The sequence below is a fragment of the Megalops cyprinoides genome, chromosome 9, assembly GCF_013368585.1.
Source record: "Megalops cyprinoides isolate fMegCyp1 chromosome 9, fMegCyp1.pri, whole genome shotgun sequence".
Lineage (NCBI taxonomy): Eukaryota > Metazoa > Chordata > Actinopteri > Elopiformes > Megalopidae > Megalops > Megalops cyprinoides.
Genome location: NC_050591.1, coordinates 7,292,912 through 7,411,653, shown reverse-complemented (window position 1 = coordinate 7,411,653; position 118,742 = coordinate 7,292,912). Strand labels below are relative to the sequence as shown.

The 118,742-nt window shown below is 42.8% G+C and overlaps 2 protein-coding genes across 3 annotated transcripts; both read right to left on the bottom strand.

The window, feature by feature from the left end:
- Positions 1-13,079: 13,079 nt before the first annotated feature.
- LOC118783303 (SPRY domain-containing SOCS box protein 4-like) lies at positions 13,080-62,541 on the bottom strand. 2 transcript variants are annotated; one of them, XM_036537096.1, is made up of 3 exons: positions 62,030-62,541; positions 50,050-50,941; positions 13,080-13,799 (listed from the first exon to the last, which is right to left on the bottom strand). In XM_036537096.1, the coding sequence occupies exons 2-3, from the start codon at positions 50,753-50,755 to the stop codon at positions 13,672-13,674; spliced, it is 834 nt and encodes a 277-aa protein (XP_036392989.1). In that variant the 5' UTR covers positions 50,756-50,941; positions 62,030-62,541; the 3' UTR covers positions 13,080-13,671. The 2 variants fall into 2 exon arrangements, with proteins under 2 accessions (XP_036392989.1, XP_036392990.1); XM_036537097.1 differs by lacking the exon at positions 62,030-62,541 and adding an exon at positions 52,204-52,231.
- A 28,397-nt stretch (positions 62,542-90,938) lies between these two features.
- LOC118783234 (solute carrier family 25 member 36-A-like) lies at positions 90,939-109,227 on the bottom strand. The gene is made up of 7 exons (XM_036536993.1): positions 108,887-109,227; positions 104,815-104,976; positions 102,582-102,659; positions 101,275-101,375; positions 94,989-95,055; positions 92,335-92,633; positions 90,939-92,171 (listed from the first exon to the last, which is right to left on the bottom strand). The coding sequence occupies exons 1-7, from the start codon at positions 108,925-108,927 to the stop codon at positions 91,978-91,980; spliced, it is 942 nt and encodes a 313-aa protein (XP_036392886.1). The 5' UTR covers positions 108,928-109,227; the 3' UTR covers positions 90,939-91,977.
- Positions 109,228-118,742: the final 9,515 nt, after the last annotated feature.

The window sequence follows — 118,742 nt, the reverse complement described above, 5'->3', positions numbered from 1 at the left end:
AACCATGAGAAAGGGGACATGAAATATTACAAAAAAAAGCATTTAGCCAATACCAGGATGCAGGCCTACCGATGGCTACTTTCTCTCCTCTGAAACCACAGGACCTAGCAAGGATGAACACTGCCATCTAGTGGTTAATGTTTGACATTTTTAATTGCAGTGGCAATCCTCCAGGTTACAGGGTGGCAGGGCATAGTATACCTATAGATCACGGAGAATTAGGCCCTTTTTGGTATTTCCCACAGAAATAACCACAATGAGCCTAAGGTATGTTCTTTACAAATATGTACTTTTGTCTCATCTAAGCTCATTTAAACATACAGCATTTTGATACAATCTAAAATACAATGCTAAAGGTTGAACCATTTTCATTCTTCCTTTTCCTCTACTTCTCTGTGTTCATGTTCTTGCAGCATGATAGCATCCAGTTCCCCACTTTATGTTTCACACCTGTTTCTCCTCATATTCAGCCAATCATCAGATCTGTTCAGTGTAGCCGATTGACAGTCACTTTCTGCTTTGGTAGATAACTATCTATCTATCTAGAACAGCTATCTAGGTTGTGCATGAAAGCTAACCTGAGATCTAATTAACCTCCAAACCAAAAGAATTATGCTAACAGAGGAATAGAACTTAAACAGGCCACAAAAGAAATCCAATGTATGTCCCCTATCCCCTTATTGCCTTATGCCAGCTCACAACAGGTATCAAGGTTATGATTTGCTATCCACCAGCTGAAACTTCTTGTCACCTACAGGTTTAAAAGGGATGCAAGCTAGCCAGCTAGTTAGCTATGTAGTTAATATTACTTTTAGCCATTTGGCTTGCTAGCTAACTCAAAAACCAACTAGCTACATTGCCAGCTAATTAACTATCTTAATTTAATTTTCCGTAAGTGTGCTTTTCATAAAGCTAACTAGCTAGCTGACATGTGGGTAATCTGTATCGCTAGCTAACTACTTGTCTTAGTAACAAATTTGCGAGGTCACTGATTTTGTAATATGTAATTAACTCTATTAGAATAGTGAATTTAACTGTACCTGTCACCCAATATATTATTCAGTGGTCAAAGCCTCTGGAAATGGATGATTTAAATATTGTATATTTATCTCCACAAAAATAAATAAATAAATAACTAAATAAACACTTTCAGCTGCACTACCATGAATTTGCCTTTGCCTGTGATGTCAGCCATAAGCAGTTCAAAATGTTTGCCATCTGTCCATCTCTTGACTCCTATATCCCAACATTTTTGTGTGCAGATGGCTATCCCACCTTTAAATTAAAAAGGGCAGAAAAAAATGGAAACTGGAGTTGACAAAAACAGCTATGTCACAGTTCATTGGCATACAGTTATGGTGAGTGAGGAAGACCAAGACAACAAAATACATGAGGAATGTATTTCCACATAGATTATTTTAGTGATTTTATAGTGAAGGGCAAGAGCAGTCTCCCCACCTGGCCTCAAACCTGGGTCTACAGGGAATCAGCTCTATAGCTTTGACCACAACGCCAAGGAGCCTCAATGCTGGGTGGGCTGACTGCCCTTCACTACAGTTTTATTTTGGCATTCACTTACTGGAAGAGAAACAATGTGTGACATTACTGTGGGCTGCTCAGGATGTACAAGCGCAAACATGTGTTGCATTCTGTGGAAAGAAGCAGGACTCGTTCCCAGCACTCCATTTCCCATTATAGATGATGTGGCTTACCTCTTACAGCAACTGTTGGGCTAGGGTACATTTGGCCATTTCAGAGGCAGGTGCAGACGCTACCTAAAAAGGAAAATAGCCTTGAACCTGTGTACAATATGGTGAGCTATTTAGAGGAATGAGCACACAGAAAGAGAGGAGAGTTTGGAACAGCCTGTTTCTGTCACCACTGATAGATGCGACATCCACAGTAGACATGACCTTGCAGTATTTATGACGGTTATTGACCCAGTGAGCAAATTGTTTTTTTTCTCTCCCTTGCCATATCTAGCTAGCTAGCCTAATAATCATAGTTACAAATTCAATTTAGTAATTCAGAGATTTCTTTTGTTTATGTCTACAGATTCCCTAATAATTGTTGTTCAAATTATAATTTATGTTGCAGTATTCTATCCTGAAGCTATCTAGTTTAACCAAGCTAGTGTTATTTAAGTACAGGCAACCCCTGTATCAGGCAACATATGTATTCTGGTCAATTAGGTCCAGTGAATTTGCCCTGATTAGTCAATCCCTTGACAGGGAAGTTTAGAGCCTTGTGCTGACTGGTTAGAGTCTCCCCTCTCATTGGTTAGGATGGTATGCATTCTGCCTTCTACCATGGGTGGCTGCATTAAAAAACTAGTTGCTCCATTGTTGATCAGAGTGATGGGTAAATTTGAGATGACAGAACTGAGTAGAACACAACTTCTAAGTAGCTCAGACAGTGGCAGTACTTGTTTCAAGCACACACTGAGCCCTATGGCTTGGGTTTGTCATTTGAGAACAATGACCAGGACCCCACAATGGCAGATCAAACTGGCTTTATTCCGTTGTGGATAGTGGTGGGTAGGTTGGCCTATATCACCTCATTGCTCCACTATCAGCACCCTGAGACTTGCTTGGGCACCTACAATAAAGACTATCCAATCCAATCCAATCCAATCCAATCCAATACAAGTTACTCAGAAAATGTCAGGAGGACGAGCCTATTCTTCAGTGTTGATTGCCTCCTGGTGCACTCTGGGACTGCTTGTGTGAAAATTTGACACAGTAGGCATATGTGTGTGTTGGAGGATTGTAGGGGCCTCCTACATCCATACATGACCCACAGTCAGCATTGTGGGGGGTACTTTCTATCACAATATGAGATGATTCTGGAGTGCTCCCCAGAACCACCGTGCCAGACTGGTGCAATCCACAGCATGGACTACATCCACTCAGGTTTAACTTAGTTATGCTGCATTGGGCTCTGGACCGCTCCAGAGAGCCGTATGTGAAAGTTCCTGCTGTCTTAACCGATTGAGTTTGAGGTGGTGGCTTAAGCTGAGCTGGAGAACCTGGTGCACAATGTTCAGAACGAAGAGCAAAGGAGGAGAGAATTCTTTTTAAATGTTGTGCACGACACACAGCGTTATATGCCTTTAAATCTAATTAATGACCATCTCAGGCTATTACTCCAGGACCACTCGCCCTTGGACACCAGGGATGCAGATATCCTGATTGGAATGGATCTGTCACCTCTGCATTCTTACTCGCTCCATGCATGAAGTCTAAGGTGATGAAAAGTCCTGCGTCGCTCGACATGTATCGGCGAATGTGACAGGGGTATCCAGCCATGAACGGAAAATCATTTGATGCTAATTGACTCGGCACGGCGGGGCCTTATTGCTATCTGATTAAGATTAAAGTCAGGTTCCTGCATCGTGGGCCACTTGTCTGCCACGCTTGGTGGCTTCAGCCTTGAGCTGTACGGCTCCTTCATTGTGCTTATATCAGTGGTACAATAGTGGAACTGGAGCATGCACTCTCTTAGAAAAGGGTACCAAAAGGGCTAAGGTTTCTACTTAACCACCATACCTACCATAAAAGAGGACAAGCCAAAAAATATGGTTCTAGTTAGAATCTTTTTCTAAGAGAATCAATTCCAAGAATTCCTTACCTGTGTGCAGAAGTGAAGTGAGCAATCTGCTCCTAGCAAGACTGAAACAGCACATACTGTAGAACTGTAGCCAGTTCTGGGTAAAAGTTCAGAGACCTCCTCAGGGAGAGGTTTTACTGTTCCTCTCCCTATTCACACTGTACAGCTAACAACTAGGCCACTTACCCTCCTTCAGTACCGGATGAACTAATACCACACTGTGTAGCAGACGCTCTTGTACACGCTTATATTTTAATTTTTCGTGCAACTTCTCTGCTAACCGTTCTGCACTGCAGTTAATTCAAATGAAACAAAGAAAAGTGTGTAATACAGGAAGTACTGCATTTTCAAATGCATAATGTAACATTCATTTTCTTATCATGTTAGTGACACACTGTAACTACTGAATGCACACCCAGAAGGAGCACCAAATACCTGTGTTGGAGATAAACATTGCAGCCCAATCAAGCTGAAAAATTGGCATGAGTAGCAAACCTGCTGATAGCTGGTTATAGGGTGTATTGCTGAGTACATAAAAACCCCTTTCGTTATATTTAACATCAGTTCATCTCTCTTCAGCTCACTGGGTATCATGTGTGATATGTATGTATTTTGTGCAACACCTTATCATTTTTTTCTTCCTGTGGGATATTTTCAGATCACATGATTTTACAGCATAACCATGACCAGTAATGAGGTATTTAATGATGACTTTGAGAAAAATGCTGTTAAAAACATATTGTGTGAAACAGTGAAAGAAGCAGCTGCCAGTTTAGATTGTCCTCAACTGATGCTCCAACATCTTCCAGTTCAATATGGCTGCCAGTGTGAAAAACCATGACTGTTTATGAAATGTAGAACTGTCACATTGTAAAATTGCTGATAATGATCTCTTGGTTATATACTTCAAAAATGTTGATGTGTCTTATGAGACAGTGAAAGATATTGCTGTCACTTTAGTCTGAAGCTAACGGATATGTAATTATTCATTGTCGCTTGAGGACACTACTCATTTCCAGTGATTAGGGCGACTCCATGGCAGCTGCCGTTAGGGGAAATGATTCATAGGCTTTGTGACATCAGTGCAAAACTGCTTTGAGCTATAGCTCTCCTTAATCTTCGGTCCATCAATAGACCCTCAACAGTAGCCGGGCCACAGCGCTTAGGACGCCTGGCTGTCCCACCCTCTGGCCACTGCACATCCTGGACACGTCCTCTGTCTGTCATAGCCCCTGTGTGCTGGAACAAGCTAACTGTTGCGGTTAGAACTGTGGAATCACTAGCCACATTCCGTTGAAGACCCACCTCTTCAGACTGTACCCTATTTTCCCTACCCTAGTGTTATCTATTGCTCCCATTTTATGTAGATTTTTGTATGTAGCTGTTTTTCCACATGGTATTACCTCTCTGTTTGAAATGCTGGAGTTAAATATGCATAAAACCTGATGAAGTGTATTGCATGAAGCGTAATAATGGAGATGTTCTGTTGCGCTCATATTTAGAACTAAATACACACCGAGCTCAGCACTGTTTGACACTTATACATGTTTGAATATGGCTAGATGTGTCTTTGCTGTTACGGTGTTTCGTGCTGTTTTGTTGCATACACTTTGCGCAAGCAGTTGCTCTGCGTAAGAGCATCTGCTGAGTGACAGAGCATAAATTTATAGGGGAAGACCAGAGGCTGATTGCAGAAACGAAGAAGGTGGATCGCGTGATGATGGATGATGTACTTGGTCAACAGATGGCTGAGAAACGGCTGAAGGAGCGGCTCGAAATACAGGAGCAACTGGAATATGGTGAGAAGCACATGGAACTAATTGCAGGGAAAGAGAATCAGTTCCAGCTTGACACTGCAGGGGTAATTAATGTGGCCACATTACGTATCCACTCTGTAAGGCTGCAGAGAGGGGTACTGCCAGAGCGCAAGGCATCATTACTGGAGGACTGAAAGCAAATTATTTGGTTCCTAATGCCAGCTACCCTGAAATGCTTCAATATGTCAAAAGCACCACCCAACAACAACAGATGTATATCAATACAATGTTATTGCATAAGCTGTACACTCCCGTTTAGCATTTAGGCAGTCATCTCAATGCTAAAATACTTGCTTTTTAACATCTTTAAAATTAGATTTAATTTTCTAGTAATTTCTAATTAATAAATTATGGCTAGGATCTGATAATATCTATAGATAGATAGATAGATAGATAGATAGATGTTAAGTACTGTTAACTGGTAACCATGGACTTCAACACTACAATATGCCATCCAGGTTTAATAGGAAGCAGTCTGTATATCCATCCTTCAACTAATGGAAAAGTATATTTTTCAGATGTAAGTGAAATTAAAAACAATGCCTGAAAAATTAAGCCCAGTAAAATTAAAAATAAATCACCTTCTCTTAATGTTGCAAATTTACTGGGGTTCAGTTCCATGAACTGTTATAATCAACATATCTCAGCTGAGTTATACCTAGGTGTGAAGTCTGTATAATAGGTATCAGAGGTAGCTTAGAATCACATAATGTATGATGTGTTCACATCTCATTAGCTGAGCAGACACTTATCCAGGACAACCTGCAGAGCTTCAAGCCTTTACCTGTTATCCTTTTATACAACTGGATATTTACAACCCCCTGCTCCTTACCACAACACCACAACGCTGACGTACTTACCATTCCTCTGGAAAATAAGTCAATGGCAGTTATGACACAATAAATCAATTGAAACAGGAAAGTCTTCAGTGCTTCTTTAATGCCATCTAGTGGCCAAAATATGAACTGTGACACTTCGAGCAGAGTGCACAGGATAGCTATTCACCTGGTGTCCTTCAGCTAGGTTTTCACCATCCTGAAGTCCCATAAACATGTTGTATAACACACTATGGTACCATTTAATCATCCGTCCATCAAGCAATCAACTTATAATTGGTATAATTGTTTATTATTGGTTTACAATGACAGTTTCCTAGAATACTACTACCAAAGGGAATCAGGAACTCATACCATTGGCCAGGTGTGATTGGCACCATGATCAGTGGGAGACATGAGAAAGAGTTATTCACAGTATGATTCCAGATATTCATGGTGTAATTAAAGTGTTACTGACAATGTAATTAAAGAGTTGTTCATAGTGTGATTAAAGTCAAATTTGGCATTGTGCTCCTTTAGACTGTCCATGTTATAAATTCTTTGATAGGTATAAAAAGCATAACAAATACACAAATAGAATCATAATAGAACAATGAGGAGCACAAATGATCATTCTGGTTATCATTATGGTTAATCATTAGTGCATTTTTAACCTGGACTTGTTATATCAAATGCAAATAATGAGGTGATATTAACTGCCGTGGCTTTCATGTAGACCTTTGGAATATTATGGCGATCTGTTCAGCTTCCTCCACAGTCTGCACGCTGTTTCTGTGCAGCAGTGGTGGTCTTGACCAGGTGGTGTGGCTGCAATGGAGGTGTGGCTTACCGCCAGCAGCCTCTCATAACCCCCCCCCCCCCCCCCTGCTCTGCTCATGACTGGCCCTGCATGGATGAATTGGCCTTCTGGCTACAGTATGCCTTGGTTGAGGCTGAACATGGCCCTGGCCACGGTGAACAGATCTAGGTCCTGTATTTCTATTTGTTGGTCTTTTAGCTGCCTAGGGGTACCTGCCAGGTCAGTCACTTTGTTGTATATGCTTATAGTCTAGGCCACACCCTCACCAGTCCTGCTCTTCACAGCTCTCCTTGGCTTGCAGTAGGGCTGGGTTGCTTCTTCCAGGAGGGTCTCTCACGGTGCTCCTCCCGTTTGACTCCTCTCCACTGCAATGCTTCTCACGGGGGTTACATTGCCCTTGAGCTGTGACATCCTCCTCTGGAGGAGGCTCCTTTACAGCTCCTCTGTCTCTTTTTATAGTTTCATCACTTCTTGCTCATAGGTTCTTCTTATAGTGATTGCCTCCTCTGACACCATTGTAGTGAAAGGGTCAACAGTAAACATGTCTAACTAGGTTTTTTTTTTAAAAAACTCAAACCGTATTGAGACACTCATTGAAATGAACATCGCCAATGTTTCCTCAGTTTTCCGCCACAAACGAGTTGGGGGAGTCTGACTTCTATTCTCTTTGTCCTTTTCCCAAAAAGGGACCATGAAGTCCCCAATTATGAGCATACTAATTCGCTTCCATGCGGCGAAGGAGAGTACGTTTCTACAACTGCAATGCTCACTTTTCCACTAGAGGGCACTGCAAGCAAAAATATGAATATTCTTAGCGCTGCCTTGTCACGATGTGCAGAGAAGTGTAGACCATTTCTTTATTGTGATGTTCAAAGCCTGTTACACACAGAATGTAAAGCAGCTCAGCTGCTGCTGTTAATTGTGGCTTGTTCCAGGAAGTCAGGGGAAATTCATGTTGTCACAGTTAGATTGCCAGGTGGGTAAAGGAAGTAGTCATTACCAAAGTAAAAGATGAAGTTTGATTTAATTTGATGGAGTCCTGCAAGGATCTGACAAAGATCTGGTGGAACTTGACCAGCACAGTGCATGATGAAGAAGAAGAATCTGAAGAATGAAAATGATGTCAGTCATACTCATTAACACAGAAAAAAGAACAGCAATTTTCAAAGATAACCAAGATAAGGAGTGCAGCACTGAGTAGGAAAGTTGAAACCTTCCTTGTTATTGAGGACTGTATAAAAACATAGCAAAGGAATGCTGTCCAGACTTTACTTGATGGCCCTCAGGCCACATAACTTCGGTAGGGGAGGGTGGATCCAAAAACAGGCTTTCACAGTATCCATAATGGCTTAAGTGGTGGAACTAGTGCCATACTTCACCCTGTTTGGCAATCCTGTATTTCAGCTGCTTCCGCCTACTACAATTGCCTGTAAATCTCTTTCTTTTTATTCAGTCTATGTTCACTTTGTAGGGGATTAGCCAGAGTCCTGTTAGCGGGAGGCATTTCCACATGAATCCAAAAGCAGGATTTTATAGCAACTGTAGAGCCCAGGTAGCAAAACTACCCACCATATTTCTCCCTATTTGGCAATGCTGTACTTTTCCTTTTTCCAGTACTGTTACCTGTAGCGTAAGTCCAAATCTGGCAGCTTGTCAGGACAGGGGAAATTTTTTTATCTCCCCATGCCTCTACAGGCCTCAAACATCAACCTCTCTTTCTCTCTAGAGTGTGTCCACTGACAGGAGGATTGGGTCTTCCACTTAGCCAGTACTCTCCAGGTGGATCCAAAAACAGGCTTTAATGGTAATTGTAGAAGTACGGGCAGTCCAACTACCCATCATGCTCCAGTGCTTTGCCCGTTTCCATATTCTAGGATGACAGTGAAGGCTGGACTGGCCCTAGTCCTCAGCAATCAATATCTATGCCACAGTGAATTCTCCCATATTATTTCATATTTTGATTATATTATTATGCTACATTACACTACCATATTACACTACTATCAATTCTATGTTATATGTAGAACAATAAAACTAAATAATATTGTGTTTTTACTACAACTACTACTTTTTCTTGCCATTTATTGTCATTTTATCATCTGTTCATATTTTTTTCATATATTGTCAAACACTGTCATATAATCTGCTATATAAACACATTATTAATATATCAATTTCATCTTCTGTTTTTATGTGACAGATATGTACAAGTAAAATTTAAACTGGGAGAGACTGATTTAGATACTGTATGTTATCTAAGGTTATGGGGACATAAAAAATGGTGATGTTCTTTTCATGATTTTTCAATAAAAGCTATATTTGTATTACGGTACACTACATCATATGTATGGAGACCCCTTTCTTTTGCTGGAAAGCTCTACTGGGTATATTCAAGCAAACGATATTCTTAATTCCATTATCAAAATGGTGTGTCTGAATCTGTTTTGCTATTTAAACCCCTGTCACGTTACCTTTAAAACAACGCTTGCACCATTGCCACGGCACATCATTATTTACACACCTCTTTGACTAAACTTAATTAAATATGGGCAGCAAGGACCCACAGCCAGGACGTTAATGACAGTATAATTAAAATGATAATAGGGTGAGTATAATGTTATTATTGTAAATGTATTTTAATGATTTTAAGATTAAATATGCAATCTAGTTAATATTGTATTTACATATTCAATTTTGATTGTGTGAAACTTTTCCTCAATAATTCAATGTACTTGCTAATGATGGCACAAAATTATTATGAAAGATTGTGACCGGAGTGATGTAGTACACTGTAGTGTACAAAGGCTTCATTTAATCAGAAAACATAAGCTCATTTAAAGTGAACCACACAGTATTGTTTTTAGCAAAATAACATTGGTGAAATTCCCAAGGATATGTTTACACACTGAAGACCAGTTGAAAAGGATTGGGAACGAAATTGTGACCAGTGAATGGGTTTCGCAATAGTGGTGGACTTGTCTATGCCCAGAAGCATAAAAATACTAATGTGGACTGGGATGACAATCCTTATTGATTTTTCATTTTTGTTCTTTGTCCTTTTTTAGAAAACAAGTCTATGGGTTGTTGTCTGTTGTGTATGCCATGCCACTACACGATTTATCCTTTTTAAAAAAAAAAGGGAATTAGGCTCATTCATGTCTCAACTGACCTGTCCAAACACGTGCAAACTTTTTACCATGTTCGCCTACTAATAAACCATAATTCCGATATCAGATGCCTGAAGCCTCAGACATGGATGGCACTGCTGAGAAGTGAAGTGAGCAAAAGGCACTGAGGACACTAGGGTGTCCATATTTGCCCAGCAACTACTGCTTAGTTTGTTTTTACCTGGTGGGTAAGTTCAATTCAATGCTCCCTGACGTAGCATGATGTAGCGCAGGACTGACATTCACTTGGGATGTGCTGGCTAGTAAACATCCCCAAGGTGTGCTGCAATAAGCTGGTCTTTTAATGTCTTTTGCTACTGTCAGAATTTGCTACTGTAGCAAAAACCTGACTTATAGAAAACCACTCTTGATGCCCTATCGTAAGTAGCTGCTGTTGCGAAATATGATTGTGAGGAAAATAAAGATTTATTGAATGTATGCGGGAGGCTTTCACACACAGATATGACGATAGAAACAATATTATACAAACTTTTATATAATATTGTACGACTGTTTGGTTTCATGTTTAATGTTTAATTTGCAGGAGTCCCGAGTGGCTCAGTTGGAAAGTAGTTGGCTTTGAATTCAGGCTGAGCCCTACGGCATGGGCTCGGAACTGGCTGTATCATCTGCCTATTGATGGGGAGCCCACATAGGCAGAATAAATTGGCTTCACTCCACCAGTGATAGGGTAAAAAAAAAAAAACAGAATATCTGAGGGAGGAGGGAGGGATGGAGCCCATCACAGCAATGAGGAGGGAAGGGTGAAGTCTGATTGTGGATTCTACACTGGAAGAACTCACGAAAGGATTGGCCTTACCCCATTACTTCAAATGAGGACTGACCCACTTCTTTCAAGCAGAGTTTGCCCTTTGTAAGCAATTCCAAAACATCCTATGTTCTATTTCCAAGACGAAAACTTTCCCTTTAAAAGCTCTTCTGAAGACGTCCGGACTCAAAACGCTAACACTAGCCTGAGAGAGAGAGCTCATTTTCAAGGCTGGGACGAAGGGACCAGATCCTTCCATCTGCCTTCGATTTTCAATACTCTGTCACTTCAAACACACCCGCAGCCACCTTCCTCCCCTCCTGTCCATCACCTCATTTCTGTCCAATCACCTTCCCATTCAAGACTTCACTCCTCCCCTCCTGTCCATCACCTCATTTCTGTCCAATCACCTTCCCATTCAAGACTTCACTCCTCCCCTCCTGTCCATCACCTCATTTCTGTCCAATCACCTTCCCATTCAAGACTTCACTCCTCCCCGCCTGTCCATCACCTCATTTCTGTCCAATCACCTTCCCATTCAAGACTTCACTCCTCCCCTCCTGTCCATCACCTCATTTCTGTCCAATCACCTTCCCATTCAAGACTTCACTCCTCCCCTCCTGTCCATCACCTCGTTTCTGTCTAGTCACCTTCAGTTGTGTAGAGCTGAACAGCAAGTAAAAAGGGAGGTCCATAAAGCCATGCACAAAGGGCATGTTAAGCAGTTAATTAATCAGTTAATTCATCCCGGATCTAATCTCTAATTGAGCGGACAGTCTGAGATGTATCAATATGTGTGTGTGTGTTTGTGTGCATCTTGCACTGATGTCTATGTGCGTACCCAAATGCAGAGGGTGTGAGTGCATTACATGCGTTCAGAGTCAGGCATGGAGGAAGGGAACAGTTTAACCGGTGGCTGACTTCTTTTCCCTGTGCTTACAAATGCCAGTCTCCCTGTAATTAGGGGAATCCAGCAGTTACTGAATCACAACTGAATGCCCCTCAAGCGTTCTGCAGCAATTTGGCTCCATTGGTGGAAGGGAGCAAATCCTCTGAGGAGGTCCTGCCAGGGCCGTGACGGCAGTTTGGGTCTGTCACTCTCTGCAGGTTTCTCACCACTTCTCCCCAAGAGGCCTTGTCTTTTTCCGCCTGCTCATGTTCCCACCTGAGGGGAGACGCCTGCTTGATTGAGAGATCTCTGCCCCCCCCCCAGCACCGGAATGCTGGACAGCTCCCGCAGAGTACGCCACGCTGCAGATCCGGTCCGACAGCAAGGGGGGGGGGGGGGGGTGCTGTCCAGTCGCCATGACGCCTCCCTGCCACAGAGCGATACTGCGATGCAGCAATCGATCGTACGACAAGAGCAGGGCGCTTATGCATTCGCGTAGACTCCACCACCCGGGATCACTGCCTATTTCACACAATGAGCACATGAGTGCGCCAAATTAGCCACGCTGCCTTCGATGCGAGCGTTAGGTCATCAATCCCGAGAGAAGATGACGGGTGCAAAGGAACGCCCAACAATCATTTCCGCCTTTACGGCCACACAGCAGCGACTCATGGAGACCTTCGATTGCTCCAGACACAGAACAGCAAAGAAGCGATGACAGGTGTCATTCATTCACTTGTTTTATTCACATATAAACTTTGTTGAGGGCAGCACTCTCCATACAATCCACTATTTACCATGGCATGACTTCCAGCCTAAGCAGAACTGGGAAGGAGGATAGATTTAAAGCATTAGAAAAATAAAACCATCACTATAACAGTAATAATAATAATAATAATAATAATAACAATAATAATAATAAAAGCAGCATTTTGTTAAAAAAGTCTCAGATGATAGAGATTGTGTCAAAAAATGTGTACTTTACTGCAGATGATCCTATTAAATAAAAAAAATCCATCTCTGGGATGATAAAATAAACAATGAAGTAATTATTATCACTGTCATGTAAATCATCATAAACAAAACCCACCCTTTAAATAAAAATGGAGTCTAAAAGTAAGCTTGTCCAAATAAAAAAAAAAAAAAAAGATTTAAAATTGTGATAAAAAGGCAATTTAGTGTAAGCTTGGCAGAACCTTTCAGGGTCTTGATCTTGCTGCCGTTTCACATGTGATGTCAGTTCTATAGTTACTATGTGCGGTTCAGGCTAGTGCCACTTCCAGCTTACACTGCTAGAGGGCGCAGTGGAGCAGGGTGGGTGCTGCCATGGAATCAAATGGCTGGGTGCGCACAGGGGAGGTGTGGGACTGTCTCAGGGGAGGCTTGAGATGCAACGATATGGATATAAATATAAACCTATCGGAAGGCAACCCTTGGTCAGTGTGCTTTCCAGACGCCATCCCAAGACAGCCATGGTCCTCATCCATGCGTGTCCGTTTGTGTGTGGGAGGGTCTCCCACCGGGTGTCCTCCACATCACAGCGCAGCAGGCCCCGCCATGATCCACGTCCCCACCCGCTACGTACGTCCACGCGTCTGCCTGTCCGAGACCGACAACAATCAATAACTTAAAAACCAAACTAAAACTAAAGCCCAAGTCTCGGCCTCAGAAGCGCAGTCCTCAGTGTAAACATGTCCCGCCCGTGGTCTCTCCTCCGCTCGTTTGCATTGATTGGGTTCGGTTCTCCCTGCCCGCTCGCCCTCCCCGCCGAGTCCTCCGGGCGGCTCACTGGTACTGGAGGTAATTCTTCAGGGACTGGGGCAGCGGCAGCGACTCGATCTCGTGCAGCCGGTCTCTGCCCAGCGCCAGCCGTGCTGCACGCCGGCACAGGTCCATCAGAGGGAGCGGCTCCGCTGCGATCACAGAGAGAGAGGGAGGAGGGGGGAAACGAAGGAGGGAAACACTGCGAGTTAGCGAGGGGTGTCCAAAAATGCTGTTTCGCAACAACAAAAACAGCACAGTACTGTTTCCACTCAAAAGTATTTTCACTATATACCACAGCAGCCACACAAAGCTGGATTGATCCAGTTGCTCGCTGTCTACAAATAGGTGCAGTCACAGTGGTTTTCCTCCAAACAGAAGGAGAGAGAGAACTGCTGTTGTAGTATATTAGAGGCCTCAATCCTGTCACACAAACATGCCCTTTTCCAACAGAAAACAAATGTGGAGACTAATAAACAGGTTTAAAGAGCACAGCACACCAAAACAGACAGAAACACACTAGTGGGCAGATTGCTGATCCAGTCAGACCCCTTCTAAAAAGAGATTAAACTAGATACACTTAAATCCAGCTGGGTTTTTTTTTCCAAGAATTTCAGATTAAGTATTTTGTTCTGCAACTCAGTGGTATACCCTCCCCTGCCTTTTCCACACCTCTCCACAGTGCTATCCCTGTCTCCGAGGGACTCCAGCCGACGGGCTGGGAATATGAGAGAGAAGGGAGAATGAGAACCCCCCTGTAGAAGCCTTGTAACAGACACCAATGTGAACAGTGCAATAAACCCATCTTCAGTTCCTGGCTTTAACAAAGAGGGTCGGCATGGCAACCCACCCTCTGTCAGGGCACCGTGACTGGAAAGCCTGTTGCCTTCTCCCTGACCTTAGCCTTCCACCATGTTGAAACTCACCTACATACACAGAGACCACAGGCTTTTGATTCGCATCCCTCTCTTTTTTCCTTTGTACCTGCCCATGGCTGAGCCCACAGCCTGCTCTCTTTGCGTAAGCCTGCCTTTCAAACCAATGTACGCCGGCCAAAACAGGCAGCCACAGGCCTCATCAAAACCCACCCCCCTTTCCAGCCCTCATGGCTACTTTGTGTAACTTGGCAGACCCCTTTTTCACCTCTAAATACCTGTACCTATATTACACCCACTCCTGTGTTCTTCAGTGAAAAGACTGCGAAGCACTGATGGTTTATCTCAGCAATAAAACATTTCTAAAATGTTTTGGGTTTATGCATTGGTACAGAATAGGAGGGTCTATGATCTCCACTGGGGAAAAAAGTATGGTGATGGTCATTTTGTCATATTTCTCTCTCAGATTGCATGAACATGGACTTCTTTGGTATTTAGATATTTTCTGTGGTTTTTTGCTGTTTTTTGTTGATCAATTTTATTTTGTTTTACATCATTTAACCAGAAGGGGAACTAAAAGCTCATTGTTCTTTTACATTGACAGCCAAGGGGAAAACAGGGATGGTATGCAATCCCAGGGCATACATAGCCAAGCAACCGTTTGATGATTAGGTGGTCATATTATGAGTGTTATAATGGGACAACAAACACCCCCCACCACAAGAATACCACAGAATCTTTAATGACTGTAATGTCAGGTTTTAATGCCCCATCCGAAAGATAGTATCTTTGACAGTGTCCTGATCACTGCCCTGGGGCACTCGAGGGGACACTTCTCTAGGAGTTGCCGTCTGATGCCTGCTTTGCAATGACTAATATCTGTTTTTTTCACCTTATCATGATTGCTTCAAAGACCAATAAAACAAATCCATTACCATTAATCCGTTATTGTACCAAACAGTACAATAAAGCTCAGATTCTCTGCATTGTGACAGACGATTGAAGACGTTGCCCAGGGTGACGGTCTCAGTGGTCTTAAAACACAGATCAGGTGGTGAGGGAGAAGATGGAGCTCTCTGAGCACCTCTTTACTCACACATGGCCACAGGTGTGGCCCAGCCAAGAGAACAGGGTAAGACTGACAGGATCTCCCTCATGCTCCAATGAAAAGACAGAAGCAGGAGGGACTGTCAATCACACCTGCGTTATTTATGTGGCACCTCCCCCTCTGTCTGGGGGCTCCAATCTGACAGCACTTCACTCATCCTGACCAACATGAGCTGAAGATAGAGGAAGAAACAGTCAGGAGGAAAGGTGGAGACAAGATAGTGCTTGAGAGAAAAAGGAAGCCAGGGAGGGAGAGAAAGAGAAGAACAGTATGTAGAGGTTTCACAATGTACGGCCCTCAGGTCCCTGTGAGTTTCTGTCAGGTACAGCAATCTGGAGTGTGGGAGAGAACTTTGCTGAATAAAAAGAACGCTCTCAGCTAGGGCATGTCAAATCTGAAGAGCTTTCAGAACCTTGTGATGTGGCTTTAACTGTACAAAAAAATAGCATGTCGACCTTGCAGGCTACAAAATGGGAATGAACATATAAAGCAAAAATATCTACAATTTTTGAAACCTGGCACTGCCAGATAAAAAAAATGACAATCCAAACTGAGACATAAATCAGCATCTCAATGACAAGGAGCCCTGGGACAAAAAGGAGTGAGAATGGAAGAACACACCAATAATCCGGACCTCCAGTCCGCTGTTATTTATGTCTGAAAGGCAACCATGGTTCCCGCAGCAAATACAGGGCTCCAGACTTACTTTTGCACTGGTAGCGCTGGTGCTACAAACTTTCTCTGGTCGCACCAGCACATGGTTTGGTCGTGTTGGTCATTAATCAATGACCTTGCATGCTGATGAATAGTTGTCACACCGGTGACAACTATTGTGATTTAGCGTGTATGCTAAAACCGGTGCGATTAGAACACAAGATTGGAAAAATTCCAATTAATTCTGGCTGACAAAACAGCGATTTAACAGCTAAAAAACAGCAAATGCAGCGGTGAAAACTATGGAAAACCATGAAAACATAACGAACCATGTAACGTAACGTGCACTACATAGCATATAATAAGTTACGTGCGAAAGGGTTAAAATAATCATCTATAGACCGCTTCATCTTTGGAACGCGGTAACAGGTAAATGGATTGTTTTGCGCGTTTCATCATCAGTGCGCATGTACAGGCAGGGAGAGTGCAGGTAGGGAGAGACCGACTGAGCCAGTGAAGAAAAAGTACTACTGTCAATCACAATGGCTAACACAGTACCCATGCCAGAGGGGCACCAAAACAGCCTAATGATCATGAAATGAAATTTTAACTCGCACTCTCTCAAAAAATGGTCGCATATGTGGGCATGTTTGCAAGTCACACTAGTGCGCCTAGTTATAAAATTTAGTCGCACTGTCTCCAAAAATGGTCACAAAATGTGACAATGGTCGCAGTCTGGAGCCCTGAAATACCATGCTCACATTACTCTTGGTAACTATGCTGACTGCTAAACTACTGTCTAATCTCGGACAGAGAGGGGGTGCGATTGACCAGGCCCCAGAGTCTTTCTTGACCATGTGACCTGCTGGAATTTCAACCTGTATTACACCCCTTATCCTCCAGGTGTCCTTGTAGGCACTCCGGTCTAAGCAATCAAGGAGCAATCAGCGAAGGTATGTGACCAATTATACAAGTAATACAAAACAATAAATTGATACAGTTTTGGGTAAGGAACTTGAAACATGGATACATAACAAGCATCACGAAACACTCCTTTGAGTGAGAGAGTGTAACAATATCTACCTGGTAAACACTGACAGGTGTAGCTTATTTTGCAGCAAGTTCAGGCCATTGTTTCATCTGAGTTGTACATTCCATCTTTGTTCTCCTTGCTGTGTACATGACACATCTCGTTGTTGAATCTAACCAGTTACCCAAGTCACTGTTGGGAGGGTTCCATCTGATTTGCTAAAGAAAAAGGCTGAATCTGGCATGTATGCCAATGGACATAAGCATCGCTCTCAATCCTCTTTCCTACACTCTGGTAATGAAATTAACTGATGTAAACAGAATGGATATTAAATACATTAACTGAACTTGTACAGGTATTGTGACTGGAAAGTAATGTAATGAGTTGCTTATTAATGAGGCTATACTGATCTCTTGGCAGTGGAGGGCCAAAATACTTTTAAGAAAACGGGTTAAGAAAAACTCCTAATGACACACAGATGGTGCGAACGATCCGATGGCTCTGGGAGCCCAAAAACGGCGGGAGTGACATTGGAACACCTGCGCGCGGCAGAGATAGAGTTGCAATGCATCTTTAATAATGTGTAGTAGCACCAGCCCTCGTCATAAATACTGCCTCTAAAATTACACCTGTTACTGCCATCTGCTTAAAGCACACAAACAGTGGCGGGGCTGCAAACACCTGAGGTTCTCTGTGACCCCAGCTATCATTTTGACCACTTTGTATTTTTGATGGGGAAGGGTCATTTTCGCAGCCGTTTTCCATTAGATCATGCAATTTAAGGAGGGCAAAGGAGACAGCAGGTCTGCTTTGTCTAAACCCAATGGAATCTGCTTAGTTTCATAGAACTTGGGGTAGTACATAATGTGATATCAATGGCATATTAATACATCTACAAGTAGACACGTCACCCAGTATATTACAAGCAGGAAACCACAATCCACAGCAAAACACACATATACACACTACCCAACATTACACTTCCACTTGCTCACATTCTTCTACACACAATACTGAAACACACCGTCCAGCAGTGAGACCACACTGTCCCACCCATAGTACATATTACATGACACTACTACCACACATGCAGATGTGCACACACACACAAACACACACAGACAGACACACACACACACAATTCTCACTGTCTCTGGGAAATAGTGTCTTTCCATGAACCCAGCCACTGTTCGCTAATAGAGCCCTCTTCACTTCCAGTTCTGAGCAGCTCTTTGGACAACTCCCAAGACAGAAGTGCCAAAAGCCTAGCACCTTTAAGGTAAATGGGGTTTTGTGATGCTCCGTTTCCCCATCAGGGGGGTAACTGCCATTTTTAAACCCAGTCGCAAACTGTGAGTGCGTGGATTTTTCTCTCAGTCACACCTGCCTTCACCAGTATCTCACGCATTCGTATGAATGTTCTCAAAACTACTGCCACATCTGTCGCACTGAAAATGTCTGAAAGCACAGACCCAATGAAAAGAAACTAACAGAAGCTGGTTGGACTCTTGTATCCCTGGCATTTCAGATATAAAACTAATGCATCAATGGCACTGTTTCGACAGTGCTTGAGGGTTTTCCAGGGAAGACATTCGTATTGATGAAGATGCATTAACGTTCTGATATAATCATGCCCTCTTATGAAAGAAACACAAGCAAGTACTGTCTGCACACAATGCTGCAGCTGGAAGGTCTCAGAAAGAGCATGAATTATGACCTGAATCCCACCCCTGCACTGAGGGAGCGCGCAGCATTACTGGGCCCAGAACAGCCTGACTGTCTCTCGTGGAAGCCACAGTAATGCAGAGGCAGAGTGCTGAGGCGGCACCGGCACAGAGGAGCTATTGATTTATCGCCCTGCTGCAGTCCTCAAAGTCAGGGGGAGAGATGGAGGAGTCGTGTCAGCACAGCGGGAGAGGCAGAGGAAGGTGCAGTCCTTCTTACACTTGATTAACTGCATTCTCTTTGCAGGGCTCTGACTCTCTGTTGAGGTCTGCTATAAGAGTGCAGACAAGGAGTTCCTGTCTCCAAAAAAAAAAAAAAAAAAAACAGCCTGGTAAAGACAGGGACGGGATGCTAATCTTAGACCCTAAAACCCCTCTGACGGATCAGGGAAGCTGAGGGTCCATCTGGCAATTTGATGGCTATTTGACCGGATCTCAAATGAGAAACAGGCTGTCTCTCTCACACATTCTCAGACACACACACACACACACACACACACACACACACACACACACACACACACACACACACACACACACACACACACACACACACACAGTCCCAGCAGCTTACACAACACAGTCTGGTATTGAAGGTTGTCATATGGTCTGATGGTGGCCCTGTTGAATAAATCTGAGAGATTCAACATTGGCTGAAATGAAAGGAATGTCCACATTTCTAGTCTCAAATTAAAAAAAATTACTCACACAAACAACACTACTCTGGAGGAAATGGGAGGTGCGGCAGAGTAAGGAACCCTTACAATCTCAAAATCTATCAACATATCACGTATCACCCACACTAGAGGTTATTGCATTACAACCAATTTATGACTTAATGAGCAAGGCAGCATTTTAATAATGCACAGATTGCTATCACAACCAATGAACCAAGAATTAATAAAATGCAACACAGAGGTTCTGCTTTCTGCCAGCAACATAATGGGGAACACTGCTATTATTTCAAAGTAGATGGCAAATATGATTACCTGACACAGTGACAAATTGGACAGATCTTTTAAACTAACAAAGTTAATGTGAAACATCAATTCTCGACAGCCGTCTGCCACATCTCTCTGGAACAGATAAATAGATCATGGTGTTGCTGACAGAAGTAAAGAAAAAAATGTATCCCGGCCAGCTGGTCGTCTTTTGTGTCTACTTCAGAGAGATTCTAATATGGAATGGGGTTTGTTCTGACCGAGTAAACCTGATGGGTGACGATCAAGACCCACACCGCTTGCAGCAGTGCTGTGGGCTCCAAGCCGCTTATTAAAGGGCAGAGAATCGTGGGTTCCCATCCGAAGTGATAGCTGAGCTCCTGACCCATGCCAAACTGGGCACCTCTAAGAAAGAAAAAAAAAGAGGTAAAAACAGAAACCTTGAATTATGGGAGTGTTTCATTCCTTACAACGTGAGAACCTCTATATACTATACTAAGTCAGTCTTTGGCCAGCTGGTTGTCTTCTGCATCTTCAGCCACAGAAATATTTCCACTTTGCAGTTTCTTGACACAAGGAATGCCTTGAAGAAAAAATTAAATAAGCACATGTTTGCAATTTGTATTTGCTTGTCTGCGTTTAGCATCTGCTTAGTCCACTCCTGAAAGTGCTGTCGCTGCCAGACAGATAGTGTCTGTGTCTGACTGCAGCCCTACAGAGAGGCATTAATGAAGCATTATCCCCCCTGTGTAAAATGCCAGGTGTAAAACTTCCTCTCATTATCTCGAACTGATAGGCCACAGAACAGATTCAACCACACACACCCTTGAATTGATCTTGATGTGCTGGAAAGCAAAGATACACACACAGGCACTCACATAAATGGAGGCTGCCCCTTAAGGGATGTAAAATTAATGAATTATATATCTGTCCTCTCTTCCTTAACTATGGATATTCCCTCCTTTACACATGGTACCAGAGGAAAATCTCATCCATCCATCCCTCCATTCTGTAGGAAAACTGCATTCAACTCTCCCTGGCAGCCAGCAGCCAGTCTGAAATTTGAGTCTTGATCGGAGTCGCCCACAAGCACATAGCTAATGGGAGAGAGCGGAGGCAGGGAACAATCACTCTGACCTCTGCCCATTTTCCTCTGTCTCTGCCTCCCCACCTCACTCATCTCCACACTGAGAGAAGGCTTTCTGGGTGCCCTCGAGCGGTCAGACGGCAGGATGTCCTAATCCAGAACCTCTCAGCGGTGCCTGATTTGCGCTGTCACTTGGTCTCACACTGCAAGCAGGAGCTGAGGTGACACATTAGCACTGGGTCGCAGTCAGCACCTTCATCCTCCTCCTCTTCCTCCCAAAACACAGAGAGAGCGCCTGCTGAATGAGACCTTATTCAGTGAAGAGAACTGCACGCCAGTGTCGAGGAGGACCACCAGTTCTTCATCACCTTTACCCTCCTGATGTTCACCCTGGACTGAAGAGACAATCTTTAGAGCCTTCTCCATTGCTACCATTATTCTCCTCATCCTCTGATGTCATCAAGCACAGAAGGCTATTTGTTTTTAACAGTAGTGCTTTGTGAGCTCTACTGCGCGGTTAAACCTTAGGTAATGCCAAATATACAGTCACTCCACAACCTAAGGTTACTCGTCTCCTGTTTTTTTTTTCCCCTTTTATTTACCTGACCCTCTAGAGATTCCTTAGCACAGCACTTGCTGCAAGTGAAAAGAACACTTAAATCTTGCTGCTTAATAGCAGTCATTGTATTATTCACTGTGCTATTCCTCACCGACACATCCCTGTTCTCCCTCTATACATACACAGGGATGGCTCTCTCCAGACAAGAATGGATGACTCCTGCAGAGGGAAAACCAAGCAGCCCTCAGGAGCCTGGCTTCCACGTCCTTGAAGATACAGGCACTTCTTTGCTTGCTAAATGAAGGCATATGTTGGGCTTGACTGTACGTGTACATACTTCAAAGTGTCCCATCGATCGTTTGCAAGCAGAAAAATGTTTACAGAAACACTGTACTGGTTCAAATATGAGGTGAGGAGGTTTGCATAGGAATATACATTGTAAAATACATCTCGCCCTAGATTTATGGATTATGGTTAACGCTAATGTTAAACACAAACACTAATGGTAAAGCTAATGGTAAAGATGGCAACATTAGCCAAAGGGACGCCAGTGGATTGAGTGTTCAATGGTTGCAATGTAAGTATTGCAGCAGGAAAATGAATAGACCTACACGCACCCTTGATTTAGGTGTACTGTTGATGCAGCCCCTTGATATAGCAAGTATGCAAGGAGTTAAGAAGTTGTTACGATTTGACTTTCATTTCATAAACATATGTTGTTCCTCGCTTTTAATAAAGCCGGAATCCACAGAGAAGAGGTGTTCAATATTTTTTTCCACAGCAATAAAATGAGCAAATCAGAAATTCTTTCCAGGTTACATAAGGACCACCGCAGCAATCAAAAGCTCATACAAATCGCAGAATGCATTTTCCCATCTCTGTCAGGAAAGACGTCCCAGTTCACGCCTGGAACTGAAGGTACAACCTTCATTATCACCATGCTTAATAAAACACAGCCATCAGCAACTGTTCTGCGGCTAAAAATATGGAGGCATCAAGAGTAATGCGAGACTATAGAGTGACGTAAAATGTTTCATCAAATTATTTTTAATACTTTACATGCTTCTTTTGCATAGTTGATTTAAAGCCTTGTTACTGAATTACAGACACAAGCTCTATCAGATGGCGAACACCTTCAGCAGTCTTTTTCATTAATACATTTTTTGGTTTCAAAATGTGCATATTTTAAATATTACCTTCTTGGAAAAGGAAAGTGACCTTACAATCAGGACTGTGTCCTGTTGATTCCAATACATTACACACACAAGTAAAAATATCCTGCAGCAACAAATTTGGAGGCAGCCTTCCTGTCATCCATACAGAACTGTAAATTACAGAGTGGCTCATTAGCAAGACTCAATTAATTCCTCCTGCTTTGGCCTCCACATTGTACTGTTATGTTCAGACACTGTACACAGGAAAGCTGGCGAATCCTAACTGGATGAAGTTGCAGGATTGTCAAAAAAAGCTCTAGGGAAGGAATGGAATTAAGACGAAATAGCCAATAACCACAAGTCTCTGGGGCTCTGAAACTGCAGACTCATACCACCTCGTGTTTCATGGGAGCCAGAAACCTACCATACTAAGGGCAGGGGGTGGCAGGGGAGGTGGCTGACAGGCTGGAATATGCCCTTTACATGAAAATCAAAAAATTGAATAGTTCCCAGCATATTGTAGAAGAGGGTATGGGCAAACCAGGGAGGGACGCAGTGATGAGCTGTGTCATCAGTGGGGAAAATTCAGCCAGCATCTCGCCTCCCATCATCAATAATTCATCTTCCCTGGACAGGCTTTTATGGCTTAAGGTGTGCTGCGAATGGGCATGGTAAAGACTCAGACAGCTGTTAGGCTTCTCTGGGCTCTGATCATTACAGAGTGTGTTTACTAATGACCTGCAGGGACGCCAGCATAAAGACAGGGAGAGGAGGCTCAGACCTGTGGGGCCACACAGACGCATTCCTGCCCGCTTCCTGCAAATACATTTCAGATGCTGAGAACAAGGGAATGGGGGTTTTTTCAGGTTGCGAGGCTCAAGTCTCTTGTTTTGTGGCACCCTCTCAACTACAAAAAGGGGATACAGACTATGGATGGGGTACGCATGGGATACAGAGTACAGGTGGCATATGCATGGGATACAGGCAGTGTAGCATAGTGGTTAAGGAGCAGTACTCATGACTGAAAGGTTGCCGATTTGATTCCCTGCTGGGGCACTGCTGCTGTACCTTTGGGCAAGATACTTAACCCACAATTGCCTCAGGAAATGTCCAGCTGTATAAATGGATAACATTGTAAAAAACTGTAACCAATGTAAGTTGCTCTGGATAAGAGTGTCTGCTAAATGGCAATAATGTAATGTAATGGGATACACAGTATAGATGGGATATGCATGGGATACAGAGTGTGGTTGGGACATGGATAGGACACAGACTATGTTTACTATAGCTTCTGTACAGTGCAAGTTACGTATTTTTTTCCAGAGGGTGAGCTGCTGGGATCAATGTGTGGTACATTCAATTAAGCCAAAAATCAATTTGTCAGTTCCTCCAATCTGCCCTCAGAAATGTTCCTTATGAAATTACGTCTCTTTAACAGCAGCTCTCAGGGCAGAAGATGCTATCTGCACCACGGTGACAACACCTGCTGCAGATGATTGGATGATGAATCAGTGACACAGCAGCAGGGTCATCACTCTTTCTCTCTCTGCCTCTCTCTGACGCACGATTTCTCTCGCAGCCCCGTTTGAGCGTGACAGACCCTTACGAGGCCTTTCTCCCATCCGCCTCCCTCCCTCAAAGTGTACCTCCATCATGTGCTGGGAAGGATCAATGAGGCTCCACACGTGCCTCATCACTGCACCCCCCACCTGCCGGAGTCGGCTTTGGCAGCTAGCTCACGTTACTCCATGATAAAGATAGAGCATATCGTCACATGATAACCGTGGGGAATAGCTTCTTCACAGTGGAGGGAGGAGAGGGGGCTGCACTCATTTTCTTGCAGCGGGTCAGCATCTTTCCAGACTTAACAAGACAATAAGGGCTTTTATAGACCTACCGAATAATTTATAGCGGAGACAACCGGCAACACCGGGATGTCCAAACCCTGCCATCCTGTGTTACCTTCAACAGATCAGCCGCCACTAGATACTGTAGGCCAGGCTGAGGAATTTCTGTGACAACTGACAGACAACCTGTCTGTGACAACAACCTGAAGTAGTGCTCAGCCAAGAGGTAACACCCTTAACGCAGTTCAGGCAATCACTGACAGGAATACCACACCAGTGGACAATGAAAGAAGACTAAGGCCTCGAAATTTCATGTGCTAGTGCTAGGTGCTACAATATAAAAGTAAACTTTTGACCGGCACTCCTGTGAATAAAATGACCAAATTTTAATACAAATGGCTTGTCAGTGCCAGATTTTAAATTCTATGTTGTGTCCTGTCAGAGGTAGAAATAGTCAAAACATTTAAACTTCAAGGTACCTTATTTTCTGGCCTTTCTCAGAGCAAATGTTCAATGAATTTCGGAAGGATATTAACAGAAACCATGAATAGCTTCAGCAGCAGAGAAGACGACCAGCTAAACTAAGAAATGGCACCCAAATACCTCAATGTGACATAACATTTGTATCAAAAAGCATTTCTGAATCACAGTCTCAAAAAAGCATTGATACTTTTCCTGAAAGGACTTTTTAGCTTTTATGATATGCCCAGACAATCACACCTTTTTTCCTATATTAGACTATGATCCAAAGGGAAATGCCAAAGGCATACAGACTCCTCTATCACTTACATTCAGGGGAAAAGACTTTTCATACAAATATAGATTGGAAAGCAATGGGACAATACATTTGACCCATAAAAATACAAGCTATCAGTCAAATACAATCGCCTGATCCATTTTAAAATATGCCAGCAGAGCAAACAAACCAAAGACAAAATTCTCTGAACATAATTAATACTTTCATCCATATAATGTGGCTAATGTCTAAAACAGAACAAATATACGTTATATAAATATGTTCAATGATTCTGACTTCTGAATGAACAGCAATGAAAAATCTGGTTGTCCAACTTAACAACTGTAAAAAAATGTACAAAGATGGATTCCTCCATACCTGCTATCTACACAAAAATGCCTGGCTCACTTCCAAGACACAGTGATGCTGGTGTTATAAATGGCTAGAATAAACAAAGCCAAAAGAAAAATACTGCACAAACAAACACAAGAGCTCAAAAAGGATTGCTGGGTTCTACAGGGTATAGGTGGCTACATTCTTATCAATGTCATTTTACCCAATAGTTTCATTATTGCATTATTTTATTATTTGAAGGGGGAGAGGAGGGGGGAGGGATGTTGATGACTGTACTGCTAACGGTGTTGGGTAATTCTGCTGAGTCATGAAAATAGTCTTCATGACAAAGTTTATCGCAGATGCAAAGCGTTTAAAACGCATTAGCGTGAAAAACAGCCTGTCCTTCCGGAGTGTTGGGAAAGCAGTGTTATTGTAACATCCCCGCAGTGCCAGCCTTAGCGGTCAGGGGCTGGACCAGCTCAATTTACGGGGTCTGGGACGGCCGGGAGCACGTGGAGTATTTATGCAATGTGAGACGCGGAGGACAGATTTGTGACCCCAGCTCCACTCCAGCTGCTGAGTGAGGTGCCGCTTCCTCCTCGTCCAGCATCGGTGTTACGCACACGTCCACCGAAAACAGGAGGCCCCTGCCCGCGTGACCGGTTCAGCCACAGTGCACCGCTTTATGGGCGGAAACAGAGGTCTGAGTTGAACCATACAAACTACGCTCACAGATATTTACATTCAAACCTGTTCAATCTGGGTAGGCTAACATCACATGTAACATAAAACACAGGGCCCTATTTAAGCAGGGATAATGCAGCTCTAAAATGAGAACCTTCTGGTGCTAATATTAAAAGAGCGTGTCTGAATCAATTTTGGTATTTTAACAGCGCAAACACGAGTGGCGCAAAGCATGTACGCGCTAGGATTACCTCTTTAACGAGGAGAGGGTGTCCGCATGCTGGCCTGTCAGGCCGGGAGGACCGCACACAGCTCGCCCCATGCTACTGTAAAGATTCAGCAGCTGTTTTCACCGTGGTGATGAGGTAGTGAGTCGCATAACTGGTGATGATGATGATGGTGATGAAGTTAAACGCATAACTAGTGACTACCAGAAAAGCTACTACTAAAAAAGCTGGGGTGAAAACTTCATTCAGAAAGATAACCCTTGAAACACCTGGGTCACATGACAGTCATTTGTAAAGTGGTTAATGTAGTGCTCCACACTGCTGCCCCAGAGATGTATCAACTGCCTGCCAAAACACATGTACACATTCACATAGAGAAATATGCGGCCTTTGTTCATGGTGTTTTTTTATCATGGGGTGGCGTTTTGAGCCGAGATGTAATCTATCCAGCAGGACAGACAGCTTGTGAGAGTGCTTCGTTGGGAGGCCTTTGACCAATTTAGAACAGCCATTATGAGCAAGCAGCATTTTCTTAAACAAAGCCAATTAAAAATGTTGAAAGCAAATACAGTACTCATCGAATCGAGGTGATACACAGTGGATCTGCAAGCGTAGGCATTCTATTCTTCAAATGCAAGTTATATTTCTGTCTCAGTCGATATTCATTCTTAAAGCCAGGCACAACACTACATCAGCAATATCTCAGTTCAAAGGCCTCCGATAACAAGTCATGGCAGTAGAATTATGAAACAGGAAAGCTGGAACCCAGTGAGAGAGAGCAACAGCAGAGTCAGTCTGGTATTACAAGAAAGCCGATGACAGGTTCCTCTCTCTAAATCTGCTCATCTGGCTTCCTCTCAACTGCGCATCATAAAATCTTTATTCCTCCTTTCTTACTGGCAATAAAAAAGCATCAGCGTCAGACTCAACACCACATCACTTCCCACCACAGCTGAGGCGGCACCTCCTTCAGAGGAGTGGGAGGATCGTTTTCACAGTTAAATACATGTGTGAGGTAGGGAAGTATATCTAGGGAGCTATAAAAGTGGAGTAAATCAAACTGAAAATCGCAGCGTTTCCATCACCCTCAAAGTACAGTAAATAGTATCCCAGTGGGGTAATCAAACAGGCAGTGTGGAAAAAGGGAAGTGCATCTTCCCTATTGGAGGAGTCAAACTCTGAATAATAGTTACCTTCTCGCTTAAAGATTAGGGAGTAGTGAGCCAGCTTTGCCCTGCCCTTATCAGACGTCGTATGAGCAATGGGCCAAACCTGAGTGAAGAGAATGTGCAGGCTAATGATTTGTCTTCAGGAATACAGAGGCCTGGAAAAGAGAGAATGTGGGCACTTTGAGTGGCCCAGACGAGAGCCGTGGAGGAGGCGAGCTGCCAAGTTAACAAGAGGGCACTGTGTACTCACCACAACGCACATTGTACAACAGGCAAGGGAAGAGGAGATCAGGAAAGAGGGAGGAGGAGGAGCAGGAGGAGGCGGGAAGCAGGCTGACAGTTGTTTATGTCTATCACTCATCTCAGGTATCCCCCCTCTCGCCGGGAGGGAGGCGAGGCAGAAAGCGAAGGGGAGGTTCGACCCCCCGTGCGGCGGCGCTTCCGAAGTGTCCGAGTGAAAATAAACATGTGGGAGCAGGAGCAGGAGGTGAGTGTGGGGGGTGACGAGGGGGGCTGGGGAAGTTGGCTTTGGCAGGGGTCCACCAGAGTGTAATGACAGGGGATTGGGCAGGGGCAGGGTGGACCCGTGGGCTATTTAAACATGCTAACAAGCACAGGATCTGTAAGATTCATGCAACTGATTCAGTAGAGTGTTCTGAGCTAATAAGACCAGTCTGACTGGATACAGATACACACACATAGCTACCATTACAGGAAGCTGGGTCCCACACACGACAAAAAGAAACCCCACGTGATATATTAGGTAAGTTACCCAAAAAAAGTCTCCATCTCTCAAACCAGGCCTGGCTGGACGGAGGCCAGCTAAAGCCTGGGAGGAGAGGGGAGAATAAAGGTAAACTCCGTTTCCCAGCCCCGCTCACTAATGCCACTCTCCACATTCTCAGTCGTCCTTTCACACAGACACACTTCAAGCACTGTTCCAGCACCGTAAAGATTCAATTACAAGGCTTGGACCAAAAGGAGATTGACCAAAAAAACGCAAGTAAAACTTGCAGTAAAAATTCTTTTGCACAGTCAATGTTTTGGGAAGGGTAGTGGTTGTAACTGTATATACAGTATAAAGTGCATGCTTGCATTTGCACTGCATATGTATATGAAAACACACACACACACACACACATAGTTATGCCAGATGGGAGTGTGGGGTCATGGTGCGAGGGTGCGTTGGGTTGAAAGGGACGGCTGCAGTTTTTCCTCAATGCCACCTTTCAGCGGGCCGCTGCCGTTCTGTTTACACAGCGAATGCCAGCACCCCCTCCCACACCCCTCCAGCTGCAGAGAGAGACGGGGCTGTGGCCTGCCTGCCCCGCTCTGCCTGGGGTGGGCTGTCGTCCGCCATCTGGAAACTTTTTCCCTCCTTTGTGAACCTCTGACTTCCTGCCACATGATGCCCTGCTGATACATTGACCTTTGAACTCGACAGGGTCAAAGGTACTGCCTGAGGGAGGCCAGAAAAATAAACAGAGAGACAGAGAGGAAAGTGACAGGACAGCTGCGCTCACACTGCCAGCTAAGCACGCAACACCCTGAATCCCAATGTGATTCTGACCAGGCTTATCCATTCATTCATCCACCATTAATTTCAGTATTCGAAGTGGAAGCCAAAGTGGAGAATCTTGTAACTTGGTGAAGCCGGTTGGGGCTCCATGAACAACTCCACGTGTGGCTAGCAGTCTACATCGGTAAAACCGATTACTCATAAAGGAGAATGACAATAAACTCAAACCTTTTGTTGGCCAAACCTTCTCATGGGGCACAGATACTGATCCCAGCTCTAGCTACCTGCTCAGTGGGTTAAATCTCCAGGTGAATGTAGGGGGAAAAAAAAAAAAAAAACTAACGGCATTCGGATCCAAAAGGGCCGAGGAAGCAAACTCGTGGGGCTCAAAGCAGTAAGGCTTTGCCCAAAACTCATTTCCCAAAACACTTCCCCTCAGAATGCTGCTAAATCAAATCTTTGAGGGTGTTTCAATTGCGAATGCGGAGCGTTCACTGGGCCTTGATTGCTCCCTTCGGTTGAGTGTATACACAGTTCATGTTGGCCCATCATCCCAGGATTCCTTTTGCCTGACACCCCAGTGCACGCACTTGTGTGAGACCCCTCTCTGGGAATGTTATCGGGTTTTTATGTTCACCTGCAGCAGCCCTGGAAAACTCCCTACTTTATTAAATTCACCATGGGTGGCATTTCATTTTTTAATTTAAACGTACAGCTAGCCCACTGACTTATGTCAGTTATCAACCCCTGTGACATTTAAATTCTTTCATTGCTAACACTAGAAGACTAATGCAAGTGGGAGTCTGGCATTAAAATAATCATTTGCTCGTAAAAGGTACTGAGCTGTTTTCCGCTTCCAAATGTAAGGTTACTTTCTGCGGACTGATTTAATGTTACCTCCACACAGTCTGTCAATTCTCCCTGTAAATAATGAGAAAGACCAGTGTGGGAAACAGGACATTTTTTCAAAAATCTAAAAACCCACTGTCTTTAACTGCATTATCATTGTGAAAATTACGATTCCAACATGATTTCCGGAGGCTGTCGTTTCTGCCATTTCCAGTTCCATGTTTTATATATTTTTTTTCTTTTTTGTAAGAACTTTTGTTCCATCACGAACCAAGGCACAGGACAGATGACAGCAGAGTCCGTCCCAAACGCCCTCCCAAATACCACCCAATACCTCCGTCCTCGAGCCCGACCTTACGTGACACTCGACTCCATTCTCCTGCCCTTCCCTCGGTCGCTCGGAGCGGGCTGCCGCCTCAGCCGAGTGTGACTAAACGGGTAATTTCCCGCTCTCGACGCCGGCAGCGCCGCATCTCGTCACCCAGGCGCTGACTCATGAGTCCAATGCCCGGAGGATTGTGACGCTGGCACAGACAGCTCCCTTCAGTCAATGAAGCTAAAATTAGACGAGCCGCGGATCTCTTCCCGGGGTGGATTTAGATTCTGGGATATGGCGTAGTGGGGTGAGATCATGGACGGGCAGGACCAGCACTTGCAGGGAAGCGGATCTCACAGATGGTGCTACTGGAGGGTTACTTCACACATACATCTGCTACAAATCGTGTTATTACATTATATATATATACACACATACATAGAGTGCTGATGGCTTGCTTGTCTACCTATAACATTAGATACATCAATGTCACATGGTAATGATCTGGTTCAGTTTGGTGATGGCAAACAGCCTTTTTGTGCCATGAACTGGCTGTGTCACGCCTAAGGATAATAAGACCCAACTGCTACACGACAACGATGTTGCAGAGAGATGTAATCGGTCTGTATGTGTTCGCAGCCACTGAGACACGGGTCACGTCTTTCTCAAGGTTCAAAACAAAGACGACTGTCATCTTATAACGAAGAGGGAGGAGAGAGGGGAGAGAAACAAGCAGGAATGCTGGATAAGGCTGTGGGAAAGGCAGCAAAGGTGGACAGGGAGCACTGCAGACAGGACAAAAACAGCATGACCCACACAGACAGGGAGCCCTTTCACGGAAAGAAGAATTGAGTTAGGACCCTCGCCAAGATAGCACTAGCCATGGCACTTAAAAACACTGCCTCAGTTGCCAATGCATGTCTGTAAGGGGAGGGCGTACATTTCCCCCTCAATATTAGCCTTCAGCTTCAGTTTAAATCTCATAGACACTTATTTACAGAAAACGGCACTCTCAGCACCGAGCGGTCTGTTTATTTAAAAATAAAAAAAGTTCCAGAGCTGCTGCAGGTGAGCATAAAAACCCCATAAAATTCACAGAGAGAATTTTTAAATAAAAAAAAAAGATTAATTGAAATCAAACAGGTGGGTAAATTGCATGCGACACACTTTGAATGTGGTCACAGTCAACAAACGTCTGACAATGAGACTCTTCATGGACCTGGTTCTCATTAGAGGAGCAACAAAAGCCAACAAGCTGCTTTTCCGTGACAAACACTGGATTAATGTAACACATCGGCAGGCGTTAAAGTTACAGTGTCCTAACAGCGCAACGTGTTAATTTGCGCAAATAAATGACACAAAAGCTAGATTTCCATTGAAAGAGGTTTCCACTGAGAGAGATATTGGGGACCCTTTCTTACACAGTGTCAGCCTGGGCTTTGGTTTTTCAACAAAAGTGAACCACTTGTCTGATGTCCGCTTTTGCTGAAAGCCACAACGGATTGGATATGACCCAGATCTGGAATTAACTCGCAGAAAAACCAGTGACTGCCTTTCACAAGCACAGCTGATAAACAGACATACACACAAACACACAAACACAGATGAAATCAGAGTGTGCATAAAGGAGAACATCTTGACTAAGCATCTATGCTCACTGCAACTGGCCCACCAAATGAATCACAGCAGATTGCAAGGTATTTGTCTGGTCTATGGCTGACCTGCTTATTTAATGAAGTCTAGGATATAAATGGTTTCACACATAGGCTTAAGTAAACATAAAGATAAGTAATGAAGTTATCTATTCTTCTGTAGGTTAGAGAGAAAATCCTATTTCTTAGGACTAAGCAGGAAACAATGAGAGGAGGTGGGGAATCCCAGGAGGCCAGACTGCAGAGAAATCAGAAGACTTACAGGTCCATAAAGTAACGGGCTGGCAGAGAAGGGCTGCATGTACAGGCTGCACCCCCGCCTCATCGCAAGCCATCTGAAATGCTCCTCACTTACTTCCTAGGATATACACTTTCCAAAAAGCAGTGAGACGCTGCTGCAAATGTGATCTCTCCGAAATGTCTGCCGTGGACCAGTCTGAGCCTGCATGTCACCAACATGCCACCCCCCCCCCCCCCAAAGTTTTTCAGGTGATCTGTCCTTACAGGACCATGACATCGCTGCAGATAGGGCTGGGCGATATAGCCGTCGCGATATATCGGATAGCTATTTTTAGCGCAATAACAGCTATCCATGGTATGCAGCATTAGGTTTCTTCCCGTATTGCTTTCTCTTTAGTCATACCTGATGCAGGGGCACACCTCCAGTTTTCCAAGGCCATGTGAAATGCTTCCGGGGGAAAAAAACGCCACTGGATACGAGTGAGCTGGAAACAGGGGAGTCTGAAACATTACCTTTAAATCCATCATTACTTTCAACCTGTTCCCCTTTATCCTCCTTGATTAACAATAAAACAAATAATTCATAGAATATTTGACACTAATCACGTAATTAGAATAAATGGTTATGCTCAGAAAACACTGCAGATTGTCTGTAGTTTCTGTGCTTGCGAAAGCTACAATGTGAGATTGAAGAGTGAAAACATATGCTATGTGTTTTTCAAAGCTAATAGGCAAGTTAACCAACATATGGATACAAGTGATATTTTTCTGCCCCAGAAGCATTTCACTGAACTTTGGTGTGCTCCTGCATCAGGTATGACTAAAGGGAAAACAATACGGGAAGAAACCTAATGCCGCATGTCGTGGATAGCTGTTATTGCGCTAAAATAGCTATTCGATATATCGCGATGGCTATATCGCCCAGCCCTATCTGCAACAAAGGTCAAAGGCATCCACATGAACTCTGTCACTTTATCCTCAAATTCAGACAATAGGGTAGACTTTTAATCAAGCCAGCATGAGATACAGCCTGCATGAGCACTGGAACAAAATCATGCACCTGAATAACAGACAAAAAAATGGTCAGAAACAAAACAGGATATCAATTCAGTGCTTAAATAACACTCATTAAAACACAATGTAGTAAAGGCCTGGTGTTTTCCTGCTAATGAAACGGTGAACAGTGCAACGCAAACAGGTGAATTTTCAGCAACTCGAGCCCTGCAGGTTGCTGCTGGCAACAAGCTTCCCCATCAAACAATGGGTGTCTGAGGAGAAGACTGCCATTTTCCATGGGTGATGTGCTGTCACTCAATTGTCCACCTGAGCTCCAGCTTAAATCCCCCGCTCCTTGGAAAGAGTGTGTGTGTGTCTGTGTCTGTGTGTGTCTGTGTATGAATATTTTGGGATCTTTTTAAACTTTTAATTGCACAATAGAAACCAAACATTGATTGGTGAAAAGAGTGTCAAACAGAAGGCTAGAAGAGGACAAACAACAAATGAACAATAAATTTAAATAGAGGTGTGAGAAACTCAAGCACATCATCTCTTATTAACAAAAAAAACAGTTGATCTTGGATGTGTTACCATGGAAATGAGCCTGACACTAGTTTTATTTCATAAAACTGAAAAGACAGCTTTGTGAAATATTTATGAAAGTTAGCCGGCTAACTCATTGATCCCACATCTAAAAAATGTGGAACCGTGTTTAAAATGACAAGGTCTGTGATAGAGCCATCCTTCAGATCCAACCTCAAAGAGCCAGACTCTGTGCCAGGGCAGTACCACAGAGACAGAGGGAGGAAAACACAGGAAAGGGGCAGGCTGTGTGGGAGCCCAGCAGCATCTCGGAACACCATGAGAAGAGAAACTTTTCTTTGCAATTGTGATGAATGAGGGTCACTGGCTGGTACTGGCTGTATTTCCTGACTTGGCACTGACATAAACATCACAGTGGGAACTGTTTTGTTTGTATATTAACTGCCACTGTGAGTGACATGCGAGCTACAGGCTTTCTTCTCACAGTGAGCGGAGCAGCTAAGGCCAATATGGGCAGACATAGCCATGGGAGATATACCGAGCTCAGACTGAGCTGTGAAATTGCTTCCCTGCTTTATGGAGTTTCGTTTTGTTTTTTTTTTTCTCTTTTCCAAAAGCTGTCGAAAAAACAGCTCCAAGCACTCTGTTCATTTCAGAGGTGATTTGGGAGAAGCTATATTCAGCTCAGACTGTTTCACTCCACAGAACTTCTCAATTGCATCTTGGGAGAATCCCGCTGGCTCTTAATATACTCTCCAATTGGGATGAGGATGGACTGGTAGGGTGTAGGGAGGGCGTAAAGAGGGCGTAAGGGGGCGGGGGTGTAATGGGGTGGGGTGCGGTCAGAGGTGCCACCATCAGGGGGGCTTCTGCACCTCTGCATCTGTTATAAACATTCCATGCCCCCGCCCTCCCAGTGTGGGGGCTCACGCCGCACCCCGACGCCTGCCTGTGCTCAATCACCTCGCAGTGGGGCAGAGGTGATAAATGAGTCAGGCCCATGTAAACAAGCGGACTGCACTGTGCTGAGTGTATTCCCAAAATGCCTGGGGGGGGGGTCTGTGTGTGTGTGTGTGCTGTGTGGGGTCAACTATTACCACATGCATGTGTATAACACCACTCACCCACACACACCCACCCACCCGCACACATACTCACACACACAAAAGGACAATCATCTGTGCACAATCAGGGTGTCCCCAGACAAACCACAGCAATCCCTTGATGCACAGCCAAATTAACAAAGTTGACTATAGTATATTTATAGGTAGTAGTAACCCTTCTATACAAAATATAATCCAATGACAGCAACAGAAGAATAGAAACCAAAGGAAACATTGCTTTATATACCGCAGAGAGAGAATGAGCCCATTAGAGTAGCAAAGCACACCAGCATTCTGCTTTGTAAAGGGCTGTCATTTCGTCTTTAAAGTCCGCCTGCAGGGTAATTGTTTCTGTGAATGAATGCTGGAGTTATGTCCAGCAATTTTCCTTCTGGCGTTCTCATTTCAGTAAGACATTTTATGCATTGAAATAGATTTTGTCAATAATTTCATTTCATGTCTCCCATGATTTTTCCATTACTTTGAGCACAAATGCTTTCCTTGTGAACTTCAAAAAGTGTACTAATGTGAAACAATTAGATATCATAATGGAATATTTGGACTTAATAGGATTTATGGTAAACAAGCACTCTATTACAGTCATTAGGTGATTATTGTCTTGCCTAATGGCATGTGTGACTGCTGGAAATTGTATCTGGTGATAGATTAACTTTATTTGAATACTTCTGAGAACAAACACATTATCAAAGCAAAATAGCACTTCTTTAGTCCTATTGCTAATAAAAGGACACACTTGTGCACTTCCACACATCAGTATGTCCTCCCCTACCTTGCTGTTCGCATACACCGCTTGTCAGAAACACTAACACAAATGCAGCAGCCAACAGAAAGGTACATACTCCCACCAGCTTGGCCTAGGTCCCTACAGTGGCCCACAATATCTGGCTGGAGAAGGGAATCTTTCAGTTTTCTAAAAAGCTTTCTTTCTAAACTTTCAGTTTAAAAAAAGCCCCTTGCCTTGCACATTTCATCCATTTTCTGTTGGTCGTGATTGTTTTAGGCAAATGACACAGAAATTATGACCACATTATCTTTAAAAAAGCAGAGGGAATATGAGAAATTAATTATTAATGATAGTAAATTAGCTGGAAATATATAACTATTAAGGGAGGCAATGTGACATTTCTTCTCCCTCTGAAGGCAGAAGCACCAGATTGTTTTTAGTCACGCCTGGTTTGAAAGCGCTGTGCCAATTTGGTGGTGTGAATATATGGAGCAAGACAGGTCGTTCCCATTGGCATGTCCTGGCTGCACCATGTTTTATCTTGGCTTCTTTCATCTTTATCTATCATTTATTTATCATTTATCTATTATTCTGTTTTAGGATCAATCAGGGCTGAATAAAGGCACTTCCTGTTTGCCTTTACCACAAAGTCTACCACCAATCACAAAGTCTACCAATGGCTACCACAAGTCAACCCAGCATCACAGTCAGTGGGTCGTCTTTTAGCAAGCGTTTGTACAGGCTTATTCAGTCAGAATCCAATAAAGCCAGGCCCCGTGGCTGTTGCAGGCCAACCGCAGAGTTCTTGGAGTTCTGTCTCCATGAGTACGACCTGCGTGCAGCCACTATGCCACTTTACATGTACTTTCCTCCAATAACAAGCCCTTGAATAGAACATGCTGTTTTTGCTCTTTGTCTGGAGGAGCCATGGATTATATTTTTGTCCCGATTGTATCTGTATCTAAGGCATGTTCCCGGCACCCTTTGTGGTGAGTAATGAGGAGTCTGAGTGAAACAGCTCTCTTCTCCTCTCCTTCTCTTTCCTGATCAGAGCTGCAGACAGTTTGGACAGCGTGCTCCTCACCCTCTCCCTTTAATAGCCTCTAAATTGTCTCCCCGCCATATGTTGAGATGTACCAAGAGCGGCCACTTTAATTGATGGGCTATTTACGTGTCGTTTTGATTTAAGGTGGTTCTTCTCTTTAATCGAAAACGCCCTGGGTAGGGTCTCATTTAGTGGAGGCGGGAGACCGTTCTCGCAGGAGCAGTGATGAACAGCCGGTCTGTGTAGGATCCACTCTCAAACAATGCCTGGGAGACGACAGATAAATGAGTTCTGGCATATGCAGTGCTGACTAGGGATGCCGCACACGCCTGGGTCGCCTTAAAACACCTCCCTATTCTCGCGGTCAGGCTTTTTTTTTTACATTATTATTATTTAGGGAGGCTTTTTCTGTTAGGGAGGCTCACAGCTACACCAGCCACATGACAATAATTATAAGGCAAAAGAACAGACCTGCTAAGTAAAAAAAAAAAACTATTCATCTGACAATGGGTAAGAAAGGTCAATTTCTAATTATGGGGCCGAGAGTTAATATGTCTGTGTCGATCTAAGCACCCTGTGTAGCCACAAATGATTTGGCTTGAGCAAAGACTTTCAGATTTTTATAGATGATAGCTGATATCAATACATCAACAAAATTAAATTTTTTTGGTCATGTGAATTGTGGTAAATTCCATTCCAATTCAGTCATTCGGGGACTGAACTGAAATTCAGTTCATGAATTGGAAACTCTTCACAGGAAATAATGGGCAATTTTCAGTTCATTAAGTGAATTTCAATTCATTCCTTAGATTGACTGAATTGAAATAGAATTGACCCCAACCCTGTCTGTTATGCTGCATTGTCACAATAGAAATAGGTAGAAGGTGCTGAACACAGTGCGTTTTCCTGAGGGAATTGAAACTGCAGACAACCCAGGCCCAACTGGGGAAAAAACAGACAATAATTCCCTGACCCTATGAAAAGACAGTTGTGTGACTCCCAGAAAATAGTGGGATGGCATGAAAAATGCATCAGTTAATTGCATCAAGCTCAAGTCTAGAGGCAGTCTGGCAGCCGAGAGATGTCATGGTAGACTCGGACAGGCTATGAAGGGGACAGTGGCCAGGGCAGGGGCGTCATGAGTTTTACAACACAGTGACGGTCCGCGCATCTTGTCTGTTGAGGCCAATGAATCACAAAGTGACAGTCTTTCCAGAACGGGTGAGCGGAGGGGGAGAACTAGGCCATCGAACACAATTCTTACAGCTTTATTTATGTATTTAAGGCAACAACTTCTTTTTAAGTCGAAGCAATAACCAACTGATGTATTTAACACCCTAGTCCCACAAGTTTTATATTGCAAGTGACCCAAAAAATAAAAATCACATTGCGACCTAGTTATCTCATATTTAAGAAGTATGCCAAAATATGGACTCTGTATCTCTCTCCCTCTCTCTTGGGGGCCCTGTCCACCTCAGTTAGCCTGTCTGGCTTGGCAAACAGTGCTGTGGAGGTAAGTGACACTCTGACAAATCCTTTGGGATGCTGGAGTTGCAGGTTATGAGTGCACCAGTGACACGGCAGTGGGCTGCACACAGACATGCTGATGGGAGGGAGAGAGAGCACAGCATCCAGCTGCTGAGAGAGAGAGAGAGAGAGAGAGAGAGAGAAAGGAGGGAAAGAGAGAGAGAAAGGAGGGAGAGAGACAGAGAGAGAGAGAGAGAGAGAGAGCGCACAGCTTCCAGCTGCTGAGAGAGAGGGGGGGGGGGGGGAACAGAGAGGGGAGGAGAGAAGACAGAAAAGTAAATCAGTAAAACAGATAAAAGAGAAAGAAAAATAGCAATGATACACAAATACAGAAACAAAAAAGCAGACTTTAGAGGTAAAGGTCACAGAGATGGAGAGACACAGAGTAAAAGTGATAGTTATGGACAGAAGAAGAGACGAGGGCAGAGGTACAGTAGAAAGAGAGGAAGAGAGGGAATTAGAAAGCAAGAGAAAAGATGGAAGAAGTGAGAAGGAAGAGCGAAAGCAACAGGGAGAACCATGAAGAAAACAAAAGAATTACAGGCCAGCCAGCACAGGGCTGTTTTGGTGGGGTCACATGACACAGTGAAGGAGAGAAAGTGGTGACGACCACAAGGCTGGAAGACTGCAGGTCCCCAGGAGCAGCAGGGTAAACTGAGGACCCACTGACATAATGTTACAGAGTCAAGTCCAAGGGAAATACACTGCTTTCCACATGGCTCTTTAGCATAATCTTAACTCATCACATATTCTTCTCCTTCTACAATCATATACTTTTCTCCCTTTAAAAATGCTGACACAGGTCCCACTAACCTAACCCTTCACATCCAAAACAATGCTGTAGAGTAGACAGTTAACTGAACAATTCGGACAGTTAAATCAGGTTCACGATAGTTACGATTTTGTGTTACACTTTCCACCTGTCACCCTCTCAAGACTTTACGAATCTTCCTCCTTGACTTCAGTAACGATTTTAGGATTTACTCCATGGGAAAAAACTGAGAAGAAGTAGTTGGCAAAAGAACAAAAAAAAAAAACAGTTGATGATGACTCAGCAACTGTGGGGTTTGAGCATAGTCTTTGTGTGCAATTTGTGTTGGTGATATTACAGCACCCGGTGTCTAATTCGCTGAAAGACCCGTGTCACTGACTTCGGCTCGAGACAAAAGGATGTGTGTGTTGTTTTGAGAGGAAAGCGCTAGAGAGAGGGGTGGCCAGGAAGCGAGGTGCTGGAGACCTTGCAGGCGAGAGCCGGGCCAGAGCCAGCATTAACAGGACGAGAGGGAGGGGGGAAAAGCGCAGCAGACATAGATTTTCTATCAGGTGACGCTGGAGAGAGGACCTGCCCACCGCAGGATCAATAGTGTGCTGGGAATGGCTGGCGCCGAGGAGTAAAATGATATGCACAGAATATTAATGAGCGCTGACTCTCTGTTACTTCCAACCGGCTCACCACCGCACTGTAGGCAGCAAACTCTTCTGTTTGCCTAGGTTACCCAGCAGCGCCTGCACCATCAATCCACATAGTGGTCTTAGTGGACATACCACAGCAGGGGAGTTTTCAGCTGAACTCTCTGCGACCTTCAGAAAACGAGTCCCTTGCGGCCAGCAAACGTGTCTCTAAATGGGAGGGGGCACAGGAAGAGAGGAGACGGGGAAAAGGAGTGGGGCAGCGTTCTCTGAAAGAACGAAGAACGAATGAAAGACTTTGACAACTGGGTCACCGGGCTGAGGTGTGCGTGGTTGTCTCACCCATGACAGTTTTGGGTTTAGGTTGCTGCTGCGCTGTTTCAAGTTTCCCTTCCTCTCCCGCGTGGCGCAGGTTCAGGACTGTCACGCAGAGACCAGTTTTGGAAGGAATCTTTAAAAATCTGAGGGAGGCATCTCACCCCCGAGAAGACACTGCTCAGTATTATTTTTAAACTTGATGAAAAGTTGAAATGACTCTGTGGGTCACAACTTTCACCTCTGCTGAAGAGTGGCACAAATTGGCACAAATGGCACAAAGGCCTAACTGAAACATTGACTAGGACTCAATTCACTTGCTCACTGAATCAAAAAATGGCTCTTTTTTCTCCTCACTTCCTTTAATGTGTGATTTTTTTATTCTTCAACAGAGCTAATGATCACATCAATAATGGCTATAGGCACACTTCCCCACACCTCTTTTAAATGATTAGCACCTTTTAAGATGTAACTGAACTGCCTGCTTCTTCATCAGACCACTACCACTCAACTACTGATTCAGACAAATGAAACAGTCTCAGAGTCAGCAAGACTTCCTCCACTCCTCCCCATGCTATTCTGGGTGAAGAGCTTTGTCTCGTACATTTACATCAACAACTTGTCGCTCTCTAGAAGAACCTCTGAGGCACTTGCTTTCTCAGTGTCCATTTCCCATTCATTGCTTCTTAAATTAAAGGAGAGAGTGGTGTAACTTGACTGAGTGGCAAGCCATAAAAATGGTTTTGATGAGGCAAAATCTTGGTCTGACAGAGCACCATACATGGCTGAAAAGACTGAGTGTGCTAGCACTCACTACACAGCAGCTTGCTGTGTTGGTCCTGAAGTGTGTGGTAAAATACACTTCTATCAGGGCAGTGCTGGTACACACATGGTATAACGGCATAATATACAACACACACACACGACAAATCATATGCAAAAAATGCACTGATGCACAAGCAAACACATACACAGACAATGTATAGAGAAGAATGCTAAAATGAATTAGGAAAATCAAGCAATCTTCCCTTTTAGCTTAATATTATTTACTCCTCAAGGAATTTAAGAAGGAATTTAAGCTGCTGGGTAGAGGTCAGGGTGTGTTCATGCTGTGGGAAGAAGGCGTGTGCAAAAATCTGTTACCAAGACAACATGCTAAGGTTCTGCCAGCAGGCCGATGATGTCTGCAGCCCCGCCTTTTGATGAGGCAACAGTGAAACAGTTTTGGTCACTTGGTTAATAGACAGGTGCTTAATATATGTCAGCTGAACACTGTTTAAACATAAGTACAGTTATAAGAACTACAGAATAATTAAATGAAATGGCACCTCGTCCTGGACCGTAAATCAAATAAGGCCAACGTTCCACTCTACACAAGAAGCGCACTGACAGCTGGTTGTTATACATCTCAGAGGCCGGTGCTAATCTGATATCTTCTAGAGCAAGCACAGCTGAACTAGATTAGTGGTAGAAGAGATGTAAAAGAAACCTGTAAAGTTTAGCCCACAATAGGAGAGAAGACAGCATAATATTGCCACTCAGAGCACCGTGGTGGCTGAACCGCACAGAGAGAGAGGCTGTGCTTTCGCTGTTTTAAACGACCAGGATTTATTCCAGGTGCCCAATTTTACTGCCAGGCTTTTCTTCCCTTCCAGTCCATGAATGTTAACAGTTTCCACAGCAACTTAACAAGTTAATTGGGTAGGTAAATACTGCAGAAAGGATTAGCACAGAAGAGGGCCGACAAGAGAAAAACAGGCGTAAAATTGCTTCATTAGAAACAGAGGTTCAAAATGTTCTTTCTGCCTTCCTATACAAGTCATTGCTAATAAGCTCTGCAGTCTGTGAGTTCTGTTGATTCTGTTCTTTGCTGTTCTCTGGCAAGCTTTTCCGCCTTTCATTCTCCTAAGACCATAAGTGACTAATCCTGCACTTCAAACAGGAGCTCTCTAGAGTTATTTGTCCATGAGGAGCAGCACAAAACAAAAATATTCAGTTAAAATGGAACAAAGACACCCGGCGAGCGATAATAAGCGAGCGCTCCATTCGCCCATTAAAACGAATGCAGCAGTGCAAACAACAAGGACCCTGGGAAACCTTGGCATGGAATCACCTGAGTCAAGCTGAGCCCTGGAGCCGCACCATTTTCAACCAAAAACAAAACCAAGTGACACACCCGCCACCTGTACACCAGTGTTCTGGAAACAAGGGACGAAAGCTGAAAAGCAACCAAGTAATCCACATAAAAGGTCAAATCCCCGGTAGCTCTTTAGCTCGAGGATTATTTAATGAAATGTTAGACACTCTAATACACCTCAGAGAGGGTTTATTGTCTTATTCGAATAACCCTTTTCCTGTATTCAGCCTTTTCCCTCTCTCGAGTTTGCAGAGGGCCGTGAGACTCTGAGGAGGCATGAATACATTATCCCAACACCGGCCCGCTCAGTAATGCATTACATGTCACTCTCGCTTATGTATTATTCAGTTTCCAGCGTCGCTTCTGAATACAATGCTTTCCTTAATAAACGGCTGGATTGCATGGGGTGAAATGCAAGAGGAGATCTTGGCCTGCTCGGAAGTCAAAGACAACCTAAAATGCAGAAGATTTTGGCGATGAAGGTAGAAGTGAGATCTGAATAGCCCTTGAAAGGTTACGTTTCACAGCCCAAAGACATGAAGTACACCTCCCATGAGATCAAAGTTTCATCTTTATAAAACTTATTTACTTCCAACCAGCACCAAAGGCAGGAGGGAAAAACAGAATTCAGGGCTTAGACTTTCCTCATCCCCTTTTATCGTTATTACAGCAATAGGTGATTGTTGGGTTCTGACTCAAGTCCATCAACCATGTTACATTCCAATATTAAATGCAGAGATGCAGCAGCTGTGTGTGTGTGAGTCTGTGTGTGTGTGTGTGTGTGTGTCTGTGTGTGGTCATTTGAAGCTTGGTGTGCAGAGACACTTACAGTTAGGTCAACAGAGCAGGACCACACGGCACCTGGGAGACACTTGTCACCACAGGGGGGAGGATCTGTTTTTCGTTGACGGCGCTATTTAAGTTATAAACCAGCTTAAGCGCAGGTGCATCTGCTGTGTTCACACTACTGCCAAAAACAGCGCATGGCTACTTATCAACCAGAGGGAGCTCTGCTGTCAGCACGTACTTCATGTTTTACAGCTCCCAAGACAACCCAACCATTACCTGCAACAATTTATTAATGAAAGCTAGGACTTATCTATTTACTGTGTAAATCCCAGAGATGTGGAACTGAAGTTCTGTTGTCTTAGGGACCCACCATGCGTGCTGGTGACTGTTTCAGTGGAGCCCTCTTTGTGACAGAGATGTGCTGTTGAAGGAGACTCCGTGCAAACACAAATGCATCAACTCACTACATTCTTATGTTGGGATTGAGCTTTCTCGATTAAGCTTAATTAGTTATTAAATTACTTGTTATATGCTCTGTTGTTTAACTTACTGCTCTTTGTAATGTTGAATATCTACTGTATCTGTATTGTATTACTAGTAATGAAGAGTGATTATAGCGCCACCTTATTTAATCTGTCTGTTGGTACAAACACAATTCCAGCATCCTGTTCAAATACATTTGTTGAGTGATTGTCAAATCCAGAACAGTTAGGATGGGCTGTTCAGCTCTGCTTACTCAACCAAATCATTTTGTTCAGCTCAATTCAGTGTGAAGATCAGTTCCTCCAGATGCGTTCAGCTGTTCTGGGCGGTATTCAAAAGTTTTCAGCTAAGCACCCCTTAGTGCTTATCCCCTCTGGAAATGAGTCTTTTAGTACTCTCAGACCATCTGTGTTTTTAGAAAATTAGGCCCCTAGTGATTTGAGTTGTTTGATTTTTAATTTGGAGGTAGATATAGGGGTGTCCAAAACTACCACTGGGGAGCAAACCTACCAGCTCCCTGCAGAGTCTCAGCCTGTACTGTTGCAACTCATTAAAACAACACTGGAGATCTACACAAAGGAACGAATTAGAGTAAAGGGGGAAGCAGCAGCTGATTTGCTATGGCCAAGCCTGCAGGAGACAATTTGGGGCAAACGTGGGTTTTCAAGGCAGGGGACAATGTGAACACGCACAATTTCTGAAAGAGTCTCCCATGGGTCCCAGGAGCCATGATCAAAGAGGCCCTTGTTTTTACGGCATCCATTTTGGAAGATAGACTGGTCTGGACGCACAGTCTTATGCCACTTATGCAACTGCATTGTGGTGTGCAGCAACAGCCAGATTCTTCAGATGGCTAATGTCGACATGCTTTATTTTAATCTAATGCCAGAATCAAAAAGAACTTCAGTTTCTTAGTGTTCATTAAGAAAAAGAAAAGTAACAGGTGGCAGCACTGAGAACCTGACTTGACGTGCCGACACCCTGCCGGGATCGTCAAACCCCGCCCGCCTCATCGGCACTGTTCACACAGCTCAGACCTGCTCACAGCCCCCTCTGCCGCTCCCTCTCTCAGACTCATTAAATCTCTATCAAGCAATTGCGTGCAATTGTACAGCCCTCTTCAGTCTGCCCTTCTTTTCTTCTCTGGCGGGCGCTGTGTAAGGACAGAGGAAAGATGAAATGAAGCATGTCAGCGACAATCAACAGTTTGCCAAGATCGGTTGTAACCTCCATCTGAGATAAAAGGCACAGGCAACTGGAGGTGTTGGCAGGGCAGTGGGAGCGCTGACACCCTGCTGCGCATAGATGATATGTATTCCTCATAATTAATGCGCTGAGAGGACCGTGAGTGATGGAGCAATTTCACCCCCCCCCCCCCCCCCACCAAGCCCCCCTCAGCCACCTCTTAACAGAGCTGTGCACCAGGGTTTCCACCAGGCCAGAGCTTCTCTCCAGAATGTTCCGCATAAAAAAACAGAAGCCCACTCAGACATGCCCATCTGCAGGAAACCTTCTACCGTCAGTGCTCCCACTAACCGAAGACAAACCGAAGCCATGTCGTTTAACTGCTATCATTTTTCCAAGGTCCCGCCATAGGTCCAATGGAGACAGCTGCTCATCCAGTAGGCAAAAAGGGAGAGAGGTGGCAGAGGAAGCACAAGCCCAGAGCTCAGTGAGTGGCATGGAGAGGTTCATGATACGTTACGACGGTGCATGGGCAACTGTCTGGTGGTGGTGTAGCGATTAGAACTGCTGGAATCCACAGCTTGGGTTGCAAGTTCACCCGGGAGGCAGCTGGGGCAGTGAAATGCTCAAGCATTAACACCGCTGTAAAAAAAGTCTCACACATCATGCATTAAAGTTGTAATCACTGTGAATGTCTGCTAAGTACAAGAATGTGTTGACTTCTACAATGTAGCTTAGTGTGACAGCGGTAAACTGTTAAACTGAGGGGGTGTGGTGCAGCCACACAGAGACTCGCTGCCAGAGTTAAGCAGAGACTGAAGTCAGTGCTGCTGTGGGCTTCCATGCCAGGATGAGCCTTGGAGGCTGAGCCACCAGAGAGAATGAGGAACAAACTCTTTCACCAGACCGCCGGGCAGAAAACCAAGTATGTTTCTGAACCTCTGTGCATAAAGGAGAGGAACGATTGGCTACGTGTGGAAGGATGGTCTGGAAAAGGAACAAACCGGTGGTCTCAGATCAGTCGTTATATTTGGAACAATGTGCTGCACACAGAGCGGCATGCAGCGCGCACATAAAAATGATAACAGGCGACTCTCTTAGCACGCATCATCGGCAAATGCACAAGCTTCAAAGCGCCTCCCACAGGAAACGGGGATTTGCAGATCAATGGCCTTTTTTTATTGCCTCTGGATGTGCTGGAGACAGAACGTCTTCTCAGACACAGCCGCGTAGCGTGTGGCCGTAAGGGTGGACTAGCATTAAACTCTTAGGGGCCAGCCAAACTGCCCCTCAGACAGATGAATTCCACGGAGGCGACCCAGTGACCCAAATAGAGTCCCGTCTAGATGGCACCTGAAATCGACAGCAAAAGTGGGGCCACTCACCGGATGGTCTTTGTTAGGCCGTTGGAGAGGCCATCCAGGAGAAAGAAACGAGGGCAATAGACGGGCCAAAGCCGAGAATGCCACCCACACACTGGGGGGATTCTTCCGAAAGCCAAAGATGAGTGCCAGCCCATCAACAGCGATGTCTTTGTCATGTCAGTGAAGACAAAACAGTGCGCATTGTTACAGATAATTAAATGTCTAATTAATCTGTGCGCTCCCGACAGATAGCGGACACAGGGCATGAACTCCAGCCGTCTGCGTGTGTAAAGATGGGTCAGGTCAGATGGACGATCTGTGCGGGTCCATGAAGCAAAAGCAGCAGTGTGGTGTAGTGGTAAGGAGCAGGGCTCGTAACCCAAAGGTTTCCTATTCGATTCACAGCCGCTGTTGCTGTATCCCCGGGCAAGACACTCAACTGAAATTTGCCTCAATAAGCATCTAGCAGTATAAATGAATAACAGGTCTCTCTAGTTGTGTTTAAATACATATACACATACAATATATAAGAGCAACAGTAACGAAATACACTTTCACACCTATAACTACACATAAGATGGACAAAACATCATGCCTGGCTAAAGAAGTGCGTCTTCAGTCTGCGATGATAGCGAATATTTCAGCTGTTCTGACTGAAACAGGAAGCTCATTCCACCACTTAGGGGCTGAGACAGACAGTGGGTGTGACCGGAATGTGAGGTTATGAGAGGGGGAACAGCCAAGCGTCCTGAAGCAGCTGAGCACAGTGGTCTAACCAGTGTGTAAAGTCAAGCAGTCGACTAAAGATATGAGGGAGCAATTCTCCCTCTCCGCTTGGTAGGCTAACATCAGCATTTTGAACTGGATGTGAGCTGGTCGCCAGCAAAAGGAGATCAGGAAAGGTGAGGCACGTGAGAATTCAGGGACATTGTGGATCAATCAAGCATCAACATTGTGTATAAACTGCAGGAGTTTGCAGGGGTTTGATGGCACATGCAGGGAGGGCTGCACTGAGGGAGTCGCAGTAGCCTAGGCGGGAGAGAAGCAGGGCTTGTAAAAAGAGTCAGGCTGAGTAGGTGGTGAGGAGGGGGTGAATTCTGGTGAGGAGGGGGCAGAAGAATGAAGAAAGAAGAATGGAGAAAACATAACAGGAAGAAAGAAAGAGTGAGACAGAAAGGCGGGGGGAGAGAGAGAGTGAGTCTTTGTGTCAGATGAGCCAGTGTGTATCCCACACATTCAAGAGAAAATTTTATCAGCTCTCGTGTCGATGTAGTTAGAGGTCTTCATGACTGCTGAGCATGAGGAACAAGCCAGCGAGGCTGTATGGTACGTCAATGATAACCCTCCTCAGAGAATTCGACCCCACCTGATCAGAGTGCGCTGTCAGGGGCTTAAATCACGGTAGCAACAGCAGAACAGGTAGTGCGCACTGAACTGAGGTAACAGCTGAAGCTGCTCACTGCTTCAAGTGACTGTGCTGTATCATTCAGAACAGAGGACCGCTACACCTGGACCACCGACTGCGACATGATTGTGTTGCTGTGAAGGCCGTATTGACCCATTTGTGTCAAGATCAGCAAAACATTTGAACACTAAGTCAAAGACAGTGGTCTTCAGCATTTTCAGACAGACTACACTGTGTTTGTGAATTGTCAGAAATGTGGAGCACACTGACCCTGGGGATAAAATTACAAATAAGAAAACACCTCACACTGCCTCGTCCCAAGCAGCACACTTATGGGAACAGTCGTCTACAGATGAATCCAGACTCTCTGCTCCTCGGCGCCTGACTGGACACCCTCCAGATTCCACTGCTCCTGGCATGCAGCCGCGAACATTGCGTTCTGATGGCTCCTGTCTGAGCTTTGTGTGTTGTGTAAAACGTTCAATGGGCGTGCTGAAAACAAAGCTGAAATTGTGGCCAGTGTGTAGGCAATACTGAACTGTAAACAGTGTCAGTAAAAAGAAAGGCAAACTTTTTACAGGAGGCACAGAGTGGCACACGCGAAGCAGACACTAACCCTCGCACCTTCAGTGTGAGATGCAGCCCAGGTTCTCTCTGCCACACAGTGACAGCCTTCAAATGGGGAACTTCCAAATCCTCTGCCCTGCCAAAACTCTAATCTGGGGATGACGTGAGATCTCTCTCTCTCTCTCGCTCTCTCTTTCTCTCTCTCTCTCACACACACACACACACACACACACAAATGGCTCACCACTCCTGTCCCATTCCTACACAAGCATAATGTAAGACTGGTTCTGTGTTGCTGGGGTTGCTAGGTTGCTTTTTTTAGGTCATTTTTATCACTACTAATAGTGAAAGATAGCTTGCAACAAGAGCACAGCTCATGCTTGACATTATTTAGTACACAATTTGTAATCAATTACTGAGGCAGCCAGTAAAGGACTTTTCTTGCAGGTTGCAACGTGCCTTTCAAGAGGACAGCAGAAGACAGAAGAGATAACCTGACTGAACAGTCCTGAAAGAAGCTGGCAGAGCTCAGAAGGAGCCATATGCTAGTTTCTGTTATTGTCATAACCACACCTGTCTGTTGCTTCCTAACACACTGCCTCATGTTCAATCAGCATGTGTGAATGGGGTACATGTTTCTGATGCACACACGCCTCCCTGAGGGGGCACCCCTGCTGTTTCGGCACCCAGTCTCATCTCTCACATATTGTTAAGGTTCTGTTCTCACAAAACCACTCCGGGCACAGCTTCCCTCACTATGAGGTCTGAAGATGCCAAGCGAAGTGGCATGTTTGAACCTAACGTGCAGTACAATTAAAGGCACAGGGTGTAGTAGCAAGAGCGAGAAGAACTTTGTATTACTGTTTCTGCCAACTCTATCAAAGCGAGAGTTTGGAAAAAATAAAACAAAGGCACAAACATGAAATTCAGTGAGAGACACGACAGGCCTGGCTTATTTGACATGAGGCTGCAGTGTTCCGACTCTAACCTCGCTCTCATGTAATTCAGCGAGTGACATGACAGGCCTAGGTTATCTGAGGCAGTGTTCTGACTCTAACCTCAGGCCTCACTCGGGAGGCAGGACTGGGCTCCCTTCATATGAGCGATCAGCAGAAATGCGCCAAGCTCGCATCAGCACTTCTAAAAATAAAAAGGGCCCTCCTCACTGAATATCATTCTGTTCAAATTTTTATGTTGGGGAGTATAAATAGAGGGCATTTCCCCCATCTTCCACAGAAACTGGAACAAACAAGCAAGGTGCATCCATATTTAATTCAGGGGAAAAATGACTGTGTGCAAAAGTTTCCTTACAAAAAAATAAACAAAAACAAAACGGTACTCACTCCTATCTGTGTAAATTCAATGCATCTTTAATCAAAGCAGCTATTTAAAGATCAGACAGTAAAGGCACTAGGATCTTCTCTGTTGGCCACAAGAAAAAGAAGCATTTCAAATCCACCGAGATGTCTACTTCCTTCCGGAAGAGAGCTATGACACATGGAACTCTTCCTGAGATTTAGGAGAACAGGTTCTGTGTGGGAATGATTACACAGAACTGGAGTGATGGCTGTCTCTTCTTTTCTACTCAAGACATCGATTCCTCTTTTTTGGCAAGAGTAACAAAGCAAGCGCTCATGTTGGTGCCTCTAGTGGTGAATCATTATTACTGTGGCAACCGCACAGGCTATCAATGTGTCATTGAGTGAGGCAAGAAGCTTGCTTCTTCTGGTCATGGCGATACACAAAAACAAGTATAAATACTGATGGTGTAACATCAGCAATGAGTGGTACGAATTTACATAGCTCTCCAGGGTCTGTAATTCAGCACCTGCTCAGCCTTCCAAAGACGAACGGCTTGAGTGATTTCAAAACATGCACTGGAAACCACAAGGCAGAAATAATCCCCCTCCTCCCAAACATAGATCAGCAGTAAAGAGACTCCTTAAAGTCTGAGTCACAGCACGATACAACTGAACCATAAAGAAACACACGTAACGAAATGGCAGTCATTTTTAAGTGAGAAAACAAGGCAGACTGGTAACACAAACAAGGAAAAGGGGAAAAAAAAAGGCTGGACTTACGATCAAGGCCATTGATGTATTGCATGGTGATCTCACAGTGACCCCACACAGCACTGACAATGGGGTACAGCTTCTTGCCCTTGAGGTTCCGGAACGCCACGCCCAGATACTGGCCGTCCACGATGAAGCTGAGCGTGCCCTCGTCCATGTCCAGGACCACCACGAGGGTGTCGGGCAGCACGAAGGACTCGTCGGGCTCCAGGAAGGCCGGGTACGTCGGGCAGGCGGCGGCGGGCTGGTTCTTGCTGTTGTGGTAGAGCTTGTTGCGGCCCAGGTCCCAGCCCCACGACTCCGCGTTGCTGCCCACCAGCGACGTGTAGCCCACCGAGTGCAGGGGCGCCTCGGCGGTGGCCACGCCCACCACGGCGTGCGTTCCCCGCTGCCGGGTGGGCCAGTGGACGCGCCAGGCATGCAGGCCGCGCGTGTAGCCCACGCGGCCGCGGATGCAGTCCGTGCTCTGCGCCACCGGGTGCCGGTGGAAGGTGAGCTTGTCGTCCTCCTTGACGAAGATGTTGAGCGAGCGGTCCTCGCTGTTCCAGGCGTGCCGCAGCTGCTGCTCCAGCGGGGCGGCCGGCATGTCCAGCAGCAGGTCCAGCCGGGCTGGCTTACAGAAGTCCGGCCCCCGCAGCTCCCGCCTCACGGGCCGGAAGGCCGGCTCACCCCGCGCATCCACGGACTTGATGCTCCCTGAGATCTTCTGACCCATCGTGCTGCCACCGGGGAAGGGGGGGGAGAGGGGTGCTGTTGTGCGGGTCGGTCGGTAATCTGGGGGGGTCCCGGCGTTACCTCATGAAAGCAGATTTTGCTGCTGGGCCCAGATGGCAATAGCTGCTGACAGACAAAGTCCCTGCCTCGCACCGACACTGGCGTCTCCTTCAAAGGAACCGCACTCCTGAGAGCAAAACAAAAACTTGCAATTAAATAACGCAACATTATAACATTACATAACAGGACTTTCTCCCACCCTCTCCTCAGTGCACAAAGCTTTGCACAAAACTAGTGCAGATGCTTTGAATGTGCAGAAATCTCACAAATACCAACCAATGAGAGGGATCCCACAGCAGCTGACTAATTCCTCCAGCTCAATAAGACACAGACATTCTTTTACCTTCTCAGTTTCCACCCCTGCTCCCAAATGAGACTCAGACAGACATCGCCTGGATGTTTTGGAGACAGAGCTAGTGTTCTGAAGGGAAGAGGGAGAATCACTGCCTCACTTGTTCTAGAATAGAGAGGGGACAGAACTTTCCGGATGTACCACACTTGTAGGTGATGCAAATTTTATGAGCACCCATTCCACTGAGAAAAATACAGTCGGGAAACGCAGATTTGTAATAAATTATTTTCACCCCCTTCAACAACAAGAGCTTCTAACTTGAACAGCTAAGCCCCTGCTTGTTTTATCAGTGAGAAGATAAAGCAGAGGCCTATGAAATAGTTTCTGATTTCAAAAGGAAAAAACCCAACCCAAAGCTCCATAAGATAGCTAGGATACAAAAATAATCTGCTCTATGTATATGCTGGTATATTTACAAGTCTGTTTGAAACATCTGCCAGCTATCCCCGCTCCACTGCACTGATGTTTGTCGTATTCCAGGAATTAAAAAGCCTTCTTCCCTGCTCTCAGGAAAAGGCCACCAGTAAGCTGAAGAGTAAACACACATTGTCTCTGTCCCAGCCGTCCCATACAAGTGAGGGGGACATGCGGAGGTCATGAGGTCAGAGACTCGCTCAAAAGAAAGGCCTGGACACACATTAAAGGAAGAGAAGCTGGGCAGCTACAGGCCACAAAACGAACACTGACAAAGACTATCTCCTCTTGTATGTGTGTGTGTGTGCGTGAATCTATTATGTGTGGGAAAGAGAGAGATACCCATATATAAATACACATATACATACATCACACTATGCTACACATATACCCACACATTACACACTGTGGGTGTGTTCTGTTGATCTGATCTAAATTTAACTGCACTGCATTTAATGTGCAGACACACACATGTTTTCTGTACCAAATATCACCATGAATGACACTTTAAAATTCTCTGAAGCGTAGCAGCTCACAGCAGTGAGGATTGTGATTCAGCAGATCCAGAGTGGAGCACAGTCTGAGCGGTCATAATTCAGGCATTCTACTCTGTGGCATAGTACCTGCGGCCTTTTGCAGTGAAGGGCCGGCACACCAAAGCCTTCTGCTGGGCTGCACACCTGATACTTCTGTGAGTTTCACACGGCACAGTGGAGATAGGGTATCCAGGAGACAAGAGGAGAGACAAAACATTGGTGTCTGTGGGTATCACCTTTCCCCACTAAAATGGGGGGTCGAATAAATGTAGGCAGGAGCAGAGATATGGAGCAGGGTATTTCCCCCATATTTGTGTGCATCTCCCCTCGCTGCTGGAGTCATACTCATCCTCTCTCCCCCATCATTTCTCCTAAAGCCTAAAACCCACCAGGAATGAACCTTGAAAAAAAGATCAGAAGACAAAAATCTACCAAAACCTCATTTATAGTGAATGAGAACAGAGGCATAACCTCTTAACAGGCATGATGATGACACATGTTGCACTTCAAAAAACTATATACAACTACTATGATACTACTAGAAGGTGACTAAGATCACTACTATTACTGTTACTATATATAAAATATTACTATACAAATAACAATACATAAGCTTACATTCCCAATTGCATGTTACATTCCAGATGTCATTGTCTGAGACAAATTTTCCCAAATCATACATAATAGCATCTGTGCTCGTAAAAAAGTGCCAAAGCAAGGCAAACATAATCCTCTGACACACAGACACACACAGCCAATGGTAATTTTAGGGGTGCAACGAATAATAAAGGTAGTCGACTAAAATCGATGACCAAATTAGTTGCCAACAAATTTAACTGTCGATTAGTTGGTGACGTCATCACGTGTGTTTTTTGTGCTGACTCGTAATGCTCAGACATGTAGCCTGAGCTGTGTTGTTTTACTGGAGTGAACAACAAGGATGGCAACACCTTCACAACCAAAGACCTCAAAAGTGTGGCAGCATTTCACTCTTAACCCTTTCACAAGTAACTTATTTTTATGCTCTGTAGCGCACATTATGTTATAGTTATGTTTTCATTAGCATTATTAAGTTTCTCATAGTTTTCAGTTAGCATTTGCTATATTTTCTAATATTAAATCGCTGTTTCCTCAAAGTTAAAATTAGCTAGAATTTTTCCAATCTAGTTTTATAATTGCACCGGTTTTAGCATACGTGCTAAATGGCTAAACACACCGGTGTGACCGTAAGGGCGAAATGGTTCACTCTGCCAAGAAGGTTGTGAACGGCAACATTTGCAAACCTGACCTTGCCTGGCATGGGAGCACATCAGTTATGCTCGAGCATCTGAGGAGGTGGCATGTTGGCTCTCTGGATGATGAAGACTCTTCTCGTTAAGTTAGTTAGCTAGCTAGCATACCCAATGTTAATGTTAAAAGCCATGTTACTTCACGTTATGAGCTGTAACGTTTTCTATTTGAAATACCTTTTCTCTTGATCAACAAATTATTAATGACGTTGAACATACACAACGATCCTGTTCACATTCCAAATGTGCCCTGACTTTACAATGTTAAACCAGAGCCCGTCTGCTATTTAGAAATTCACTGCTTAAACGTTGCATCATTGTCATGGCGACATTTATGGCTGGAGATAGTGTTGCTGCCGAGTGCACAAGTTTAGAGAACACCAGAGAATTTGATACTTTCTAAATCGCAAAATATTTAAAACTCATGTCTATGCCTGCGTGCCCAATGTGGGTTGCATTTGAATGAATTCGAACGAGTTATGGGTTTGCTGGATCTCTATGGATGGCTTTCCTCAAAGGAAACAGACTTGTACTATCCAGCAAGCAACTGCCCTCACTGAATTAGTCCTAGTAACCATTCTATTGATGTTACATTCACGACAGATCCGAGTACGAACGAAGGGATCCGAGCCGTACTTGAGAGCCATTCTTTTTATCGTTGCGCCAAAATTTCACTGCCTGCTCTAAATCCATTCAGTGTAGCACAGTGGATAAGGAGCAGGAGTTGTAACCAAAAGGTTGCTAGTTCGATCCTTGCTGAGAGAGAGAGAGAGATCCGAATAGTCAATTATTCGTTTCAATAATAATAAGATTATTCGACTATCAAAATAGTCGTCATTTGCAGCCCTAGTAATTTTTCGCAGAACATATCACACAGTGCACCACAGAGAAGTGGGCACCAATAAGAGGATAGGCAATACTAATGTCCTCTGAACAGCTTGCGGGCACCTGACGACCTGCAAGGTTGATAGTAGTGAGAGGGGGATACACTGACTGACCAACCCACCCCTATCCCCAGCAGAATGAAGCCACTTCATTCTGCCTCGCTGGGCTCCTGGGCAGCAGATGACATGGCAAGTTTCTGTAGAGATTAGCCTGTAGTAAAGACCGGCGTGTTGACAACTAAGCCATTCAGGAGCCTTGTATGATTGTCTGTATAACCCCATAGTGACCTATCCCACCTATCTCTGTCCTCAGTATTCAAGCTCTTCTGTTGTTCTCCCCATTCCAAATCGCATCCTCCATCATCTCACTCTCATTGAATCGGGTGAGCGTATTGTTTTTAAGAGTTATGATCTTAACGGCAAAGTGGTTCCCCTGTTGGCTTCCTGCTTGTACATATCTCACATGCCTGTCTTTAACCTTGACCAGCAGAGCTCTGCAGCGACCCCATTTACATATGATTTAATGTCCTCTTACACTTTCCCTTGCCTGTTCCTTGCCTGCGGGGTCACTCCAGGGCCTTTCTGAGGCACAGGGTGGAAATACACTGGCTTCACAAAGCCTGAGCCTCACAGTGTGCTCCAACATCCTGCAGGAAAAGTCAGGGCTTCCAGAGGAATCCTCAGCCACACCCCAGATGCAACACATCCATCATATCAAGGGTGAGCACTACCCCTTCTGCCAGACTGCTGGGGTGTATAAGGACAGATCATCCAGCAACTTTTCTGGCTGATAGAACGCATTCACTCTTTTTTTTTGGTTGTGCCACTAACCCAAAAAATGCACTCATACCCAAGCTTACAAAAATATGGTCAGAGGACCCACGCAGGGTAATCTTGAGCAGGTGGACACGCAGTGCCAGAGAAATGCTACAACAGTAACTTAGTAACTTACGCAGGTGCCGTTTTTCTCCCCACCTGCCCGAATGGGACAGGTGTTCACTGTGCTGCAAACGCTACGTGCTCGTGAGACCTGACCTCTGCTGCCAGACTGAACAATGCAGTCAGTGCCCACCTCACCTCTCCCTGCTCATCCAGAGGGCGTGGCATGACAAGGACCATGCCTGGCAGATGATGCTGAGCAGGGAATGATGAGACAGATACCACCACCCTACCACACTCCTTTGGAATTGGGGCGGACCCCACGACCTCTCTGCAAGATATCAAGCCTCTGCAAATCTTAATAAGCAATCTTGTTTGAATTGATTCACATCTGTGTAACAAGGCTGAAATCAAACACTGCTTTCCCCTCATGTCCGGACACAATGATGATTTTATTTCTGGTGAAGTTATTTCCATGTGATGTAACCGGCCTTGATTCAACAACACCTGACTATTGTCTCCCAATGTTGTGTTGTCTTTTTCAACACAAAGATCTCTAGAAAGAAAGGAAATGGCCCTGGTATTTCTGCGCATTCTGGTGTTATTAACTTAAACTGAGTGCCTTTTTCTTCATCAGACTATGTAAAACAAATATGGAAACGTGCATTCACATATTATTTGGTTCTTCTAAATGCTAATATATTTTGATATTGATTACAAAGGTACAATTTTCTGGCAAGTTCACTACACCATTAATATTTGCATTAGTGGGCAAGGCTTGTAGGAACTCAGGGTAAAATGTTTTGTTAGGAATATTCATCTCATTAAGAATATACCATTTCAAGGGGACTAAAGTCAAAAGGATAATCAAAACAGCAAAAACTTGATAATCAAAGCTGGAACCTCTCATTTTGGTGAGCACTAGCCTGACAACACCGCATTCACATTGACGAATTTCACGCGGTGAGAATATGTTAGAAGACGGCAAACTGGGATAATTGCGAACACAAAAGTAATTAGCATGTGACTCTCACCAGGCCCTTGGGATGGCAGTAGAAGGTTGTCCTCTGTCTCCTACCGTCCTCGCCAAAGGCAAGTACCTTCACCGCATATGGTCTCGGCAACCGTTGATTGAGCTATACTTTTGTCGCAAGTGTTTCTACCTAGGAATTTGTCAGAGCAACAGCATAAAAACAAAGGCAGAAATAGAAAACATGAATACTTTTATTTCGCTTGTATTTTTTTTTTTGCTTTGTTTTTCACGACTGATTCAATTTTCGGATTTCGGTCGAATTCTTGATTTCTAAATCTGGAAATTACTGGTTGCCTGCTACCCGCACTGATGCCAAACAACCCACCACAAAATCCACTTTGTGGTGTGAAAGGGGGAAAATATAGCTAGTCAGCTATATATAACATTACAAAAGAAAAGGTGCACGTAAATCCACAGTAAAAGTGAACAAGCGAATTCTTGACTGGTGTTTGACAACCTACTCACAGAAAACGAGTCAGTCAGCACATCATGTGCTGTAAACTGATGTTAAACTTAACTTTGTTAATCTTTGATTAACATGAATCTGATCTGCAAAGTAAAGTTAGCCAACTACCTACTTTTGAAAGGAAGTTTTTTAGAAAGACTTACAAACACTCTCTGCTCGTAGCTTTAAGATCAAGGCCGGAGAACAATTCAACAGACTGACGAAATCAATGATCAATTACCGGCAGCTGTAGCATTGTCGCTTTCCGGGCTGATATGTTTACGCAAGCGCATTATCCTCCGGAGCGACGACAGGGCAGCTTCAATCCATTTTGATTAACAACAGTGCGAAACAGAGAGACTAGGCAGAATCTCATCGAGGCTGTTGTGCGCTCACCCCTGTCATTTGGTTCTGTATGGAGCAAGACAGCAGTTTACGAGATTACCACGCAGCAGTGCCGCTTTCCACGGGTCTTTCAGTGATACTGACCCAGCACAGGCACACACACAGTTTGCCCCAAACAACTGCATAATGAATGCGGGACATAATGGAAGACTTAGGGGTGTGTGATCTCTCTTTGTCTGACTGGCCCCTGTTAAAACAGCCCATGTTTTGGGGGTGGGGTGGGGGGCAGTAGGGGGTCTTTTTGGTTTTTAAATGACCCCCCCCCCCCCCCCCCCATCTCTCCCCAGTACAAAGGGGAAGTATTGAGCACATCTGCATACAGGCGAGCATCCAACACCACCCCTCACCCCCCATGACTGTCTAATGGCCACACATTTAATGAATGGCATGTCTCTTTAGCTGTGGGTCCACACAAATCATCTGCTGACCACAGAAGAAGGCACTGTAGCAAAAATAATGAGAGAGGTTTAACTTTGTGGAGAGGGGAAAAAAATCAATAGCGGGTAATTGTACAGCATGGAGTGTAAAATGGGCGTATTGCTCTGCTGAATCTTACAACAAATAAGACAAGAGCGACACTATGAAATTAGCCTAGCTGCAGCACTAGTTATCTCCGATACGGCACCATCCACGCACAGATGTTGTGTGAGAATTTTAATTTACATTTTATTCAAGCAGGGATATTTTCAGGGTGACCACTAGTTAGCTACTTTGCCAGAAGCGAATGAATAAGAAAAAAAAAAACAGGAAAAGATAGGTATTAATTATTTAACATAAAAGACCAAATGAGAAAGGCTGATATACAAATCTATTGAACTGGACCATTTTTCCTGCATAGCTATCTATCTAACTGCACCGATTGCTAGCTAGTTGTTTACCAATGTGACAGAGGTGGGGTAGAAATGGGGTTGATATCTGGAAATAGCTGCACCTACAGATAATGGAAGGAAATGCAGTTTATTTTTAGATGGACCTGTGTCTGCTCTGCTGGGCCTTTGAGTGATAGCTCAGCCTGGTTCATTGCAACAAGTCATAAGCATTAATATGGTGGATTCTGGATTTCTTTTTTAATTCATTGTTTTTTGTTCTGTATGAAATAAAAAAAAAACTGAGATATTTGTCTGCTTCTTCTTTCATCCACTTGGTGTAACGCAGGCAGAAACAGTTTATTTACACAGTTTGACGACCCTGCCCACCTCTCAGTGGTGAGTAGACCAGAATACATAATTATAGCGCACTGAGCTGACAGTTAGTTCTCACATGCAAAAAAAACACTTGAACTTAAACTGCCCAAGTTGGCCTGGTGCCAGCTGTACAATGGATAAGGGGTATTTATGGCCTGGCTCAGCACAGAGTGTTCACTTCCTCTCTTCCTCTTTTGAATCTCTCTTCTGGCTTCTGCTCTGGTTCCCCTGGCAAAGGAAGTAGTAGGACATTCCAATCTGTTGGCCTGATCCAGTTGCTGATTCAGTCTCACAGGAGCTGATCAAAGTGCTACCAAGACCCTGGATAAAGGGGCTGAGGCAGAGAAGAGAAACTCTAGCACTACACTGGTAATGAGACCCAACAAATTCCAAATGTTATGCATGGAGATGACACAAAGTTTTAAAGAGCAAATTTACATAAAATAATTTAGGAAAGATTGCGTAGGTTTGCCTTGGGATAGTGTAATTATTTAGATGCCTTCAAATGCAGAAATTATACCTAGGTGTGATTCCAGCATTGAATATTTCTATGCACAAACACACCGAAATTTAAATTTGATTGAAGGCCACTGTCTGTGACACAGGCCTACCTCCCTAAACATTGTGTAAAGAGATATCATGTCACAGTATAAATTGTGCCTTAAATCAGAGGGCAAACAGGAAAAAAGCAGCTTGGAAAGGTTTAGAGAGGAAAAAGTCTATCACTACAATGAAGTACTGTGTATTTACATTTTATTTAATGCTTGAGATAATGTATTATACAGCCAAATACAATGTTCTATAGGCCACAGTGGACTTTTTAGGCAACTTATTTCTCCCAATGATTGAAATATGCCAAGTTAAAGAGGACATGAGTATTTTCTTTTAATAAACATAAAATAGAGATTGTGTTCTCGCTCGATCAATCAGAAGAACACAAGCATGCAATCCTTTACAGAGATAATAAGGGGAGGTAAGTGCAGCTGGGACGGAATTGCCGCTGTTTCCATCAGAGCAAATGGCCCTGCTTCCTCTTCAAAGTGAATGCCAGTTGTTCTTTATATGACTCACAGTTTGAAGACGAATGATGACAGTTCTTATGTGAAGTGTATGTATGTGAAGATGCATGACTCTGCAACATACACACTACCCTTTATTTCTACCAACTTGCCTGCCTTTCAATTCAGTGTGCTTCAGCTGTTTGTGGCAGCCTTTGTGAATGGATTGAGCAAACACTCTTGTCTCAGACACAGTTCAACGAGCTCATTTTGTTCTTCTGTGCTTTGTGTGTTTTTGCCTTGGTGCTTGGGACTGGTGAGTGTGCTTCGCCTACAGCTGTCTCCTGTGTCTTTATTGTTGTGGCTCTTCACAAACCCATACAGAATGAATGCTCTGCCTCAGACTACATCAGTGTTTCCCTACCCAAACATGACTCACTCATCTTCCCTTATTTATACAGCCTTGTTGTGGGGTATGTTGTATTGCACTTACATGCGGCACTTGTGCACTTGTTGAAGAATATATGCATTCGTTACCACAGCACTGCATAAAGGGCTTATATATGTTCGCCTGTCCAATGACAAAACGCAGTATTGCAGATATAACAATGTTTGCAGTTACTAGAACATCACGTTGTTAAATGGTCATTTTTCAAAGGATGACAGCCGTCCTTCTAAGCTTAGCTCATCAAACCCGATACACAACACTGACACTATGGGATGTACCCTACTGAGCCAATGCAGGATGTTAGGGTACATGCACCAAGTTTCATCAATCACAGGAAACTGATAGCAGCTTTCAGGGATGAAACAGCACTACGCATTCAAAGCTTAAACCTGGCTTTGCCTCCACTGAGCCACCGGTACACACAGTCATACCTCAAAGGGTAATCATAATCAATCCATGTCTGATATTTACTTCACAGCACACCACCATCTCTTGTTTACACCAATGCTTTTTTACTGGAAGTGCAGAGGTTCTAATTGAGGGTGAGAAGGAAGGCTGGTGAGGAGTGGAATCCCGAGTGTGCAGTCAGGTGGCACGTGGTGTCATTTGGATGCATGTGACCCCCATGTTTATTCTGGAAAATTGTGCCTTCTCTGCAGAGAGCAGCTGATGAAAAATGAATGAGGCGTATTGAAAAAATGTGACATATCAGGCCTACATTGTTAGACACAGGAATATTGCATCATGTTATTATTCTGCATTTTTTAAAGCAAAACCAGTAATTCTCCCATTCAAATGATATATTCTTTAAATAAATAAATATGTTAAATATGTTTGTGAAGATAACAATATCAGTTAATGTAACGCTAACATCCTTTCAGTGAGTGAGGGGTTAATTACATATGTAATTTTCATATGTGTTTATTCAGGGATACTAGCACAGATTAAATAATTTTTTGGGTGAAGTCTTCATTAAATATCTTGATCAAATTAGTCCAGACTCAGTTCACTAACCACCATGTGGTACTGCAGCCTCCAACATGTTAATGTGACATTCTGTCCTTTGGGTTGCATGCAGTTGGACTGGCTCTATGAATAGCATGTCTAAAATACACTTCACAGGGCAGTGTATGCATAAGCAATAGAATACCTTAAAAAGCTTATTTTAAGTAAGCTCTAGCGAAAACAAAATCTGTAGGGATACTGTTTACCATAGACAGCAGCAAAGGCAGGCTTAACAACCATCCATGTCACGTCCTCAGAATATACATCGGCTCTTCCAATGAAATCAGACAGAAGAAACATCCTAACTATACACTACCTATTACATTGGCCTTGTGACTGCTCTGATCGCAAGATTAATTCAAACGTGTCAGTGGATTCATAGAACCTTAATTAATTAACATTAATCACAGTTACCTAGATATTGGTGACATTATTCTTTACTTTCTCCCAATTAATCCTACTGGAGGCCCTGATCAGGAGATCACCTCTTTTCTCTCTCTCATTCCCCATCTCTTCCATATTATCTTACTCTGTCAACCATAAGTAGATGACATATATTTGTCATGCATTAACTCCCTGCAAACTGACACCAATTGCATTCTGTTGTGAATTGCCATGGTTCATTTGCAGCCTTGTGATCAATAAAATCCATTCATATTGAAACCTCTCTTAAATGACAATATTGAGCCTCAGGAACAAATGGAGAGAGCACAGATGCATAGCAATCCTTTCAAATATATTGCTCAACATGTCTCTCCCCATCCCAGCCAATTAACTCCCATCGATTATACTTCTGTTTATAAATTATGCCTACTGTAGTCTGACTATGACTTCAGGATATGTTTTTTGGCAGTTGCTTGGACCTGTTGATAGAGGTTGCTGACACTCAGCCAGGCAGATTTGTGCACTGCCTTGAACAGAACACAGCCTACTCCTACCAGGACTCCTTCACTCATTCAAGATTTCAGAGCGCTATTCATTGCCTGAGAACAGCATGGCCAAATGAAGACCGCTTTTACTGAGAGGAAGCTGTGAGAACTAGCACAGGGAAGCTGGGTCGATTCTGGCTCATTCCTCCGGCGAAACTGCTACGGGGGCTCAACGCGCGCTCCCAGGATGCGACCCTGCGACCGGTCCCGGCACCGTGCTCCTCCTGCGCGCCCTGCCGCAGCTCCGAGCGGAACAAACTACCTGCAAGCAAGCGCGCAGCTCACCGCTGCGGAGTGGTGCGTGCCGCATGGTGCAGGAGCACACGATTCCAGCCTCACTTTCCCTGCGCTACATCCCACCACCTGTCAGAGACGACACACACAGAGACGCAGGAGAAGAGGAGGATGCCTTACCATCAAAGCCCAGGTCAACTTTGCGCCAGCATTACTTTCCAAAAGACTGGAGGGAAAAATAAAAAAAAGAAACTGTGTGCCTTCCAAAGCAGACGGGAGTCTGACGGGGAAAAAGTTTAAAAATAAAAAAGCAGAGCGGATATCCCACGTTGTGCAATCATTTACGAGAAAGTCCGCAGAGAGAGGGGGGAAACGCGTCTGTTTGGTTTATCCTCGGAGCTCCAGAGTGCGGATCCCGGGGCTGGAGGACAGCAGGCAGAGAGAGACAGAGGGGTTGCAAGTCCAGAGAATGCGGGGGGCGTCACGGGTCAGTCCTCTCAGGGCTGCAGCTCCAGGGATGGGGAGAGGAAAGGACAGGGCTCCTCTAGACAGCTGGGGCGCCGGGGCAGAAAGGCGCACACAGGCACTCTACTCCTCCCGCGGTCCGTCTCTCTTTCTTACTGCGGGACTCCAAACTGCTCACAAAGAGAGTGAGGTCTGGAAGGGCAACCCCGCTCCTGCAGAAAGAGACTCTCGCACAATCTACCCAGGTTCCCTCCAGCACCTCGCTGATACGGTTGGGGGGGGGGGGGTCAAAACAAGACTCGCTTGGCAGTAACGCAAAATAAAAAGAAAAAACAAGACTGTTCTATATCCTGTTGCGGAGGATCAGAGGTTCCTATGCAGTGTACCTTACAGGTTACAGAGGTCCCAGCTTCCTCTGGCACTACCCTGCTGCTATTTTCCTTCAGCCTGAGCGCTGGCCGGTGGCTGCCACGCAGTTGTGTCCTGTTGGAGGGGGGGGGCTCCGAAGTTTGTTTCAGTTCAGCTGCAGCGCGGGCGGAGGACAGGCAGGCGACGGGTGCACCGAGAGAGGAGCGCAGCGGCGGGAACGACAGCAGTCCGAGCAGCCGGAGAGCTTCCCCATGATGTAAGCCGATCCCGCTGATCTCATCACTGAGGGCTGGCAGCACAGCCAACGGGGGAATTAAGAGAGCGCGGCGACGCCCCCTTTCCTCCCTCTGCTGTCGTTTTCCCCACCCCCTTCCACCCTGCCTCCCCACAAACTACCCAGCCTCTCTCTCCCTCTCTCTCCCTCTCTCTCTCTCTCTCTCTCTCTCTCTCCCTCTCACTCTCTTGCGCTCAGCCTCTGAATTGAATCCACTTTATTGGCTCACAAACATGCATTTGTGCCACCAAAGCATGTACACTGTAAACAAACGGGATTACAATAAAACATGACTCTATTTCTAAGAATTTACGATTGTGAAATAAAAATAAACTCTCAAGTAAAACCAAAACAGAACAATTAAGATAATGACTCATCAAAGCACTTTAGATATGGAAAACCCACTAGACAACACAAGTAGTCTTTGTTACAAGTCAGGAAAAAGGACTTTTTTCCTGTCAACTACATGTTCCTCTTTCTGTATATGAAGGGTGACTAAAACAGACGAATTAAATAATAAAACTAATCTTCAAAATAACACAGGACAAATGCTCTTTAAAACGTCTCTGCGCAGCGTAGAGGAAAAGGCAACAGGAGCACCGAGGGCTGTTTCTGCTTCTGTGCTTTTGTTCAAACACACAGACACAAAGGCATGATGTAAGCTCACCCGGGGCAACTGTCTGTGCAGTAGTAACACCAGCCGAGGCCTTCAGCGTCCTGACCCCTCTACACTTAACCCCAGATTTCTCTTCTCTCCTTCTCTGCTCCCCCACCAGGAAGGAGGGGGCTTTAAGCACAGGGGATTGTGGTGGGGGGTTATAGCCTCCCTGCAGCTATACTGCCCATCCTCAGGTGAGAAATGTCGTCCCGGGATATTCCGTTTTCAGCTGCAAACTGAGAGCCGGGTGCAGCGGGTCATTGCAGGCCCGGGAATGAAACGGCTATTAGTGCCGAAGTGTTACCATGAGACTTTTATCAAGACTGTTTGCAGGTCCTTCCTCATACAGGCCAAGATTCGTTTTGTCAGAGCATTATAAATCAGGAACACATGCAGTGGTGAGAGCACAAAAACTTTATTTGCAATCTGGGTATATTTCAGCTCACATCTAATGCTTCAAACACCTACCCGTATTCCAAGGTGTTAAGAAATGTCATGCTGTGTTAACAAACATACTCACATTTTAAAAAGGGGGTCATTGAAAGTTGTTTCATATCCAAAGCATATCCATATTTAGATGAATTTAATCGTTATCCGCACGCAGCGAGGTTCTATGTGTTAAATGGGAAAATACACAGAGGATTGAAAACTGGCTCTTTGATCAATGTTCTTTGTTGGCTTTTGCGTAAGCCTTCCAGCTAAGACTGGATGGAGCGGAAATCAGACACAGGTCCGATTAATGTTTTGATCATGAGGGGGGTGAGATTGTGGCAGGAGGCTCACCTGAGGCAGCAGGTAGATATCACAAAAACAAACTGATAAAAGAAGAGAACAAATGCAGCAGGAAGAAGTACAAACACGACGCTTTCTACTCCAGCTGCCCTTTGCTGACGCGATCGCTCACTCTCTTCCCACTTCTCACCCAACTGCGCTCATTTTCTGCTTGAGGGGTTTTAACACTTTTTGAGCAACCCGTTGGGGGGTTGACTGAGGGGAATCTCTCTCTAATCTGAGGAACAAAAGGGGAACCCCTCCCCTCCACACACATGCACACACACACACACACACACACACAGAGCACAGAATGAGTCCCCATCTGGGGGTTGCCTTCACAAAGGCAGACTGACAAAAGAGGATAGAGGATGAACACCTCCTTCGGGCTACACATGTGAGGCAGACAAAGCTCCCCCATTGTCCATTCAGGGAGGGGAGTCAGAGGCACCTGAGGGACTGTAGAGGGGAGGGGAGGGGTGGGATAGAGAGAGAGAGAGAGAGAGAGAGCAGCTCATCTGGCAGACGTCAGTCTGACCCAGGACAGATGGCAAACTATTAAAAAAAACAAGGATGACAGACCAGGGAAGACAGAGTGAGAATGGCCAATGCGTCCTCCCCCTTTGTCCTTCACTGAAAGTGCATGCTTCTCGGTCCATGTACACACACGGACACACACACGTGCACACACATGCACACATACAGTGCCACAGCAAGCTTAGGATATCATCAACTGTTTTTAATTACAACTGATTAGTTTCTCTTCCTTCCCTGTCTGTGTCATGACAAGGGCACCGTACACACAGAAACTGATAATAATAACATGAAACAGGAAAAAAAAGCACTGAACAGAAACACATCAAGCTACTTTCCACTTCCACCCTACAATTAACCAGGCAGCAGATCCTAGGGGAAGCCCTGCATTCTGTGTATGTCTCAGTCACCCTCCATGTTGTTTATGGATGTTCTTCACAGTGCTGCGTTCCTAAAAAACAATCACTCCCAGAGTTCCCTGGTAGGAACGTGTTTCTTTAGAAGTACCTCCAGAAAAGATCAGAGGATAGAGGACAGTGTGTGAAAAAGAGAAATACATGCTTCTTTTCTGATGTCTCTTTGTGTAAGAATGTGTTACCTGGCCTTTTTTCCACCTCATCAAAAGACTGCATGAAGTAATGTCAGACTGGTGTCAGTCAGAAAGACCAGTAGATAAGGGAATGACAGGAAAGGAAAAGGACTGAGAACAGAGCAAGAAGCAAGAAAAAAGAGAGGGAGGGAGTGGGAAAGGAAGAGAGGAAAAAGGTAAAACACAGAGAAATAAGGATGAGAGAGATATAGGGAGAATCAGATTCCTGCTGTAATGTAAGTGAAATCAGTGGCTTATCACCACTGGTGTATGGTTCATTTGGGAAGCTCCTGCCAAACAGACACCAAATGGACTGCACAGAAAGCCAGCCTGGCACTATTACAAAGTAAGACCATGTGTGTACGCAGCTGTGTGGTGGGACCACAGATCATTCCGGAGAGAAAATAACAAAAGAAATACAAATAAGGAAAGAGGGATGTTGTGAACCAGCTGAGTTTCCGTGCAGTCTCTAAGAGGAGAGAAACAGGCATGAAAAACGGGTTTTCCAGGGAGAGCAGTAACAATCACATTAACGAGAACAGTTATCAGTATGCAAATGAAGTAGTTGTAGGTAAATGATCACGTAATTTTCGGGGAGTGAGCTTATGCTGGAGGTAGGACACAGAGAGACACAGAGGCTGACAAACACTGATAATGACAAAAACCACACAAGGCCAGTCCGGGAACCTCCTTCCTTATTCAGCCAATGCAGACAAGAATACAGGCACTTTTGTGTATTTGAGGATAACGTGCACAACTTTTTCCTAAAAATATTTGAAGTGATAGGTGCTGTTTTCATTAATTATGCAACATTGTGCTCCACTGAGCATTGTATTACATATTGTAAATGAGCCTAAATTGATTCTTATAATATAAATGGATGGCTTGATTCTTACAAGCTGAGTATTTTTTATGCTTCTTTCCCCTCTTTTGCCCTAATTGTGCACTATGCTTGTGTCCCTGTGACATGCTCTACACTCACGCAGGAGTGCTGGAGCGTAGCGAATGCAATCCTCCACTCTGCTACACTCACGCCAACAACCACTATTTTTTCCACACTGCAAGTCCCACAGTGCACCAGGAGAGCGAATACTGTGTGAGCGAAGAATACATCTCCCTGATATGACTCGCAGCAAGTCTGATGGCTTAAAGGGTCCCTGACAGCAGCAAGACAAGGGGGGAATCCACCAATTTTAAATTTGTTCAACTACTGTGAGCTCCCAGAAGATGTCGGCCTGCACCTGGAGCAAGATCCCTGACTGACTGAGCCACCACTGCAGTCTCCCTCAGGCTGAGTGTTTCAACAGTGTTGCTATGGGAATGATTCTGTTCTAGTGTTTTTGATCACTATATCCAGATCAGCATTTCTTATGAGCAGTCTGCATTGTTATGTTTCAATTTCAGCTGTGGCACCTTGCACACTACCAGCAATTCACACAGTGCCCTCCAAATAATTAACATGAGTCTTATATTCATTGCTATTTTTATTTAACTTCATAAAATATTGTGTTACAAATGTGCACATTTAAATATGTTTTGGTCTGGGTCAAAAGAATTTTTCTCAGGGCTTTTCTCAAGTAAATAAGAAAAAAAAAACATTGTTTATAGCATGACATTGTTTGAAACATTTAAAACAAACTTCCATTTCCGTTCCTTTGGAATTTTGCTTTTAAGAATCAACCACTTATAAAAAATCAAATAGTCCTGGGTGGATGTGATATTATCAGCAGTCTGCACCGCAAAGATTTTTTCCGCTTGAGGCCCGAGAAGCTAAATACAGAGAGGGTCCTGTCAGGGAATGAGAATCAATTTCTAAAAAGTGCTGGGCAGCAAAATGCTGCCAATGTCATGGCTGGAAATGGTTGGAGGGGTCAGTCAGAGGCCATTTGTCCTAATTTTTTGCCCTCATACTCTGAGCTCTCTCTGAGAACAAGTGGAGAGGACAGCACTGAAGGATCTGCACCCCTCACATTTCAAACTACTCTATAGGGGGACCGTACATTTCAACACAACATTACTCATATAACATTACTGTGCTCTGATGAAGTTCCATTTCAAACATTTAGGGGGATGGCGCTGTCACCCTACAGTGATGTACAGTACGAGGTCACAGCCCCGGCTGTGATTGTGGCAGAGCAGTCGGGCGGCGGCCTATGCAGGAGCCAGAGCAGGGACGTGGAGATGTGGGTACTGCTGCCAGCTTGTTCTACTCTGTCAAACTGAAAGCACTACACTGAACAGCTCTCCCTACCAAGGGCACAAGAGTGTCGAGGAACCCCTGGCGACCAGCATAACATAAAAAATAACAAACTGACAGCTCAGAGGTCAAACAGTCCTTCTCTAAAGAATGGGTACCAATTTTTAATTTTTCCATTTATCAGATTCAGATGTAACTGGAAGAAATGTTTAAGACTTGAACACACAGTGTGATTTCAGCTCTGATGTAGATCTGATGTGGGCATCAATCCTTGTTGAACTATGACAATGTAATTGTACATCGGTTTACATTTTGTAGCATGTCAGATGACAATTATGGCTTGTGAGAGCTCCAAGTCAATTTCTTGTGTGTCAGACCTTTTTGCCAGAATTGAGTTCATTGTCAGATTTCATGAGCCAAGCTGACAAGAATTGCCAACAACTCTTCAGGACTGAGCTTGTATTGTGTCAAGTGCTCTTGTAGCATATTTGCTTGGGATTTTCATTAATCGTACTGTGCATCCTAGACATTGCTGTGGTATCGCCATGCTAAACAAATATACTGAATTCGAATTCATCCTCTGTCTCATCATCATCATATTAAAACATCTACCTGCCTCACAATTGCTTTCCCTTACATTACATTCATTTGTATATCACTTGTAAGTCGCTTTGGAGAAAAGTGTCTGCCAAATGAAAACATGTAATGTAATGTAATATTATGTCTGGTGGGCTGAATCAAAACTAGACTCCATATTGCATCTACCCACCTCTGGTTGTTTGCTATGATCAGCAACAGAACCAGTGTTCCTTTTCTTTATTATGTTTTTTCCCCTGTGGGATCTTGCAGACGTGTGTGTTTGCCTGACCACATCTATACTCAGGCGGGAGAGCTGAAGTGAGCCAGTAGGGGGGAATGAAGGCTTCTTTCAGATAGCACACCTAACAGCCCTGCAAAGCAGCCTAACTTCCATCTTTTACCTCATCCCTCATTTCATGACTACATTTGTGGTTTCTTTAAAAGTCCAGGCACACACACAGTTCCACAAAAGTTCCACACACAAAACCCATGGACACCACATGCTGACATAATGAACATTAAGATTCTCAGTTGCTTCCCAGCTGACACATTCTCATAGAGATGCTAATGCTAAAGTAATTTTTCTGTATAAGTTTGCTGTAAGCAACTTTTTTCCCTGCAGACTGCTGTGGCTATTATAGGATCCAAGCAGCAAGAATGCCCTGTAGGACAGTTTTTACAGGCCTCGCTGACAACCCCCATCACGGTATCTCCCCTATTCTTCATTTACCCCTCACTCTCCTCTCTGCTTACCCCAAGCTGTGCATGGAAGGGACTGAGCCATCCCATCTGAGTTGTTAATGGGGTCAGCAGAGGTTAAGGGTCAGGGAGGCATTGTTTAATTTGATTAATGACCCATCTCCTGCTCCCTTCCCTCTTCCCCTCCCACAGAATGGAAAGAAGTGGATCTCGGAGTATGGCAGCTGCTTCCCTTTGTCATGGACTAAAACCTCACCATAACACAGAGCTTTGCTTTCTGCAAATATGAGAAAAAAGTGCATAAATACCATTATAGTAAAAATGATGGTGTTTTACTTTACATGGGCAATGTCATGGTCTGTGTAAGTTTTAGTGCATGTGTTGTGTCATAGGGTGTTACTCCCATCCCCTACACCAGGGTTAAAGTCATGCTCACGCCTCAAGTAACACAGAGGAAGTGGAAATGATTTTTACACCTTCTCCTCTCACTCCTAGTTGACCCCACAGTTCAGATTAAGGTCTTCCATCTTAAGGGCAAAGAATTATGAATGAGCAAATAGAACAGCTTTAAATTCAGGCCTTCCCCACAGTGCTGTTTAGACCCCTCGGCTGGTCGATTTCATTTACAACTGCAATTGTGTAATGTGTAGCACAACTGATTACTCCCCCTTTACATCCACAAAAAACCTACTGTCTATAACTTGAATTGGTATAATTATGCAGTCTATAATGAATAATACCAGCCGTTATCATATTTTCACTTGGGTTGTTGGGTTCATTGTGATTTGTTAAATTCATCCATACAATTTCCTTTTAATCCCATTTTGGGATGTTACCAGTGTTGCCATGACTCTTGGTGAGACACTTGTAATTGTACTTATTAATGTGGATTTACCCCAGGCCAGGGTCAACCACCACCCCCTTCCCCCCTGCCGTGGGCAGTGTGGGTGATGACCCCCGCCGGAGTCGGCCTGCTCGTTCAAACTGGGCCGGCAGATGTCTCACATAATGGGGGAGGCACGTGTTCCCCTGGCAGCAGGCGAGCAGTAAATACAGCCCCCTTGCTCAGAAGCGTGCCGCCAAAGTGTGTGTGTGTGTGTGTGTGTGCCCGCGCGTGTGTGCCTGCAAGTGTGTGCGTATTACATTACCAGCCCATATGGCACCCTCCATATGATGTTTGACAGCACTGTGCCTCACAGATACAAACACAGCCTAGCATGGTGACGCCCTCGCCTTTGGCCAATCAGTCCCTGTGGACTGGCAGCCTGCTGGCCCATGTTACACCTACAGAACCATAACTTCATTTATCAAAATCAGGGAGAAGCTCAAACACAATGGGCCGTTAACTGTGGGACACTGCAGGATTTTCCCAGCCGATTGAAACAATTGGTGGTACGGAAACATGGTATGGGTGGGCCTCCGTTTGGAAGATTGTCAAAAAGGCTGCCTATGTCCTATAGTTACATCATCATATTAAACTGCCATAAAAAAAGTTAATGCTGTACAGGAATCAATCAACCAGGCGAATTCTACTCGCCATACGGCATTACTGCAATGGAAATTGTCAAGTGTAGAACATGGGAGAAAAAACTAGAAAAGAATTCCCTTGTGTGGGGTGGGGGGTGGGGCATAGCTGTAGGTTGACTTTGCTTCAAGGTGGTGGCAGACCATGAAATCTTATGGTTTCCAATAATATTACTCATGGCATGTGGGACTTGTGTATTTGCTTATTTATCTAATGCTACAGTATCCATTTTATGGTCACAGGTGGGGATCAACAAACTTTAAAGCTGACTTAGTAAAAATTAAATTCTGCTTGGTATGCTAGGTATGCGCTGTGACTGGTCTTTAAGACATACAATGGCTAAATGAAATTGAAAGGAATGGTCTACATTTATTGCCATGCTCTTGGAACCAACATTGTGAATACGGTCACAATGAGTTTGCATGCCCTTGAGGGGAAAGCTGTTAGTCTCTGAATTTCAGACAAATTTTAGCCACAGATGGCAAGTTGGCTGCTCCATCGGAAAAGCGTAAGCCCCGCTATTCATCGTGACATTACCTCATTTGTGTAAAACCCAAACATCAATGGCCACCATTTTGGGCACATCATCTTCTTTGGAAATATCAATATAGCTGCCCTCTGAAATCTATACATTTTGCCAAAATGAAGGAACACTAACCTCCCTCTATATTTAACTGGATGTTCCCAAGCTACCAGAAGTAGTGAATCAGTTTAAAATGCACATTGTTACATCTTTAATATAGCTAGCATGCAAAACCAAAGCCTTCAGATTTACTGCTTGTTTTAAAGTGGTTATCAGTGTTGGCTGCTCTAACCTGAATGACTGCGCTTTACAGGTCTTACAATTTCACTCTCATTAGTTGAATTTTAGTGTTGAGAGAAATTGATTATCTCTTGCGCACAAAGGAGACCAAACCTTGTTGACCTGCACAGGTTCCTATTTGCAAACTGTTTGAAACTGACATTGTCCAGCAATAATAGAAATCAATCTTTGACCAGGCAGGTAGTAACAGCTCAAAACACAGACAATTTGGGAGGGCTCTGAACAGGCCATTTAAGAGGTGGGGGGGGGGGGGGGGGGGGGGCTTGTTACTTAGTGCTGACGCTAATGGCATTACCAGTTTTTGGATGGAGCCTTCGGCTTTGTCACCCAATCTGTTGCATCAAGCAGGTCCACAGCAAACTTCAGGCCTCTCAGCTGCCAGTCTGTGTGAAATATTCAGTGACACCACAGTTCCGGTTACCTGTACAGCAGGTGAGCTGAGTGGATAGGGTTCCTTTTCCTGCCCCACCTCTGCTCCAGCAATGGGCGCATGAGCCACGCGCATGATACGCAGGTAGATGCCATGGAGCCACTCTCACTTCAAGCCATTGACCTGCAGGGCACATTCCACAAGCAGGAGGCAGGAAAATGGTCCAGTGGCTGACACTCCACTATAGAGGCCACAGCATGAGAAACAACCCAGGCAATCGTTGAGCTTCTTAGTAAGGGTACACCAGAAGAGATTATCAGAGCCTGTATTTGCCAGTTGATGCTCACCTAGTCAAGCCTGCTGATTTCAATACCAAAATTTTAGAAGCCTTGTTTCCCATACAAGTATTGGAAAATGTTTAGTTGTCATAGATGTTCTCCTGAGGATAAAAGTAGAGAGTGTAAAATATTTAAGCTTCAACTGCAAACATTTCTGTAGTTTGTATTTAAAGCTCCCTAGTTATTTCATTTTACATTCCTTGGAGAGGAGTAGCTGACACAGTATAAGCAAGTAGAAGTGAAAAATGTGTGAATTTGTTCTAACCAAAGGTAAAATAAAAGAATAATGTTGATCACTCAACTTACTGTACTGCAAGGATTCATTTCATATGATGCTATTTTTTCATTAGTGGAATTCTTTTCAACATGTAGCATTTGAATGAATTTCCATTTTAAAATGTTAAAATGTTATTGTGTTGCTAACTGTAAAACTTCCATGTTCCAAACATGCAATTGTGATGGTCCTGGCTGTGTCTGAGCTGCTGAATCCCTGGACATTTACGGTAACTGCCTTTTGCAATTTGAAATCTACACCAATCTACTGCGCAGTTTAATGGAACAGAGACACAAGAGACGCATTCCTCTGACCACCAGTTATGTCTTTTATCACCACTGATTTGAACGGATGTGCAAGCAGATACCACTAACAGACTGTTAGAGGAGTGCATCTATGTGAAACAGCCTAATCCCTATTAGACTTTTGACTGACTTTGGTATATCTGATGAGGAAACAGAAACTCATCTTCTACAGAAAATAGCTGAATATACACTGTAATAAAATCCACTGTGTTGTGCATTATTGGTTTGGACTTCTATTGCTCCAATCCATTTTATAGTAGCACCTACCCTCCAGTTGGTGCCTGCTTCAATGTGGTGCATTGTGGGGAAAAATAGCCACTGGCTGCATGTATGTTATTGGTTGTATTCGTCTGAATTCAGCATTCCTGTACGTAGGTTTTCACGATGAGACGAGCCTAATATGCAATTGGCAAGTCAGAAAGAGCGCTGCATAAAGGGGGAAAAGAGCATCAAATAATATAAAATACAATCAAACGTCACAAGGCTGGCATCAAAACGTGGTGTACATATTATCTGTAGAGCGGCTGCAGGCTGCTATTTTTAACTTCGCTACTTTTCAATTCTGGACAGTTAATTGGTTATTTAAATTCATTGATTGGATGTTGATTAAAAGGTAATAAAACCAGGTAATAGAGGTACATAAAGATAATCAAACAGCCTCCTCTGAGAGGAGTACGCCTCGTGTTAGAGGCATTTGATATGTAAATGGTAATTCCTGCTGCTGTAGACTGATCCTGAAGGACAATAGGTGTATGCTATTTGTATTTCATTTGATCTTTAATGCAAGAAATAGCCTATAATTTATTCTACATGAAGATCATAACCCATGATTACATTGTATAAAGACAGCATGGACGATAGCAGTAGCTCTAACGTTGTTGTCGATCACACTACACCTCCCCATTTCAATACAATTCTTACTAACAACAATATCTATCTATAGCAAAGATGGCTATGTGCTGCATATGAGTGAGATCAAGGATAAAGAATCAAGGATATCTATCAGCTCAACTGTTGTCCTTGTGACTGCAGTCACAAGGACAATCTCCCCGCATCTCCCTGTGCTGCTCACCACCTACATTCCTTTCAGGGTCTAACTTCGTGTTTCCTGTCCTTTCTCAGCTCTGCACTGTGTCCGCATTCCCATCAAGCTGACAGCACAGAACCAATTGTCCTCGTGCCCCCAGAACGTTTCTGGCCAGTCGTTTTCTGCAAGTACATTATAAATTCTTTAGAATTAATAACTAATACCCAACATACATTCACAAAAGGTCAAAGCAAAATAAAAAAAAATTCAGAAAATAAATTCCTACATCAGCTTACTATGGCCTGCATTTGAAATTCATCCATTTTCTGCTGTGATGAATTGAGGTACAGCTGATGCAATCCATCTCTGGAGGACAAAGGCCAAATAAACCCAATCGTTTCAAGGGGTGACGCTCACCTGTCAGTTCATCATAGAGCGAGCTTCAGGGTGAGGAGGGGAAGTCGCTTTCCATTTATGGTAAGTCGAAAGGTCAGACTCAGACCCGAAAATAACCCTCCCTGAGCCTGTAATGATAGAGGGAGAGGGAGAGAAGCTGATTCATTCATACATGTGGCCCCCCCAAACAGCGGCGTGCTCTGTCAGGGCAAAATGAAAGACGACTGCCATGAAATTAAAAACCACTTCCAAGGTAGATCAAAAATGATTAGCAGGACATCCGGAGAGAGGAAATAAAGCTCCATTATTAGAAGCAGGACATGAGGACACGTCAACCCGGGCTGTGACATCGCCACATAATCGTGAGGTCATCGTTAATGGCTTTAAACTGGCTCACTGCATGAAAACAAAATAAAAGATCCACACAAGGTGAATTGCTCTAGCAAAAGCAATGTTTTTTTTTTTTGCTTTTAAGGGTTGTCTCTGTGAAGGCCCATCTAATGTGTATGATTACAGAGTCCTAAATGGTTCCACATAAAGGAATAAATCCTTTTTTGATAGAGCACAAATTACATTTTTGATTTTGATTAAAAAAAAAAGACAGGTTACATCAGGACAGAACAGCTGTTCAATTTACTTCAGGCCTCAGCTTTAAAGAGGGAATGTGAGCCATGTTAACCATGATAAGGATAAAAAAAAAAAGATTACAAAAAACAGACATGAGGTCGATAAACACTGTTTACAAGGGAGGAAATATTTACCTCATTTTATTTACTGCGCTGTGTTTATAATGGGTCTTTAAGATAACCTTGGTAACCCACTCAACTGAAGTAACACTCAACACAGTCGGTGCCACTCCACCCTTATGGAGCTGCTCCACACCTCTTCCATGAGCCGTGCGGGTGTGCGCGTGAGAAACAGGGTGGGAACACACCAATGGCAGACTGAGTTCTATTTTTTTCCTCCCGTTGGTTGTCTGTCGCGGTGGGGTGGGATCGAGTAACCTCGCAGGTAGGCAAACGGGAGCTCTGGCCAATGGTCAGCTAGAAAGAGAAAGAGAGAGGGGAGGAAACAGGGGAGGGGCAGGGAGATGAAGAAGAACTGTGAGAGAGAACTGCATTACATTACACAGCCTGTGAAGTAATTTCACGATCTAAAACCATCTTGATGGCCAATTTACCCGACAACATGCCGGTGGAATAGGCACCAGGCCTAGTTAATGTTTGAAGAGGACGCTCCTGAAAATTTGATGAACATTAAGATTGCAACGCTCCATGAATACACAACAAGCTTGTTTCTCTAACACGGCCGGCGATGTAGATGACACAGCATGAGAGCTATTTGTTCTCTGGATATTTTTGATGAGAGAGGATGGTTTGATTTATAATGTGACATTAATGCATACAATATAGCGATATCGTACGCATAATAATGGATTGCATTTATGTTCTGCCATGTGCAGCACCTTACTTGATGTTGAGTGGCAGTCATTTTGTGCCAGAACACTCATCACATCAATTGAGGTAGAAAAGGATGGGATTATTTAGCCAATTATGATGGGGGATTAGTGTAACTGAGACAGTTTGTTTTGGAATTTGTCTAGGACACCAGGGAACCCCAAGCTCTTTGCAATAAGTGCCACAGAGTCTTTAATGGCCACTGCCTTGGGTTTCATCTGAATGATGTCATGTCCCACATCACAGAGTCCTCATCACTACCTCAGGGACACAGGTCCTTTTGGGTCTGGAGGGAAGACTACCCCCTATGGACCCACCAGCAGCCACTTATTTAGCAACCTAGTTTTCCAGGAGGTCTCCCAGCCTTGTTAACCAAGACTACTAGTTTCAAGGATCAGGGCTGAGAAGGCTATAGGGTGATCCTGAGTCCCTTCAACATCCCATAAACAATAAACATTTCCTTTTCTCACAACAAAAAGTTACTGACTGAATTACCATACTTAAACACACTGTATTTGAGTAAAATCCTTGAGTCGTTCTTTTAAAGGTAATTGCACAAGACTAATTTGCCATCTGTTCCACAAAGTGCCTCCTTGTTTCCTGCATGTTTGTTTTTCCTGAGTGTCCAGTTTTAAATTGAACCGCAAATTCCTGCTGCTTCTCCAGATGTTGCTTGAAAAATGTAAAATGATAATGGGGAAAAACGAACATGTAAGCAGTAATAGGCGCATCTTGCCATTTTCATGTATGTCTCTATTCATTAACCAAGGTAAAATTGTGTGAAATTGTCATAAATCCGTTACCATACCAAGATTAGAATGACTGGTCAGTGAAATGAGAAGGAGGAGCAGGTTAAGCATGAGAAGGTTAAGGAGCAGGACTCGTAATCACTATGCTGGTTTGATTCCCCATGGGGGCACTGCTGCTGTACCCTTGGGCAAGATCCTTAACCTACAATTGCCTCAGTAAATATCCAGCTGTATAAATGGATAATATTGTAAAAACCTGTAATTGATGTAAGTCGCTCTGGATAAGAGTGTCTGCTAAATGCCATTAATGTAATGTAAAAGAAGTAGTATTGGGGCTTTTTTAAAGGCTGATTTAGTGTAGGGACTGCATATTAAAAAAAATTAATTGCATACAGTACCATGATCATCTAGAGATGAGGGACTTTTTTCAGCTTTAGTGAGGAAAACACAAAACACATGTGGCACTTTTAATGTTTTGACAGTTGTTCTGCAGTACAAGCAGATACATCTCTTTGTATCAGTTAACGAGACTGTCTTATTTTCATGCTGATTACATTGAATTGGTTTTGATTGATTTACAGGTGTTTTATTTTGTGTGACCACCTGTGATACTGTTTGAATAGATTTTATACTTAAAATTTCTCCAGACGAAATCCCAGATCCCTTCCTTTGTTAATTATTCTGGAGTAATTGTGAAGCTAATACTCCTTACCTTATCCCCCGACTTCCACATGGTTTTGATTTTAAATGTAGAACTTCACGAATTCTTAGAATTTCAGAAGCTTGTGGGAAATTCTATTACATTGTTTATTGTTTCTTTGACTGGTTGTTCGTCTGAAGTTTTAATACCTGAATCCTGAAGTACTGACTGACTCAATATGAGTTAGGGATCATAAAAAGCCATTCAGAGCAGAGATTGAATGCACCACAGGGACTGGCCATATACCCCTAGTTTTTCAGTCTTTCACACATTTTTAGGACTGTTTAATGTTGTTAATTTTGTCACCTCTACAAATGTCTAGTCACTTCTATTTGTGTGATCTGTCTAATTCCTTGCACAGCTCCTTACTGCATTCCATTGTCTTCAGTTATTTAAATTTCTGTTGATATTTAAAGAAGCCACAATCATTCTTAATCCAGTACAGATATTACTGTAACTGTTCCTCTGCTTATTCTCTCTCATCATAACATAGCTAAACCATCATCTCCACTCCTGTGAGCAAGTTATTGGTGTTTTGTGCTTCAATCTTTGGCTGTGTGCAGGTTACCTTTGTAACCTTCATCTGTGGATCCATCATCTTCAACCATTTGCAATACCTATGAAAATACAGAAAAAGACCCTTGTAAAAGCTTGTAGGTGAAATGAACTTGTGTGCCACAACAAGTTCAGCCACATGGAATGGAATATCAAAGACCAACATTATGACATCTAGACAGATGCAATTACAGTGCCTTCTCCTGAATGAATGTTTTGTTTGTTTATAAGTCTCAGACTCACACGGGTATTATACTGAGATGTGTCATGAATCACTCCTATATTATGCTGATGTTTCTACTGAGGTTGCACTTCAGGTCTGTGTTGTTTATTTTCATCCATTTTTCTGCAACACATATTTAAAATCTGTCTCTGGCTCTACCATGCATATTTTCTCACTGTAGTATGTTCAGATTCTCAAATAGTTTTTCAGTATCCTTCAGTCCGACTGAAACTATCTGTGAGCATATGGAGCACTGTGATAACTAGCTCTTTCTTAAGGACATATCAAGTGCTACAACAAATTCACTAGTGCAATACAATGTGCTACTGCTGTAGCACTCAACACTGGTCCTGGACCACCGACCACCTTCCGCTGCAGACTGAAAGCTCATCTGTTCAATCTGCATCTTGGTGCATCTAATGCCTAAGTCTGAACATTCATACTATATCCTCAAACACAGCTGCTTGATTCTCAGATTTCCTCTTGTGTTCTTGTAGCCTTCACCTGTCCCCAGAATGGCTGCAATGTTTGTTAATGTAGTGTTAATAATGTTTTCTTATTGTTTAAAGTTTAAATGTTAAGGATCCTAATATTTTCTAATGTGCTATATTGGTAATAGACAGATCTCAGACCATCCGTTTTGTTCCAAACAGGCTAATTGTTTAATTGTTTCATTGTTAATTGTCTATAGCGGTGTGACCCATAGGTTAATGAGCCTCACCTGCCTAAGCAGGCTTGTTGAATACAGGTGTGTTGTTGTGAGAGCAGGAGAGCTCTTTTTTTTTCTTCTGTATTTGACTGTCGGCTGATGCTGGTTCCTTTTGTCGGTTGGGTTTTAAAATAAATTATTGATGTTTTGAAAATTTGCTCATACTGCTCATGTTTTTTTGTGAGAAGTGATGACCAGCTTCTCCACATACCTATTATGGTATGTAACAGAATATGATATGTTATGTGTTATGACTCCTACTACCAGATTGTCACACTTATGATTTAGTATTGTTTCTGCTCTTTGACTAACCTGCTTGTATGTACATTTGAGGATACTCTGGATGAGAGTGTCTGCTAAATAATTAAATGCAAATGCAAAGTCTCTGTCTTGTCTTGACACGACAAGAAAAAGGAACATGCAAACCCTAAAACACCCCATCTTAATCTGCACAGCATCAATTATCACTGAAACAATCTGAGGCAAATTATCACATTGATTCAAATATGAGCCACAATCATCACATTATATTTGTTTTTGTATTTAGCCAAGAATATGGGCTGTGCAACAGCACTGCACGCCACACAATTCTAGCAAATTGCACAGTGACATGAACAGCCAGTATGAATGGCATTAAGATACATTATGTTCTTTAATAGCCCTTGATATTCAATTTTTCATGGATGGAAGAAAAAGGGGAAACATGAAATCTTGGCAGTTGTACTTCTGCATGAATTAATAAGACCATTATACAGTAGCTGTGTTATTGAGACCATTCCAATTTAAGTAAAATGCACCTGGGAACATAGCCATTTTGCCATGAAAGTTTAAGAGCACAAGCATCTGTCTGGGACCACTGGAACCCTCTTGTATTTTCATGTTACAAGTCAATTTTCCAAAACTGAGATCGGAAACCTGCCTGTTCCCTCCCTGCCTATGAAACAACAACAGCAAGGCTCATTCAGGCATGTTTTTTTCTGGAACAGCCGGGAAACACACAGAAAGAAAAGAAAAAAAAACACAGAGAAAGTTGCGAGGACTTCCTGCTGTTGGTTATGAATCACAAGTGGCTGACAAGGCTATTTCATCCCAGAGGAAAATACACTAAATTACCTCTAAAAATACCAGCCAAACAGAATCTCCCTCTCTGCAAGGCTGCTTGTGTCTGCCAGCTAGGGTCTTGCATGAGTCAGTGAAACAGACTTTAAATTCTCCTGAACATTAGCTACTGAGACTTGTGTCCACCAGATGGGAGCCAGAAAAAAAAACATCAAAAACATTTTTTTTTTTAATATTCTGATTCAAAATTTATAAGAAAGAGACAATTTGCCTTTACACATGACTGGAAATATTTCACAGGTTTAAGGATTTATCATTTCCCCCATTGCCTTTGCACTGTTTTTTTTTTTAGGAATGATTCTGTAATCCACGTCAGCCCAGCAAGAGTGTTTTTTCCTCATCTAACAGCCTCGGCCTAGGCGATAGGAAGTGAATGCATTACTCCGGGACTGACAAGCTATCATCAGCTTTTTAATGGAATCATTCGTCTCAGCACTAACAAGTCATAAGCAGCCTCAAATTCTTAACATGCTGCTGCGACAAACTTCTATCTGTGCAAATCAGACGGAGGAAATTGGGTTGAAGAAGGACACTTAACAAAACCGAGGGAAGTGTTAGCCTCTGCGGGAGGCTTGATTTATAAAGCAGAATGTATGAAACATTGTCATTCCCTGCGCAGTAGGATTATGTCTCCCAGTTCTTCAAAATCAGACATCAGACTGATGAAAGAAAGAAATTACACAAAGCAATGCCATTTTCAAATGTTGTTTTTACCAGTGGAGTGAACTTGTTTGAAATAAGGAATGTTAAAAGTGTACCTAAAATGTGATGATTATTATGAAGCCTTTTTTGGAGAGACTTAGTTTATTTGGAGGACTTCTGAGATTTCTGAGCACTGACCTACTGCTTTAAGTTTCTCTTATTGACTGGAATGCTCTACCCATTAAGCATTATGAATCTTAAAATGAACAGTAGCTAGTGTCAATGTATACCAGTTACTGCACAAAAAGCAAAAGTAAAAATCAGAGATCAGAGGCCTACAGCTCAGATTGCCATTTACTATCAATGATAGCCTACAGCTGGATTTGCTCCTGTGGGGATAGGGGTGAGTAGGTCAGCAAAGAATCCTTGGCCTCACCACTCTCAGGTGCTCTGCAATTCATCAGGAACCTGTGAGCTGCTCAGATGACATCAGTGTAATAGCACTTTTCCTCCAATGAGAGCCCACTTCACGGTGGCGCACTGTATGACTTGCAATGTGAAAAATATCCACTGGCTGCCTGCATGTGCATCAGAGAACTGCATTAACCAAAGAGCAGCAATGCAGTGGCTGTCATGTTGGGAAGATCGTAATGTTCTGTTGGGGACTCCAAAGGCTGCAAAAAATCATAAATCTGATTAAAATCAAATTCATTGATTTCTAGTATTGACATCATAGCCATTTAGAATTTTGGTTCCCATTCCAACAGCAAAGAGCAGGAAAAAAGAAGTTACCAGTGGAAACCTGATTGAGCTGCCAGACAGAGGCGGTGGATTCTGGGAATGAAAGACAAGGTCTTTCTGATAGTCATGATTTGCAAGATGCATGCTTAAGTGCCACTTAATTAAAAAAATCAGGCACATTGACTGTTTCAAGTGCATAGCTCTTTTTCTTCTTCTTTTCTTCTTCTTCTTCTTTTTCTTCTTATTCTTCTTCACAACTCAGTAACCCCTGTAGGAATGAAAGCTGAGTTCATCACATGTGTTACTCACTGCACATAAGAATTTGTCCTGGCCTCCTTAAAAGGTCAATCAATGTGAGAATGCTTTGTGTTGTTTTAGCAGATTGAAGATGCCCTTGGTTTGAACCAAGGCCGGGTACATTATTTGCATACGAGACGGCGGTGCGGCAAAGGCCATCAAAAGGGGAAGTAGATGTGTGTAAAATCACTGGCGTGCCGCCGTTTCCTGTTTCCATTTGCATGACAGATACCCCACTGTCGAGTTTCCCGCCAAACCAGCTGATATTCACCTGGCCAAAGGTGAATAAGAAGTTCACCTGTGTCCATGTTTTTTTTTTTTATAAAAAATCAGATTTTCTTTGATGTATCAGAATGTGTCATCATTATACACTCCCCACTTTTTTGGTTCTCACTGAAGCAAAACAAACACCTTTTTGCAGGAGATAACATAGAAGACCAACTCATTCCAAATACCTACACAGAAGTGTTGCATTTTAATGTGAACTGCAAAGTGTATATCGTTATATTATGCTGTATATGGCACGTTAAAATTCCAGGATATATGGATCTTGAAATAAGTTTGAAAAAAAAAAAAAAACAATAGTACACACATCATTTCAATGTCAGCAGAGGAGGTGAACATTGGCAGTACATCACATTCAGGTTCTCACAGAGGTCAGCCACAAGTCAGATGGAATTTGCTTCAAATACACGGGAAACACACTCATTAGGACTGCGCCATGATGACACTGAATCTAACCTCAGTTTTCAGAGCCTACAGAGCCAAATCTGTAATTATTAGGTTTTAATGTGTCGAACACAGCTTAAGAAAAAATTAGCTTTGACACCAGTATGTCTCTCAGTTTACAAAGCAGCTAAAAACAATGCAAGAAAGCTAAGGCACAAAGCCAAATTTAGGTTTAATTCATGTATACATAAATAGGTCAAAACATGGAAAACTGGTAAGCAATCTGGTTACATGTTTGTGTATGAAAAGAGCAGTTGACTGAAACAATGTAAAACACAAGTGCTTGAGCCTGTACTGTAGAGAGGCCCCATAATGGTAAAAAATGAACAAATGCAGTGGAAAGTAACAAGAAGGGATTTAAGGAACAATTGGGTGTATCTGCTTTTGTCTGGTTTGCCTGGTTACTGTAATTTGGCCTAATTATGATATCAGTACTTTTAATGGCAGACGGAGATTTTGTACATGTTAACAACTTGCTGGTTTTGTACACTGGAAGCTTGCTTTATCTAAATAACTTCAATGCGAGCATTATCTCCTGTTGATCATTTTAATATTACCTTTGTGCACTTATTCGATTTCTAAGCATTGCTTGTTAGTAAGCAATGTAAGTAAGTAAGACTTGTCTTCAATGCTTTTTAGCATTATACTATTCCAATGGGATCTCCAGGGATCACTGCTTCTGCCGTTTCCATGGTTTCATGTAGAACTCCGGACTGATAACAGCAAATTGCATCCCAAAATGTGTCTCCCAAATAACACCCCTTCCCCTCCGTCCTCAGGTATGTACTCATGTGGGCTCTCTCACTCCCCTCACTCACTCACAGATTAGGATGTAGCCTCGGACCTCCGAATCTCTGCTGTCCCTGAAAGGTGACTCTCAGGACAGCGAAATGTTTCTTCACTTTTGGCAAAATTGAGGCAGGAGTTGTGAAGAAGGGAGATGCCAAATCATGACAGATTCTGGAAAGTAATGGGGGGGTCAGGGGTGTGAAATGTGATGGATGCAGTTGATGCCATGAGGAGACTATTCCTTGCATGTGGTAAGTGACAGTAATTAAAGTATTGTTGACTGCTATTTGAGGACGCTAAGTGACACATCAGGCACCAGGGAAGCTCTGACAGGTGCACAGAGGGGAGAAATTCAGAGGACCTGAAATGACAGCACAATGACAAGGGCAGGATATTTTCCAGAATATGTAGATGTATTCCTGCATATATCATTACATGACATTACTATCACTTTAGCAGATGCCCCTACACAGCACAATAGAACATAAGTGTATCCATTCAAATTGAATGAGCAACAGTGTCAGACCAGGCTAACAACACTCCCAGACCAGTGAGTATGAGCATAACACTATTCAAGCCCTATCACAGATTAACTTGTGCAACCCTGCTAGGCAATACATCAGTCACTGGAACACAGAATCCAAACTACATCACAATACTACATATAAAATGAAGAGCAAGTAGTAGAAGTAGCAGGTGTTAGTGGGCTGGGATTGAGGTGGAACCGAGATGCAGTCTGAAGAGAAGGGTCTTCAGTCTTTGTTGGAGGAAGACCATTGATTCCACTGTTCTGACTCCTGTGGGGAGTTCATTCCACCACTGAGGGACCAGTAAAGACAGAGAACTTGTCTGAAAAGACACAATATCTATATCTATATCTCTATGCTTAATTTTATCCTTAATTCTATTCCTACCACACAGACTTTGTTACTATGCCTTTCTTGTCTTTCACTGTCACCAGAAGGACAACAGCTTGGAACAGCTGTGGGACGGCAGTGTAGCATAGTGGTTAAGGAGCAGGACTCGTAACCGAAAGGTTGCCGGTTCGATCCCCGCTGGGACACTGCTGCTGTGCCCTTGGGCCAAACCCACAATTTCCTCAGTAAATATCCAGCTGTATAAATGGATAACATTGTAAAGAACTGTAACCTATGTAAGTCGCTTTGGATAAAAGCGTCTGCTAAATGAATAAATGTAAATGTAAGAGGGCCAGACACTAGATGATCTCTTCACCTGATAACGTATAAAGAGTTGCAGGGCTGCAGGGGTGATGATTGCATAGGTGCAATGGTAATCCTGCATTGATTGATACATGTCTTTGATCCTTCTCTTTCTGCCATCCTTGCAAAAATCAGTAGCAGGTTTGAACTGAGGAAATTCACTCATTTCAGCATTAAAAAGCCCAAACAGCATAAAAATACAGAGAAGCTGGGATTGATTTCAAAATGCAGAATTGCATTCTTGAAGGTCAAAAACATGGTCCTTTGTAAAAGGTATTGGTGAATACTGAGAAAAATTTTGTAGAAAAAAGGACATATCATGAGAAATAATATCCGCTCCTCCCTGGACTCCCCACCCACGCAAAACCTCTGTGGTGCTTTGCATGTACTGGAATTTCTTTACTTTGAGGAAGGTGTCCAGTGGCAAACATTATGCACCTACTGATTCACCATAAACACCTAGCCTGCTCTATCCAGCTTGAACTACAGGTTGTGATCATACTGTATGGTATATGGAATAGTCAGACAGGCATAGCAATGTTCTTCCAAGAGGATAGCATGCATGTACACACATACTCACTCCTCTGACAAAACAAAGCCATCTGTGCTCATCAAAATGTGTTTGTATTAAAGATTAACTAGTCAGATTTGTATTGACAAATCTCCTGAAGGAGAACCAAGTTGGAAAAAATAGTCGAATCATTGTTCTCAATAGAAGTAGGCTTAAACAACAGATTAGCGACATTTTACAGATTAGAAAGAATATCTATGCGTATTGTCAATATTCTTCTCTGTATGTTTTCTTCAGTAGTGTGGTTCCACTAAAGCATGCATTTATGTCAGTGAAAGTATCATTAGCCTGTGTGTGAGTGTGTGTGTGTGTGTTGTCGCACACTACCAGTCTACCCTCTGGTATCTCATCTTGCTTCATCACTGGGCAGATCCTGCAGACAGATAAATGACTTCCATCACAACTCCACAGCATCCCTCAGCCCCCATGGACAGGGCATTCATCATCCGCACACGAGAAATGCTACAGCGGCACCGTGTGCTCCAGGGTTATCCAGCTGAAGGCACATGCAAACTGCACATGTTCACTGCGCCTGTAAATGTCTTTCCTAGATAAATCCCTGGGCTGTAAAACTGACAGGCAAAGTCACCGTCTGCAGTGCCTGAATGAATTGCAACTTCAGCTATTTATCAAAAGTTCAAAACCAGTGACTGTTTTCAGTATGTGAATGCTTTTACTCAGTTTTTGCACAGCTTTCAGCCAGTCATTTGACCCCTTGTCTGGCAGTCTCAAAAATGTGAACTAGGGGCTCCAGAGCAAATATAAGAAAAGGTTTTTTCACTGGAAGAGATATCTGTTTTTATTAGAGATCCATGCAGCAGAGATGAGCCTACTTGAACCTTCAGTGCATTTTTTCTTATGTTGTCTCTTCCTCCACTTTGTCTGTAAGAAAACACAAGGACGCAAACGAAAATCATGACGTTTTAAATGAGGCCATTAGAGCCAGACCGGCTTTAGCAAATTTGTGGTGCCTCTTGATGGCATCCAAACAGCATCCAAAGGACATCTCAAAATAGCTGACTGTAGGTGCTGGGTCCATGGATGCTGCTGACTCCTTCAGCTCCCGAAACACCACTGAAAACCCAATGCACTCAAACTCCTGCATAAGTGCACAACATTCATTGTGCCATTTCCCGGCCGCTTTCTGTCTTCTGGAGGACAAAACCCACCCGCTGCTGTCCCTCCTGTTGTGACTGGTAGCAGCATGAAGATGGGGAAACGCCCAACGGTTGGTCTTGGTTCTCCAATGGTGTAGCTGGCATCAATGGCTGATGCCAGCTCTAAATGTTGTACTAGGATCAATGGCCATCAACAGCAAGCGACTACAGACTACATGTCGGGCGCACTTCCTTTACGACAGGTGACGGCTGGCTAACTGGTCTTTTTGGAGCTTGGAAGGATTGCAATCCCTCTGTCTGGAGAGAGGGGAGCATGACAGGAAGGGAGAAGGGGAGCAAATGTGCACTGCTGTTTGCGAGACGGAGCCTGCACTCATTGCAGGCGCTCCTCACGCCGGCTGCCTGTTCGGTTTGCATCCTTAACATGCGATGGTATCCCGGCATGTGATAGGCAGGTTTTGCTTTAAGTGCCGAATTATGTAACAAACCCATGCACCGAGTTTTGTTTTTGTGGTCGCCACCTGATTGTGTGATGAATTATGTTCTTTTCTAAGCACCGATTTCTTCACTTTTTTTTTCTTATGGGAGGACAGAGGAGACCTTATCTAAGGGTCATACAAACAAGACAGCGAGCGACAGAGCAGCAAAGTGAGGATTAAAGAACTGTGACATGCAAGGAGAACTGATGCACAGCCCTAAGGTCAGCTTGCTTTTCTTCCTCAAAGTGGAACATACCTAAATATCACACCACTGCTCTCTCATCCCCTTCTCCTCCGCTTGCTAGAGCGCTTTGACTTTCTCTGCAGGCCCTTTTTGGCCTCCTCTGCTGCTCATTTCTCCTCATTACCATTGTCTACCAACAGATGGCGCAACGTTTTTGCTCTGTCTTTGAATGTGCTAGAACTTGGAGGAAAAAGAAAACAGCAATTCATCTTTAGTACAGCATCGAATGAAAGTAAATATGGTCTCTGTGGTCCTGGTCTGATATTTGCTTCCTGATTTACATTGTAAATAGTTGTTCTTAAACTCCTGAAAGTGCATTCTGCTTATAAGAATCAAATTCACCCAGCACAATCTCATTTTTATAAGCAGTTGATTTATAAAAGAATTCAGCTGAATGGGTGAAACAAACTTTAAGTTTGTTTAAGAATTTTATCTCTTAGTTAATTGATAAATGTCCTCAGCTAAACTCTTCAAACATGGAAGCAAATATACTAGAATGTGGAGTATCTGAAAAATTATGGTTGGTGTGCATGTGTATCAGAGGATTGCATCTGGTACGCTCCGAGTTCTGGTACAAGAACAGAGGTTTTCATGGCGAGACAAGCGTCATGCACAGTGGCACAATTACATTGGTCTGTCTCTGAGTTCACAAGGTACTCACAACAAGGAAAAGTAGTCTGGTCTCAGTGTGATGTTGCCCTTTGGTAAACACTCTGTCTTTAATGCTGATGCATTAGCACACAGGCTTGATGAAAGTGCATATAGTCAGCTGCATGCTAAAACTCAGGTGCACTTTTGAGTCAGGGTTTCTGTGCTGTTTAATAAATGTAATTGCAGTTGAACCCTTGCTCCCAGCACTTTATTTTCATTTAAACCATGTACCCACAGACCAAAAAGATTCTCTGTTGTAAATATAATCCTGCAGTATTTTAGTGTCTTCTTGAGGGCAGAATGGGTTTTCACAGGATTTTAAATGACCAAAATAACTGCTATGTCAGTCTAAAAAATGGAATGAGTCTACGCTACAGATCATCTTCAGCTAAACCTCATTTATTGTACGGGGCCACAAAGGTTTTTGATATTGCCCCCAAATGTTTTGCATTTTGATACCATGAGTACAACTGGGATGAAAATATAACTGTACATATAAATGTGTAAGTTCCATGGAAAATGTTTCTCAGTGGGAAATTGCCAAGTCATGGTGCATTAATTGTCATATTACAATCCTGGCATTAAAAACTAGCTTCCAGTTCAATTTGATTCCTGTCTGGTTCACTGGTCCTCCGTGGGGGAGATAGAGAACAGAATGCCACTGTTAAGTGTCTCCCCTTTTAGCTCCTCTCAGTCCGGTGGCAGGAGATAGGCTGACCCCTTGTGACTGATATGGTAAACTGCAAGATCTAACAAAATCCATGAATACAATTGTCCTTTGAAGATCTGCTTGTTTACGCTGGTGAATTAAATTTGCTTGCATTCTTACTTCCATAGACAGGCTTTTTTATCAGTTGGAAGTAAATACTGTATGTTATAGTGGGTAAATAATTGAGCCTGAATGAATGGGAAAAATGAAACGATGCAGAGAATACCAAAAGCAAGGCTATGTAGGAGTCAACGGAGGGCATGTGAAGACACATTCAAGGCACATAGAAGGCACACTGCATTCTTTGATTTTTTTTTTTATTGACTTCTGTTGTACAAAGGGGGTATGATAATGCATAGAGTGGCACTGAGTAAGCCACATTTTCAACAAGCTCAAAAAAATCCTGAAAGAAAAAAAAACAGAAATGAGGGGAGAAGGGAAACAAGTTTACCGGCAATACTCATTTAAGACACAAGCCAAATGTACAACGAAAGGAATCTTGAGGTCACAAGGCATCCTGTTAAACACACAAGCACAAAATTGTTCCAAAACTGTAATGAGGGTAGCAAAATGAAAATGACCAAATCGTAGACAGTTTTTGTGCAGGAAAAAAAAAAAAATCCAGGACTGTCTCCAGAAAACAAGCTGCAGCGCCTTCCTTTTGTATTGCTTTACAGAATCCCTGTGAAGGTCCTGGGAGCCGGGTTTTTATGTCCTATTTGTGGCAGATGACAGCGGCTGGCACCACATGTCTCAGTATGTTTACAGTACTCGACGGTTACTAGCAGCACAGGATAACCACGAGAGATTGCTTGCATTGCATGCAACCTCTGGGCCTGCTTTCAACCCCAAGACAGTCAAAGCATTACTGATCATATCGAGGGTCATTAATTGTGCGTTGGCATAGGTTCCAGTTTTCACAGCAAGATAATACAACACCGACCTCAACAATTTTAACTTCCATTGTAAAATCTCAATTTAAAGAGGCTGTGGAGTAAAGCAGCCTATTTTATTCTACATAAACATGCTGCCATGATGTAATAATGTAATATATCATAATGTAAGAGGAACGTCAGTCCTGGATTTCCAGAGGAGCAACTTGAAACCAATGGTTATTCAAGCCTTAGGTGGTATAGTTACAAAAACATCCTTAACCAAACTGAGCAAATCAACAGCTAACCAGTGGCCACATTAGTGGTACTACAGACTGCAATTCGAAGGAGACCGTGGCAACAACTGACACAAAAAAGAACACCAGATTATATCAGCACGCCTTGACCCCTTTCATCTGGCTGGCTAAGTGCCGGTTGTGATATGTCAGTTATGTAGCTAGCTCTGGATAAGAGCGTCTGCTATGAAACGTAATGCAATGCCATTCCAGTGAAAGGAGTTCTGGAACATGGGGGGGGGGTTGTATGCCTGCAGAAAGAATGACGAATGAGTTCCAGATAGGTCTGCGATGGAGACATGAGGCCGTTCCACTCAGGTCACGTGGCCCAGTGAGGTAACTCCTGCACAACTCATCTAAGGTATGCCAACATAAAAAAACATGTATTCAGGAATACACAGGGTGTACTCACAACACACACAAAACACTGCTCCCAAGCAATCATTTTTAGGAATGGTGCCATACTGTACATACACTAAAGCTAACATCTGTATCTGAGGCTCATACATTTTAATAAATGACAAATGAAAAACATAAAAAACAAAAACCAAAACAAAACAAAACAAAAAAGCCACTGCTGAATGGCAGACATGTAGAGATTGCCATGTAAAGCCCACAGAGGGCATTTTCCAACTATGATGAGGCCTGGGGGTGGTGCATACAAACACACGCACGCCGCGCTGGGTGTTGGATGCTTCGCAGGACACAGACATCAATGTAAACATGACGCTGAGGGAGACATAAACAACTTTCACAGGAAGAAATAAAAAGGAAAAAAATACGGTGGGTGGCCCAGACGTAGAGACCACGTTGTTCAGCAGTACCCCGCGGAGTCTGAGGTCAGCAGGCAGTCAAATAAAAGAAAGAAAAGAAGAATGCATTACTCTCGTATTAACGCCATGATGCAAGTTTCCAAAAAATTCAAGATATTCAACAAATACAGTTTTTAAAGTACTCAGTTCTGCAAACTGCATAAAGTATGGAAAAAGAATATCCCTATATTGTATACGCATAATGTGCATGTATGTGTATATATAAATACATACATACACACACACATATATATACTGCATACACACACGCACACATACACAAACGCGCGTATTAGACATATATAAATATTTTTCACAAGTCAGTACACCTAACGGTACAATATCTTCAACAGGAATCGTTTACAGCAAGATTTTTCTCCTGCTCATAACACTGCTCTCAGTAATGTAAGACTAATAAAGAGTTTATCACAAGCCAAAATAGGCCACAAAAGTGCATACGGAGTGGCCCTTAAGCCACAATGTGGGACAAGGCTGTCCTGTGCCACCCCTTTGCCCGGGAGGCCTACTCACTTCTGGGCCACTATAAAATTACCATCAAGTTTCAACTCCCAAGACCATCAAGTCACCAGCCCTGCGAGCTGACAAAACACTAATACATTAAACAGATTTTTTTCTCTCTCTATATATATATTTATATTTTTGTATGTGTTAGTTTCAAAGGTTGGTTTTCACCATTGCTGGGCTTGCCTTTTCCAACACTTGTTACATTCTAGTAGTTAAGATGGGGTAGCTCCTGTCAGGCTCAACCATACTGTCAATCACTCTAGCACAGCCCTGTGGTCCAGTGAGGGACATAACTTTTGGCAGAAAAACTGAGAAAGGCGACAGATGGGGGGGGTCAAACCACAAGATCAATGTACAAATTGGATCTCTTTTCTGCCACTTCAAAATGCAGAAATATTATACCCAAACTTCAACAGCATTTATTAATCATATCCCTTGTAGTTAGTATTTTATAAATCATCTTATATCATGGATGACTCTGAGAAGACTTTTACTGTATTGTTTTATAAGGCTGTAGCAAATCTGAGGCAGAATTTTTACCTGTCCCTCCTGACATCACTGCTCTAGATCGTTCAGACCTTGTAGTTTTTGTTTATGAACTTCTTTCTTGAATTTGAACCACGAATGTTTGATTGGATGGAGGTGTAGAGATTGAGATGAGATTTTTTTTTAAAAATTATTTAAAGATGTGAGTTCATCTTTACCATCAGGTTTTTCTGGATCTGAATGTGCTCCGTACAATGGTAATAACATTAAAAATGTTAAAATTTTAAGCTGAAAAATATTATTCAATATTTATTTTTTTTCCTTTCATAACGTATTTGGTCCTCTTTAGCCAGGCGTGTGAATAAACATGGAGGGAACAGTATATGAAATCAATCTATCTGTATCTAAATGTAATCTAACTATAAATCTAATTGTATCTAACACTGCCAACATTTTAACATTTCAAAGGGAATGAAAATACAGTAGAGAGAAATGAACAAATGAATCTTAATACTGTACTTCTCAGGTTTCAATGACAGATTGTTTCAAGTACTAGTACGTTCTTAGCTCTTTACAGACAAGGAAAGTTGCTGCCTTCCAGTCTGCTGAATGCCATTATGAACAAGTATGCCCTGACCCTATCCCCCCACCTTCATCCTGCAGGTGAGGGGGAACACAACTTTAAAGTTGATGAAAACATCACCAAAAAAAAAAAAAAAAAACCCTAACAAAAACCCTTACGAATGGCTATTTAAAAAGGCTTGCCATCAGAGGCAGGAACATCTGTGTTATTCAAGCATCACCTTTATATACACTTAGTAAGTGTGATTTTAATTATCAGTGTTTTACTGAATCACATTTTCATTATACTTGGGCATTCTCCCCTCTGATTATCCATCTTTAATCAGTCTTCTTCTAAAGCAGCTTTATTTAGGAAAGGGCGACAAAGTGGGGGAAACAGGGAGACCGGAAAGGTTTATGCCAGTTTGCTGTTTTTAATCTTCTCATTTCTTGTATTTTGTTTGCTAAGGCCTGAAGTTATGGGACTAAACCAACCTGACCCCTCCCCTTTTCTCTTAAAAACCTTCCCTCTCACTCTCTGCCATTTCATGCTGAAAACACTTCCTTCCCCCCCTTCGTAGAAAATCTGGACGTCTGAGAAAGTCTCCTCGATCCCCTCAGTCTCCTTTGGTCTTCAGCGGGCCGTCCCATGCTGCCCCCCTCTCTCTGGGCGAGGCGTGGTTACCCGTTCAGCAGGTAAACCACCAGCTCGTACGTGGACATCATGATTGCCGTGTTGGGGATCTGCCGCACCAGATGAGTGGTCAGCCCACGGTACAGGGCTCGATAGCCCTCCTCCTTGATAACCACAGACAACGTCTGGAAGAATGAACGGTACTTGGTGCCTTCCTCTCGTAACCTGGTGCGAACTACTTCTACAAGGGTGTGAAAAAATGGGGGGACAAACATTATTATTTATTTTTTTTTAAATCATTTCAAAATTGTTGTAAAGCACTGAGAATTACACAATGCCACCCAATCCATCCTGACCCCTGACCCCCTTCCCCCTGTCCCTACCCCCATCACTGGCAGACTTACCGTGGGGGTAGGCAAGGGAAGTGGCACAGGTCTTCGACGTGGCAGCGGCCAGCATCAGCCCCACAAAGTCCGAGGCGTCTTTCACCGGCTCGTCGTCCTCGTCCTCGTCATCCACGCTGGAGGCGGCCTTGGCCTCCATCAGCCTGCGTTTGAGGCTCTCATAAATGACAAAGTGGATGACAGTCTCCGAGATGCCGGCGTAAGAGGCCGACATGCCCCTGTAGAAGCCACGCAGACCGTCTGACCGGTAGACCCGTCGGACGCATTCGAAGGCACTCATCCGCCGCTCCCCCCGGTTCCTGCGGCACAAAAAAAAAAAAAAAACACAGGCCGATGAAGGGGTCCTACAGTCCTGTACCACTGCTCTAAATAGCTATTCTCCAGCAGGCCATTTGCCACTGAATGCACTTAAAATAAGACACTGTCATGCATATGCATAAAGTCAATATTTCAGTGGTAAGCCTCAAACACGTAATCTGAGTTCAGATGACATGTCTCTTGTGCCAGTGTGTTACGATCCCCTGCTTCCCCTGTAGTTCCTGTGATGGCCACGCAGAGGTTGCAGGCTGCGGTGGGAACTGTTGATTGCTTATTAGTAACACCTGGCGTCGGTGTGAGCTATATGACCGTGAGCGGGCGTCTCTCCGGGGCTTGTCGCGTTGTGCATGCCCACTCCTCACACACGCACCTGTCTACTCCTCCTACAGACACGCACCCATTCATTCCCCTAGACATATTCTTTTCTTTCTTTCTCTTTTAGTAACTTTAATAAATTTACTCTTTCTTTGAAAGTCAGTTCTGTTGTCCGCCTCCCTTTTTTTTTTATGCTGCGGTCCGACGAGCCGACCGTAACACAGTGTTTAAACACAATGAATGCAGACTGAGTGATGTAAATATAAAATTACAGAAAGCAGTTACTGTACATGCCCAGGAGCTCAGCAGATACTCAGATACTGCCTCGACCACTTCAGTTGCATTTAAACTCCTTGTATAGTATAGTATAGTCAGCATACCTTCTCTAGATGGGATAATACGAAATGCCATATGGAATTAATCTCCTTTTTTGAAATCAGTGATTGTGCATTAGCCTCCTCTGAACAGTCACAGAGCCTGCTGTTAGACTCAATAGAGCTCAACAGTAATGACTGCTTCCTTGCCAAGAGTAAATAAAGGGTAAATAAAAGCAGCCAGTAACCTTGTGTATGTTTTTTGTATAAAAAGGAACAAGGCGGGTCTTGTTGGGTCCTGTAACTAATCATCCCTTTACCAATAGCAGCCCTGTGCGCCTTTTACAGCTGCTTACGGGTCGCCCTCCTGGTTCCTTCAAGCCAGAACATTCTCCGCTTTCTTAACCACTGGGTCGCAAATTGGAGGGGATCTCGAGAGAAAATCTCCTACTGCTAGTCTTTACGATGTGGCAACCTCTGAAAGTCTTAATCAATCGGCCAAACAGAAACCGATTTATCTAGTTGTAGGTGTCACTAGCTGCCTGGTTAGTTTTATAGTTAACTCTTTATTACAGTTCGCTTAGCTATATAACTCAAGAGTTTAGCTCAGCTACTTAATACAGTATAACCAGCAAGATGGCTGATTATTATATCGCTAGGCAGCTGAAAAAATAGCCAGTCAACTAGCCATCTGTGCATTACGGCCAGTAAGCAAGTTGATTAATATTGTTGAGGATGACTCATTGAGAAAGGTTTAACCGAACTGAATTCACCAGAAGCCAAAAACTGGGTTTGCAGACACTGCTTACTGAGGCACCACTCAGTGCTGTTTCCAACAACATACAGTAGCTACAACCGTCGCGTTGTAGTAAATTAGCACTGGTGTCAGCTTCAGCTCTGCAGCTGTGTATTCATAACATATAAAAATGCTAGCAATGTGTCTGAAACAATAAGTATGTAGCTAGCAAGTGTAACCTGCATAGCTAATGTTACTTGCCAATAGGCAAAATTAGTTTGCTGCTAGCTAGCACTTGGCCAGTCTACCTTAGCCAACCAACTAGCCTGCTAGCTATCCAGCCAACTAGCTAGTGCGGCTAACTTTATATTTTCTCTCGGAAAGGCAGTGTTTGTACCATGTTTCTGGCACCCACTGAAGCAGCAAGGGCAAATTGGGCAGTGCCAGCAGCTAAAAGTAGACCCTAGTATGGGACTCTATAGTTTGGAACTAGACATCCTCTTGCTCACGTCTCAACTGCGAGAGGACGGGGTGAGTGAAGTGACAATTGTTCAGCTGTTATTTAGTTTCTTTACAAAATATCAATTGTTTTGAGTAGAGTTACAATTACAGAAAGGAGAACCTAGAAAGCAAAGACAACGCTGGAACAGATCCAGTGGATCTCTGCATGGGGAGAACAAATCGTGAAGCAAAGACAAGTCAAGCCTAGGACAGTCATTTTGTACTTGCTTTATACTACAGCTTAAATATGCCATATCTGGGCAAGTAGAAATCTGGTTTGGGCAAGCAGATTTCTGACCATCTAACCAGACCAGGAAAGTGAGAAGAAGCCTTAAAGCTGAACCCTGTTCAAATTACAGTGTTAGGCCTGGCTGTCGAGAACTGCAAATCTACACTGGCAATGTCAGGACACCAGCTACAACACAGTGTATATGAGGATAACACACTATAACAGAGTGTCCTCTGTTTACCTGGCATCCAGCTGTAAGCGTGTCTTGATTAGCCAGATGGGATTGGTTGCGGTGATGGCGGTGAAACCTGGGAAAGTAAAGCAGGCATTCAGACTTAGACATGGCACTGCTACAGGTAAGCTTTAGCATGGCCTCTTTTGATTTCTTTAAGCTGTGTTTATCACATAGGTAATACATTTTCCAAAGAACAAGCCCTTATGAACTGCAGTGGGTAAATATTTGAGTCATTAAATGCTTACAGACTAAAAAAAACAGACACTTCCTACAACTAAGTTCAAGCCATAAATACAGCTTAAAGAACTTACAAACTACAGCAAATAACTATTTAATACTGTGATGGAAACAGTCATCTATATCTGCATCAAAGAGAGCATAAACAAAAAAATGTTAATTTTGACTTCATGACTGCAATTCATCTACAGTAACTGACATCTAAAATCATTTGTGAACATCCTGAACAAAACACTATGAACACCTTGTAAATAAGACTTATTTCATGAAGTGAATAATCCTTCATGTGATTTACTAGTAGTATTCCTGGGGTGTGAAACATAGGACTACTGCCTAACAGGTAAGAGGCCTCGGCTAGAAATGGAGAACAACACAAACTCAAACTGGCACTTTAACTGGAATTAAATGAGGCGCATTGTCAATAAAACAGAACAAAAGCTCTGTAATGTGAGAAACAAAACTGTAAAAAATTAAGAGAAATTCTGATCAAGAGCTAAAATGTATTATAAAAATGCATTTGTTCATTTGTGTGTATGTGTGTGAAACTGTGTGTGAGTGTGTGTGCCTGTGCCCACATAAACAGTGGCTGTTAATGTAGATGATTTAGCAGAGAAAATCTTTGCTGTTTCCATGTACCAAAATGAAGTCACAACAAGTTGACGTTTTTTCAAATCCAAACAAACTAAAAAAAGATGATTACCTCAGAAAATGAGCAACATCTACAGTGTGCACACGTTAAATGGATAATAAGGACACCTATGAGTCTAGTCAGGAGTAATGGTGCAGCAGCATGAGGCTGATGAGAGAGGTCTGTAAAGCGTGGATCATATACAAGATAGAGAAAGAGAGAGAGCTTCTGTGGAGAGTACTCACGGGGGCAAAGCTACTCCTTACAGCTGCAGAAAGAGCTGCAGGTATGGGGACTGACATGGCGGGATCTCACTCACGCAGATGAAAGCTACAGTAAATGCCTAAAATAGACACAGGCTTTTCTGTACCACAATGACAAGCAGTGAACCATTTTGTTTTTTTGCCTTTCATTAGAGATGGGAATGGAACACTGGCTATCCCTTGTCCCCCATTTCTAACCCCCAACCCTTCCCACCCCCTTTCGACCTCATTTCACCCATCCCCACTTTTCTTCTCATGTACTTTGCTCCAGTTTCTTAAGTACACCCTTCTGTAAGCCTTTGATCCTGTGGTTTAAAAAGGTGACATATCGCCAGCTTGAAAGAAATAATGTATAAAAAAGAAAGATAAGACAAAAAGTGAAGCAAATTCAAAAGAAAAAAAAAACAGTTTGATCAAAGATTTTGTAACTCTAAGTACTTGATGCAAAGTGTTATCTCCATCATCACCAGCATGCCTTGTTCAATAAGGGAAGAAATGAAAAAGAGCATGAAACATTTTTAATCAAGTGAAAACTGTTCAAATGCTAACCTTGTCATCCCTGCCTAATGTTATGGCACAGATGTACATTATAATGGGAGATCATGACAGAACTATGAAAGAGAGTAAAGTTATTCTTCTTTGACTGAGACTGTGTGTGTGTGTGTGTGTGTGTGTGTGTGTGTTTTGGGACACCTTCATATCTACAGGTCTATGCATGGTGTTCCAGCCTTGTCTGTGATGAGCTGACTGACCTTTAATATTCATCAGTTATTCTTAGGACCCTGAGAGGGGCAACACTCCTCTATTAGCTCCCAATGAAAGCATGAATGTTGAATATTAATCTGGAAAACTACAACCTGGCAATGCATTTCCTTAATCATATTCACAAGTGTCAGTTGTTTAAAAAACAGATGAATATCTTTTCCTATTCATTCATTTAATTTATAATGCTTTTCTATTACCATTATTTAGCGTAGTGGTATTCAAACTCTGGAGCATGAAGACATTGCAGGCGAATTGCATATTGTATTGCAATGTATATATAACATATATATTCAGGCACACACATACCTTTTAATTTTTTTGCACACCTGTCACAATAGGACTTTGTGCTAAGCTTTTTGCTCAGAGTGATAACAATACACAGAAGAGGGAGGTATAACCCTTACACAGATAAGCTCACTTTTCTCAGCAACTGAACTAGACTAGACTAAAAAATGTAACTAAAATTGCGTAACATTTTGTGTGCTGTTTATCATAATGATATTTCAAGAAATGCAGGGATTGATTATTTTTCAAAAAGGGGAATTATTTCCCAGGAATCTTCACACTCAGTCAATCTTCAAGCCCGAAAGCAGTAGTTGTATTGTGGTAGGTTTTTTCATCCACTAATAACATTTTTTTCCAGCTTTTCCAAAACTTTGTCTGAGCCGCTGGCCAGAACTAGCAGGTTTCGCCATCAGCACTGCAGACAGCCCGATCTGCGTGAGTATGGCACTGTTTAATGTAAACCTGCACATGAAAAAAGAAGGTGACAGCTTCATTACGGTGTATCCGAGCTGTGTGGAGTTTCTTTTTTTTAGAGCAGGACTGTAAAGTGGACACAATGCTTTCAAATTGAACAGGTGAGTTCTTTCAGTGCTTGAATTACATTCTATTTATTTTTTCCAAAATATCTTGTTTCCATGCCTATTTCTGTGTAAAAGAAATTCTGTCATCCTTTTATTTACATTTGGTCAGACTAAAAACTGACTGTACAGAGTTATCTTTACTTTGTATTTTATGGAAGAGTACTGAGGATACAGAGGGAAATTTTTTAGATGTGCATTTCCTCTGTAGCACTCTTTAGCATGACAGTCTGAAATTCTGTAGCACTACAATTCAGGGGGTAAAAAGGATCCAAGATTGTCTTACTCAAACAAAAAAAGGTAATTTATTTAGCTTTTATTTACTGGAGAACTTTTACAGAGGACTGTAAAAGTTACTTAAATCTTTATCTGATTTTGTTGTTCACTTTAAATCATCAATCTGGCACTGTGTACAAATGTGATTAAATGGTTATAAATTAATTATTTTAAATCATTTAAAATCAACTGACCACTCTAACACACACACACACACACATTTACAGTGGCATGAAAAAGTATTTTCCCCCTTCCTTATTTCCTCTTTTATTGCATGTTTCTTTCATTGAATGGTTTCATATCTTCAAATAAAATGTAATATTACACAAGGGAAAGTCTAAAACGATCCCAGAAAAACTTCCAAAGAGCTGCAGGCCTCTCTAGCATCAGCTAAGGTCAGTGTTTTTGATCCAACAATAAGAGAGAGACTGTGCAAAGATGGGCTTCATGGAAGAGTAGCAAGGCCAAAACCACTGCTCACAAAGAAAAACATCAAAGTCTTTAGCTTTGCTAAAAAAAACACCTGGATGATACCCAAGAATTTTTTCTATGGACAAATGAGTGGAACTTTTTGGAAGGTGCAAGCCTTCCTATGTCCGGCATAAAGCGAATACAGCATTCCACTGTAAGAATGCCATACCTATAGTGAAACATGGTGGTGGCAGTGTGATGGTGTGGGGATGTTATGCTACCTCGGGACCAAGGTGATTTGCCATCATTGAAGGAAGCATGAATTCTGCTATGAATTAGACAATCGATAAGGAGAAACTCCAACCATCTGTGCGTGAGCTGAGCTAAAGTGTAATTGGGTGATGCGGCAAGACAATGATCCAAAACACAGAAGCAAGTCCACATCTGAATGGCTAAAAAGAAGCAAAATTAAAGCTTTGGAGTGGCCTAGTTAAAGTCCTGACTTGAATCCAATAGACATGATGTGGCAGGACTTGAAAAAAGCAGTTCATGCTTGAAGACCTACCAATCTGTCAGAGTTAAAGCAGTTCTGCAAAGAAGAGTGGGTCAGGATTCCTCCACAGAAATGCGCAAGGCTCATTTCAAATAACAGGAAGCGTTCAGTTGTACTTATTGCCGCTAAGGGTGGTCCAACCAGACATTAGGTTTAAGGGGGCATTTACTCTTTCACATGGGCGTACATTTTGTTTGAAAATCTGAAACCATTCAGTGCTTCAAATAGTCAATGACAGAGAATCTCAAGAAGGTGGCAAATACTTTTTCACGCCACTGTACATTGCATGGAGTCTACATCAGTGACATGGAACCAGAGTGACAAAGACCTGCGAGGATGTGAAAAGATGACGAGCCAAACCAAGGACAGATCAGCTTTTCAGGATGGGTCACATTCCCTCTACTTATCACACTGTTAGTGCCAATGTGTCATTTTTCTCACACCATAGTAAGCAAATACATCATGTAAGGCAGTTCTCCCACTGTGTCTGTAACAAGGTGACTGAGAAAAGGCCCTTAATATGACCAGCACACTGCAGTTACTTTGTGAGCTTTCTCTAATACCTTTGCAGAACAGCTAAAGAAAACTGTATGGAAATGTACGTGCACAAGTGTTAGGCCTGTAGCAAAATCATGCTCATTTTGAAAATGACAAGGTTAGCATTTCCTCACTTCTGACTTGGAAAAAGGTGTGTATAGCTCTTTGCCTTTAGTAGGGAAACAGGTTGTTTAGGGCATGTTGGAAAAAAAAGACAAAACTGTGCAATCACAAGAGGCTAGGAGACAAGGAGCTTTAGGCCAGCTGCAGTGTTGGCTATGACTCATGACATCATCATCATCAAACTGTGAGAAGAAATCAGTGAACTACCTGAGGAGTCCACCTGCCGGGGACCCCGCCCCGTCCGTCGGCGTCAGCCACGAGGACCACCGCCTCCAGCCCCTAAATGTTAGCGCCCCCTGGCTGTACTACATATGGTACAAACAGCGTGTGAAGCCATACTGTTTAGTAGTTAGCAGACTGTTTGGTTAGAGACTTTTGGTTTCCTTTCTTTGTCCCTGCTAAGCTACCCCCCAAACAACAGCAACAAAGAATTTGAAAAGCACAACCAAAATTTGTTGGAGATATATTTTGTTTTTGGACAGTTCCGTCTGTTTTTCATCTTATCTATTTGATTAATCCTTTTTTGTTTCACATATATACTAAAATCATTAAATTCATTTCATGAGCAGCTGTCACAGAGAGGAGGAAGGATATTAAAAATGCCCATGCATGTACAATACTGACAGAACAAAATATTAAATTTTTAAATGACCACAGAATTTGCTTATTCATTAAAATGCTAAATATTCCTAATCTATACAAAGCAGAACTGCCAAAACATTATACACCTATGCTTGTGGTACTTAACAGTATTTTGGTCTAAGAGTCTGAGGGGGGCAGCTAAAGAGATCTTAATTAGCGAATACTAAGACATAAAAGACCTCTGCTGCTAATGTCAACATACCTTGGAAACCACAAGCCCATGCGGTTTAAGAGGGCTTTTCTGTGTCTTAAGAGGGATCCTCTCTCATTCAAGGCTCTGGTGAAAGGCCTTCCAACAGTTACGTTAACTACGATATATATGCTTTAGTTTTTGCTGTGACAAAACACACGTCTCTATCGAACAGGCTGGTGTTCCTCACATGGGCAAAAACCACCTTGCAATGAGGGCGCGAAGCACAATAAACCTTTCATTTTCTGGTTGTGCTTTCTTTACAGTCCCACCACTTGCCATACCCCCATGGACACCCCCCTCTTCTAAATAAGATTAGCAAATGTACACAAAATGCCCATTTTACCCAAGTACGACTAGCAACATGCCCCAGAAACAGCCAAATCAAAATCAAAATGTAAAAAAAATAACTGACCAAAGGTAAGACTGGTAACTGAACAATATCAGGGTTACATTTAAAGACTGAAAAAGGAAGAGCATTTGAAAGGTAAAACTTGACAAGTTTCCTGCCCCCAGTTAAAAGAACACCCCAAAGAGCAGCATAAAAGTGCTTATATTTAATACAATATTTATTTAATAGTACATTTGTAATATGAAAGCATAAGGAAAAAGCCTCTTAAAAAGTTGAAAGTTCATCTTTTAATTCATTAGTAAGGCTAACAGAATCTTCATTATACTGCTTTAGTCTCAGTTACTAGCCTTTCTAAAGAAATTTGTCCTTAAGGTCTGATACAAATAAAACCAGTACGCACACACAGGGTCATCGCCAAACATGTCAGCCGGGCGGTGCTAAACGACTTTTACCTGCTAAACCTGCTGAGGCCATGTGCACCAGCTTGGAGTCGGGTTCCAATACGCCATTCAGCCTCTCTTTAGTGCTGGAGTAGGCAGCAAAATATATTGCTCTACAGGCAGGTGGAAGGGACAAAATGATCAAAGAGAAATCTACACACAGATGACAAAATTAACATTACACACATGTAAAAGCATGCAACATACAGCTAATATATTTAGGGTGCATTTCCCCTAAATAATTAAGAAAATAAATTCAGGACTTAAATAGCAATTCAGAAATTTTACTATTTCAAAGCTTTTTTATTGGCTTTGCCATCTGAGCATCACTAAGCTCAGCATGCGACACACTTCTGCTTGTGCTTAACAATGTGTTGAAATGTACAGTATATCTTGAAAGTAAAAACACACTATTCTGTAACCTACCTGTGTACTTTTTCAGATACAATCATATTAGTCATTCTGACAGCAGAGTCATTTACCCATTCACTGATATATATATATATATATATACACACATACACACTATAAACTATAAACTATATTCATCTGTTTTAACCATTTTAACTACAAAACACAAAGCAGCCACAGCACTGCATATTTAAAAAGACAAACAATGGTAACTTACTGGTACCATGCCAAAGCAGGGAGTGCTTTTCCAATACAGTTACACAGTTTTAAAAGTCAGCTAATGTTAATCAGATAACTACCTCTAGAAATTACACAACTGGAATGAAATTGGTTTATAGAAAGAAAGCATTTAAGATAGCTAAAGTAAACATTACTTAAATCACTGTCTGCACTTCCTTGCCTCCAGTCAGCTAGCTCTAACTGCATTCAGGGCTCTAGGTCAACTAGGTGGCAAGGTGACGGGGCTGATATCCAAGTGAACGGTTGTTGTCTTGGAAATCAATCAATGCCAAAAATTCCTGTCTTTTCAGCCAGTTCAGTCATTCTAGTAGTGAAAAATTCTTCCTCTGTGGGCTTTTACTAATTTGATGTGAGACGACACAAAAAAAGTTACAATGGGCGCCAAGCGGTGTCTATTTAATAAAAACAAGATTAATTTTTATGGAAATTTGAGGAATAACTGTCCCTAGTCAACTGAGTTAGTATATAAAATGTTGTCTACACTGACCCAAAATGGCAGTAGTATTACACTTCAGATTTTCACCAATTCCTTTCAACTTCTTTCCTACTGGGCTCCAGATAATAAAGCTTGTGGAGCACAGCAAAATTGGTACTGGTACACAATAAACTGTTTCACAAATAATTACACACATGCTATTATATTTCATTGACTTTAAAGCACCTCATACCTGGATGGAGCCACACCCACCAAGTTAGGCCCTAAACCTCTGAACAAAGAACGCACTCCTTCTTTTTCCAGTATTAACCTGTAGAGAAAGAAAGGCAGTGATAAGAGGGATTAGTTTTGATTTAATGTTGCTTCATATTGCTTATCAGCACTGTGATTTGTCGTGTGCCTGCCAGTTACTCAAATGACGTCAGAGGAGAAGCCCTTATCTTCCAATGATTAACATGGCTGTTGGCTGTATGGATGTATATTAGAGCATTACATTGCTTATGCAGTCTGCACAACTGAAGAGATCGTTGTGATGGGATGAGCCTATTGTGCAATTGGTAATTCCAAGCAGGATTGCATAAAAAGGAAAACACACATTTACAAAAGAAGATAAAAAGTGAAAACATTGTATCTCTTTATCCCATGCCAATTACCAATGCTCCAAGCACATAACACATTTTGAGGAATATTGTGCAATTTAGCAAATTCCCAGTCCGTATGGCAGAAATATAAAATATGCTTTCTACAGATAAACACTGCCTATTTGAGTTCTACGATCTTAAAACCAGTTGGAAAAAATTCAGCTGAGAGATTTGGCATTCCACAGCTTATGAATGGGTTACATGAAGTCAGCATTTCTTGACAACTGACCCACTTCTTTCCTTCAGAGCAAGTTTGTGGGCTTAGGTTTCAGAATCCGTTTTTTGGCAGATTTTGCACTGTGGAGTAAAGAATTGAGAATATCTTGCTGAACAAACAGTACAATGGAATGGAAAGGAGTTGGAGGTGGGTTTGGGCTTCACATATAAGCACTGTGTTACCATTTCATTTTTAAAAACTGTACAATCTTACTTGCTGTTTTTTTGGAGTTTCACAAAAACCAAAACCAGAAATACTTTTTTTAAACACTGTGATCAATATGAGTTGTCTAAGTTGTCTCTTTTTGAATGCTGTAAACTTCATAACGTGAGAATTGCCTGTGCAGTTTTTAGACCACAGCAAATCAAGAGTAGAAATTTTGTACAATCTGAGGCAGGATGTATTTGTAGGGTTGGGACAGAAATGTAATTTTGTATCACAATCATTGTGTGAAGAAGTGTTTTTATCGCAATAACTGCATTTTAAGGAAAACACCCCTTTAAAAAAGGCAGAGACATGTTTTAAATGTAAAAAACTCTTGCAGTAACATTGTATTGGTGAAAGTTTTTATTATTTCTTTGGTTGATCAAATTATTATTTGGGAAAAAACTGCACAGGGCAAGAGCCCCATTGACATATACTGAGAATGGACTAGCACAGAAATTACAATAGAATGATTTTGTGAATCACTGTCACATGAAACAAACTATGAGAGTGGGTTAAAACAGACCTAAACAATCTAACAAGATCTGTTTTGGCTAGCTACAGAACTGGCTAGCCAGGATCATTAATTAAAGCCCAGAAAGTGACAAGCACAGTTTTTTTTCCAGCTAGTCCACCATTTACACCGAACTACAAATAGTCAAATTAATCAATGTTGCCATAATCAGACCATGTAATGACTTCATAGCTAGCTAGCTAGCAACCAACTTCACCAGGAAAGAGAAAAAAACCCCTGTTGCCATGTTCCCAATTGCAGCATTAGAACACATATACTAGCAAGTTATCTAGCTAACCACCTGCAATCCACTTACTAAGGCTGCATTGTATCCAGCTAGGCACTAGCATTCCTTTGCTAGCCATCTAGGTTATCTGTTTTTTTTTAACCCAGACCAGCTCCCATTGCCTGTGACCATACAGCCCACTACAGACAAGTCAGTCAAACCACTGATTTGTTGTCAACATCTTAAATACGCAGAGAAATTCAAGACACAAAACAGACAAAAACACAGCTGAAACTTGTTTGCCAAAATGTAAAGTGCAGCACATTAGATGTTAATGCTTCTTGTCAGTTATGAATTAGATGTACAAAGTATGACATATACTAATTTACCAATATAATATTTTGCATAAATACATATTTTTCATTTAACTAAAATAGGTACATGACTGGATTTGCTGGATACAGAAGCACAAATGTGCTAGATATTATAACTAGCAAGCTGGACATGCAACAATTAGCTGGCTAAAATAACTTGCTAACTAGCTGTATGTTAGCTAACTTGAGGCAGTGCTGGTTAATGGTGCTGAACTGAGGCACTGCGGGGGGTACCCAGTTAGAATAATGGAGGTGCTGATGACAACTTTGATGGTGGCAGCATACTCACTTGAGGCAGTGTATGGGTCCTGGGGACACTCGTGCAACGCTGGGTCCGTTGACGGTGTTGAGCTGCACCTGAGGGATGTAGAGGGTGACAGAGGAGGACTGCAGCCTGGTCTTCACCACCTCCAGCGGGCATGTCAGAATGGCACCCACTGTGCCCCCACACCTGGTACAGAGCAATGCCAACAAGTAACGTTAGATGGGCTGCCCTTACACAACAAACACAAGATACATGCTATGACATAATACAGCCAATTAAATGTACATTCTCATGATGAAAACGGACTTCCATAGGTCCACCCTGTGTTGGTTACAATACCGCATGATTCACTGCAAAGCTGGTGAAACCATGGTTCGAAGTGATGAAGGCAAGAATTTAGCCAACCACAGTTGAGACAAGGAAAAACAAGTACAGTAATTAAAAAACAGCTCAGGTGTGCTTTAAATATTACCAAAATATATATTCCCAATATATCAAATTCACTATATATATTTCACTTTTCGTCTTCCGTTTAGTGTACTTACGTAGCGTACTTAATTATTACATACAGAACACATTGTACATTTGACACATAAAATACACAGACCTCATGGGTAGCCTCCCAAAATTATATGCTTGCTCTGATGATTATCATATGCCTAGGATAAATGCTTAATGACTGGATCCTACATATAAGCTAATATAAATGAATAACAAACTCCCCCAAGGTTATTACAACAAACTAGTTTAACTGATTAAGGCTCTATATGGGGACAAAATCCAGTTTCAAAAACTGAGTGGGACACTCCTGATGACTGACTAAATGTGTAATCAAGTTGGACAATTTATTTCGTATGAACACTGCCAAGACAGATGACTCTAAAATCAAGTAAAGTAAATTTAGAAGAGTAAATTTAAATGACAGTGATTTGATTACACAAACAAGCTGAGGAATTCAAAGTATCTGAGACCATGCTGCCTGCACAGTGTGACTTGGCCAGCACCGTTCTCCACTTTCGTAATAAGTCACCACAGGAAAATATTTAAGTCCATTCAAAACAAGCTCCCGTCTATGTCCTGCTCTATTCACAGAGCTGTGCTCAAAATACACGGTGGGTTTAACACTGCATTGACTCTCTAATGGGTGCACACGACCGCATGCTTGTTCAAATTCAGGCACACACAGCCGCATGAGCACAGACTGGCAAGCCTGTCTCTGTGGAAGAGAATGCTACTGTGGGTGTCTATACTGAGAGAGCCAAGCAAGAGGGACAGACTTCAGCTGTTAAAGTAGGGGCAGGAACGAAAGAATGACAGATGAGACAGGTAGGACAACTGAAGAGCAAGGATGCTTCACTCAAGCAGAGATGACACCTATCCTTCATTCTACACAGTACCTCACACATTCCTGAAACACAAAAAATGAGAAACTATCCACCACTGTCAATTTTATCTGTCACAAATCTTAAACAAAGAAAACACAAAAAGTAACTAATCATAAATTCTATACACTGTCAATGTTCTCTATACCCATCTCTGGGATGGGCAAAAGTGTACTGCTCAGTATTAGCAGAACTGTACTTATTCAGAGAAAGCACATACAGGTATGCATTTCAGTGTGACTTCACAACCCTTTTCTTGGCATCACAAAAACTCAAACATTTATAATGGTGATGCATTAGCCCCATCATCAGTCATGATATTTCCCATGACAGAGAGGTTCTGGCACAGGGTGACAGACGCTCCATCATGGAGAACATCTCGGAGTTTAGGTGTACGTTCCCTTAAGACACTGAAAGGAGACATGCAACATTTGCAACACATATGTACCAACTTCCTGTGCTATGCATTTATTATGCAATGAGAGACCTATGAAAAGCTGTAGGCCAAACACCAGACTATCGGCAAGTAACAGTCACTGCGAATACACAAAACACACCTGACCTAGAAAATGTTACCTGCAAAGGGCACAAAGAAACAAGAGACAGAATGACAGGCAATGTCTAGTACGCACCTTAAAATGCTTACACCCCAAGTGAGCACACTTTTTTTTGCTTTAAAATCATGCTCATGCAAGCATACTTTATTTTAAGTTTGTATCAGACCCACCCTTAAACTTATTAATAGAAGGTGAGTCCTACAATGGATCATAGATTGTTTTTTGCTCTCAAAGTTATATGAGCAAACATGTGAGTTCTGACATCTCAGGTGAGTGTAACCCTGTAACAGTGACGAAGCATCACTGTACAGATCATGCTTTTGTCATAGGCACGCTGGGAAAACAAAAGCTTTGCGCTACCTGCTTGCAACGATGGTTTACCTCAGGGATGAGTGCTCCCATAGACAAGGTAATTTTCTGATGGTAAATGTGGTAGTAACACATGTAAAACAATCTAAATATAATACTGTGAAGAGGGTGTCAAGAGCACAACTAAGCTTGGAACAGGGCCTATGAATAAGATGAGGCTGCTAAGATGTCAAACTTTGTTAAACTGTAGACTTTTTTTAATCTCAATTTGTTTTCCTCATAACAAAGGCAAAAGATTTTTGTTACATAAAACCACTATTTTTAAGGTTTAAAAATGTTCAAACAATGTTACAAATTTGAATTTTACTTCATTAAAATTAAAAGCTATAATCTAAAAAAAGGTTGTAAAGACAATTTCCATTTGTCCTGAAGAGTAAAGACAATAAAGGGTCAGAGAGGAAGACTGTGCAAAAAAAATGATTCCCATAACTTCCCATGACAAATTTCCCATTTGGAGAGTTTTGCCGTTCCACAGGGAATGCGAGGATGTAGGAATATAGGAAAGTACTCAACTTTATTAATACTGGGACGCAGACAAAGTACAGAGGGTGTCCCAAAGTGACCATTTTAAATCTCCCGCCTTCAGCTCTCCCCTTACGACTTGCTAATTCCATGGCCCACTTGGTGATGTCAGAAGCTGTACACGTAGAGGGGGCCAGGAGAGAGGGGGCGGTTCTGGACGCTGCATCAATGTACCGTGTACTGGATTGCGTTTCCTTCAGCGCAATGTCATTGATACGCTGTCCGAACAGCTGCATGGCCACTAACATTTTCTACCACTCATTTATCATTAGTTTTTTCGGTTTTCTACAGTCTGCCACACAGGTCTCTCAAAGCATCCGGGGTTGCCTGACTTGCGACTCAAATGAACGATTTTTCAGAATAGTGAACCACTACACTACACTGAAAAGATTCGTTCAAAATGATTCGCCCTTGCAATTAAAAGGTTAAAGATCAAACGCACATCTTCATTGCATTGCTTCGTGTTATGATGTAGTGTTACTCTACTGTTGGCTACGTTGTGTGAAGAAAAAACGTTTTTGTTTTCCATGGCAAACCTCGGCTAGCCGACAGTCAAGTCAGATCCCCGGTTTCAGACAACTTGCTACCCTAAACCAGGCCTATTAATGCCGTTGTCTAGGCAGTCAACGTTAGCAAATTCACCGTTGATCGCGCCCTAGGTGGCATTAATTATCAGTGTTTTAGCTAGCTACCGGCGAGTGTATATTAACGACATGTAGCTAGCTATGACATAACGCATGACAGCATATCCACGAAGGAAGTAGCTAGCTACCTTGCATCGAAGCCGCTAGTTTTAGCATCGGGTATATCTGACCCTCATCTGATTTTTTTTTCTGAAAACAATGTAATTATAACAACCTAGCTGGTCTGATAACTTGCTTGTCATCCACCCGACGTTAGCGTTTAAAAAGGTAGCAAACCAGCTAAGCATATTGGTCATTCCTGACCAAAGCGGTTTGATGGCGTACACACAAGGCGTTTAAGACATTTGGCGTATCGTGTTGTAGTCTTTAATAATGGTCAGTGTCACAAATCCCATCTCAAATAGCTGCACTCAGCTGCAGCGACAGAGATGTCACCTCGCTTGTTAACGGACTGAGAATTGCAATACAATGCAGCTAGTCTAGCTACGTATCTACTTACCCATAGGCCCGTTAAATATCACACAACCTCAAACAATTATTAATGACAACTGAAATAATAAATACTGGCATGCATTTCTTTGTTGCCAAGAGATGAAAATTAAAAAAAAATCATCACACTCACCCTCCAGCAAACAGATGAACCAGGGTATCTCTCTGACTCATTCTCTATCATTCTCGGGACCCGTACATGGGGGTGGCAGCTGTAGCAGTCTGTGTATCGCAGGGGATCGGGACAGTGAAATATGTAACTAGTCGAACTTGGCTGAATGCATTTGTGAGGCCAGTAAAAGGCAGCAAATGGTTAGCCTCCTGGCTTTCACTTCTAAGCTATCCCTGTAGCTATCCTCCTACAGTCACCCAGTGTATGCACTTGCAGTTTCTCACCGACTACACTCTGCCCGTGGATGTCTGCAGTCCTTCAAGTCCAAATGCTCTCCTTATCATTCTCTAGCATACACTGACCACGACGATTCGGCTACACTAAACGTCGGCGACACAGATCTTTAACTTATGTTTATCATCGAATCACAAGCCTCAAAACGGACGCCGCTATTGGTCGGCGCGTCGAAGTACGTCATCATCCTTGACTCCGCAGGAGTGTTCTACCGTCACGTGATCAAGATCTGAATGAAAACCGAGGATTTCTTTCGATTTTGGGGTTTAAGCGTTTTCATTGATATAACTACTGAGTTTTCGTATTTGTAATTTTAACGTCATTCAATTAAGTGTTTATGTTCTAACACCGGTCCGGAGAAAAGGATTTACGGGGATTTTACATCTCAATGTCATAGCTCACCCTCCAATACTGTATGGGCACTCATGCGCATAATTGGCATCTAAACAAGCACAGTTTAGATGTCCAAACTGACATCTTACCATAGGCGTACATGAGGCTCCATTATCTGAAGGGTGGCATTTATTAAAAAGCCTTTTCTACTAAGTAGGCTAACATTTAACAGTTTAGTTACAGGAAATGTCACATCTGGGCAAAAGACCTCGAATTTAATTTTTCATCAGATGTCTATCATTATAAATCCAGTCACTATCACAGATCTGCCTTTCTAAGCAAACAATCAAAAACATTTTAACAAGCATATATTTAAACAGAATATATATATCCTAAAAGGTACGGTATAAGAGATGGCTTTCTAGCCGGGTTTACCTCCTCTAGCTTCTTCATGTTTGAGTAAGATAGACCTCTGACATTATGTGGTAGTATTCCATAAATGTTGAGCACTGCCTGCTTTTTGAGAATTTGTAGAGCCCTAAAAGGCTTCGTTTCTCGCTTTATTAACATGCAGGCCATCCAGTTAGGCATTGAAAAGCACTCAGCTGCCAAGGAGTGAAGAAGGTCTTCAAGCAGAGAGGATCTGTCCACATTGCTGAATCTATCATGCTAAACCCTCCGTTATTTAGTGTAGCATGCAGATCTGGCCTCCCTGCATACACCAGATTATACGTGGATATAAAGATTAAGTTTCAAGAAAGTAATATAATATCTTTTCTCAATTAGAAGCACCCAACAAAAGTATTGGGTAGTGACTTATTACCTATAATTTGAATCAGATTATAAAATGAAGTACTTGTAATCATCCCAGGATACATTTTAAATATGTGTAATTAGATTTCAGTTATTTTCTGAATCTGAATCCTTATAATCTAAGGATTACAGTACTACATTTTGGATTACTTATATGTATTTTGAGATGATGATCATTAATAAACATACATGCACATACTCATTTAAAAACCTAAATGATTAATTATCTAGCCAAACATCCCTTTGTAGGAGCATCTCCCTCATTTCTGAGATATCAATATAAATCAATATCAATATATTTTTTTGTTGTTGTTGAAAATGGAGGATGTTTGAAAATGGTGCGCTTAGCATTAGCCAGCTGGACATACCACCACAACATTATTGTTACCATTATTACATAATGGTTTGGTTGTAATGGCTTAATGCACTCATTAGCTTTACCTGCTAGTTTGTACCTCGCCTGGCCAACCTTTGGAACTTTGTCATGCAGTACATCTAATATTGTTGACTCTGTATGGTTTTTCGCTTGTGTTGTGTTGTACCTCACTTGTAAGTAGCAGTGATTGAACTGTCACTCACACAGGGATGGAAACTAACAGCGATCGACCACTGACCATCAAACTAGTTATTGTCTACCAGTAAGGTAAAAACTCGCTGAAGGCCTGCTAGGCTATCTTGTCTAGTGGGCAGCAGAAGCTGCTAAACCAGTCGAATGTGATTCGAAGCCCAGCAGTTCAAAATAATTACATTTCATCATACATACAAGTAACAGCCCTTTCTATGTTCATGCGAACACACACACAGTAACATAGACACACACACACAAATTGCCACGTTACTCTTTGTTCAGCACCAGATTACATTTTTGTCTGCTCTTAGCATAGTGATGTATTTATTTGTAAGTTGCTCTGGGTAAGAGTGTCTGCTAAATGATGTATGGCCTGAGCTGCTTGTTTCTCCCTGTCTGCCTGTGTGGGTGTGTCTTTTGTTTTTATTCTCAGGTCCTTGTGTTTCCTTGTCCCGCCTGCCTCCCCGCTGTCCTGTTACTTGGCCATGCCCATCACCTGAAGCCTGTTCCGCACACCTGTGTCTTGTCCCCTCATCATCTCCCTGCCTACCTATACCCTGCTGTTTTCTTTGTTCTTTGCCTGATTGTCTCAGTGTTGTACCTGTTTTGTTCTTGCCTCTTGCAAGTATACCGGTTCTGATCCTGTTAGTTGTTGACTCTGCCTGTTCCAGATTAATCTTTTGCCTGCTGTTTTTTGATGTTATCCATTTTTCCTCTGGATTTTTTGACTACCGGCTTGGACTGTTTTTCTCACTTCGACCTGTCATTAAAGAATATCTTTTCAAACTGCCTGTATTGTCTGCACCTGGGTCCTTTCCCTGCAAACCCTGACAGTAATGTAATGTAATGTAACATGTAAAGAGAGGCTTTATTATATATGTATCTACAGAAAAAAGGCCTTTCTTTAACCGTTCTTTAATGCAGATTGATTACTATAACTCGTAGTGCAAAACAAGGCAAACCATTAAGGATGGTTGCTGCCAATTTTTAACAGGTGCCTTTTGGTGGAAGTGGCACATGTACAGGAAGGAGTTCCCAGCCTTAGCAAGAGAGCATTCCAAGGTGACTAGGTAATGTTTAAAAGTCACCAGCTCCAATATGATGAATATATATATGAGGTACAACATTACTAGAACTAAGATACAATGAACTCATCTTAAAAAGGTGTGTCTGCAGTGTGCTTGCCTGCTAAGATAGCTTGCCACCCAATAGATATGATTTAATTTAATGTTAGCTTGCTAGAAAATTAAAATTGCACTATAAGTGTAATTTTAATGTCAGTTAAAAGTCAGTTTAAGTGTCAGTTAAAATGCTTAGCCAGCAAGCAAGCTATGCCTGTATTGGTTCACAGGCTAACTATGTACAGGAGGCTGCTGACTATATTCTGTCAGATACTCTTTGCGAGAGAGAAATTATGTGATTCCCCCAGGAATTACTCTGTTAGATATGTGCTGTATGAGGAATCGAATGTCTTTGCACAGGAGATTGGAGTTACCTCCTGCATCCTAAATTCAAGGGTTAAAACCAAATGACAAGCCAGTTAAAAGTGTTAGAAAAGTTTTACAACTCCATTCCAATCCCCTTTGTAGAGAAGTGAAAAATATGTCCTTTTGGTGAGTGGCTGAATAAAGAAGTCATCCTACCCATCACCTGTGGCTTTGCGAGCAAAAGGCATGAGCCTATGACGGTAGCCTATGATTTTGTGTTGTCTACAGAGCTGAACTGCAAGACTATCAAGGCTGTGTGGATGCAGGCACAATTTACACTCTGGGAGCTTTATGAGTGGGTGTGCATCCCATTTGGCCTGAAGAATGCCTCAGACATTTTTCGAAGGTGCATGATGGGAGTTGAGAGATGAGTGTTGTTCCCTTTGCTAACCAAAGACATTTGACGAGGATGTGAAGGACATAAGACACACAATGGGTCAGCTGAGAGAGTACAGTATAATGTCAAACTCTCAAAATCTGGTTTACTAATTTGAGCAGCAGAATAAAATATATAAGATTCTTGGTCTCATAGTTACAGTTACAATGAGACGGTTTAGATCATGCATGTAGAAGTCTTGTCTATTTGCAATACTGACTAACTTCACCATATGGTGGACTGAGTACTACAGGTGGTCACTGACCCCACTAACATCTCATTTTTTATTTTGTTCCCTTGTGCACAGTCTGCAGCTTTGTCAAAAAAGAACCAACAACAGTTAGTGTCAGTATTGACTGTCACACTGTCATGGTTTACAATTGTTTGGCAAGGTGGCCCTCTACAATGATTGCCCTCTGCATCTATGGTGACTCAGCCTGATGTTTGAATGGATAATGGTAAATCTGTGGGAGATATCCCCTTAGTCTGTGGTATTACAGATGAGAAAATGGAAATCATTCATGGTGATCATGATAAGGTCATCAGCTGGGGAGTGGTAGAGATCTAGTACACTTGAGGTGATCTTGTGTATATTTATTTTAAGCTTTACAAATAGATACATTTTACCTTTACGCCACTGGTTTGTCCTGTCACAAGAAGGCTACAGTATAATTACAGCATGGTTCTGTCCAAACGGGTGTGTAGTACCACTTATGTAATAGTCATGAGAAGTCCTTCATGGGCTGGCATGGTCTTGGGCATGCCCACATTGGGTGTATGTGGAGTAATTTTTGCACTGGGTATAAAGATTGTGCACCCACTGTACTGATATAGAGCCCAGATGAGCTTCTTGCTTCCCATCAAATTACATCAGAGGGTTTGGCCATCACTGCCTTTGAGGGTAGAGTGTGCTTCCTGCTCCGCTATTCAAGATTCCCATCCACAAGAGACTGCCTTAGAATTTGTTAGACCACATTGGGTTACTTTTAGTAAATAATGCTTTGTTTCCATAAATTAATTATTTTTGTCTTTTCTTTAGTTTGTAATGACTCTTTGTAGGTACATTATGAGTCATGTGACTGCAAGCAATTCAGGCCAAAACATACATTTCTTTTTAATGCTTTTCCTCGTTTATATAAGCTTGTTTGTGGAATTGCCAGTTGTACTGTAGGCATGTCTCACCATGACCTCTGCATTTGATCAGGAACACTGAAACAGGCAATCCTCAGATACAATCACACACAGCCAATAGCTATTTTTGCACCACAAGTCACACAGTGCACCACTGTGAAGTAGCCACTCATAAGACAGATGTTCCACTGATGTCATTCAAGCAGCTCACAGGTGTCTGATGAATTGCAGGGTGCATGAGGGTGGGGAGATGAGGAAACCCCTCCCCAATACTATCCTTGGTGGATCAAAGCCAATCTGTTCCACCACTGTGGGCTCCCAGTCATTGTTGGATGACACGCCAATGTCAAATACCCACAAAATGGCTCAGCTGCATCCAGGAGAGGTACCCTGGCAAATAAACATTTCTGATTCCAACTTTGAAAAGTTTTGTTGCCAAATGAGCTGTGAGAGAACTTTGACTATGATACTCCACAATATGTAAACAATAGCAAATACATGATGTCACTGGACTAAAAACAAATTTCAAATGATTTTAGAGGTGACTATGCGGCCCACTCATTTTCACTACCTAATTAGCAAGCACAAGTAATTCACTGTTAACCATTTGCTCTCTAGCTGGTTAGCAAGCTGAGTTTACAATGTGACCACATTCAGATTAGGAGGACTGGCTCTATTGTTGAATATTCAAATAAGCTAAAAATATATAATGGTAGTCATACCTCCATGAATCATAAAGGTAATAATAATAATCATAAAGGATTTTTTTCCATCTGGCACTCCTTAATAGCACATTGATGTAAAGAAGCATGCATAAATGTATATGTAGAAACCATCATCCAGTAAACAATTTGTGACACTGTCCCCCCAGTTATCTACCAATGTGTGTGCAGCATTAATAGAAACAACTGTTGCTATCGCATGACTACATGACAAGCTCTTTGGAGCTGTGAGATTTAACATGATTGTGGTTGGCTGGCTGCTGTATTGTTTTTTCCCTTGTTGATAAAATGATGGTGCCTGCCTTCACATAACTGAGAGCTCAACCTATGACCAGTTGATGTAAGTTCTAAATGCTGGCGACACAAGCTAATAGGTGTTATTTGGTTTGCAGACACCCATTTTCATGGCGGTGTATCCACATATCCAAGCTCATGTGGGTGCTGTGAGGTTAGTTACGTATTCATTTATGTAAAGCTAACTATTCTAACTACCTATTTGTTTATTTAAATTTAAGCTATTTTAAGTAAAGCTAACCAGAGATTGAAAGCAGAGGTGTTGTGCATTAGTTTGTGTCACATTTTCCAAGGAAAAGGAATAATCCCTAGCAAGTTGCACAGATAAGATGCGCTGGGCCAATTGAAAATGTCCACTACACAGCTCTGGGCACCTTATAGGGTCATTTGAGGCATACACTAAAACACCCAAAGAAAGGGGCTGAATGGTAAGGACAGGGAGCATACTTCTGTAATGGGCATCTCATGATCTCCACACACATGGCAGATTCCTTCCCGGTTCCCATGACTCTCATTGTGCTTGGCTTGGAAATGGGCTCTTAACTGGAGGCACAATTTGTTTTACAGCCAGTTCATATGACCGACACACCTCTGAGCATTACAGCGACAGCAGGTCCAAGAACGCAGCATGAGGTCAGGCTTCCAGAGAGCAGACGCTTTAGACAGATGATTGAATCATCAATAATCAAGCAGCTGCCGACTGCGCTTTGGCTCACCAAGAGGCTGGCAGGGGTTTATCAGGGGCTGTGCAGATGAACATATGGTGGATCGTATTTTGGTAGTTTGCTGCAGCTACACTGATGATATCGGGCCCAATGCCTCCTGGTTGTTGATGTGGTATAATGTCACCCTGCCAGCACTGGGTCTCTCCTGTGCTCTTCTGGTGTCCAGTCTGACTTAGGCCTTTAATATGCAATTGATTTTTTTTTTCTTTGCCTGTGATGTGATCGGAGTGAGTTACCACCATTAATACTTGGATTATGCAGCTGTACAGGCACATTATATCCAGGGGCTCATCAACTGAGTTCATTTTTTTTAAAGTAGATTTGTATTAGAGTTTTCACTCAAACCATTGTGGGTACTCTACAAAAAAAGAAAAAAAATGAAAGCTGTGCATTTGTACTTTGTAGATTCACCTTGTTTGATTGTAGACACATAGCTATCTGGACGTTCTAGGTCAGTAAAGCTTTCTACCCACATCCAAGCAGTGGCTATTACTGCAAGTCAGAGGTACAGTACAGCTGACAGCCAATGTGAGCCATCTGGTCAATTTGCTGTCACGCACTTGTAAAGAAGCAGGGACATATTTGGTTTATCCAAATCACTGCATCAGGAGCATGACCATGCAAATGCTTTCTGACGCTGGATTACAGGCCAGGGAGATCATGTCACTGAGTGGCCACAAGGCATAGAGCTCCCATCAGCGCTACTGGAGGCTGTCCCTCTACAACATAAAATAATGTTGGCAGGCAGCAAAATGCAGACCATGCTCCTGTACCTCCAAAAGACCTGTAAAAGTCCAAAACTGACCAGGTAATTAACTTGATTTTCAAAAACTGTCACCAACTTCACCAACCTTCAATGGTTTTAAAAAAATAAAGCCTTAGGGTCATTATGGTAATTTCTGTCAGAAACTCCATAAAGGGCCTCAATCTTGGTACTGTACAGGTGTGGTATTTGCCCTGCCAACCTGCCCTCCCAACACTGTATTGATGGAGAAAGTTGCCAAGCTTCACAGGTGCATCTGGAAGCTTTACGAAATTAAAGATTCTCTTTTGGTAGCTCTACATGCAACCGGTAGCCAGTCCCCTAGGGTCTCAGCTGAGCCTAAGCAACTAAGCTTTGCTATGGTTCAGAATATGCATAGCTGTATAATAAATTCTTCACTGCAACCACACTAAACTCTTTCCCTTTCAAACAGACTTTCCATCTTCAATAATATAACTACTTAAAAAGTGGTAGTGATTGACAACTCTACAGACAGACACCCAAACGCTATACAGGACTTTCTCCACCATTGTCCCCCAATGGTGGAATGAACTTTAACACTTCATCTGTTCTGCTGAGTCCCTCTCTGTCTTCAAGAAACATCTGTGACACAGCTCTTCTGCTCTTACCTAAAGGAACTTCTCATGACTAAAAGCATCTCCTACTAAACTATAAAATAAAATTACAAAAAATGAAAACATCTAATGGTTTAAAGCACTCGTTAGATTTACCTGCTAGTTTGTACCTCGCCTGGCCAACCTTTGGAACTTTGCCATGCAATGCTTCTAATATTGTTGGCTCTGTATGGTTTTTCGCTTGTGTTGTATTGTACCTCACTTGTATGTCGCTATGGATAAAAGCGTCTGCCAAATGAATAAATGTAAATGTAAATACTAAGTCTCTAGCTAACATACACTATATGGACAAAGGTATTTGGCCACACCTGTTTTTCAGGGTTTGGGATAGGCCCCTTATCTCCAGTGAAGGGCAATCTTAATGCTTCAGCATACCGAGACATTTTGGACAATGCTATGCTTCCAACTTTGTGGCAACAGTTTGGGGAAGGCCCTTTTCTATTCCAATACGACTGTGACCCAGTGCACAAAGCAAGGACTATAAAGACATGGTTTGATGAGTTCGGTGTGGAAGAACTTGACTGGCCCGCACAGAGCCCTGACCTCAGCCCCATCGGGCACCTTTGGGATGAACTGGAAAGGAGATTGCGAGTCAGGCCTTCTCGTCCAACATCAATGCCTGACCTCATAAATACTCCACAGAATGAATGGGCACAAATTCCCACAGAAACACTCCAAAATCTTGTGGAAAGCCTTCCAAGAAGAGTGGAAGCTTTTATAGCGGAAAAAGGGGGACCAACTCCATATTAAAGTATATGTATTTGAATACAATGTCATTACAATGTAATGGTCAGGCATCTGAATACTTTTGTCCATATAGTGTAGCTGCCTCCCTGGTGGCTCAGTCACTGACATCAACACAAACTAGAGCCTACCAAACAGCTAGGTCAGTCTATAATTTCCTCTAGTCTAACTCCATCTCTCAGAGATGATGAGACCTACATAGCAGGCCTGTGTCTCTAAGTCACTGAATCACTGGCCTGACTGGTATGTATATAACACTGTAAGGTTTGCAGGCACGTGAAATATATTCATATAATATATGCCTGGTGAAGAGGGATGGACTCTGAGCAAGACAGGTTATCTTATCTTTTTTAAATTTGTAATGCCCAATCGTCTGAGTTATAGCAATGGTTAATAGAGCATTACTATGTAGCTCCTTTCCATCTACATGGTACATGAAATCCAACACTCAGGGAAAAAAAACTGGATCCCTTTTTATCCTCTTTGTACTACTGGCTTATTGGATAAGTTACCAACTGAAAAATTAAAAAAAAAAAAAAACCATCACCCACATCTCACATCTCCACTCTCTTGGTAGCCAGGGTGATGGATCTGCACTTCTATACTGGATTAGTACAACAGTACTCAATGTCACTGACCAGAAGAAACACTGAAAAATAAGCTACTGTGAGTTTACAAGTCTTAATAATACATTTGTGGCAAACATGCTGATGTTCACTGTACTTTTTCATTCTTGAAGAATTTCAAAGAACACACCACAAGGGGGCAGAGTAACCCTACAAAGCTGGGGCCAACCACAATAAAAAACACCTCTGAAGCTAGCTCAACCAATGCATCCAGCTCATTTTATGAGTGCGAGTACACCTTCAATGATGGCCATTCCAGCTGATATTTTTGTCTAAAGTTTTTAAAAAGACACAAAATATGTTCTGAATAAATGAGCTGTCAGGCATGTGCTTTTACAGACTTTACATTTTACACTTTTCTTAATT

Excerpts from the sequence above, each read along its gene's own strand:
- LOC118783303 (XM_036537096.1), bottom strand. The coding sequence starts at position 50,755 with ATGGGTCAGAAGATCTCAGGGAGCATCAAGTCCGTGGATGCGCGGGGT. Across the intron at positions 13,800-50,049 it reads ATACATCAATGGCCTTGATC|CGGAGCCGCTCCCTCTGATG; the intron begins GTAAGTCCAGCC and ends CTGTGATCGCAG.
- LOC118783234 (XM_036536993.1), bottom strand. The coding sequence starts at position 108,927 with ATGAGTCAGAGAGATACCCTGGTTCATCTGTTTGCTGGAGG. Across the intron at positions 104,977-108,886 it reads GTTCATCTGTTTGCTGGAGG|GTGTGGGGGCACAGTGGGTG; the intron begins GTGAGTGTGATG and ends GCTCTGTACCAG. Across the intron at positions 92,172-92,334 it reads TTCCCTTGCCTACCCCCACG|AAGTAGTTCGCACCAGGTTA; the intron begins GTAAGTCTGCCA and ends ACACCCTTGTAG.